A 142,813-nucleotide genomic window follows, 5' to 3' on the forward strand; every position below is an offset into this window, starting at 1 on the left:
AAAGCTGTTTGGTGATCTCAAACGATTTTTTCTTTATGCAGTGGAACAAAATGGAAAATATGTCATACAACAGGAACTAAAAAAGATGCAGCCTAGGTCGTCTAAGAAATGGGTGCAACATTGATAAAATTCTTCATTGAATGAATTCTGCAAATGCTTTTGAGTTTTGATAAAATGTGTGGTGATTATAACTTATAAGGAGGCCACTTTACTATAAAATTGCTCAGGATTCCTTATCTGGACCTGTCAAAAAATCCTGACTGCACACCAACAATGAGCATTAAATCCGAAACCTCTACCAGGTACCCAGGGATAATTAAATTCTGATTCAGGAAAATATTTCACATCATACAAATAAAAACCTTTACTATATTGAAACTGAAAATGTGATGCCGATCCAGTGACCTAAGGGTCTTAAAGTATAATAATGAATTAATCTATTATAAATTTGGTGGTGACTGTCGACTGGCGTCTGGCGGCCTAGACCTTGAGGCTTGAAAGTGGCCTTCCTTTTCCGTTGACTCTGATCCTCCAGATGGAAATGATATAAAGGATCATTTTTATCTTATTTCATATGAGCCAGTCAGCAAAGTGGCTATCCTGTTTCAGCATTCACACACACAATAGTTGACTGTCAGTCTCTCATGCTGTCAGTGTTGTGAAGTAACGAAGGAGTGAGTTTTGTTGATTATAAATTGTGATGTTATGTAAAGGACTGGAAAATGAATGTGAAAACTATGGAAACATATTGGCAGAGTATTGTCACTTACTATCAGGACATATGGATAGAGAATACATTCAAATTAACAAGAAATGCCAAATATCAAGGTACTCAATCACTGATAGGAGTGGACTATCATATGTTTTAATGTCAATGATATGAAAGTTAAGACTAAAACTACCTTTTACCTCATCATACCTAATGAAAAATTGTGTGAAGAAAACATTCACAGCCTCTTTGAAGCACTTAGACCACTAAAAAACAAAAAATTTCACGTAAATATGTTGTGTCTCCTTCCTTCAAAACATCATATCGGATGGCGCCACTTTCGTCGACAGTTACTTATCTGCACGCAAATCGAGGAAAACGTGAATTGATTGACGTTTACGTGTTTCCAAATTTAAAATCACAGCATATTCAAACTTTTCAGTGTACCTTTTAACATCTAAATATAACTAAAACGATAAAAACTTACCTTCAACACGAGGACGACGACAACCACTCGACCGGAGACGTCGCGACGAAATAAACAAACGGCGCCGCCAAATGAAAAATATTCTCCGATATGAGTAATGTGAAATTGAGTCGCAATCATTTTGGGTAGTATGAAAAATGCTCTTTCCAACAGAACCCTAGTAAAAAACGTGAATGGACAAAAAATAACTTTTATTTCGACATAAATATTGGCCTGTTTTTAAGTCATTCTGGTATGCCGTAAGATTTCGACCTATAAATTGGTGTTCCCCCAATCATTGAAGCTTGAGCAGTGAAAAATATGAAAGCCTAATCTGTTTTGCATCATTAGTGATTCTCCTAGGGTGTTGCCATTTCTCCCTAGGTGTTGCGAGTTGCTTTTGCAAAACATGTTCCTGAAACGGCTCAATTTTTTGAGCCCTCAACATTACGCCTATGGGAGCCTCTGACGTCAAACGCTCAATATTTTGAGCGCTCAATAATTTGAGCTTTTCCCCCTTGTGCGTGGGACTGATGTATGTAACTGCACTAAAGGGTTAGATCAGGGTGTATGTCACGGTTTAATTGTTCTTTTGCGTATTATATCCAAGATTATATCCAGATTTGATCTTAAGTTGGGCTGAGGAGGTCTTCAATGAGTTGGAGCTTCGTGTGCAATTGCGGATCCGGGGGGACCTGTTTGGGGCAAATAATGACCACCCGCGGACTGCAGAGCCTGAAATCGACGAAAATTTGCGATTTTCCAAGAATAAAGCGGAAACTAAATTTTCATTGGGAAAAGCTTGTTTCAAATTGCACAACAATGCGCAACCAATCTTAATCCAATGAGATTTAAGGATTTTAAGGAACCTCAACCTTTGGGGGGTACGGTACCTATAGGCCTGGCTACACTATGCGTTTTCTGCATGCGTTTTTTGCGTGTGCGGGTTTTGCGTAATATCGTTCTAGAAAAAAGGTTATTATTAATTAAACTTCTTTAATATTTATATAAAAGTTGATAAAACGTTTATGTTAATTAAAAGTTTATATGAAAAACATATATTAAAAACGTAATGTCGTTTCTTTCTAGAACGATATTCCGCAAATCACGCAAACTCGCAAAAAACGCACGCAGAAAACGCATAGTGTAGCCACTGCATAGGTATGCCCCTGCAGCATCCAAATTCCAAGGCGACCTTTCTGGATCTGCCAGTGTTCGTGTGGGCTAACATTTATTCCATATCAGTTGCAAATGTCTCATATCAGCACCCAACAACACATCAATTATATTAATGTGGGGTTTTAATTGTGAAACACAATCTAAAAACAGATTGAACTGCTGAAACTTGAAAGGTTGCTGAATGTGAAAATAAGCGTTGCTGAATGTGAAAATAAGCAAGATAGCATAAAAGGTGCTAATTTGAGACACTTTCTTGTTCTAGTAAGGTATCTCACCTCAACGGGTCTCAACTTTCATCTTCCAGGAAGAGGAAAGTGAGCAAAAACTTGGTGCAATGAAATTAAATACCCGAGCATCCTTACACTTTACATTGAGTGAGGATGTCTGATGTATTCACTTTATGTTCAACTGATTTTGTCTTTTTGATGCCTAAACATCAAGTGTTCAACTTCAAATTCATTTTATCTTAGTTATTTAGCTAAGGCTGAAGCTGGAACTGTGCTAATAATAAATCTCATTATCATTTTCTTCCCATCTAGAGATCAATATGACAACTATCAGCTCAAGTGAAGGACCAAATGATGATGGCTCTACTGCAGCTGCTGCTGCAAACACAGGAGCTTTTGAAAATAATGGTAAGTATGTAAATTCCATTTAGTTTTTCCTCTGCTTTGCATGGTGTTGCTGAATTATGTGCATGTGTGTCACTTTTTATGCTATTGTTGTACCTAACTGTGTGGAAGTCATTGCCAATATCTCATCATGCATTGTAAGGCTGCTATGTTCTCGTACTGACTGATGGTGTGGGCTGTTACATTCATTCTGGGGAGCATGATAAATTGCACCAGTGAGAACCAAGAATCAAGAGGTAGTGTTTTGTCTATTTTGTTGTATGGTATTATGACTCTGCCTGTAATGATTGCTTTTTTGTTAACTTAAGTCATAGGAGGGAGCTTTGAATTATTTGGATAAGACACCTGCCAACTTTCACCAGAGTTTTGGTGTCATACTTATGATTTTGTATTAGAAGATCTTGGCTTGTCCTTAGTGCTCACTGCTCACATTATTTTTAGACAGCTATTCTTGTAGGATACTTCCTAGATTATTTATTGCCCAATTTATCACTTTGACACTTTTACTTGTTCTACAAAAAAAGTCAAAGCAGTAACAACAATCTTAGATAACAGTAACAAGCCTTGAAGTGAAAATACAGCAAAAAATATAAAAGTGGTTCATTGCAGTTACTGCTCAAGTAAAGTCACTGCAAGTACCCAATTCAAATTAAGCATTTCAGGGAATGCCTTTTTTCAATGTTGGTACCTATTTGGTCAAAGATATTTGATGAGTGGGAGCCCACCTTCCATCATTGCTTGTCTGACATGCCTCTCAAATGCATGTTTATTCACCCGGTGGCAGTTTTGATAATTACCATAATTACCATGAAACTCTGTAAGATTTGGAGTCAAGACAAGGATCTTTTATCACCAAATGTTGTGTGGATTACAGGCGCGGAATACCCAAACGAGTGGCAGCCCTGTGTGGACGAGACGTCCGGCTACACGTACTACTGGAACCCAGCCACCAACGAGGTGTCCTGGGAGCCTCCGGTGGACATCAGCAGCCTGCTGCAGCCGCCGCCGCCACCGCCACCGCCACCACCGGCGGACCCGGAGCCCACACCCAAACGCCTGATGGAGGAGGGGTGAGTGGGCCTGCAGCTTGCTAGCTGGAGCTGGTGTAATCGGTGTGGGGAGAGAAATGGGAGAGTTATATAATAGTTAACTTATGTGCCCTGAAACTCATTATACCAAATATCTATACAAAAACCGTGAGCATTGTTGTTTATAATCTCGTGTCATCCTTGCTAGGTGATTATCTTATCAGTAAATAATTCAGGAAGCGATAAAGCTGATTGGGTCACATTGCATAATAAAGTTTCACATTTCATTTCTTGAGTCCCGTAAACACACTATTTGTCCTGTAACGTACTGTCTCGGTGTCCTCAGGATCCAGTTGATCACTTCTTACGGCGGCGACTCGACTGAGGATGAATCGGAGGATGAGCAGCCAGCACCACCTCCCCGGAAACCCGCCGCCGTCAGACGCCGCTCCCCGCCGCGCGCCAAGAAACCTCCCTCGCCGCAGTACGGCCCCAAATTACCCTCTCCGGAGTACGGACCCAAACTGCCGTCCGCTGCGTCACCGGTATACGGCCCGGCCGGACCGCCGTCTCCCGTGTACGGGCCGGCGCTGCCCCCGGCGGCGGAGGAGCGGCCGTCGCGGTCCCCCTCCCCGGAGGCGCCGGCGCCGGCTCGGCTGACGATGGGCCCGTTCGGCACCACGGCGGCTGCGTTCGTCGGCCCCGTGCTGCCGCCTCACCTGGCTGCCGACCTGGGCTCCGGCGCGGGATCGGCGCTTGGCTCAGCGGCGGCCTCCGGTGCCGGCTCGGCAGCCGCCTCTGGGGATGAGGAGGAGGAGGCTGAGCTGCTGGCACAGCTGCGGGAGCGGGCCGCCCAGCTGCGGCAGCTCGGCGGGGAGCTGCCCAGCGGCGTGGAGAAGCTAGTCACCGACCCAGAGCCAGACGAGAAACAGAAGACCAAGCCGACGAAGCCAGAAGCGGAGGAGGTAACCGCAAAGCCAGAGCCGGATTTGCCGGTGGCGGAGCCCGAACTGGATATCCTAGCGGCCATTGAAGCGGAGGTGCCGCCAGATGCAGAACAAGAGCCCGAACCGGCTGTCTCGAGTCCCGCACCTGCAGCTGAACGGCCATCGGAGGATTCAGAACCTTCAGATGAGCGGTCGACTTCGTCCAGATCGCGCAAACGACGCCGCAAGGCCCGCTCCCGAGCCGCGGTGGCCACGGAAGACGGTCCTCCGGCTAAGGAGTCGCGCCTGGAGGATGAAGCCAGCGCGCCGCAGCCCGCCGATGATCTACTGGCCATGATCGAAGCTGAGCAACCACCGGACTACGAACAGTCTACGACATCCCCGGCGGTCAAGACAGCCTCGGACGCTACTGAAGACCCAACTATGGACATAATCTCCGCGATTGAGAGCGAGATGCCGCCTGATTATGAGCCGGCTGTGGATTCTCCGGCGTCCACCGCACCTGCGGAGAAGAAGGCCGATTCGCCCAATGCAGACTCGACTCTTGACATCATATCGGCTATCGAAAATGAGATGCCTCCGGATTATGAGGGGTCGGGGAGTGGCAAGGCCAATTCTGAAGATAAGTTAGAACAATCTGGCATTGAAGGGGGCGAAGAGGCGATGGACCTTGACGAACCGGAGAAGGAGAATGAACCTAAGGTGGTGACACAAGATAAACCAAAGGCGAAGAATGTGGAGACAGTCAAAACGAAGCAAGAAGAGACTAAGCCGTCAGAGCCAGCAGCTTCGTCCCGCCGTCGCTCTCGCTCTGTGCAGGGTATGGGTCTAATCGCCTCCTATGGCTCCGGTTCAGACTCCGAGTCCGGTTCGGAGTCGGACTCGCGGTCGGGCTCCGACTCCGACCCCAGTTCACGGTCTGGTGACTCTGGGTCTCGGTCGAGGACTCGGCGGAAGAGGAAGGTGGGTCCGACGGACCGCACGCCCCCGCTCTCCCCTCGACCGGCGAGTGAGCGGGAGAGCTCGCCTGTCTACGGCCCGGCGCTGCCGCCGACCGGTGAGCTACCCGTCCCTTCACCGGTGGCGGCAGCAGAGAGCGGCGAGCCCCCCGCCGCAGCTACCGCCGGCCCGGCCACGGCAGCACCAGCCACCAGTCTATTTCCAGCTGTATCAGCCTCTGCAGCTCCGGCCCCGCCGCCTCCAGAGACCTCCAAACCGTCCACCAGTAAACCACTGTCAGACCGACCGACCACCAGTAAACCAAACCAAGACAAACCACCAGTCACCAAACCAGCCCCTGCGGCTCCGTCGCCTCCCCCGTCCGGCTCCAGTTACACGACATTCTCCGCGGGTGCGTACGAGACTCCGACACTTCAGGTACAGGACGGTACCTGTGTTGGGCTCGGGTACCACGAGGCCGGTCCGCCTGACCGGCTGGCCTGGGAGGAAGCGCCGCAGAAGGACCGCCCCCGCCGACCGGCCGCCGGCGACAAGCGAGGGTTCGTTCAGTTCCAGAAGGGAGGCACGTTGGAGCCGGCCCCTGAACCGGCGAAGGAGGTGGTGAAGGAGCAGGAGTCAGCTGCGGCGTTCTCTCGTGCTGGTGAGTACCGAAAAGGTCACAAGTGGGCCAAGCGATTTGGATGAGTGAGGTAGTGATTTAACATATGCTGTTTGGCAGCGGATTCATGATTATCAGATCAGATCGGCAGTCGGTTAATTACTGTTGAATTAGCCAATGGAGCTTAGTTACAGATATTGAATGAATGGACCAATTTATCAATGTCGAATGTATATGATCGATAATCCGGTCCTTTCTATTCAGTGCTTACTGCACTGCGCCCACCTGCCTCTGCCCCAGTGATTGCACTGAGCTGTTCTCTGGCCGTTTTCTCTCAGACCCGGAGGACGCGGACCGGATCAACGACATGGTGGAGGAGATTGTGGACAAGCTGGAGTTTCTCGGCGTCGGCCTGGAGACCGTGTCACCCGTCAAGGTGCTCGCCATCCAGACTCAGGTAAGGTGACTGATGGACGGCAAGGCGGGTCGTTTAGGCTAGTCGAGATAAGAGGATGCCACTGGGACTTATGCTTTGCTGGCTTCTGAATCTTATTGTTGATGATTTAGTCAACATTTTTATCTTACACAGTTGTTTTCACTCATAAAATTGATTGCATTGTGTTTGACGTGATACCCAGGCTTGGTTCCCCTATCGATTTACAGTGACCTTTACCTCAGATTCGGTGGAGACTTCGCAGTTAAAATTGCTTGGCCTGATCTTTGTCCCCTCCGCGCAGGTTGCTCGTTACCAAGCGACGACTGACCTTAACCTGCCGGCTCTTTCCTCAGACGCTGTGCGCCGCCTGGCAGTCGGGCGACCTGCGCGCCGCCTACTTCCTGCGCTGGCTGGAGGCACAGGTGACCGCGTTCGCCGAGCGGGAACGAGACTCGGCGCCCGACGGCTGGACCATGCAGTGGCACAGGTACGAGTCCGCGCCGCGGCCGACACCAGCGCCCCTGGCGGCCGCCGCGCCAACCAGCCGCCGCCGGCCGCCGCGTGAGATCGGACATTTGCCGACGGATGTAACTGCTAATGCCATTGGCGCTGTGGGACCTAAGGGAGGGGGAGGGGGGATAAGCTTCGGGTCGGGTTTACTTATCATGGCTCTCAGCGGTTAAGGTTGGGAGAACGGGGGTTGTAGAAGACAGCCGCGAAGAGTTCCCCGGACTAATGTGGGACACGCGCGAAAGGCGAAGTGTTGTGGTCAGAGTTCGGTGATATTGCGAGAGTGTGGTGTGCTTATCTGTTGATGTTTTCCCACTGCATGTAAAAATAAAGTGTAATGCATATGGAATCCTTCAAAGGAAAATATTAACCTTTTACGAACAACGGACTATCTTCCAGGCTATATATTGAACAGAGATTAACTGACGTAGCAGTTGGAACAAGAATCAGCGTCTTGTTATTACCTCGATAAGTAATCAATGCCATAGAAGCCGAGCGACTTATGAGCTTCACCATGTTCACTCTTGATCTGAGGCATAGCGCCAGCTAACTATGTTGACCAATTCATTTTTTTTTCGGCCAAGTGGCGAGCTTTGCATCTGGTGTCAGAGCCGGGCTGCCCGCTGCTCTACCGCTACCAGGCGGCAGGCAGCCGCAGTTTCTAGTCTAGCTTCAGTAGTGTAGCACGGTAGTGCGCCGACCGTCGTTGAGAGTAGAATGGCGTTAGTCAGTGTATGTGGGTTGAATCCTTGGGTCCGAGGGGAGGCGAGAGCATCCTCTCGGCTGGTGGGCCGTGCAGTGAGGCCCGCCTCTTCAGGAGCTCGTCTCTAGCAATACGAGACCAGAGAACCATCCAGCGTCACCGTCAGCCTCTACTGCTGCTGCTGCTGCCGCTGAATGTTGGCGAACAGCTGAACAGAGCTCATGGTAAGTTCTGGTAGAGCCAGCAGCTACACCGCATAACCCCCGGCCCGTTTGAGTGTGCCCTTGCCAGTTTTTCAGCACCCGGATATGCCTTGTCTCGTCAGAAAAAAATGTGACAATTACCGGGATACAAAAATGCTAACCGATGCATTGGCTCCAATGGCTGATACTCGTATAGAGGTACCTCTTGTCATGCTGAAGTGATCAGGGTCATTGGGACTTGCTTGTCAAGGACAAAACTTCAGTGATGTTTTTTATCGGCTGGAAATCGCTCAGGTTAGATTTTCACGACACTCAGTTACCCTGTAAATAAGTAATTCCTTACCTTGCAAGTTATATTGTATACACCTGTTGATTATGATCCCCTCGCCCCCTACTTAGTCCATTCGTGTTTCTGTGTTCTCAGATAGAGACTTGCTCTTCTGCATTTGGAGTTCCTATCATGCTATCATGGATTTACCGCGTACTGTTTTCATATGCACGAGTGTTTTGCTGATTTGATTTCTTCTCTTTCTGAATTGCTCAAAAGTCAGTATCACGTCTGCGTCTCAGATATGAGTGTGTAATTTAATGCCAGTCATACGCAATACGCTGAACGTTTGATTATGTTGAGAGTGCTGTTGTTTCTCAAAAGAACAATCATTCGTCGAAAAAAAGCATACATATGTTGACAGGTTATGTGCCACAGCCTGTGGCCATTTACAGTCGTCTGTCTTGCTGTATGTACGTACCGCCACCTCAGCTGTTTGCCCTGTGCCGGCAGGTGAATAGTCAGGGTCCAGTCTCCTGTCTCTCTGGGGTGAGAGCCGCCGACAGTGAGTATCCACCCCGCCCGCCCCTCTATGTGAGATCGCCTGCCCGTGCCGCACTCTAATCCCTCGCCCGTCCGACCGGCAGGACCCGCAAACGGTACACGTACACCAACCTGAAGACGGGCCGGGAGCAGAACGACTATCCCGACATGGAGCCAAAGTCGGGTGAGTTTGTCCACTGCTTCGAGCGGTCAATTGTCAGGCATTTAAGCACGGAATAAGGGTGGGATAAATAGTTGTATTTTGGGCTAAGGTGGCATCAGAGACTTTGCAATCGAGCTGAACTGAACATTTGAACATGACGTAATTCAACCACTTACTGTTTAGATGCGCCGTTTGAGAACAACTGTTCAGGTCAGGGGGCAAATTTGAGAAGTGGTGGTCTAATGTGTCTCGGTAGTGATTTATTTTGATCACCGGTACTAAGATCGACAATTTTCTCATCTGCAGAGACTGGCCGTACTCCTGCAGACCCGGCACACAAAAAGCGCGACAAGAAGAAGAAAAAGCCGGCTGCCGCGATGGAGCCTGCAGCGGCGCCCTCTGCCGTCCCTGCCCCTGTCCCGTCCACTCCAGTTCCCCCGGCTCCGGTGGCGCCGCCTGCAGTGGATCCTCCCCTCCCAGCTCCCCAGAAACCCGTCCCTCCCCCTCCACCTCCATCGCTGGGCCCCGTTCCGACCCCGCCACCGGGAGTGCTGAAGAAGCAGCCCTCGCCGCCGGCCGGTGACGGCGCGCTGCCCGTCCCTCCGCCGCCGCCCAAGTTCGAGGGCCGGTTCCGGCTGGAGCCCCCTCCTCCGCCTCGGTTCCCCGTGGCGCCGCCGCCGCCGTCCCTGTCCTCCTACGAGCCTCCGCCGCCCGGAGAGGAGCCCGATGTGCCGCTGCCAGTGCCGCCGCCCCCACCGCCGGAGGAGCCCCCGCAGCCGGAGCCGCAGCGCGGGCAGCAGCTGCTCTCCGAGCTGGACAGCTTCTACTCGGAGGTGGGACTGCTGAACGAGGTGTCGGCGCCGCCGCTGCCAGCCGCCCCAGCCCCGGCAGAGCCGGAGCCGCCGCTGCCGCCCACGCCGTCACCGCCGCCGCCCCAGCCCGAGGAAACGGCAGCAGCAGCGGTAGAGACCGCCGACAGACACAAGAAGAAAAAGAAAAAGGTGAGGTGTATGGCAAGGTGAATGGTGTTGGAGGCAATAATTTTGCGTTTTCTTACTTAAGGCCAGCTGTAACTATTACCATGTAGCGGTTTATTACACCATTTTCTTTTTTTCAAATGCGTCTGTTCCGTCTGACGTGGGCATCGAATTCCGCGAGATGTGGAATCCTATCACAAAATGACAATGCCATTCTTGCGGCCAGAATTTTATTCTCCAGAAGTGAAATTGCGGGAGCAATGGAGTAGTTTGTCGCCAGACATTAGAAGTCATTAGAAGAGCAAAAGTTTTCCATGCCCCTAGGCCCTAACAAAATCGAACAACGCGAGAACTACAGCACAGTAGTGTAGTGTGAATTCGAACGGGCTCGTCTCGAACCAAAGCCTTTGGATTTATAATCGGATCCGCCGGAAAGTGACAGGGACGTAAAGCTATATTCGTGACCTAACTCAGTCTCATTCAGGTGTCCCAGCAATTTTGATTGGTCGGTCCATTTTGTTCTGCGTGCTTGGTTCCCATGAATGACTGCTCGCCATCTGCTACTTCGATTCTCTATTCAATATCCAGCTTCGAATAAGATCTAATATCTCGATCCATGTACATTTGCTACTGATGTGCGATGTCCCCCCTCCCCAACCGCGTATGCGCGTCTTGCTCGCTAGTCCGAGATCCCTGCTGTCAATAGTATTATGTCGTATGGTGAACTATTTCCCCTATCCCGGCTAGCCAGCGGACCTCGGAAAATCGCAAGTGCGGCTCTCCAGCATTTACGGTTCCTAAACATTCTCGCGTTTCAGGGTGCGATGACTGCTACCGCGCTGATTCACAAGAAGAAAGGCGTGGACAAGCTGGTGGCCAAATGGAAGACGGTGCAGAAGGGGATGTAGGAGCCGCGGCACTCCTGTTCAGGACCAACGTCGATCGTGTCCGTCTCCAAGTCGCTGTGCGAAACGTGTGTATCACTCGCTTCATGTAAAATAAATGTCTGCTTAAAGCACTCTTTTCCTCTAAGAGCATTGACTCACGGCGAAAAGGCGGCTTTTGAAGTTTTTTTTTTTTTATTTATCGCGTCACATGTCACGTAGGGCGGCGTGGAACCTAGCTGATGAGGGCCGAGGCGGTAGCGGCCTCGTATTTCCAGGTGGGCGGCAGCACCTGCTTCTTCTTGTAGTAGCGCGCCAGCCGGTGGATCCGAGACTCGATCAGAATCAGACGGAACTTGGAGTCCTTGTCCTTCCTGCGGCCACACATGGGGGACAAAGAAGAGCTAATTGCAAATACAACTCCGTGGAATGCGAGTACTTGACGGACTAATTGCAATAGGCTTCACTTGTGCAACAAAATCCAATACGATTAGTGCATGGGGCGACATTGAAAAGATCATAACACAAGTGATCAGTGCTTGAAGAATTGGAACGGCCGGAGCTGTAGGCTTAGGATCACTTTTTTGTAGCTTGCAATTACATCATTTACCGAACCTTTGTGACAGCTAAGACAAAATAACAGGGCACATTTATACCAATAACAATCATTGACAAAATCGCACTCCGCCGAAGCATAATAAATTTGGAATTGCAGTCTGCTAACACTGCATACTCAAATGTTCTTAGGGCACGAAAATGAACGACACTGTTCACCGATAATTAATCCGATAAATTTAGCGACTTGCATTTAGCGACTTGGCAATTGAAAACAATCAAACTTCCTTCTCAAATTTTCGGATGCAGTAGCGATTTCAAATTCCTTTTTCTTGAGTCGTGGGGTATTATGTTTTGGAAACGCTTACGCCAGCAGATACGCCTGATTTCAAGTGTATCACAACTTACAGTGTCAAAGGCTCAGCCCAAGACAGGAGCATGCCACCCAATCAGAACTTACAAACACAAGTTTGAAATAACGCACCCCAGCCTCATCGTTCTTTAAAAGTCAAATTAGTGTGCTTAGTGTGTTCATGATACCAACGATGTCTCATTTTCTTCTTGTATTTGTTAACAAACTGAAACAGCTGAAACAATAAAAAACGGTAACTGCCACTCACCTGAACTTGTCCAAATGCTTGCGGATGGCAATGGCCGTCTTGATCATGCAGTGCAGATCCTCGGGAATGTCGGGGGCAAGGCCCTTGCTCTTCAGGATGCGCAGAATCTTGTTGCCAGTGACAAAGCGGGTCTGGGCGACGCCAAGGGTGTCACGCAGAATCACACCTGAAAATGGAATTCACTTGTGTTAAATATGAAATTTATAATGGCATTGATTGACAGGCAGAGGTATATTTATATGAGCACTACAAGAGTTAAGAGTTACTTGGAGAATTTCTTGCGACAATGGTAGATTCTAAGCATTAGCGACCAGCCAGATACCATGCATTTGTGCAGGACCTCCTTCACACCCAAACAGCTAGACTGATTGCACTCAAATTTGATATACTGCTGGTTACTAATAGTCTGGCAAACCTAAGAAAGAATGGATTTAAAGTGCTGCGGTCGCGGTTGATGCATGTGCATTGATATTGTGAGAGCTTGTATCCCACTTGTACAAATGTAGGGCTCCAGTGCTACTTTGTTACCCATAATTTGTTACTATGGATATTTATCTAAAAAGGGAAGCAATTGCTGACATTTTGGTGCCATAAAGTAGGCATTCGAGTACCTACTGATTTTATAGTTACACTTTTCTACTGGCCAACTCTGATACAGCTGTCCAGCTTCAATGTGCTATTGCATCACTTGGATGGAAGTTGCAATCAAATACCATTATGCATAGTAGCACAAATTTTACTTCATAAGTGGTGAAACTGCTCACTATTTGTTTTTCAGCTAATGGTACAGCAACATCAGTCATTTCTTTATATTCAATCCTGTGACTCCTGTCTACAAGTTATTAACAGATACATTCCAATCCTCCACAGCATCTAATGCCCTTTCATCCCAGCCCACAACATCCAGCACTGCCTTTCTGGACCCATCAAGTTAACAAGCTACTATAGTTCGTTTTTTCTAAGTTCGACCCTCACTGTAAACATCTTTTTGAACATAGCACGAGAATTGCTAGCTGAATTACTTAGTATGAAATAATATTTTCGGAGTTTCTTGAGTGATATATATTGAAAAATTGATAGCAAATATTTCGATACTCGTAGTGGTACCTTTTTCAATGCGAGTGATGCACAGTGCGAGCTTTGTTAAGCACAACAAAATAACACAATTCCCATGCAATCGGTGGAGCTGGGTCCTCCAGTGCAGATAAAATAACCTATACGATACCGCCTTCCTAAGAACTTATACAATATCACTGTCTATCACGGAATTTTAATTAAATATCTAGACAATCAGCGCTAATTTAATAAAAAGAGCGTCACTTCAGTTACAGGTAAGTCACACTTACACAAGGTGACCCCCCCCCCCCCCCTTTGCGTGTTCGTTCAGCGTGCCAACCACTATTTATTTAGCACAATGTCCCATATTGGGCTCAGCTGGACGCCGCCGCTGTCGAGATTCATTGACGGGCGCAGCTGTCGGATCTCGATGGCCTCCCTGATTTTACGTTTTTTCCAGTGGGGTTCGATGGCTAGGGTTCTCGCCTCGAACGGGTTCAAGTCACCGCCACAGGTACAAAAGTGTCTGGCCGTCGCTGACGTATCGCAGCGTCCGTGCTTGATATCGGCGGTGTGCTCCTTCAATCTGTCCTGTTTTGGTCGCCCTGACTCTCCGATATAGCTGGAGCCGCACGAGCACTTTATCTCATATACGGCCCCTTTCTTCTTGCTCTGCTCCACGGGATCTTTGACGTTAACCAGGTGACCCCTCAATCGCTTGGATTTGTGAGCTACCTTGATTCTGTGTGGCCTGAGAACCTTGGCTATCCTTTCGCTGAGACCTGGGACGTAGGGCACTGCCGCATAGGCTTCTTGGTCTCTGGCGGCGGCTTCCCCCTGTACGGTCTGGCTGGCGTCACGGCTGAATTACAGCTGAATTACTTAGATAACTGGTTAGCGCACATTGTACTGCAGACATTAATAATATTTTCCAAATAAGTTTTAAACACCGATGATATACCGTTCTGTTAAACGCCGTGCGATCTATTGATCGGTTCAGTTATAATTTCTGACAAAATGTCTATCCCTGTGGGGTTGTATATAAAGTAAAATACGAGCTAGGAGTCTGGGAAATAAGAGCCAGGGAGAAATATTTTTGAGTAAAATTAATCGTCTGTGAAATCAATGTGCGCCAGCCAGTTTTCTAAGTAATTCAGCTAGCAATTCTCGTGCTGTGTTCAAAGAGATGATTACAGTGAGGGTCGTACTTAAGAAAAACGGACTATAGTTAATATGGTACGAGGGTAACAGCTGAACAACACCAGTTTATGCCCATGGTAAATCTAGGCAGATGTTTCAATAATATTTATTTTGGCAGTTCACAATCTGTCAAGGGCTTTTGTCAACATATGATATAAGTAATCATATGGTAGGTACCTACCAATTTCAGATGGGGTGTGACCCTTACGGGCCAGCTTGAAGATCTGTTCCTTGACATCATCTGAGGTGAGCTTCAGCCACGTTGGCACACTTCGGCGGTACGGAAGGGCAGACCGTGAAATACCCTTTCTGAAATAGAAAGAATGGTCATTAATACATGCCATACACTAAATGTCACTAAACACTAAATGTTTTAAAAAATACATGCCGTTAAAATGATTGACAATTTACAAATGCTGGGCGCTTTTCGGTCACAGTTTTTTTATCAGCAGGCTGCGAGCATGCTGCTACTTATTGGCTCCTCATTGGTCGAATTCAAGTGGCCTATTCATTAGACCAATGAGAGGCCAAGAAGCCCCAGCAATAGCTTCCTTATATGGGGAAACAGACAGCATGCTGAAAAAAAACAGCGACCGAACAGAGCTCAGGACTGCATAGCATGCCAACAGAGTTGAGAAGCAGCAACCATTAGGGTGACTAATTGACACCAGCCCATATCAACAGGATCGAAAATCCACACCAGCCTGGACCAAACTGGCCTATGCTTATACTGCAAATGCATGCTCATCCACATTTTGTGAAAATACAGCATCAAAAAAGCTAATGGTTCCCTCAGTGACTCCACTACATCTCCCAGACACTTTCTCAGCTAATGGTTTAATCCTCCTTTTGCACTCTAGGCTCAAAAATGATTAGAACTTAGACGCCATCAACAATGCCATATTGTCAGAGATGATATGTTAACCCTATTAGTGGCAAGGGGTTTCATCCACATGCTAGGTTTTTCAAGAATATCTCCAAAACAGCTGGAGCTAGGATGCTGAAATTTTGTGACTTTTCCTAGGACAGACAGGAAAAGTCACACATTCCCTATTCCCTGAAAAGTTCAAGTTGATACCTTTATCAGGGGCGGTTCCAGGGCATCAGGAATTGGGAGGTCCTATTCATGAAACGAGTCATTTGGGTGAAGATCATAATGTTGATGCATTATAATTGTAGGTATTCATTCTGTACGTAGATTAACATTATCTGTAGGTAGTACAGGTTCACAAGTGACCAAGAGATGGATCATAGGCAGTTCCAGGAGAAAGAAAGGGAGGTCGATTTCATCTCCCAACTTCAGTGCCCTGACAACGCCTATGAATAACCAATCTTCTTTCAGTCATTCTATCACATATTCTTGTAACATCATAAGACCATTACCAATCAGTTTTGGTGATGCACCAACAAGAAACTTGAATTTATATGTATTTCAAGTACCTCCCATTTCACAAATCCATTTACCTGTATAGCCTATGACTTTACCTATGAAATGCCAATTTTAATACGTGTTAATTTCTGGTTCATTCTGCATCAATTGGCAGTAGTTGCATCAAAATTGGTTGAAAAAGCATCTGAAATTTACATTTATATCTCCCCTCCTACTTCCCCTATTTGCCTTTGAGACTTTTCTTGTTCAAAATGAGTTTTGAAAATTAGGCAGTTAAATCTTGAGATATCAAAGGGGGTCCTACACATCCCCCTGCCACTAATAGGGGTAGCCAGGAGCCTGCCACCAACAGGGTTAGCCTAGAAAATTGCTTAAAAAATTATTTACTCCTAAAAAAGCATGCACAATACAACCAGAAATAGCAAAACCTAATCTAACCTGACCTAACCCCACGCCCACCTAACATATCCTCACCTTACCTGAATCAATGGGTAGATGGGTGTAACTTAAAGGGACCCTCCCACCTTCAAAAAAGTTAATGAATTGGCATGAAAGTGATGTCGCTCGGTTCAGGAAGAGCGAAAACGAATATCTACCAAATTTCATCGAAAAATATTCACCGGTTTTCAAGATATTACACTTTTACTATTGTTTACTTTCTGGGATCTCCGCTGTTCCTAGCGACTTTATTTGAAAGTGCGGCATTTGTTGCGCGCAAAGCAGCATATACCAACGTGTGATACCAAACGTTTTAGTAAAAGATTTAAAAATCGTTAAACCTCCGCTGACGTCACAAATTCTAAGGGGGCATACCAATGCATTAGCCCCTTAGAATCCGAAAACTGCAAGTTTGAAATTCCATATCTCCGAATTAAAGCATTTTTCGATGTTGTGAGTGCCCAAACCGGTATTTTCAGGCCATGGCCACCAATTTGGCTATCTCAACTCAAAACTAATGTTAAGGTGGGAGGGTCCCTTTAAGACTGATTTGTGTAAAAAGTAACGAGTAGGTATTGATGCAAGATCTCTTAAGCTTTCAAGAATGTGTCCTTGCATGTTCTTATTCAGCCAATTCGTCCAGTTTTAAGAGGGTGTAAAGAGACAAAATGACCCAGATAATACAATGTGCCCACACAGCAGTCTGGTACAGTAGGAAGATACCTAGGTAGGTAGGTATCAAGCTCAGGGTCCACGATACTTTTTTTAATAAACTTAGCTCGAATGTTTGAATGGACGGATTGACAGAGCCAGGGCCCTTGCTAAGCAGAGCTTGTTGCGTAGACTCTGGCCCCTACCATCCAATCGTGCAATTCCGGGTAATGGGAGAATTTAGATGCCAAAGTTTAACGTGCCCTTCAAAGCCGGACACAGCCTGTCCCACTCAACCAACTTCATAGCTGCGGCTGCTCCCACCAACTGCAGACCATCCCCGTCAGGAGTCTCAAATATCAAGCGCCGGAGCGACTTGAACCTGGGCTCTCACTACTGGGAGTCCGGTGCTCTACCGAGCTACGGGACAGACGGGACAGATCAGTTGGGCAAACTAGACCTTTGGAATCAAAATATGGAGGCATCAAAAGATTGATTCCTTTTGGGCATAAATGCAGACCATTTCTAACTTACCAATCACATAAAAATAAGAGAGTGTTTCAAGAAGGAGCATGCCTGATCTTGAACAGAAATGCTTGAACTATCTACTAAGCAAAATAATATTGCTCCTATCCATAACAATTTGAATTCTATAGGTAGTGAAAGGCAATCAAGGAATTGATTCACTTTAAACAGATAATCATAATATTGATTCCCCATCAGCTGGCTAATCATTATTTTGATTCACAGGTAATGTTAACAGATAGGCAACAATGACTTGCAAGAATACAGCATTTATCTTGCTATTATTCTCATTTAGTGGTATCCTCAGCACCACAACTGATACCTATAGCATTGTTGTACTTTACCTTCACTACATTTGATAACAATTAACAATTTTTAAATGTCAAGAATACAAAAACTGAAGCAACAGGTAAAAACCATATAAATAATATAAAAGCACTACAACAATGATAATTAGGGGTTTAAAAATTTCATTTTGCCATTTTACACAAATACTGATTGGTTAGTATGTGATTCATGACACAAAAATAACATGCAGTGTGATTTCCTCAAAACAGCTTTTACGTGATGGACAGTGGCTCTGTCTTCTTCCCATTCACAAGGCCAAAGGGACAATTTCTTAGCTTTGAGGTAACACTTTTTACAAACCTACCACATTTTTCTACCTTTTAAAAGAAAAATCTCACCGTCATGGGCCTTTTTTCAACCGTAACGATTCATTTGAAGTCAAAAGTGTACCCAAATGAATCAAAAAATTGATTCCATGCCCATATTTGGTCATGGCTCCTCCCACCAGAATCAAATTATTGATGCCTCCATATTTTGATTCCAAAAGTCTAGTTTGCCCAACTGAGATACTTCATGTAGAACCCGCACAACAGTAAAAGCATAGCCCGTTACCCTTTCAAGAGGCAAATTTTAAACCAGAATTAATTTATAGAAATTACATTCAATGAAAACTTTGCAAAATGCAAATCAACCTGTATCTCCCAGTCGAAAGGATGCAATACACTTGTGACGCACACACAATAACAAACTTATCAAACAATAGGCGGAAAATAAATTATAACGAAAATCATTCAGAAAAAAATATGACAAGCAACTTTGCGCATTTATAACAAACAAAATTAGCTCACCCGGGTGTGTGCATACGACCCATGATTGCAAAATTTTATTGCTGGTGCGCCACAACACGGACCAACAATCGGAAAGGACTTGACAGCGCTGTCGTTAAATAAATATGCAAAATATTTTATTTTGTCATATACATCAAAGTGACTTTCTGGCCTCTATGTCCATTTTATTTATTTAAGGAAACATTATCGAAATAATTTAATTCAGCTCAAATGTCACCAAAGGTGTGTGATTTTCTTGAAAAAAAAAATCAGACCGAGAAACAGTGCTAGCAATTTCGCATCATCCCTTCCCATGTCATTAGTCTCGAAACTTGTCCCAAAGTAAAGACACATTTTTAATTGATAAAAAAACAAGGCGCATACAGGGGTGAGGAGGGAGGGGCATACGGACTCGTGTCCCCCATTCAAATCTGGGGGCCCATTTGAGGCGTCCGAAGTTCGTCTGCCTGGGCCTCAAATGACAAATAGACCCTAATACCGTCTGCCGAATACCGTCTAAAAATGAGCTGAATCTGCTAAAATGGTGATTGAAAAGATCGGTAGGGCCCATATCGGACCACAGCAGCATCTCGGAATCCGGGCCAACCCGTGACTGGCCCCCGCTTCTAGCCACCCGGGGCCGGTTGGGTTGGCGGTTGCAGCCGGCCGGCGCAGCTGGCGGTTGCAGCTGGGTTAGTCGGCCGGCCGGCCCGGCAGTTAGTCGCTGCCCGGGCCGTCTCTGAGCGCCTTGCAACCACGCTCATCATTGAATGTTTTTTTTTTTTACTTGTTATTACTTTGAGTCGCTTTAAGTGAAATATGCCAGCGTGGAAAACAGTAAAAATATTTTGAAAGATAAGCCAGCATTACGGTCCAAACTCCATAGAGAGGCGGACATACGAATATACGAGAGTTTGGCGACGAAATTCTACGATTAATTGTTAAGTGATGGGGACCATTCCGTAGACCATACAATTTTCTGTAGCATCGTATAGGTAGTCGCTGCACTCAAAGGTGTTTTACTTTTTGAGTTATAACTATGCCAAAGAAACTTGGCAAGTAATCACCGGGGACACGACACCATGTCTACTTTACTGGGTTTGGCGGTGAAGTCTGTGATGCCATCACAATAAAAATAACCTATATTGTAACCTATATTGTAACCTACTGATATATACTATATAATATATATACTAACCTATAGTATATTTAATATTGTAGAGCGAAAAATTCTTATTCAGATACGACTCTCGCTAGTCCAGGTTTAATGATAAATAAAGCATTAAATACAGTAGAAAGTCAAAACTAAGCCCAATCGGCGTCCGCGCTAACCTGTTTACCAAAGCTACCGAACCCTTACCGGCCTTACCTTCGTTGCCCTAAGAGGTCACCAGTTGACCTGAAACATTAAAATCGGGTGCCAATAGCTGCGTCTCGTTGCGGCGCACACGCCCCTTTTTCGGTAAAACTCTAGCTCAATTACGAGCGAAACGTCGAGGGCGAAACGTCTCCTGCCCCCCTCGCTCGGCGCGGACCGTTTGCAAAAAAAAGATGTATGTAGGCAATAGGTCGACGGAGAGGATAAAAATGGATGGAATGAGTCGTCTGACCTAGGTAGGTATATGAACATACGTTGCTATTGGATAATGTCATACTTTACATTAATTTATCATTTTATGCAATGTCCAATGCAAACCTACCTTGGTAACTATCGTCTATCAACACGTTCATTATTTTTTTTTTATTAAACATCATACGGGAACTAAATCGTTCGACACTGTCGGCGTCCTGAGGGCCAAAAGAGCCATAAGCCGAACACAGTTGCTGGTTATTCCTTATCATGCAATTTCCGACCGACGGTAATTAGCCGCTGTCATTGTCTCCCCTCTGGCGACAAGTTGAAGAACTAATAAAGACGAGCCGCCCGCAGCGCGGCGGCCGCACCGCGCCGCGGGGCATCTTGGCGGTTCACGAGCGGGGCGCGGGGTTGTTGACATGTTGGGCTTGTTTGTAGGTCACATGGGACCATGCGAACGAAGTGTCACGTGAATCGTGCATGCCAGTTCCTACGACGGTGCCATTGTGGCTGAGTGCATCGTGCCTCGTGATATCGAAGATTTGACATTCAGGACGAATCAGTCCGGTACCTACTGATGCTGATGCTGCGCAGTGCAAGATGGAGGACAGAGGACTGGATACCATAACCTACCCTGCCCTGGATACTATTCGAACCGTGCGGCGGGCCCTGGCAGTGTTTTTCAATGGAAATCTCCGAGCCCCGGCGTGGGACTTCGCGATTGATTTGACAATGGCGTGGTCTTGGGCGCGCTGAGACTTTGAGACTTTTCACATCGGTCGTCAGGATCAGGATTGAAGATACCGGACGGACCAGAGGTAAAGACCATCACGACAGATCGTCTTGACAAACTCGTCTGTCGTACTACTTCGGATCTTGAAGAGGTGAGTCCGTTTCTGGCTGGAATGCCGAACGGTGTTTGGTGTGTCAGTGGTGTGTCAGTTGTCACTGTCAAAGCTACACCTATTGCCCATTACAATTTTATCTCGGGACAGGTGTGCGAGTGAGGTGGGGTGGGATGGGTTGGGGAAGGGGCACTGTCAGACCCGGAAGCATTTATGCCCTCATCCGCTGCGTCCGAAATCGATGAAAATTTGCGTTTTTCTTGACAAGAAAAGAAAACTAAAAAACTTACAAGCGGTTGGCACGTACTACAACTATCCGGCAGGACCCCTACTGGTTGAGTTGACCTGACCTGACCTGACCCGACCTGGCCTAAATCATCTGTGGACCCCGCTAAACCCCCTAAAGCACCCCGGAAACCCCATAGTAGCCACACTTTACGACGTTCTAACAGGTCCCGACTTTTGGGACATTGACCTGACCTGGAAGGTCAACCGATGACCTAGGACCTTAAAATTGGGTATCATCGGCTTCCTCTCGTGACGGGCAACATGCTCGTTTTTCCGCGAATCTCTAGCTCGATCAGGAGCCAAACGCGAGGTCGTACCCCCCCCCCCCCCCCTCCATTGTGCCGTCGAAGGACGCAAAATGGCCTGTGCCGGCGAGGGTTAAACCTTGACCTGAAATTCATCCAAATGTGGTCACTCATTGAGTGTACCGATTGAATTATTTGCATAAAGTGACCCATAAAGCATGTGTCGCACATGGCTCTTGGCAATTTGCTATGCAATATTTCGCTTTTGGTGACCTGGCCTGACCTATACCTACAATAGCCTTTGCATGACATTGTATGCAACACAAAGTTTTGTATGATCAATCTCAGTCCATTCTGTGCCAATTACGCTCCAAATCCAATCGTGTAGAAGCTTACATTTTGTACCCTTCACCTGACCTGGTCCTGGCCTCTGATCTACCTAAACGAAAAATGTTGGGCTCCAAACGTTCGTCTTGTCGAGAGCTTTCAATTGCCGCTTTCTCCGTCTTTCTACGACCGGTTCGGAAATTAGAATATGCACTATCTTTCATCAGGCTTGGCGAAGTTTAAACAAATGCTAGGCTGCTCAACACGGAAACCAGCGTCATGCCGTCGATCGGAAACTTTTTTTGCGATTAGATAATTAGACATTCAGGAGAAATGGCTTTCACGATTCTTGAAAGGTATATTTCATAGCGCAATAAAACTCAATATTTGGTGTCGACAAGTTTCAACTCAAGCCACATCGAAGATATTGCGTTATATCACTTACAAGTGCTATATGCCGAATTACGCACATACACCAAGTCGGTTCACAAGCACGGGTCAAGCCAATGGCAGGTAGAGGCCCGACAGCAACAGGTATAAAACATTTATCCTAGTAACAGACAACAAATGCAAATGACATTGAATTCAGATCCTAGCAGCAAACTGGTAACGCTAAGTAGTCGCGTGGATACGTCTAAGATATGTATTGGTTTCGATTATGTTCGATTATGTCATTCCCTACACTGCTCACAACGCATTGGACAACACACATTAAGCTATTCCGTCCATCTAACGGCGCAACAATAGCATTTAACGATCGATATGTCTGGTTTCGTACTGCTGCGATATGTAAACAAAGCGGAAAGAAACAACACATACATAGGTATATGTACACCACCTACAGAAATATATCTATTCCTAGATGTGACGACAAAGGTTCCTTCTAAACGGCGGTTCATGACATCGATAAGATATGTCACGAAGTCAACGGTGCTTGCTTCACATGGACTAATTCATCCCATGACAATGTTAAACACGCATGAGCGTCTAGCTAGGGGGCCAGCGTGTACCCTAGACTGTTTCCTGATACAGAACGATGTCGCTGGCTGCCTGCCTGATAAAGTTGGCTCCTTAATTAAACGTCTAACGGGTGCAACACTGAACCACGTCACAAAGTCAATACAAATCAACTCTGTTCATTATTTCGTAAGCAATGTCTGAATCGGGTCCCAGTAGACAACTTGTGTCATGCACAATGCACATCCTTCTTCACTTCAAATAACTCTACGGTCACGGCGCACTGGCCACCCACCAGACAGCACTCTAGCTGATACACTCTTTAAAGACCGGTGACCTGACCTGACCTCAGGTCAGACAGCTCTCCCTCTGCTGCACAACAGGTAGTGGCTCCGGGGGCGGGGACTCGGCCGCGGTCTCCGGCGCTGGTGCCTCCATGTTGGCTATAGCCTCCACTGAAATAATGATAGGTCACTGTCAGTATGCTAAGTCGGTCCAATATCACAGCACACTAACACGGAAAGAGAACTGAGATATTAGGAATGAGCAAGTTCCTTATCAGTCCGATCAGATTTGACCTTATTACATTATGCAGCGTATGCCTGGGGCGATTCGTAAACAAGTGAAATGTTTAAATACGAGCTCATATGGAGAGTAGAATGGCGATGGATACCTTTGAACGGCAGTGTATCTTTGAATGTCACTTGCTTGCTGGGTGACGGTGCATTCACTCCGGTGAACTGTTGGCCGCTGAAAAAAATGAGAACCGTGGTGCGAAACTGAACAAATTGTAACAAAAACTACAAAATGTACATGCTAGCGTCCATGCAAATGATCGTCAAGCTTATAGCAGTCATACCGGCCGGACCGAGCTTCGAAATATAACAGCGAACAGTAACTCGGTGCTATAGACGTTATTAGGTAAATAAATCAGTAAACATAACAAAATCGGGACGTAAAATCGATAAAACGTTATATGGATACCATGCCTATAAAATACCAAGCACAACTTTTCAAACACATAAACAAGCACTTTGAAATAATTAACCAAATGACAAGATTGCTGCAATTGACTTTAAAAAAAAATCGATAAGAAAAGGGGTGAGACTGCATATGAATGCATGCACTGCACAGTTGCTGCCTTTGGGAAGTGACGGATCTCTTCAAGAACGAGTCTCTTTAGAGTGACTGTTGTCTACAACGACCTATCTGTAAGAATCTTGTACAATGACCGCTCCATAGCCGTACCTGCGACTCGCTTGCTCTGCTCAGTGACCTGTCTCGCCAGGATCTCATTCAGTTGCAGCAGGTGGGCCCTCTGCAACTTGTCCGTGGCCGCTACTCCCGGCCTCACCCGCGGCTCTGAGGAACGTGAGACGAGGAAGAGTGTCACATATATATAGACTGATATGCACGTCTTTTTACGAGTGAAAAGTGCCTGATTTTCATTTTTATGAATGGCCAAGTGTCTCGGATTATCAGTTGTTATGATATTGACGGTATTATTGCAAGCCTGAAGCCCTAATGGGACGAGAGCCAAAAAACGTCATAATATCTTGTAGTTCACTTATATCTTTTGACACTATGCTTATTTATGATTACATTTAATCTGCAAAAATAAGGCGACATGGGTGATCTATTACGAGTAGTTATTTCATGTAAGTTGCCTACGCTGCCGCCTGCCGTTTGTCTATTTGTCACGAATGTGTGGCTATACGCTACCTTTTTCACCTGTCTGCGATCCAATGGTGTCCAGGAAGCCGGTACTCTGGGTCAGCATCTTCCTGATGGAGGCGGCCTTCCTACTCCGCTGCAGCCGCTCCTCAACGGACATCGGCTCCACCTCCTTCCATAGAACAGAAGACGACACCTGGTCAAGATGGATGAAATATCCCGAGCTACTATCCAGAAATTATAACTTTAGCTACTCTCACAACGGTCAACATTTAAATCCTTCAACCCACGAGTCTTACTGACCAGTTCGGGTACGTATCTCTCTGGGATACGGATCTTCTGCGGCCGGGCCAGCAGCTTGTCGATGGTGTCCTCGTCATACTTGGTGGCCAGGCCGGGTCGAGATGCTCGGACGATGTCCGGTGTACTCGAAGCTTGTCTCAGAGGAGGTCGCGGCTCGGTGGGAAGCTCCTCCGCAGACGCACCGTGCTGTCACGCAGAGGGGAGGAGGTGTTAGGTAGAATAGTAGGTAGCTGATGGTCGGCTGATGGTTGGATTTGGTGACTAAGAAAAATTATTGCGCTGGTGGAAGACAGCGACATATCGCATAAGTATGACCAATAAGGTGCTTTTGTGGCCGACATTTGAACGAACACATTTGTGAGCGACGGAGCTATGTTTTTGGACAGTTAGACACTTGAATATCGCAAAAGTCAGCTGCCTTTTCGGCAGGTTGCAGCTCATTGCCGTGCGTGTGCGAGGTGCTAGTGCATGTGCTAAAAGAACATGAAGTACTGCATGCTAAAATTGAAGCTGCTCATCCACACTATACGCTCTCTCTCCGCGGATCCGCTCAGCTCCCCTCTCCAGCTGCCATATCTTTCTGTCGACGTACCGCGGCGGCAGCATCAGAGAGTCTCCGAACAGCCAGCCTGCTGCCCACGGAGAGTGTGTGATGACGTCGCGGGACCCGCCTCAGCGACAGGTCCTGTCGTTCCGCCGCCGCCCCCGCCGGCCCCGCTGCCGCCCGCAGCTCCGGAGTGGACCCGAAGAGCCGCTCGTAGGCGGAGGGTCGCCGCTCGGCAGGACGTCGCTGTCAGAGGTGCAGGGGTCACGCGGGGTTAGGGTTGGGTTAGAGGTCGGCAAGAACGCGTGGAGTGAAGAGTGCTAAAGAGGAGTGACAGTGCTCCCTCCGCTACTGGTGGTGGCACGTGCAGAGATGAACAGCAGTGCTAAATGCAGTTCATGTTTGTCAAAAACGGCCAGAAAATATGTGTCGTGTTATCTAGCGAGAAGTTTCCATCCATTACTCAAACATAGAAAGAAGTGAAGAAACAATGTGCATGATTGAAACGGCTATCATGCAAAAACAAAATGCTGAGTGCTGATGCATCAATCAATGGGTGAGAGCCAATCCTGAGAAAATACACGGAGCTAAGCCGACTGCGTCAGACCCGGAATACAAACCTACCTGATCCACCAGCCGTTTGAGCATATGGTGCCGCTGCTGTGAGTTGTCCTGCTCACTCGCCCGCCGGCCTCCATAGCCTCGCGGCAGTGACAGGGCACGCTGGAACTGGGAGAGCACCGGATCCGTGACCAGTGGATCCTCCTCCTCTCCGTCAGACGGAACCTCACCGCCCGAGGGTACGTTCTCGAGCGACGCCTGGCGACCCTTCTCCCGCTGTCGTTGCTGGGACTCCCGCTTCACGGTGCGAACGGTCTTCACCTCTAGCGAGCCCCTGTCCCGAGCCAACAGAGCTGTGGACAGGATGACAATCATGACGGAATTACTGGGAAAGCTGCTGAATTAGAGACGAGTGATGACTGATGGTTGCTAAACGAAAGAGAGGGGGGTGCGTATGCCTAGAAAAATGCCTTCAACGGATGATTGGTTCAGCAAATTATCGGCTGGGTGGAGAAAGCATCACGCACAAGATTCAAACATGTTTCAGGCCGTCAGCATTGTAAATCTTTGACACTATGAAGACATTGAACAGCACATTTCGGCTTTCCACTAACCGTAGAGCGGTCCCATGGCCTCCTGCGTCTGGTACTCCTCAGCCTGGTCTTCCTCGGGCCTCTCCTGCGCTCCGCCCGTCTGTTGTCTCTGCTGCCCAGTGCTGCTGCCGTTCCCATTGCTCTGCCCGGACGGTGCTGGGGGAGCGGGTCCCTTGCTCTCCCAGACCGCCACCCGCTGTCCCACAGTACCAACACTGCGCGTGTCCACCCCGGACGGCTCTGTGGCGCCATCTGTGGCAGCCTCTGTGGCAGTACCCGCAGCGCTGGTCTCTTCCTGTGTAGTTCGTCCCCCGGTAGACTGCTGAGATTCCGCTCCGGTGGGAGCCGGACGAGCGGTGAGCTCTGGTGTCTCCTCAAGCTGTTCGGCCGTTTCCGATGTGGACACCTGTGTTGACTGCGGCGTTGGCTGCTGCGGCGAGCGCTGATTCGCCGGATCACTGCCGTTGCCTTGGAAGCTGCTGGTCTGAACGTTACCAGAGGGCGGGCTTCGGTTCTGAGACTCATTGGTTGACTGCTGACCGTTTTGCTGAACCGGGAAATATTGCGGTCCGTGGACGGACCCGTTGCCGTGCGGACCGTTCGGTCCCGATGGTCCCTTGGTCCTCCAGTGTTCTTCGGCTGCCTGACGGTCGCCAGGAGGGACAGGGGAGCGAGGTCGGTTCGAAGGAGCTTCCCCATCTGGACGGTGGTACGGAGAACCGTCTACAGGTAAATGCTGCTGCTGATGAGGGTGCTGATTGTAATGGTTTTGGTGGTGACTATTTTGCTGTTGAGAGTGATTCTGCTGATGCTGATATTGCTGTTGCTCCTGCTGCTGCTGCTGATAGTAGTGGCTATTATGCTGGCCCTGTTGTATCTGCTGATGCCTTTGTGCAACTTGCTGCATCTGTTGGTGATCGTAATAGTCTTTTTCCTGCTGATGCTGATGCTGATGCTGATGCTGATGCTGTTGCTGATGCTGTTGCTGTTGGTGTTCCTGTTGCATCTGCTGCTGCTGCTGTGACCTGTCCTGTAGCGTCTCTCCTGCACCGCGAGACGGTCCCTTTCTCACTGCCGCATACACTGGCTCGTCCTGCCCACCGTTCTGGCGCCACCGATCCTGTCCACCACCCCTGCCCGGTCCGTGATCGGCCTGGTACGGTTGGAAGGCGCCGCCCTGACGGTGAAGCAGCGGTCCACCGCCGACATCGGACGGCTCCGGCGGGTGCCGGCCGTTCGGGTCACCGAGGGGGCGCAGCGGACTCGGCTGGGTCACCACTGCTTCTGCCACGGGATCGTGAGGCCGTGCATACGGCTGGGAGGGCTCGGGTGGTCGGGTGTACTGTTGCGAAGCTTCAGGTGGCCTGGAGTACTGCTGCGAGGGCTCCGGTGGTCGGGCGTACTGTTGATGTTCGGGAGGTCGGGTGTATTGTTGGGGAGGCTCGTGGGGTCGAATTGACTGGTAATTAGGCTCCTGTGACCTGCCAGACTGGAAGGAAGGATCGTGGGGCCGCGGTTGACCCTGGTGATGGTCCTCGTGATTGTATCCTTGCGGCAGACTGTGATGGTGCTCGTAGTTTCGTGGCAGGCTATGATCCGGTTCGCGATGGTGGTAATCCCGCGGGAGGCTCTGGTCTCGCTCTCTGGGCTCGTAGCTCCGCGGGAGGCTTCGCTCCCTCTCGCGCGGCTCGTGGGTACGAGGCAGACTCCTTTCCATCTCGCAAGATTCGCCGAAGTGATGCACCGACTGACGACGCTCGTACGCGGGTACTTCTCTTTCGTGAAGGTGCGAATAGCTCCTCCGGTGCTCGGGGACGTAACCGTGCCTTCCGCCCCGTTCCTGGTAGTACGCCCCGGCCATCTCCTGGCCGTATGATAGGCCCCGGGCGTGGCGGTAGGGACCGTATCGACCTGCTGAATCTCCCGCGGAACCCAGGTCTTGCTGGCTGCGGTACTGGCGGAGGACCGCCTGCAGACGACGTTCGCTGTCCCCTCCATCAGCTAATGCACCAGATGCACGACGGTAGGCTTGGTAGCTAGCGGCGAGTGCTGAGCGCATGTCCTGCTGGCTGGCCGTCAGCGCTGACCGCATGTCCTGCTGACTAGCCGTTAGCGCTGATCGCATGTCCTGCTGACTGGCGCCCAGCGCTGAGCGGACATCCTGCTGACTCCCAGCGCGGTGTCGGGCCGAGCCTCCGCGCCCGTCACGGTTCCAGTCGTGTCGGCTGGGCGGATAGGCGGCCCCACCGGCGCGACCGGGCCAGTCGGCTCCGCGCCACTGGTCTGCTCCGGCCGGAGGTGGAGCTGGCGGAACATACGGCGGCGGGTCGTACCCATTCGGGCGGTCGTAAACTGCGTCATACGGAGAGTCGTACAACGAGTCGTAGTCGCCAGACAGCGGACCCGACACGCTCTTGGGGAGTCCGCGTCGGCTGCCGGGTCGCTGCTGCCGACCCGCGCCGCCAGAGTCCGGAGGTGAGGCCGTCTGGACGCCAGGACCCGGGCGGACCACGCCGTTGGACTGGTGCTGCCGCCTGTCGGCCTGCTGGTGGTACTGGCCGCTGGGTGGCGCTGGCGGCGGCGGCGCGTGCCGGTCCAGCGGAGGGTTCATCAGACTCTGAAAACGACACAAATTCTATCTCAGTAAGTGTAACGGGTGGGTGTTGTGATGGAAATGCATATAGTCGTCTCAGCACACATTCTAGCATACTTGCTTCAAGTTGAATATGATAAAAGTGATTCAGGACATGAGACATTCGCATTTAGGTTCAGCGTAACTCCTGGCCATTGATTTACCTAATCGTAGTTCCCATTTCCAGGCCTTTGTCAGACCGAAGGGCCTAACCCAACAAAACAAACAAAACAAGACATATTCCTGGCCATATTTAGTGCATCGGCGTACAAATTAGCATTTTATTGTTCAATGATTCAGATATCAGCAGACCATGCCATTTTCTGTCTGGCTTCTTATCATTGTCGTCAGGAGGTTCTGAGCTGAAGGACACAAATTTCGCCCTGCCTTAACCCTATTCTTGGCGGGCTCCGCCGGGACAAGAAACTGGCGGGGGGGGGGGGCCGATTCGGTCCCCCTTCAGATCTCAAAAACTACACATCGCAGCGACAAACGGCAAACGGCGTTTGATAGATCTTTTAAAGATCTACAACTTTTACATAAAACATTTTCAGGTCAGGTCAATATTGAGGTCACCAGAGGTCATCAACGATAAAATGTTTTGGAATTAGTTACCTATATAACTTTTTAAACTAAGAAACATAGAGACATAAAACCAATACATTTTTTGTTGCTCTCGCCGAGGCGATGCGAAATAAGTATGTGATGAACTTCACAGGTCAATTTGAAATTTGACCTGAGGTCAAGGTCAGGTCATTTATCAATGAGGTTGTGGGGTATGGTCATGCTGCATAGCAAACGACGCGCCTTGACCAGGCGAGCAGTTTGGTACCACTTACAAGTCTTAAGCACCATCATGTCGTGATTTATTGACAGAAAAACTATTTATGACGTCACATGACCTCAGATGACCTTTGCCGGTGCCCCTGTCAATTAGCGGCAACAGGATCATCACCGATGAGATAATATTCCATAATACTGAAAGAATTTGGTGGTTTTGACTCGTTTACACGAAGCAGGAGGCGTTTCAATATTTTCCCATAGGCTTGCAATGCCTATGGGAAAATATTCAGGTCACGAGTCTGGCCTGACCTCAGGTCGCAGATATGGAAGTTCTGAGATATACAAATTGCACATACTGGTACCCTAACTAAAGCCTGAAGAGAAGAAATTGATCGGTCAAAAACTCTAGCTCTGGCGTGATTGCAAACTTTTCTGAGGTAGGGTCACCAAACCGCCTCTGGTGACCTGACCTGACCTGACCCGGCAACTTTTTTTTGTCAAAATGTGCGCAATGAATGTTTAGAAAAAGTCACCGAGTATGAGCTTTCAGTCTTGCGGCGTTTGGCAATGGCACAAGAAAAACCTGAAGGGGGCCTTAAAGGCCCCCCCCCCGCCAGGAATAGGGTTAAACAGCAACAGGGAGCTGACACAGAACACAAAAGGAAAGTCATGTCCGGCGATGTTTTGCGGACCGAAAGAAACGCGAACCAATCAATCGGAAATGACGTTTCACGCCGACCCTGAACAAAAACTTGGACCATAAATGTGCGAGAGTTCCCCCTAGCCGCTGAACGCAGTCGATGACTTTTCAACCACCTCCCGACGCTGTTACCGGATTAAGTTAAAAATAGTTTGCATTCAAGAGCTGTTTTTCTCATAAACTGCGCCTTTATTCTGCTTCCTTTCTGATAAGCACTGTTAAAAAGCCAAAATAGCCAGTTAATTACTTAATTTGATTTAGTACGCAAAAACAAAAGTTATGTTCACAAGTGATACGCCGAGGAATGTCTTTTGGCACGTCTATGTAGTTAAGTTCTTAGCATGAGCACCTAATCAGAAAAAGATACGTCATATAAAGCGACGTTTTCTTCCATTTCATCTACCTAGCTATCCGGTTGCACTAATCACTTCCATCTAAACAATTGAGCCCGTTCACCGCTCTGCTCACTATCCCGTCATTACCTGTTCGTCATACTGGGCCTCGTAGCCGGCCGGGAGCCGCGCGGAGCCGGCGCGGTGGAGCGGAGCCGGCTCCTCCGGGGGCCGGCGGACGGAGCCGGACCTGCGGGACTCCTCCGGACCGGGAGCGCGCCGCTCCGCCTGGCGGGAGGAGAGCATCCGCTGGACGCGGCGCACCTCTGACTCCAGGGCGCGAACCTGAGGGGAGAGGGGTGGGGGTTATGCCGGACAGTGGACAGTGGACACTGGGCACGCTTTGTCTCTTATAGGGGAGAGCGCAGTGGAGTTACAGAGGACAATCTCTGACTTCATGGCAAGCACCCAGCGGCAGACGGAAGAGGTAGGGGTGTCTTATCGGGGTCACGGTCTGGCTCCAGAGCACGAAATTGAGGGGCAGAGAAAAGATGTGGAACGCAGTTTTTACAAGGCACGCTCGACAGCTCACGGCATGCGACTGATATGTATTACGCTTGAATATATAAATTAGGGGGTTGTGGAGGGTTGGCAAGGTCAAAGTAAAGCTCAAAATTGGTCAAAATTATACAGCCCAAACACACAAAAGTACAAATCCGCTTATCACCACACCACTCGAACACACGACCCATGTCCAAGGTCACGGCGCCGACCTCACCTCGTTACTGTAGGAGCTGCCGTGGCTGGTGGCCTTTAGCGCCGCCTGCAGTCGCTGCCGCAGAGATAGCATCTCCCTCTCCAGGCGACTGTTATCTGCGGCCGTCTCGTCCAGCGTCTGCCGACAACGAAACGGGCGTCAGAGGCAGGCTAGTAATAGTCCACAACACCAACATATTGGTGGTAGGTTACAACAGTTACGGCATCAAGTAGGACCTGTCGTCTCGTATGTCATCACTTACGCCAGTCAATGTTACCAGCTATGGCTCGTCTTGGTCATCAGCTACCCCGGGCCTATGCAATGTCTACGTCGCTCTTGAGCTGTGTCACCATAAACTTTGACATTACCGTCACCGGCCTATGTCATTAACTATGGTTGCCTTAACTGCTTCTTTCACCATTGATTAGGCTACTATCATAGTCTATGTCATAGTTTACGAGCGATCTACACCTCTTGTCTTGTGCCATCAACATTTGCAATCGTGTCTATGCCAGCCCAGATATGACAGCTCATGTGCCCCTCAAAAAGCCAAGATGACGGCATGAGCCTTAAGGAATTATCTAAATGAGCTTTTACGGGGATTATCAGTGCTGAGCTGTTCTGGGGATAGCGAATTAGCCCACAAAGAAGTCCGGGATAATTACGGCATCAGCATTCGTCCGCCGTTTGTTTTCGCTACCGAGAGCAAAAACAAGCTCGTCCGGGCTCGTCTCGCCGGCAGCGATTCGCCCCGCGCCGTCCGTGCCCTTGAAGGTGAGCGGCTCGTTAGTTTATGGCGGCATCGGCAGGCAATGGCTGTTCGACAGGAGCGTACCGGCGCGACGGAGAGAGCCTCTGCAGCCCTGCACAGTGCACAGGACTGGTGCACCGTGCTCCAGTGCACAGGGCTCCATTTTGACCCTTCAGGCTCCCCGTCCGTCCCGTGCGCCGCGGCACGGGCGGACTGGTGTGTCGGGTTAAAAATGACTTGAGCCGTGCGGACCACCGCAGGGAAACTATCAAATTATAACTCCGGCGCGTGGTGGTAGCGGTTTGTCAATTAGACGGGGCCAGAGTGTGCCAGGTGACACGAAAACGGTTGGTTGGACGCGCTCCTGTCGAGAACGATGAGCGGGTCGGGGGCAACAAACGCCCCGCGAGCACGGCACCTGCCGCCTGCAGCTCCCGGCTTCTCACGAGCTGTCCGGTGCAGCTGAGCTGTGGGCTGCGGCAGCTCGGGCTAATCTCGGCAGACCGGCCGGCCGGGCTCACCGGAGCTCAGTCGGTAACTCCGTAATGCGGTGAAAAATGGAGCGCTTTTGAAAATCCGATAACGGGAAGTACGCCGTTCAATGCATGAAGACGGGAAGTTTTAGTTCAGCTTCTACAGTGCTGCTAAACTTAAACCAACTGCTGAATAGTGCAGTGAAATGAATACGGAAGATCGAGCTGTAAAACCTGCGTTAAATATTACGGCACAGTAAATCTGTTCCGATCCATGGAGATCAATGTTTACCGCGCCGTCTGTGCGGCACAGACTGAGGCTGTGGCTGACCTTTGCGCTGGAGCTGAGCACGGCCTTGACCCTGGTGAGCTCGTCCTGGAGCGCTCTCTGCCTCTGCAGCAGCCGCTCCGAGTCTCTCACAGGCCCTTCTTCCCCCGTGACGGGCGGCCGGTCCTGCGAACACGGTCACACATGAGCGACTGCACAACCGCACATCACTTACATCAGGTTAATCAACTCGGCGACTCGCTTTTCCTGCTCACTCGCGTGAAATGATCTCAGACGACAGAGACTGAGAGCCTGTCATGTCTGGATTTAAAGATACGCCTGCGGAACAGCAATCGCCACCGCTTCGAGCAGCTCCTGGCCATCACTCACAAAGTTCAATCGACCCAGCACCTGACCACGTCAGTCAATTGCAGAGCCGATGCAATTTCCGTTGGCGTTCGCTCACAGACCATAATCCTACCGCCTCATCAATCGAGGCGCGGCCTGGCGAGCGTCCGGTGGGCGTCTGGTGAGCGCCATCGGCCGGTCACAGGTCGTGACGGGACCGACACCTGGATGGGGCACGGCCTGTCGATCACCAGCCGCTCCCATTGCTGATTCAGGGCTGCCGCTGGCGGTAGTGACCGTCCCGGGCCAGCCCAGGTCAGGTCGATGGACAGCGAGTGACCTTCGTGCCGATGGCGCTCGCTGACGGCCGGCGTCGGTTTGTTTCGACGGGCCAAATCACCGGTATGTGCCGACGAGTGACCGCTACTGCCGGTCGGTCAAGCGACGAATCCGTTCGCAGAAATGAGGAATTGATTGGGTGCGATACCGATATTGAGTGAGGGATGGGGGATGGGGGATATGACGGGGTGTAATGATGTGTGGAGGGGAACGGAAGTGGTAACTGCTCTTTGAGCTAGTTAATACTAAACGCGAGGTAATCATTTGCCGTATGGTCGACAGTGTCGCTGTCAACATTGCAATATTGCCGGGCTATGTAAGCAGTAATGTAGGCGCCCTACAGAAGACTACTCGTGTGGCGCGCAGTACCTAACAAATAACAGCACGAAAAATACCTCGCGTATCGAACACTTTCTACTTATTACACCGCTGTTTTCAACAGAATTCTGCTTCAAGCGCACCGAACCGGTACAGTACAAACATGAGAGAGCGCAATGGCGGTGCGATTGCTGTCCAATTTTGCCCGACCTCAGGTGAATGCCTATACAGCTGAACCCCCACCATTCCTTCAGACGGCAGCATCCGCCGCTGACATAACATTGCATCAGTCGCGGACGGCGGCTGTGGCGGCGGTCGGCAGTCGATAGCCGCCGCCGTCGCCGCCCCGGGGGCCGCTAACACCCATGGCTGCCGCCACCGCCGGCGCGGCGGTCGATGCCGGCGGCCCGCCGGGCTCACCTGGCTGTCGCCGTTCTGTCCGCTGGGCGGCGCTAGTGTCGCGGCAGGAGGCTCGGACGTCTCGCCGGGGGGCGGCGGCCCACCGGCCCCGCCCCCCGGTCCGCCGCGGGAGCCCCGCAGAGAAGAGAGCTTCAACATGTTGTCCACCAGGGTGATGAGAGGTCGCGTCAGCTGGTGCTGCAACAGGATCAATAAAACATTTTTAGTTATGCTCGCCTGGGGGAAGAGGGCGTGGTAAAAAATCAAACAAAATGTAGGTAAATGCTCAGCGAGAGGAGCCGAATGCGATGGAACATGGACAAATAGCTGAAATGTATGCAAACACGTTTCCGCCTGCTTAAATGTGATTGGACAAGAAAATCGTCCTCCGTACTTTAATCCTCTAAACGATTCATCATCATTATTGCACGATGTTTTCACGCCCCTAATTATCTGTGCAGTGGCCGGCACCGTTTCATTCTAGTCTGACTCCATTTACGAGTGTTTGGGTGTGCTGCAGAACGCATTGGGACCGTGTCACCAGACCATTAGTGGCCATTACAGTCCCTCAGCGGCCACCGCCGCGGGCTAATTGCCATTGGCCGACATATTAGCGCTCGTTTTTTGCTCATAACGACCAATAGATGGCGTTGGCGCAGCAGGGTGACAGGAAGGAAGGCCGGCTAACACGGGTGGTTAGTGCGGCCACGGGCGCGGGGTCTGGGTAAGAGGCGAAAGCAGGTCTCCGGTTCACAGTCTAATCGAATTATCACCGAGCGCTCTGCTCTCTGCAATAGGTGCGTTTAGGTGGAAACATGTGCATTAGGCTGCTTCTTCATCCATGGACTTGCAATAAATATAATTCGAGTACCTACAGACAAACTAACTGCCAATCGATAGCCATAACCTACTGAACACATGAATTTTGTGCAATTACCTACCTAAAGCAGGTTTACAGCTTATCCAATCCTTTCGTGGGTAGGTACTGAAATCTGAATGGTAAAGAGCACAGTGAAAAATCACCTGCAAGTCTCGGTCCCTAGTTTCAGAGTTTTATGCATTCCCTGTGTACGGTGCGGAACTTCACCGAAGTGTGTTTGTGCGAGCGTATGCGTATGTGCGCGTGTGCACGGTGAGACCCGCCACCGAGGCCACGCCGGCTATTGATCACATCGGTCCGATACGCTCTGAACCGGGCTTCAGCGTGCAGCGGCTCTGCATGCTTCATAGGCGGCGGAACGGGGAGGGCACCGGGGCACCGTGCCCCCCCTTTGATTTTGGCATTTTAACATTTATGGGCGTTGCATGGAAAGAATGGGACCAAAAGTCGGCAGTGCCCCCCCCCCTTAATTGAAGGTGTTCCGCCGCTACTGGCATGCTTCCACACACAGTTGTAGGCTGAGTTGTGAAGTACCGTCTCAACTCTCAGGAAACAGAGGACATAATCGGGACACAGGTACTCTGTACAAGACCCGACCGCAGTTAGGGTTTTGTCGGCTTGCAAAAGAGGAAGGTCGTTGTGTGGCGGCTGGGAGACAACCGCAAAGCTCAGGCTTGCAGATTCCAGAGCCTTTAGAAATCATGTCGATGACAATCTGCACTCTGACAAAGGGCAAAAAGTGCGCAGGTGCGACGCAGAGTGTAAGCCGCAGCTGGACGTTGAAGGCTGTCGGGGAGAAACTGCTGCTACTGCTGCTGCTGCTGCTGCTGCTGCTGCTGCTGCTGCTGCTGCAGCTGCCAAGTTTGGATCGATGTTACTCCTGTCTATTGTTCATTACGTCGGGGAATTATTGCACTAGGGCATAATAAATAGGCCTGCTAAGTTGACTAGAAAAGCCTTGAGCGTTTTCTAACCATAAATGCAGCTTTTTCGAAGTTGACAATGCCAAAATATAAATTTTTGGTAAAATTGTGGATCCCAAGGAACAAGTAGTTAAAAGAGTAAAGACCATAAACAGACCTTACTTAACACAACGCAGGGTAGTCTATTTCTTTTATTAACTGCCTGATGACCCGCAAACTTCAGTTAACGATACTCCTTTCAGGAAGTTATTATCACTTTGTTCCTTTTACATTTCAGTTTATTCACAGTTTTGCCAACAGATTCAGGTCAACTGACGTCCATCGACCGGTTACTTTTGAGACATTTCATCACCCTTAAGTTAAACTTTCGCGGAATCCATCAATCGACCGATTCCAATATGACATGTGTTGCGATCGAGGCATTCATTGACATCAACGCGTGGCCATATCTTGAATAGTGATACAAAGTCTAGGGCATAAAACCTTAACCGCGGGAGGTGCGTAGGCAATTCAGCTACAAGCTTTTTCGGGATTCACAATAGCTATCAGGAAAATAACATCGCACAATGCGCATTGTGCGGCTTACCTCTGCACAGTAGTTGCAACGCAGTAACGCATACCAAACACTGCAAATGCACGGCTTACAAAGCTAGGTTTGGTAGAATGCCACGATGTCACCCTGGTCTGTGCAGCGGTACGTACATACACCTCCCAAACGTCCCCACACCGCCAACGGGCACCGTCAGCTCAGATCGATCTCAGCCGTCCGCGGATGACGGCACCGCCGACCGATGACGCTCGATGACGTCCAGTGACGGACGTAATGACGCGTGCAGCGCGATAGCCGTGTCGACCGCACTAACGCCCGATTCCCACCGGACTCGACTGGTGCTGGCCACAGTCGCCGGCCGCTAATCACCGCGGGCGAGGTGCAGTGGCAGGGTTAGGTACATGTAAAATACTTTAAATGTAGATGGTGAGATAAGAAATTTGGGTACAATCTCCCTATCTTAATTGCTGATTCACCATGTGCTGATTGACCATGGAAAAATAATTCTGAACAATTTTTGGGAGCTCTGGATTGATATTTCTTGCTGTTAATCACCAGTCCTGCTTTATTTACCTGCAGAATTGTTAAACTTGTTAAAAACAACAATCGGAACTCTATAGCTCATGCCGTTTCCACTACAAATGAATTCGTGAAGGTTTGAGTTTAGATACTTTATGTTGTTCCTTACTTTTGCGCAGTCATTGTATGCATACCTACAAAATAATATTTTAATGCAGTTGATGAACATTGCATGCAGTCCTCCCTGAGTCGTGATATGAGCACATCTGAGCCTTTTGTAAATGTCCCGATTGCCTGCGTCCAGACGGCCACATGAGACGGATATGGACTGGGCCCGGGAACCGTTCAGATGTGGACCGGGTCGTTCAGACGACTAATGCCCCGATAAACCAGCTCAGCAGATCCGTCATCTCACCAATCATGTCATTATGGGTTTCCGGTCCATTCTGCCCGCCTCCCTGATCTCCATTGGGGAAACGGTAAGCTGCGGAATAATAAAAAGTGGGACGGGGCTCTCCCGACGCAACAGGGTGGTTCCCTCTCAACAAGACACCAGGGTAAAAAGAGTTGCTAGCAAGCTCCACAGGTAGCTGGTAACTGCATCCTCACTGCAGCGGGTTTCGCTCTCAAAAACAGCTCGAACCCGGATTTGAAATGTCCTCCCCCTAACCATCCCCCTTCCTTGGGCCTCGACCTTTTGCCGCGTCTCGTTCGCCCTTCCCCTCCAGCCCATCTAAACTGTCCCCTCGCCCTTCCCCTCCAGCCCACCTAAACTGTCCGCCCTCGCCCTTCCCCTCCAGCCCACCTAAACTGTCCCCTCGCCCTTCCCCTCCAGCCCACCTAAACTGTCCCCTCGACCTTCCCTTCAGCCCACCGAAACTGTCCGCCCTCGCCCTTCCCCTCCAGCCCACCGAAACTGTCTCCTCGCCCTTCCCCTCCAGCCCACCGAAACTGTCAGCTAAGATTGGCTCGGTAGCGGCCGTCCCGGTCCCGGATTGGATGGCTTACGGTCATGATTGCTTTACGACAGGCCTCAGGCTACACGCTAACAATGTCTTATTGCCACCCTGAAATGGTGGGAAACAAATGGATTGGAATTCGGAAGGAGGGAATCTCAGCTCTCGCCGTGTAGGAGTAGCAATTTCTGGAGAACGCAGGCGATAATGGGTCAGATTACAGGACAGGCGTAATTGCTGGTCGGATTATATTGAAAAGGGTGAAAGTCTAACGCTAAATGCTATATCGATGTTAAAATGCTGAACGATCCATGAACTGCAGTCCAACGTAAATGAAGACTCAGGTCGTCTGAGAAGGGCTTGAGTGGAATTGAATTATCGTCTTTCCGTCCTTCATTTACATGTATCGCTCATTTATCCTCATCCGGTATACACTACTGCAACCACAACCTCCTTCCTCAATCCTTACCTGAGAGTCCAGTCTGGCCATCTGGGCTCGGAGTCGCTCCGTTTGTTCCGTCTGCCGTCCGCTCCCTCCGGCCTCCGCCACCTGCAGTGAGAGACATACGTCGGTGATGACGCACCGCTGACACTGACACGGACACTGACACTGACACTGACACTGACACTGAAATGGAGACCGACGTCCGACACTGAGGCCAGTAATGACGGTAACTCGCACCGATCTCAGCTATCTCTCGAGTCCTGTCTAACTAGTATTTAACTCCATGTCCGAAGGGAAAGGAGAGGTGATGTTGATAGGCCCGTGCCACTAGTGCTGTGGCACCAGTAACACTGGAGCGCTGCCGCAGAAACGGACCATAAACATTGAGCAGTTCCGAAAAGCTGTCGTTGATATTCAAGCCACTAGCAGCAGTTTCGAAAAGCTGTCGTTGATATTCAAGCCGCTAGCAAAATAGACGTGAAGTATGTTTGGCAAATCACTGACCGTGGCACTTTAGGGAAGATGAGCCAGGATTCATTGGACAGACTCACGGAACTCACGGAAGTTACTGTCACGAAGTTCGGGGTCACGCTGCTAGTCACGGGCATGGTATCACAGGTTCAGCCACTTGTTGGGTCACGTGTAGAATCACAGGCTCGATCACGAGTTGTGCCACATCTGGCGTGCAAAATTATTCGTCTTCCAATTCCCCACTGCACACCTGGTGCACTTCAGAAATCCCAAGGAAATGGGTACAAATCTGTTCAGAAACCACCCAACAAGAGCACCTCCGGACGATGTCCAAAGTTCTCGGTCCGCGTTCACAGGCTGTCAAGTTCATCGGGCCATTGGGACCGAGCAATAAACCCGTCGAACCCTGGTTTCAGTCTTCCCTGACAGCAGGAAGTGCAGGGAACTTGTTGAAACTTTAGCGCTTTCTTGGACATGATAAAGTCCGTAAAATCGTCAATTAGGATAGTGCTCGACTAATGAGTTCATTACATCCTGTGTAGTTTCCGGAGCGACTCATGCGATCGCGGAGTCACGAGGAATTCGCAGCTGGATGAAGATATCGTCCTCAAAAGTTTGTCACTTATGCGACAAGGCGGATGCAGCGAAGTTTTATTTAATGACTCATATGACAGGCCGATGACACTTAGTAAGACTGACAGTGAGCTGATTGGTATGGAGATCCTGGAATACGGCTGATGATGAATTCACTGGAACTTGTATTTATTTTTTATTATTTAAAACAGCATGCAGTGAGATAAAACACTGTTCAGTGTTCGCAATTAGTTTTATTGGTACTGTTAGAGAACAAAATCGCAGCCACTCCACTGCTCCTAACAGACAACCACGATCCCATGGTGTGATATTAAGCAGGCTCCTTCGATCCAGTAGGCATTACAGTACGTTCCCCTGTCCACAATTCCGTATCGTACTCGGCGGTGTCAGGGGAGGCACCGCTCCGGCGCATGGCTACCGTCGCAGCCCCGAGGGACCCCTCCAATCCATCGGCGCCATCGACGGCACTCGTTGTCGCTTATTGGCAGCTCCCTCCCCCTAGGTCTACACCCTCCCATCTCTGCCCTCCCTAGTGACTTCTTCTTCTCCTCACTTCCCCTACCTCTCCGGTCTCCCAGATCTTCTAACCAGCTCTCCTTCCTATACTTCTCCACTCCTCCCCAATCATCCGCGGCTCCCCAGCTCCGTGCCATTTTTTAGCAGTCCGGCCCGCGTGTCATACATGCCTTCCCTTGGTCTCTAAACAGGATCAAGTCAGCTGCAGACTCTCCAACTTCCCGTAGCTCCGATCGTATCTGTCGAATCGCCCGAGCTCTCCTAGCGCCCCATCTTCTGGAAGAACCAGACCTATGAATATCTATCGTCCATGTCGCATCCGACAATGCGCTGTCTGTCCGGCAATCCCATGACAACTGACACCATCCCGATCCCATGATGGCTGAGATGCTCCTGACATCGAGCTCAATCTTTGTCATCTGCTACTGTGATGCGGTCACCTGATGTGCCTACGCCGATATATGCGCTATGCGGATAATTACTTGTGGTGGTAACGTATCGGCCATGCTAAGCCGACATGCAGTACGGGGGACTACAACCGTAGATATACGAGTACGATGCCATGCACATACCTGCCAGTGGCAGCGATATCAGTTATCACTGAAGGTGCGTCGGTAGCACGGAAGACGCAAATAGCACGCATGGTACGGATGACACCAATGACCTCGATGACACTATCACACGATGGCATAATCATAGCGCATCGATGCCATCGCGACGACACGTCACCGCGGCTGTGACGACGGCGGTGCAGAAATAGTGACCCAGTGTCAACAGTGCCACCACGCCAGCCGTGTGTGTGCTGTGCTGAGTGGGTGCCATTAGGAGACCCCAGTTAGCCTGGGAAGTCTGGGAGACCCCAGTAGAGGTGGTGCAGCGGACTCCAGACCGCTTCCCGATTGCGCCCTGGACAGCTTGCAGGGGGTAGATGTCCTCTGTGAACCGTAGTCGCTCCCGGGCTTCATATCAGGAAATGGTGCGAGCTGAATGTGGCAAACTTGAGCCCAGCAGTGCCGCGTCGGTCTCGTATCAGATTGAGGTCGCCTGGGCACTTGGAGCATATGGTCTTGTATCATGCTGCAGTTACATCTACATGTATCCAGTGCGCAAAGAAAACGAGCAAAACAAATCGTCTGTCCATTCGGTACAGGGTTGAGAAATATTCCATCTGGTTAACTTCGCAGATTTCTCTCGGGACATCTTCTTCCACGCTCGTGTAGCAAAGTTGGTTGAAGACCTGAGAGATGGTTCATTAAATAAGGGGGCCGCTCGGTTCAGGGGGTCGGCCGGCTGTCTGCTTTGGTCTTCAGGTACGCGCCCAGCCCGTCACGGCAGCAATGTCACGGCGAGTGACGCCTTCCAGACGTGGCGATCGTTACCAAGTCACGGCGCGTCACGGGCGGCGCGGGGCACGCCAGCCAGACATGCCACAGACCCATTGGATCTCCAAGACGCCGTCGCCAACCCGCTGGTCTCATTCCTCGTGAAAACTTGACGCCACCGAGCCTGTCCGTCGTACGACGCCCCAGCGCGTCCCATGCCCGCCGGCCGGAACGCATGCTGGTGTTTACTGGGTCAGTGTGCACCTGGAGCAAGTCACAGCCGCCGAGAAAGTGGTGCCTCTGTGCAGTTAGTGCAGGCACGTGCACGGTCGTCGCCCTGGCCTGCGGTCATCGCGAGCGATGGACTACTGTGCGCAGAGTCCGGTTTCCAACCGGTACTCGTAGGTTTCGCTTGGTGCTCGCCGGGTTTCAATTAAAGAAGTGTCGTTCGGTGTTTTGTTTGCGTTATGGTCAGACCGAAACGCATTTATGTGGCTGAACTCCATCATAATGATTAAACGTCGCGAGCTTTTGTCGCGGCGGCCAACTGCCACGAAATGCTGGCCATTTCAACAACATACGCCCCAAATGTAATCATAGAGGGACAAAGCAATCGCACTCGCGGATCGTTCTGCATTTAAATTGCCGGTTTTCGTTGATGTAGTTCGCAGTTGTTGCGACCGTTTTGCAGCAGCGAGCACGTCCTTGGAACATCGACGGACCCTGCTGGACCGGCGCGGCGGTGAGAGCGTGCACAGCGGCCGTGACGCTCTCACAAAACCGAACCTTATCTCTCGGACGGAAAGGAATGTGAGCATCAATACAGCCAGGCGTGAAAGGCGGCGCGCTCTTCGCCGCACGAGCAGCGCTGAAGTGCAATGTTGTTGATGTCGATAACGTCATTCATCATGGCTGATTTCAAGTCGCGGAGTGCCATCGAAAGCGTTCAATGTATACTTATTGCACAGTCAGTGTTGGATGAAGTGGCAACAATGTGTTGTTCGATCAGCTATGCTTCGTCTGTATATGCTTCGTCTGTCCGTGCCAGACGAAGCTGGACGATTTCCATCGACATTTCACATTCTGCTCGGTATGATGCATCGGTGCAATTTCACGCGAGTTGCTCCAGCACTCTCTTGGGACTTCTGAGAGGAGATTCAGGTCAGATGCAGCAGATGTTCATGCAATGTGTATTGTGTATGCATGTAGTTGATTGGATCCGTTGCGCGAAGGGTATACTAGATATGACCCGTGTCGAGTCAGGGCATCATCAACGGCAACAGGCGGGGTCAGGGGATCAGAAGCTATAGCCTGGATCAGGATCAGGATCAATGCCCGGCCAGGGTTGGATTGTGGTCGAGTAAGGATAAGAGTCACGGTCGTGATTAGATCCACAGACAAGGTCACGGTCAGGTGAAGTTGGGGTTCAAGGTCAGGAGAGCCAAGTCAATAACGCGCTGTCCAATTGACTGATGACGCGGACCCGGATAGAGGCTGCAGTTTCGTCCAGGTCAGGTCAGTTTTCAAAGTCAACTCCACCAACAAACGCTGCCGAGCTGGCTACTGATACGGTTCCGTGCGGCAGCGGCCAGTTCAGGTCGAGGTCAGGTCAATTCAGAAGTGTACTCACCGCTCTGTCCAGCTGACGACTGACGCGATCCCGGGCGGCAGCGGCTGCGGCAGCCTGACGTCGCAGCTGAATCAGTAGCAACACCAGCTCCTCGTTGGTGCGGCCCAGCAGGTCACCCGCCTTCAGGTCCGAGATGAAACCCGCCTCGCCGTTCTGCAACAAAAGACGGGTTATGTCACTAAAGGCTCCCGGGTAAACCCAAATGAATACACAAACGAGGACGCCATTCTATGTTACCGGAAATGAAAAAGCGAAATGCTTTTTTACACTGAAAAAGCTTTTTTACACTGAAAAAAGTTTTTGAAAGCATCTATTCTTATCAAGTGCGTGCATTTGCTTTTTTTCTTCCGTCTTTTTTATTATAACTCCTTCAACACATCTGAGACAAGCCTTTCCTCCCATTTATGTTCTATCTCCCGTTTAGTTATTCTCTCTCTCTCTCTCTCTCTCTCTCTCTCTCTCTCTCTCTCTCTCTCTCTCTCTCTCTCTCTCTCTCTCTCTCTCTCTCTCTCTCTCTCTCTCTCTCTCTCTCTCTCTCTCTCTCTCTCTCACTCTCTATCTCTCTCTCTCCGTCCCTCTCTCCGTCCTTCCCTCCGTCTTCACGTTTTCCAGCGTCCTTCCTTTCATTGCAGCTCGTGTCAACGTCGCAAACCGAATCAGCTGTATAGCGCGGCTGTAGAAATGCTCTCTCTCAGTCGACATTCCACACGGCGCTATGACGGCAACATTCCTAGTGCCGAGAAAGCTCACCGTTTTCCGGCTTTACAAGCAGCTTATGGAGCCAGTGAGGCGAGCAGCCAGCTCGATACGATCCGCGCAACAGAGCCCGAATAAAACGCAGCTGCTTCTGCGGAGAGGCAAAAGCCAGCTGAAAAGAAACGCCGCTGAGGATATGTAGGAGGGCAAATATAGGAGAATGGAACGAGATATAAGGCCGTTTTTATTAACACGATGTTAACTTATATATAGGGTACACAGACTTCGCAAAAATTACACTGATTTTTTCTAGATCCTTTGGTGCCTCATTACATAGTTATCGAGAACTCATGATTTTATGACGTTTGGGATGCAATATACAAAATCATACATTGTTGCAGATTGAGCACGAGTGTCTCATTGCCGATTCTTCTTGCGAATTTTTGGTTAAATTGCGTCATTTGTGGCGGTTCGGGTCGAATAGATTGCTCTCGATTTCCCTGGGGATTCTAGTCGCTGTCACATATGGATTTGTGGCACATTGCCTCCATCATTCTCACTACCTCCCCCTCTCTCTGTCTTCCTCTGCTCTCTTCCTTCTCCTTCCCTCTCTCTCTCTTCTCCAATCTGCCTCTCCTCTGCCTCTCTTGTTTTTCTCCTCATTCTCCTTCCCTATCCTTCTCTTTCTCTTTACCTTCTTCCTCCCTCCCTCCCTACCTCCTCTTTGCACCTTCCGCTATCTCCCATTTCCCTTTCTCTCATCACCTTCTCTCTCAGAGATGACCGCTCTTCCCACACATACCGTCGTATCGCCGCGTGCCGCCCACCTGATGACAAACAATTTCCCACTTCTGAAACAGCCACCAACCACGCCATCCCGAGGATGCCAACAGGGCTCCATTCACCTTCTGCCAGTCCCAGCTCTCACAAACGCTGAGCACCAGCCATAAACAGAGAACCTGACTGGGCCGCCAGCGTGTCAGCTACAAGTGTCTGAGTTGAGTTCCAGTTGAGCTGAGCTGAGTTTCCCGGCGTCTGAGGCTTCCCTCAGACGTCACGCCGACTCCCGCGGGTGCACCTTCTGCTGTATTCTAATCCATACCAGTGCGTCTGAGAATACTCTACCTCCCTACATATGTAGAGGTGTAGAGTAAGTGTAGCTGTACCGTGCAGACGGAACCCTCCCGGGGGACGCGGGGCTGGTGGAGGACGGACGGCCGTGGAGGTCGGGGACTCGGGAGTGGTCGATAGCCGCCGTACCGCCGTACCGCCGTGCTGGCGTGCTGGCGTGCACGTCGCCGGCCCCGCTGCAATATTGACCTGGCTGGCCGACTGACCTCGAGGAGGGGGGCGAGGGGGGGGGGGGCGAGGACCACCCCAGGTCGTTAGGCCAGCTGAGAGGAGTCTGAGACAAAGGTAAGATCCGTGAGGCGCTCGATAGAGAGACCGTGCCTGGAAGAAGGAACCAAAGGGGCGAGCTTTGAGGAGGGTAAAGGGTCCTGGAGAAAGGATTAGTATTGGCATGGAAATGTAGGCCACCTTGAAACCTCGTTTGTACATCAAAGGAAGGTGTACCTTGGGTTTATTCGGCTAGGTTTATTTTGCCGAATTTAAGGAACAGGAAGAGCTTTGAATGATTAGTGAATGACCATTACTTAAACCGTCTAATTGAAGTGGCAACTTCCAATTAAATTTTACGTAACTGGTATCTGGGGCCATCAATTTAAAAATCTAGTGGCAATCAATAAGCTTTCAATATGGGGGCTTCGCCACCACATAAATATGACTGATGCTCTCTAGGTAACGGTGAGTAACCTCTGTCACGCACAGGTCGCTGGCCGTACAGTACACTCGTGTAGGTCCACTTCACGTGTCCTATCCGGTTATTTGTCTTCGGTATCGACGTGCAACCCATGAGGAAGTAATAAGCTTTCAATACAACGACGTGGCAAACAGACGAATTTACGTACCACCTTTGACCTGTCTACCAGACTATTGGTTTGAAACAATGTCCGACTATTGACCGGAACCTGCGAGCCATCGAACTTCATTCTGCAGCGAGTGAACATAACTAATCGCAATCCAGTCGTGTAATGCGTTACAAACGTACATTAGTGACAGCAGGTATGTAATTTAGAAATACGCCCTGGCTGCATAGTGCATAACTCACCGGATACTTGCAGAGTGAGTTACAACTAGACAGCCGTCGTAGTGAAGTGTGACCCATTTCCAGCTCGGCGACACCACAGTAGTAACGGCTGGTGTTGTGGGACATACCCCCTGGCGATGGCAGCAGCGGTGTGCTTCGAATCGGGGAGTTTTATTGATTAGGTATATGTTTTGAGCATGCTCATTGCTCAGTATTCGGTCTGCAACAAACGAATTGGATGTGGACTACTGTCAGGTTATTTCAGCTCGGATGGAAAAGCATCCAAACAATTGCAGTAATTGGTGAGCACAATTGGTTATAAATTGTGATTTTTTGAATATGATGGCTGATTAGACACATGTAAGACAGTGAGGCGATCATTCATTTAAATGTCATCAATCTTGGCGAAGCAAACCTTGAATGACTTGATGCCTGATTTGCTCCGTATCAAGGTGCATAAAAACCAAAACTATATTTTGCATAGACAAGCTGGATTTTCGACGTCTTTATCAACTAACCAGGCACTGAATGTTAGAAGAAACAGGTATCTGATAAATAATGTACTAGTAAAACTCTACAAGCAATAGTAAAGGTGTCAGTATAAGTTAAAAAATTCAAATTTTAGTTAAACCAACATTGCAACAGTTTATAGTGTCCCTGACCTGACAGTGAAACTCGTTGCATTGTGAAAATGTCTCGCGCACGGACAGTCCTAAATGTACCGTTATCGGTAAACAAAGGAGAAGATTGCAATCAAGACATTTCTCCGGATATTCTCTCCCAGCTTGGAAGTGTTTTCTTGAATGTAAACAATGCAAAAACATCCTCAGAAGTTCCTTGTTTTGATTCATTCGGAGCGTGAAGGATAGCTTGAAGATTGCCTACTGACCGCAACGAATTCAATTAATCAAGAGTCATCTCTCAAAAGCAAACTGAACAATGGACACTAATGAGTCAACAAAAGAAGCCACGTGGTCGGCTGAATAGACATGCAGTCCTCACATAATTATGCAACAGTAAATACCTATCAAATACAAGTAATTCATTTATTAGCAAATACTTTGTTTCAGCTAAGCTGCAGTTACATAGAGTTATAGCCAGGTCAATGCATTCATGCATTAAACAGGATGCCATGAAGAACGATCGAATGAGTACCAAACAGGTGCTTCGCCTTTATCATCGAACATATGCTCACCAACGCATGGGCTATGGGGCACTCACGCTCCGTATATGAATACAGGGTGTCCCAAAAGTAAGGTCATCATTTGTTTTGGCCACACCTCCAAAAATACGCGATGGATAGAAATAAATAGGACATCATATGAAAGAGCATTTTATAAAATTTTATTCTGATATACATATGAGTCAATACATTGGCTCGTAGCCCCGCATTTGCTGCTTTTCTGCATGGCTACCATTTCGGGCCGCGTGCACGAATAGACTGCGTTTTACTTCCTCCACTATTCTGGAGCGATTCTCTGGTGAGATGCCGCTTATGTTTGCTCGGAGGGATCATCTTTTAGTTCTTCCCGGCTCGTTGGGTTGTCCTAAAAGACAACCTTTCCGTTGTGTACCCAGAGAATAAAAATATATAAAAATATGAAGGTGTAACGTCAGGTGACCGCGGAGGCCATTCAATGGCGTTGCCCTGACTGAAAATTACGCGATCTCACATCCAGTCTCGGAGACAATGCATGATCTTCAGGACGGTGCAAGCATAGTCTCCATCCTGCTGAAACCACTGCTGGTTGATGGTGTCGGCACAGCTGCGTTGCGACGAGCGGAAGAACCCCTGGGAGGACTCTTGGCCACCTCTCTTGATTTATTTTCACCCGATTCCCGCTGTCGTCCTCAGGACCTCGAAGCACAGGTGGCTAAGTATACATGCCCTGTGCGTACATTATACCTTTTTTCTGACGTTTTACCGGTTGAGGCGAAACTAAGCATTAGTTCAGAGATAGGGCGAGCTGATAGGGTCTGCTTAGGGCCGAAAACTGGGCGGTATTTACCCTTTGTTTTAATGACGGACCCTCTCTAAGAGTTGAATTTCGACCTTCTTAGTTTTATGCCTACTGCTCGGTGTAGTTATGATCAAAAATGGTTTAAGCATGCAAGAAAATAATTTTATGGATGTACCTTGCACGTGTTAAAATTGAAAGTGATTCGGACTCTTACTTTTCGAGATATTTAAGTTCTAAATCATGACCTTACTTTTGGGACACCCGGTACTTATTCAAGTTCCACCAGACGCAGGCTTCACTGCCGCTCACTGTGAAGCAAACGAACTATCATAAACCTATTCTGCATTAGAGCCAATGTGCTCCTCTTTCCACACATGTTGGCTTCCGTCAACGCAACGCGCGCCTAATACTAATGCACCCGATGCACGCAAACCAAACAAAAGCTATGCCTGTGTACTCAATGCGCCGAAACTCTCATTCAGCCCCGACTAACGCTTATTGAGCTCACGCGAACAGCACACAGGCGACATTCTCTCGCTGCGTGTTGAGACTGTGGTTGTAGATTGCGCTGTATGTTTGCAGTGTGTGGACTGGCGTGCGGAGAGGAAATTGCCGACAGTGCTACCCCATTGTCAACTCAGCGGGCAAGCCTTGATGCCTGACTCAGCTCACACCCGCGCGGCGCCTCCGCCCGCCCACATATACCACAATGGAATGTGCCGGGGCCGGGGCAGGCGACAGCCGCCACCTTTCCGGCTGCCGATGGTGTGAAACACACTGCTCCTGGCTGTCGGATCTAATACAGCTCCGCTGGCCGTCCGTGGGAGGGGCGGGGAACGGGGGCGACGCGGTGACCCGTCCCGTCGGCCGCTCTCCGGCGATCCGCAGCTGTCGCCACCGACAGCCGGCGACCGGTCTGATTTATCAGCTGGCGCCGAGGCAATCATGGCGCGCGCCATATCGGAAACCGACCGACGCACTACTCCGGAAACACCGCCGGCCCGGCGCGGACGGGGTGGATGAGCTCTGCCGCCGCCCCCGCCGCCGCCCCCGCCCCCGCCATCGACGTCGACGTCGCCATCGCTCCCGCTGAGCGCAGGCAAAGACTCTGCTGGGCGCCCCCGCCGCAGCCGGATTTCTATTTTGTGTCGGAGTGACGTGTGAGCTTAGCGATTCCATGAGACTGCTACCGGCTATGGCCTAGATCGACATTTAAGTCTGGACCGACGACCTACTACGGTCGCCTCCGCCGCCCCCGCCGCCCCCGCCGCCGCCCCCGTCGCCGCCGCCGCCCACGAGTCGCCCACAGGTCAGAACTTCCGCCCAACTGTCTAAGACACTTGGAGGGCATCCCTGGACGACACTTCTACGACATTTGATTAGAGCGCGAGCATGCGGCAGAATAATTTCCAGACGGCGCGCCGACGAGCCACCTTCAAAGAAGCAGCTGGCCACAATGGGAACTGGGCCGCGTTGAGGACCGACGAGCGACTCAAGAGGCGTCATTTTGAGTCGCGAAGACCTGTCCCCTTCCACTCTCAGGTAAATATTCAAACTAGTTTCGTGTCTTCCTCTGCCGGAGGAGGTACGCCAGGTCCGTTCCAGAACTGTTCTCCGGATTCTCAATGCCGGATCTGTCTCCATCATGTCCCCAGACGAGAGACAGGCCTGTCGTCGGTGACCAGAGGAGCGGTCTGGTATTGTGTGATGGACCGTCGCAGTTCGATCACACGGACGACTGCCAGGCAGAGCCGACGGCTCACCCGAGTCAGCCACGGCAGTGCTGGCGAGACAGCGTCAAAACGGACACGAGTCGCTTATGTTTCGTGTGTGATAACGACAGATAACATGACTGAGGCTAGGCAGCTCTGGAGAAGCTAAGGTTAGAAGCTGGGACAGCTTTTTGAAACGGTGAGACAAAAATTACATAGCGGGGACCTGGAGCAGATGTGTTCCGAAACGGCGGGATCTTCCGACGGCTTTGACCACTAGTTTAGGCCATCTTAGGCTGGGACCAAATGATATCTGGAATAGCCTCTGCCCCAGGACAGTTGAATTACGACACAGCTGACGTGTGAGACAGCCGAGTTCCAGGACAGCTAAACTGGACGGCAGGACAGCTGAAGTGCGATTCAGATGGGGTCCGAGACAGCTGAGGTCCGGCAGACCGGTCCGTCACGCCAGCAGAAGACGGTCTAATGGTGTCCGTTCCGGCCCGCAGCACTCGCCACGCTGATGGCGACTGACCGCGGGAGGTCCGTCCACTCGAGATCCAGCCACGGTCCAGAGACCGCCATCAGTCCTTCTAATGCAACGGCCTGGTCGGTGGTCCGTGCGACGGGTCGTCTTACGGTCCATCCAGCGGGTCGTCAATCTGGTCGACCGAAAGCCGACAGAATTAAACCTATCGACCGGTCGCCAATCGTTCAGCCGTCCATACGTCGGCACGTCCACTCGGGCGTCCACTCGGGCGTCCGTCCATACGTCAAACAGACTCTTTGACTCAATGTCAATCCTTCCGTCTGCCCGTCTGTCCGTCTGCCTGTCTGCCCGACTGTCCGTCGGTCCGTCTATCCGTCCGTCCGTCCGTCCGTCCGTCTATTTATTTATTTATTTGTTTGACAGCATCGGCACTCGTCCACAAGAAGTGGCTATTATGAGCCCTCGTCATACAATTCGGATAAACCCGCTAAAAATATACATAAAAGCGAATGAAGAAAAAGTAAAAAGCAGTCTGTGACACACAGGCTGTAGCACAGTAGCACATGTCAGTAAAAGGCCAGTGTTAAATGTACAAAAAAAAAAAAACTTACTGGTTAGCCGAAGCTTCATCATCCTCTTGTCAAACAGACTCTTTGACTCCATGTCAATCCTTTCGTCTGCCCGTCTGTCCGTCTGCCTGTCTGCTCGACTGTCCGTCGGTCCGTCTATCCGTCCGTCCGTCCGCCCGTCCGTCCGTCCGTCCGTCCGTCCGTCCGTCCGTCAGCTCAGGTCCAGCATACATCGCGTGACGGATGAGTTTGACTGTAGTTTGAGAGTGCTGTACCGCCTGTGAGAGCTGGTCGTTGGAAATGAGCTGGCGGAGTTTACAGCTCGAGTAAAGCCGCCACATCTGACACTGATACGCTGTGAAAGTATGCAGTTCAATGGTTGAGAACCCGGAGATGAAACAGATGAAAGCCTGAGAATCTGAAAGTTTGAGATCACGAGATGTCCGGGCCAGCGTCTCGAGTTTGAACCTGATTACGATAACGTCTCAGAAGTGAAAACAAAGTCAGTTAATGCAAATATCTTCTAAGTTTAGGCAACAAACGTCATGATACAAGCAGCCTCCGAGATTGCAGTGTCGACCCTCATCCCGTTGAACCCCATCTCAGGAGTTGTTCTCCCGACAATGCAGGCCATTTCCCTGGCTCGCTGGTTCATTGGGTCGCCACCCAGCCGCCGCGCTGGTGCCGAGGATGTATGCACGTCCCGCCCCGCCGCTGGCCGCTGCGATACTGCCTCCGGCCGCTCCGGCCGGTGAAATATTCGGATACCATGTGTCGCCATGAATGTTTTATAGTTTGATGCATGTGTGCCATGAAATTCAGCCGTATCGCGGCCATTTCGTTTGGGAGTTAAATCTTTCCGCTGTCCATACATCGTGGTAATGAGCTGAAACAGCGCCAGGAATAAAGCTAAAAATATGAATGGATGTTGGGTAACTCAGAAAACATTGGGCAATGTTTTGGTCGGAGATGTCGAGAGAGAACTTCTGGCCCTTCACCTCCTCTTGCATTGTTGCCATTTCATTTTGTTTCAAACTGATTTAACTGATGACATTCAAACTTATTTCATTTTTCATTTATGATTGTTGTCAAATTTTCTATACATTTCCTGTCACATATGACTAGCCAAAGCTGTAAGTAAGTAAGTACGCTTACATCAATTGATTCTCCAAATCAAGTATCGAACGGTCTGGTCACGTCACGTCAAATTAGGTCCGCCAGAACACATCACCTCGTCCTGGCTGCGGCAGCTCTCTGCCTTCTCAGACAAGCCCTAGATCTCTTCTCGGCCCGATAAATAACCCGTGTGTCACGCGCTGGACAGTGACGAGACTCAGTCCCAACATCGCTGCAACACGATCCCCCAGTTTATACGAGACGCCTCCATCTTCGTCGGAGAGCTGGGGAAACACCCGCCTCGGCTTGGCAATGGATGAGCCAACGGTGCATCAGTCAGGTCTTATGAGGGCTCAATTTTAAGACAGGGGTTGGGCGTGCCATGGTTTTACTGGCAAAAATATTTCTGCCAGGTTAACTTATCATTATCGAGCAAGTCATCTCAGTGAGGACAAAAATATCTCAGCATCATTGTCAAAATCGTCCCGTTTCGGCAGACGGGTTATCTCAGCCGTCTGGTTTGGATTTGGTTCCCTCGCAATAGGCCAGAAAACCTTCCCCCAGGTTACCATAGACCATTCGCCAGACCCCCAGGCCACTCAGACTGGCTCGGAGCCCCCAGGCCATTCAGGCCGGACCACAGCCCGCTGACCACACGGCCATTCCGGGAGACCAAACAAGACCGTGGCCAGACCAAACAGCCGTTCTCTCTCCGAGTCAACTCTGGAAATCGACGGAAACGCAATATGCAAATCGAGCGCGGCGAGCGGCGACAGTCGCGGCGGCAGGGCAAATGTTTGCCGGCACACTTCAGAGCGACGACGGAGCGGAGTGGGGGCGGCAGCGAGGCTCGACGGAGGCTGGAAATATAGTCAGGAGGGAGAGGAGACGGTCGGCAGGAGAGGAGGTGGAAGGCCAGTGCGCTGTGGATGATGACAGGGTTGAGCTCGCGTGCAGATGGAGATGGGGTTTAGTTTGATTATAATGTGGCTGTCGACTCGGATACCGCTCTCTCGCTTGAACTGTGCCAACAAAGGAGTAATCCCATCTTGCGGTGTTGGGCATTCTTCATAACAACGCGCATGAATACAAATGAAAACACGCATTATAGTAGGTACACTCGGGGGCAGATTGATGTTCCACAACTCTTTATCCACCGGGTTCCTATGGCTCAGCATTGGCAGCAGCCGCCTGGTACCGGTAGACTGTGCCGCTTAACTTACTTGTCAAGCGGCGCAGCCTACCCACCCGTATGACACCGGTCTGGGTCGGTGGCTGGAAGGTGATGTGGGCCGCCTGTGACGTCAGCGCAGCGGTGAGGGCCGAGCCCGGAGGCATGGCTCGGGTCGGCGCGGCGCGGCGCGGCGGCTGGCGAGGGCTGGGGAGTGAGGTGGGGTGGGAGCACGGACATCGCGCGGCTGAGCGAGTGTAGTTAACTTTCGTGTCTCAAGGCGCCAATTATTCTACCTAACAATTGTGCTAAAGCAGTTGTTAAAATGTCCTATCCCTAAGACAGCGCCTATCATAATACTTGCAATGCACATTACGACACACTTAAGCGTGGCAATGGGACAGCCGATAGAACTTATGTCACTCGTGCATCGAGGTGCGGAGCTATATGTTGTATAACATATTAGTATTAAGGCCTTGATTGAGCAGATTGGTGTCTATTGTTTCGCACGGCAATCGTCCAGAGACGTGGGAGCTGGGGGTTATGAGTAGTGCCGCAGCCAACGCCCCAATTTTAAGCGATTATTACTGTTGCTCTAATATGTGGTCGCAGCCCCCCAATAGCAAACCGTTCCAACTTGTAGCCAAAAAGTCGGCTACTCAGGGGGGTTCGAACCGGGCTTCTCCCACCGGCCAATTCACGACACGAGCGTTCATCCACTGAGCTACCGAGAATGGTCCTCGCCTGCACAAAACAAAATGAAATTGACCCGCTGACCGCCAATGACAGTATTGTGACATTTGATCGCGTTTGACCGCGGTGGGTGGTCGCTGGTTTCGGCAGCTCAGTGGATACACGCTAGCGTCGTAGGGTGACCGGTTGGAGAAACACGGTTCGAACCGTCCCAGGTGCGCGACTTATTTGTTCCTAGATGGAACGGTTTGCTATTGGTGGCTGCGACCACACATAAGAGGAACAGTAAGATTTGTTTAAACTTGGGACGCCGCGCTATCCAAAAACCCCAGTTCCCACGTCTCTGGACGATTGCTGTGCGAAATAATAGACACCAATGAGCTCAATCAAGACCTTAATACTTATCTGTTAAAAACAATGTAGCTCCGCAACTCGATGCACGTGTGATATAAATTCTATCGGCTGTCCCAATGCCACGTTTAAGTGTGTCGTAATGTGCATGGCAAGTATGATGATAAACGCTGTCTTGGGGATAGGACATTTTAACAACTGCTTTAGCACAATTGTTCGGTAGAATAATTGGCGCCTTGAGACGCGAAAGTTAACTACACTCGCTCAGCCGCGCGATGGTCCGTGCTCCCACCCCACCTCACTCCTCAGCCTTCGCCAGCCACCGCGCCGCGCCGACCCGAGCCATGCCTCCGGGCTCGGCCCTCACCGCTGCGCTGACGTCACAGGCGGCCCACATCGCCTTCCAGCCGCCGACCCAGACCGGTGGCATACGGTGTGGGTAGGCTGTGCCGCTTGACAAGTAAGTGAAGCGGCACAGTCTACCGGTACCAGGCGGCTGCTGCCAATGCTGAGCCATAGGAACCCGGTGGATAAAGAGTTGTGGAACATCAATCTGCCCCCGAGTGTACATACTCGACACTTGTATGTTTATTACGTTTTGTGCTATTAATTTAGTGCCTCCCGTCAGCAACCGAAGTGAATGTTCGCTGTTTTTTTATTGAGATAGACACAAGCTGGACTACAAGAGACGCTCCAACCTCCGATGATTAAGTGCCGAAAAATAACGTTCATCAACATGCAAGTCCAACAATGCCGAGCCCTAATATGTGTGGTTATGTATCATAACGTCTAGCCGCGTTTATGAAAACCTCGTATTAATGCAACGACTCGGAAGCAGATTGCATGCTCTTATTATTCAGCAAACATTCTTAGAGAAGAATCCACAGGTTAGGTCATTCCTCTCTGTATCGGCTTACTGCTTAGGCAGAAGGCGGTGGAAACGTGATTTACCATCTCACATTTTTTAGTTTAATTCTGAATTAGGTACAGCAAGTATCGACTCCGTCAAATGTTGTCTAATAAAAGTTATACGGGGGTGTGTCATGATACACTTCTACGCCTTTTCGACTTTGCTTTTTGGGGCTGTTCTGGCCTCATGTCAAGTCCGACACCACACTGAAAACTTTTTTACCATTTCCTGAAGGGTAAACCCGCCATAGCATGGTAGCTTGACACACAGACGTTTTTTACCACCTTCCAGATGGTAAATTTTACTCTTTCATGAAGAGTAAACTCGCCAGGGAGGGGTAACATGACACACAGACGTTTTTTACCATCTTCTGAATGGTAAACTCTTTTGATTTACTCTTGTCTAGAGTGTAACATTTTTTGGGTTACACTCTTTGAAAGGGTAAATCTTTAACGGAACCCTTTTTTAGGGAGTAACGCATCATCTACTCTGTGCTTTACCCTCCTACAGAGAGTATATTCTTATGGCCTACCCTTTGTCACATGGTAATGTTTACTCTTTCCTTTAGTGTAAACCCCCCAGAGGATGGTAACAGACCCACAGACGCTTCCTCCAGAAGCTTCACGAAGCTTCTGTTAACCGGAGCTCACCAATTAAAAAAAAAATGTTTCAAGAGCAACAATGTAGGTATATTTGGCTTCCGTACAAACAATACGAGGGGCACACCAACCATGAACATTGTGAGACTCTTCACTTATTCATACAAATTTATACAAAGCGTTCAGCAATGCACAAGCGGTAAATAAACACCACGATACAACTTGAATGCAATTTGAATATGAATACAAGACATTCAGCGCCCTCATATTGGATTAGGCAGAGCGCACAATATTTGAAGTGAGCGACGGCGTTCCTGGGTGGTCGCCCGTCTGCGTCAGATAATGAGACTGGATCACTATAGTGTAAGGTTTTTTCAAAGTCACCAACAAAATGCATAAACTTGTAGCATCACAACAAAATTAATGTACGTACTCACAACACTAGGCCACGTGGCCGTGCACGGGGTCCTGTTAACCAGGCCAAATTAGCACCACTCAACTGCACGCAATGCTCTAGCACATCGGTACTTCAATAAAATGTCCACAGAGGCTCTATAGGCGATGAACAACACACAAGCACAATCACCAAAGGCCACGCCGCGCGGCACCGACACTGCTCACATCCGCTCTCGGAGACCAACGGCCGAAAACTGACAGATGCGCGCGGCCTTCAAACCGCAAACGGCCGATCTCGTTTCTGATTGGCTGATTGTTTCCATTTCAAATATCATCTTCACGAGGGTAAACAAGATCCACGCATGAAACGACTATCTGTACCCGAGTCACGATACCCAGGAGGAAAGAGTTTTCGTGATGTTCTGGATCGCGAGAGTAATAATGCTCTTCGCTGGCGAATAAGTTCATATTAACCACGTACCGTTACTATGCACATAATGGTAGCAGCGAGTTACCCTTTCAATATACTATTATCTTGCGGGTTTGATGAAAATGAACTCTCCAGGAGGTGGTAAAAAAGTTTTGAGTGCAATGTGACCGAAAATCGGGCCGCTTTGACCTCACGCCCTCCCATGCGACCCAAACATCGAGCTGTGTTGTCCTCACGCCCTCCCGTTTGACCCAACATCGGGCCGTTCGGACCTATCACCCTTCCATTTGACCCAACACCGGGTCGTTTGGACCTAACGCCTTTCCGTTTTTCTCTCACCCCATCTGCGCCGCAGAACCAATGCCACCAGACCGTTTACCGACAGCTAACCCACCTCAGCGGCCACGCCCGGGCCGTCGGACAGGGCGGGCACCATCATTATCGGTTAGCGGCGGCGCAGCGCGGTGTGGTACCATTGTCGACGGGCCGGCGCCGTCACCAGCCCTCCCGAGACCTGAGATGGATGGTGCGGTCACAGTGGACAGCGCCGCAGGCTACGGCGAGTGACCTGCGCCGCTGCCGGCAGCCACAAATGTTCCAGAGAGCGACCGCTGTTATTCAGGCGCTGTTGGCAGAGACGTAGAGAAATGCACGCACGCGTATACGTTCGCGCACGGCGCACGCACAAAACACACGCACATAGAGAAACACGTCCGTGCAGTGGACAGAGGAAGTCGAAACGGGGTGCAGGAGTGGGGATGTGGCAGGGAAGCCCCACGGGACCCGGAAGCCTTTGGGCGTCTCCCACGCAAGTCGGGTGGCTGCGAGCGTGCGGAGGGGAGGTGACGGCACGCGTCCGAGTTTAGGGGCGGGGTGAACCCCCGGCCCCCAAATCAATGGAGAGGGGCGACTGACGGAGACAGAGCTGGTGGAAGCGTCTGGAACCCCGTGGAAAATTAGAGGAGGTTTTGCGTGACAGAAGATGGATGGTACAATTAATCAATAGGCAGGTTCGAAATGTTGAACGCCAATGACTATTTTGGATATCCTGCAAAATAGAAAGACTTCACCCAAACGTGCGAAAAGATTCTGAGGAACAACATGGACAAAACAAATTGTCACACGCCGCTTTCGCTCAGCGAGATACAGTCCGAAGCGTATCAATTGTCCACTGTTCGGCTCGCGCTCCTGGCGGCTGTAGAAAGATTGTGTGCGCAGCACTCTCTAACTACCCCACAAAAGTTGAACCACTCTAGCCGATAACCTTTTCCTCAATCTGGGACGCAGGGTCGACTTCCCAGAGAGGAAAATCAATGACCGCCGGATTTTACGGCGATTTCTCAGAGTATCTGCGCCCGCGCCAGCAGCGTGCGTCGACTAAAAAATCAAGGTGCCACCGGCTATTACCCTGAATTGGCTTGGCGGCAATCTGGGTCTCGGTCGACACTCGACTCAGCTTGGCTGGCGCTAGCTCGACCTGGCTCGGTTTGATATGGTGCTCAGGTGTCGGCTCTAGTATGTATCATACTTCCGAGAGCCTGGGCCGATTAGCAGCCCTCCTGAGCTAAGCTATCCCTCTGAGAGAAATGGGGATAAGCACTAAGCATCCAGAACAGCCCGTCCGTTGTGACAGGCAATCTCGGGGCAGACCGCAGCTCGGGCTAGACCGCAGCTCATTCCGACCACACTGTGGCCGAGCTGCAGTGCCGTCTGACCACCGCACATCAGTCAGCCTCTGAGCGCGCGCCGCGGAGAAGCACCACCGGCAGACACGGAATGGTTCGGGCCAGTGACCGCCGCCACAAACTGTGTTCTGGTCACGGCGTTCTGTCAGGCGAGAGTGTGACAATGCTAGCGTATGCGGTAGCTTACTTTGATTCGCCGTCACGATTAGTTCGTAAAATCAACCGAATGAACCGAATCCGCCCATTGTGTGGTGATTTCGTGCGGTTGTAAAACCATGGACACTCCTTCATTTCCCGAGCAGTTGGCAGAGTCATATAACCACAAACCGGGTCGGCCTGTGTCATTCCGTCCCCAATTAGAGGCTTCTCATCAGGTCCAGGGCGGCGGCACCATAGATCGGAACCATCAGCGGCAGCCACCAGGCCATCGGCGCCGCTCGTCCCAGAGCGGGACGAGGCGGCCGAGTGACGCGCGGCCATCATCCCGGCGGTGACGGCAGCGACCATCGGCGGCGGACGGCCGTCATCAGCCGGCCCCGACGACCGCCATCAGCCGGCCTCAATCGGGCCGCATCTCAGCCGAATGTCGAGTCAAATCGGCCTCATCTCCGGCGGTCCCGCCCTCCGCCGGCTGTCGGGCTGTGGCAGCTCGAGCTGCGGCAGGCCGGGGAGGCCGCGCAGTCTCAGGAGACCGGCGCAGGTGGTCGGGTTAGCTGACTGGTCAGCTCGGCTGAGCCTCACCTGGTAGAGTATAACGCTCGGCTGCAGCCTCCACGAGAAAAAGCCTCCGACACGCAGGTAACACGACGTCCCCAGGCGCGGCGACCGCAGGATGGAGCTGACCAGCTAAAAAGCCTTCGTTTCTGGAAGGTGGCCGCATAGCTCGGCTACCGGCACAAACTTTTTTACCGTTGCTGAAGTTTGGCGGCGGGTGGGCAGCAGGAAGGTATGCAGGAAACACAGCACGTACCGCGGCCTTCCACGCGGCCGTGCAAGTTCGGACATTAGCTGCGGGAAGTCTGCCAAATGAACCGGCCGCTACGCGCAGGTTCGGGGACGTTGAGGCCGTTTGAGGCCACTGAGCGCGAGGCTGCATAAAATATGAACGAACTTCTCTAGCGCGCTGGCCAATCGATACGGGACAATCTGCCATCCCGGCACACTGGCGGGGAGGAAGGGGAGGGTTTGGGGAGTCGGGGAATCGGACGGCGGCGGCGGCGGCTCGATGGATATTGGCTGAGCCGCCGTCGAGGATCCATGGCACATTATTCACGGCACGAGATGCCGTCTGGGGCCGCCTCGGGCGCCTGCGGAGAGGGGCCGCGAGCGTCTGGGAGAATTGGAAGCTACTGGGAGCGCTGGGAGAGATACGGAGCACGGGGAGATATTGGGAGCCCAGGGAGAGACACTGGGAGCACGGGAAGATATTGGGAGCACCGAAGAGATGCTGGGGGCTGTGGCAGCTACTCGCAACTCAATACTGGGAGAGGTGGGGGAGGCATTGAAGTGCAGGTTGGGAGATGTTGGGAGTTGTGGACAGCACTGAGGGTGCAAAGAGACACTAAGAAATGGAAGAATAAATGGAAGAGCATTGAGGGTGACGGAGTGTTTGGTCCAGTTTAGGTAAACGTCAGGCATTTAATGTTGCAATGGAGCAGCTCGAAATCTTGAAACACGCTAGGCGAGCCTGGTGGGTTTTAAATGATCGTTATACCGAAAACATTGCACCGACTTTCGCAATCAAAACATGCATTTTCCTAATATGAGCGGAACTCGTTTTCCCACCGTCTGTTGCATGTCACCGCGTAGGTCGGGCAAGCGCTCGCTCCAGTCCAGAAGAGACACTGCCTGCAATTTGGTGTGAGCTCGCCGGTAAATCATTTAGTGTAAACAAGGCCAGGACCCTCCTGAATCATCATCACAGCCGAGCTACTGTTGCTGCCGCCGCTGTATAATCCTTACAAACAACACAATCTAACTTTGATGTAGTCCATCTGCATTAATCTCTTCTCACTGCACGTAAGCTCCCCGAGCTGTGGTGGGCCTCTATTTAACGGGTGGGTTAGTCAGCACGGGGCGTCCGCGGCAGAGGGCCACAGAAGTCCTCTGAAGTCCAGAACCAGCCCTCGACAGTTCGAGGAAGTCCTCAGTAGTGTCAGAAGCACTCCCACATCAAGAGAAGCAGAACCTGAGGACACTTTACCGTCACCGGCACGGATCCTCCATCGCACACACAATCGACACTTCTCCGAAAACGGTGCTTGTAGTCTTTTCTCCCAACAAACGTCGCCAACGAATGGACCTCACCGGAGTCCATTGTAAATGATCCAGTTGCCAGAAGGCAGAATACATGAAAGGTCAAACGTTCAACATATCCTCCTTGCAGCGTCTTCCATATATAGTCCACCTACCTTTTTTCCAAACGCTCATCGTCCTCTTTTACACACATACCAAGCCATTTTCACAGGCAGGATGGCAGCAGCTCAGTTACCATTTCTTACAATAAGCGTACTTTCCCAGGGTCATGAGCGCACGGAAGGACCCCGCTGCCGCCGCCGCCGTACGGTAGCGGAGGAGAGGGCTAATTGCGTTTGCGACTGGGCTCGTTAAGCCACCAGCCCATAATCAATGGACTCCGGCTCTCTGAGTAGGCTGGCGGCTCCGGTATCCCAAGGACATAATGCTGAGAAAAGGCAAAGTGGGACATGCAATACGGGCACGGGTGTTCATGATTAGGTTTGGTGAAAAGCATATTATTGCATCAGGTTTTCGACTCAATCCTTTTAGATATGCATTTGTATGGTCTAATTTCATCAACAAATTAAGATAACAAAAAGGCGACATTGTTTAAAAACTTTTGGTACACAAAGGTTAAAGTACATTGAAACAACCTCCATGGTTAGGTCGACATAAGACGACCCGAATTATGGTTAGAAGGCTTGGAAATTCCAGTATGGAACATTCTTTTGTGGTCATTTCAGTCCTCTGGCAAATAGCATTACGAACAAACACGCAAAGGTGGCATGGAGGGAGAAAAATGTATAATTCAGGATTAACTATCACGAAAAGGGGCATACTTTACCTACCTTTACTAGGTTTGAATCCAAAATTTCTTGGCGCTGGGCCTTTGAACACCATATGCTCTAACAAGACTTGGATAAAAGGTATGAACGCAAGCGTAGTAAATAGTCATAACCACTTGATTTGGTTGCTCTTAATTTCGCCTGCTCAGAAATGAGTTCTTATAATCTGGCCATCATAATGAGCTGTGGGCTCTACATTCATTTTCCATCAGAGGCGAGGATTAACCATTCATTACGGTCGGGGAGTCGGGGCAGAATAAACTGGCGCTCGCTGCAGGGCAGAATTGGGCGCACGGAATTCCCTGATGAGCTGAGAAAATGAATTTCTCGTGTCAACCACGAACGAAGACGCGCCAAAAAGGCCGTGACATTGCCCCGCAGAGTGACAAAGGTGACAGTGTGAAAACGGAAAACCGGCTCTGAAATTGTGGCGCCCAGACCACAATGCTTTGGAATTTTTATCAAAAGAATGTCTTAAATGTTTTCAGTGAAACCGAAAGCAGCCTCGTAACCAAATTTTCACAAATTGTGCCAGTGAAAGGCTCATATTAGTTAAACAAGTCTCACTGACAAGGGATCCGGAAATGTTAAAGACAGTGTTGTAGGTATATGGAAGCATGATAATTCATACACATCATATGCCCTCATCACATTCACAGGTGGATAGGATTTAATTAGCCCCTGCATTCAAATGCTGACATAACTTTAAAAAAGTCATATCGTAACCATTGGCACAAACTTTGTTATTGTGTCTGCGCACAAAAAATCTATTCACAAATTAATATCACGCATATTACATCTTTTTTTTTTGTAAAGACGATTGGCGACAGCTCTTCTACTCGCAAGCAATCGAAAACGCGTTTATAGCGGAAAGAAACAACCTCTTCCTAACTGCCATCCCAGACCGGCAGACGACACCGCGCTATCGAGGAGAGGCCGTTTCACCGAACAGGGCCACGGTATGCAGCCGGTGATGCGTCTCAATTAGGAGGCTCCGTGAGGACGTCACCGGTGGCGTGGTCATTCGGTGTGACCTAAAACGGTGGCCGGTCCCGCGACCGGTTAGTCACCCGCAGTGGGTCACTGGTGACGGAGGGAGGGAGGGGAGAGGGAGAGAGAGAGAGACGAGCGAGAGAGACAGAGAGAAGGGGACACCTGTTCTGCTTCTGGGATCGCTCGTAAGAGGCCGATAGCACGGTAGTTGGATGCACCTGCAGAGAGAGCCACACACTGACACGGCTGGCCAATAGAGAGAGCAGCTTCGAATCATGCTAGGAATGAGGGTTCACAATTCCCAGTGAGAGTGTAACCATAGTGGCAGGTGCAGAGCACCGTGCATCTTAGCGGAACATAGAGTCATGCGTGTAATACACGGGTGACGTTCGCTTGCAGTTTTTGTAAGGTAATTACGTGTCCTACTCTCAACGACTAATCATCAGGCCATGACTGTCCAAAACAAGGATGCAGAGGCTGGCGTGGAATGGCGGAGCGCTGCAGTCTAGAACAGAAGTCGAGCCGTGTGCCTCGGCCTCTGAGGACCAAGCACGGGATGATTGTATGGGCAGTCGAGGGCCGGACCGAAATGGGCCATCTATTCAGCTGCGAATGCAGCTCCTCTATATTGGAGACTGGGGCCGTCTGTGCGCTAGCAGCAGGTCTGTAAAAGGTATCTGGGCCAGCCAGACTATAACCATGTGCTGGTTATTCTGCTGACATCTTCTAACTACTGACCAGTCAGGGAGAGCACATATAATTACTACGAACGCATCACGCCAACCTGAAACTACGGGTCTGCCCAATCTCGGCATCTGCATTCTGTAGCAGGCGAACTTTTGTGAGCTCAACTTATGTGACCACCGCTGACGCCATTGTGCGTGGCCAGAGCCCCCCCCTCCTCGGAGTCCTCTGTTCCTCCACACCACCTTTTCATCGCCATCCTGCCGCTACCATCACCACTATCATCAGCTGTCCTGCGGGGTCATTAATCGTACCACCCGACGTCCGCCCCAGCTGACAAAAACCCGACCGGCCGAGCCGACTCGAACCCCGGTCAGCGCCACGGCCTGTGAGGACAGGCTGGCGATCGGGGGCACAGATTTGGGACAAAGATTCCAAACGGAGATATCAACGCACCGCTAACGAAGAAGATCTAGATAAGTGAATTTCATGACGGGTCATGCGAACAAGAATCGTCCATTCGTGTAGAGGTATCAGGATAAAATAGCTCAAAGACTAAAGAGCATCCGAAGCATCTGTCATTTCGACATGCCAAAACGCCTCACAGCGCGGCGGTGCGACCCCGTGGCGTGAGTCGCATGCATCCCGCGTAAATACCTCGCGGGCCGTCGGACGCGTGTGCGTGGAGCCACGGAGGGTCTCTCGCGAGTCTCTCGAGCGGAGAAGGCGCAGTCGAGCGTGTCGCAAACGACGCTGGGACGGCCAATTGGGTGGGAGGGTGGCGGCGGGCCAGCCAGCCGGGCGTCCAGTCAATACGGGGTGCAGCTCAGTTCCGCGCCGCCGAGCGCCGCCCCTCCACTCTGGATCCGCGGAGACTCGGGAGAGGTCCGGGAGAGGACTGAGAGAGGACTCGGAGAGGACCAGGAGAGGACTGGGAGAGGACCAGGAGAGGTCCCGAGTGCTCCTTGAAAGGTCCGATAATCTCACGTACTCATTGGATACTCGATCGAACCTATACATGCTGCCAAACCCACGTGTTCTCTGGTGGTCCGAATAAGACCACGTGCTCCCTGGAGGTCTACCATGTTAACCCTCGCCCATGTAGGGGGGGGGGTTGGTGCAACCCCCCCCCTGAGGTTTTTCTTAGCTACACGCCGAACCGTTTCAGATAGCCTGCTCAAATTTTCAGTACCCTCTGGGGCATCCTTTGCGCAACTTTTGGTATTTTTTGTCAAGGTCATGTCAGGTCACGGAGCTATGACGTCGTAAAGGGAACAACCTCCGGCCAGATTTACGCTAAATTGGAGATTGCTTCACATTGGTATAAATGCCGACTGACCTGACACACTGATGGATTGTTTTAGAATCACAACTGGCTGATTTGACATTGGCACAATGTCCGTTGACATTTTGAAGGTTACTCAAGGTCAAGGTAAGGTCAGTGACCTCGGTTGACCTGTACTGACTTCTTGCACTTGTATGCCTTTTCGGGGTATTTTGATGCCCTGAATTCGAATTTGCTATCCATTTCAGGCATCGTCGGTTGTTTCTTGTAGTTCATTTTGGGTCAGGGTCAGGTCAGTGACGTCACACGCCTGACGTGACCCAATGCACAAATGACCTTGCAAACTTCCGATGCTCCCAACGCATTATTTTTAGAGTTATGACATCGAAATACACACCAAACGATAGAGAATTGATCAAGGATCACGATAAAGAAGGTTTCAAGTCGATATCTCTTACCGTTTTGCCGCAATCGGCGCAGAAATCCGAAAAAGTTAGATTTTTCCAAAAAATTGACCTTTGACCGGTCATAAGTAGGTCAAATGTTGACCTAGGACCAGAAAATATACCACCAATCGCGAGATCTCGTTGAGAGCAATCCGTTGGTCTTTTCCGCTAAGCTCTACGACGCTCCGTTTTCAAACGCCAGGGGGGGGGTCGCACCAACCCCTCCCCCCCTGCATGGGCGAAGGTGGCAAAACACCGTTTACGGGCGAGGGTTAAGCTCTTTGTGGTTTTAACCGATCCCATTTGTTCCTTGGTGGTTTGATCACGCCCATGCTCCCTGGTGGTCTGACCGACGTTACACATGCTCGGTCAAGAGGCTTTCATTGGCGATTAGGGTCGAGCCAGCTTGTCGCGAGGAATTCTGACAGAAGTCAGCTCACTGCGCTAACAAGTGGCCGAGACTTCTGGCTAGATTTCTGGCTCCCAACCAGCACTTCTCGCGGGCACGAGAAAGCCGTCCGGGCGCACACGACTGACCTCAACCGAGTCTGACCGGCCCCACCAGCCTCGGTTCAGTGGCGCACAAAAACGTCTTGACTGGACGAGTCACGTCGGCGCCTCGGCACGCCCAGGGAGCACGTGCCCGTGGCGGCGCGCACGTGTCGGCTCGTGGCGCAGACGGCACGTGCGGGACGGCGGGAGGCCCTTCAGACGTGGCACACGCCTTCCGTCTAGTCATCAGGCCGGCACGTAGCGTTCAAAGCACAGCCGTGGCTAGTTTGTAGGTATGAGAGACTTCACTGGGCGGTCACAGTGGTGGAACGGCCGGAGTGGCGGCAGTCGGTGATTTTTCACGGTGGCCGCACAGCGTGGGTTAGAAATGAATCACTCGGCGAGACGCCGGCTCCGATTTGTGGCCGGGATGGACAGAGCGGTGGGCGGCGGGTGATACTTGGTGGGGCCGGCAGACGTGATGGGATATTGCCATGCCACGGAGCACGCGCTCCACCACGCGGTCTAGCCCGGGTCTGACTGGGATGAGTGGCCGATATGTCTCGAGATTTCTCTCGGCTGCCCCGGGCGCCCGTCACGGGTGCCCATTCCTCCTCTCTGCTCCATCCCTCCTCCCCTCTGCCCCTCTCTCCTCTCTGCCCCTCCCACTCCTCGCCCGGAGCTCCGACAGGCATTTCCGGAGTTACCTGAGCCTCTTGCTGCCCTCTCTAACCCGCGCACCGACGGGGGTCTGCGCCAACTTAGTACCGACGGGGGGGGGGGGCGGATGACCGCCCCCCCCCTGAGATCTCGAGAACGAAGCAAGATAGCGACAAGCGGTAAACGGCATCGGATACGCACGGTCAAGATCTACAATTTTTACTAAGGTCATTTTCAGGTCAGGTCAAAGATGACGTCACAGGGGTCGAAAAAGTCAAAATGGCGGCGCTAAATATGGAGAGAGTTTTTCTCGAATAACTTTCGAATTAGTCAAGATAGGAACAAACTAAGGGCATCATCGTGATCCTCTCGTCAATCCGCATCGAATGATATATATGTTGACCTCGAAAGGTCAAGGTCAAAGGTTGACCTCAGGTCACGTGACCTCGAGGTCATCATGTATATCATTCGATGCGTCTTGACGAGCTGAACACAATGAGACCATCCACGCGTCTGTATCTTGTTCCTGTACGGAGTTATTGGCCAAAAACCTTTGGTGACCTTTGATGACGTCACATGACCTCACAGCTGCCCAACAGCAAAACAGACCTCAAGGTAGTGAAGGTTGATCGTATATGAAGTCATGTATGGTATATGGGGCCATTCCGACCCGTTTTAGTGGTAAAAACAGGGAGTTGATTTTTCCCCCATTGACTTATAATGGGGAGGTCGCGAAATTGACCTGACCTTAGGTCACCGATATCAAAATTCCGAGATATACAAATTGTAGCTACTAATGACCTAATAACATCCTGCGACTTTCAAAGGCCTCCGACATCTACTGTAGCTCTGGCACGGTGACAAAGTTGCAAAAAAGTGACTTGAGGTTGGGTCATTCAAAGTGACCTGGTGACCTGACCTTGAAAGGTAGGAGGTTCAAACTTGCACACCATGTGTAAAATTGATGAGGGAATAGTCATACCAAATTTCGCGGCGCTACGCGCCGCGGTTTTCCCGCTATTTGCGAAAAACCTCAGGGGGGGGGCGGATATCCCCCCCCCGTCGGTGCGCGGGCTAATCTCTCTCCCTGGGGAGGATCGTCTTACTCGAGCACAACGCGTACGAAGCCCTACCTCCGCGCCGCCACTTCAGAGTCCGAGAGCCTCTTCTTGGCGGCGGAATCCTAACTCGGTAAAAACAGTCCACCGCTAACCGCCCTGACGGAGGACCCGCTGAAATATGACGCAGTTTTTGCCAGCGGATTTTGAATAATGCCGACGATCAGGCAGTCGGGCGGACATTTGATCACGCAAATACCGAGAGTCACGACAGATAACGAGCGGTTCACAGCCGGCGCTTTGGCGGCTCAGAGGCTCGGCGAGCGAAGCTGCATAACTCGGGGGTTGTTCGGTAGCAGGGTGTGTCGATGTGCATTCGGTACTCACCGTGACCCCCGCTGCTGTCGGCGGCTCGCCAGGTCGTGACCGGTCTTGACCCGTCCCGGCAGGCAGAGTGACCGCAGTAGTTGGCGGCGCCTGCTCGACCGGCCGCTGCTGTTGCTGCTGACGGGGCAGTGAGTAGGCCGGCGGGGGCACCTGAGCTCCCCACTGCACGGTCGCTCGATTAGTTCCAGTGCCAGGACCACTCCCATCTGGTCGGGAGGTGACTGCCGCGCCCTGCTGAGCCCCGCTCGTCCCCGCCGCTGAGCTTGGAGGGACGGGTTGTTTGCTCGGGCTAGGCTGGTACGGGTGTCTCAGAGACGCCGCTGGCGGACCTCCAGCGTGACCTGAGGTCGGCCGCGTCGCGTCAGGCGCAGGCCAGCCTCCAGCAGGGTCAGGAGGTCCCCAACTGACCGTCTGCCTCGGCGCCTCTCGCTGCTGGTAAGCGCCCTGCTGCTGAACATGCGGTGGGCCGGCGGTCGCTCTGGACACCTCCCCTCCATTCGACGGCTGGGCGCCGCCGTTCTGAGCTGCAGGCCGGTTGAAGAAGCCAGCGCTGGAGGATGTAGCCGGTTGGAAGGCCCCCGTCAGCTGGACCCGAGTGTCCTGGTAGACCCCCGGACCGGCGCCGTGCGGGCCAGGCTGCGGCGGAGGTCGACCTGAGGCTACCAGTCCGTTGGGGACGTGACCGTTGGCTGGGGGTACCACGCCGTTGGCGACCGCTTTTTGCGCGTCTGGGGGCACCAGCTCCACCTGAACGGCCGGGCCCGGGTCTGAAACAAACAGTAAAAACAGTAAGGAGGACGGAAGGTTTTATAGGTAATGTGTATTGCTGCATGTGTTTGTTGAGAGGGTAATGCATTAGAATCTTACTCATACCCCAGCTTAATGATGTGACATCTTGATCACCAAAAAACACCCTTTTTGTGGTTGTTACCGTCTTCGATAACCGTACTCCTTTTGAAAAAAAAATGTTGACTCCATCTACATATGTGCCATAGTTCGACCCATTGTCTGCTGGTTCCACTCTACCTTGAATTCAGCCCTCTATTTTCTGAAGCTTGCAATCAAATACGATACACATTGTTGATTCCTGAATAGCCGGATGCGCTGCAAACTTGACAGCCAATCTAGTCGAGTTGGACACCCAATTTCGTCACAGACGCTTGGTTCAGAAAACATGCCGGTCGATCACAAAGTTGCCCTTGCGTGCATAAGCGGACCCCGTTTAGACGAAAACTTTGGCCCCTCTGACACGGAAGGGATGCGGGCGTGAGACACTGCCGGGGACGAGATGACTTGGGGAAGGGAGGGAAGGCAGGGTAGGGAATGAAAAAGTCGAACCTCCTGGGAGCAGTTTGATAGAAGTCAGGCCGCCGGCAGCCAGTCAGTGGAAATGATGGATCGTGGAAGGCTGAATACTTAAAAATGCAAATTTGCCGCCGCACTGCGCGAACGCTGCAACAAATTGGAGCCAATCTAGAGATTGATGTTCTCACTGAGTGCAGTGGTAAGTTCGTTTCCGCTAACAATGAGGTTATACGAGCATGAGAGAGTTGACAATTCATGTCATCTGGAAGTCTTTCCATCTCTGGCCCGCGTTTTTAGCATAGACACACGGTCACGGAAGTTCCAATCGCTGCACTATAGCGGCTGGTCGCTGACAGATCATTAACATAACTCATAAGTGACTTTGGTGCCTAATCACTTAATGAAAACCACACAATCAGGAACGTTTTTAATGACTGGGATCATTAGAATTACATTAGCGATGTGCACAATGCATACTGAAGTGGGACCGGTCGCTAATGGCAACGGGGCGCGAGGCTGATCAGTGAAACCATTTTACATTAAAAAGACACCGTTAAAAGGCAGGTTAAATAAAACGCATACCGTTTCATATATCTGCTCAGAGCGGATCAAAGTATGTACGTAACTGAGGTGTTTGAAATCCTCCGTCAGCTATACCGGCACGACTCAGTCAGATTCGGTTCGAAAATTTGTAAGTTCGATGCAGTGTGATTCTCGGAAGTGATGCTAGACTGAAACTCAAGACGTGCCTGCATCAAGATCCACTGTACTGCAGAACATCCATAGTGCCCGTGGGACTTAAATTGTGCATAGTTAGTGTTCGGGGAGCCCTCATATTGCGGTTAAAAGTATAGACTTGCACAAAGCCGAGAAAAAGAAAACGTTTTACTAAGTTGGATTTGCTGTTCAATTGCCAAAATTGGACATCAGATGGATTGCCAATGCTAGATGCATTTTGTGAACGTCAGCTTTATTATGTTGTTCAATTAATGCAACGGCTAATTACTTCATTTATCTCTGTTTATACCTAATGAAGAAACGTACTGAAGCTGAAAATACAGGCCGCTCATGTGAACATTTATTAACCTGACAGCTCCTATGAACTTGAAATGGCCCCCGTTAGATTTCATAATCTTTTCAGTAGTTCATAAACTGTACTTAAATGACCAACTCTGTAAGTTAACTATGTGCAAAATTAGACGTCAACTCATTTCATAATCTATAACAAACGAGGTTAGGTATGACGAAATCTTTTTCAGCTTTATCTAGTTTATTTTGCAGAATGGGTTGGTATCTTTTTTTAATTACACGTTCCTCTTCCAATTCAGTGACAGCACAAATCCTGTTGCACTCCACCACCACGCAAGTGTCACAAGGTAGCTACATAAACTGTCCAGTGTCCGTGTCACGTGACACTCCCCAGGTCACGTTGCCGGAACTCACAACGAGCACGTGACACACCGAAAGTCGCGCAAAAACGCAGCACCATGTTCCGCTATGGAATGTGACCTCGCCCACCCCCTACTCATGTATTTATTGGTATGGGGGCTGTGATTTAACCGATCCAACATACTGACCTGATAATAGGCGACAATAGCTTATCATTACATGGGACAACGTACAGATGCAGTAATGAAAAACATGATTAAACGAAAAAAGTTTACTTTTATCTGCCCGTAATCAGAATCTCCAACTGTATATCCCTATTGTACGAGCATATATCTTATGCTAGAATGAAGGGGATGGAAGAGATGCAGAAAGCTATGGAGAAGAACAAGTGAAGCTGGGGAGGAGAATGGGGATAGGAGAATGGCGTACTCGGTTTGGTTATAAACTACGCCTGAGGTTGCCGATACTCGACCTCAAGACACCATGGTCGTCGAAAGTCTCAATGTCAGTCCATCCATAGCGTCCCTCACTCCCAGCAATGCAAAACAAAGAACAAATGCAAACAAGCCCACACACCTCCACAAAAGACCGCTCGCCCCACGCATCAGTAGGTAATTTAGCCGATCGACCTCCCACACAGTCCACCAACGCGGCGTTCCCACGCAGAAACACTGCACGCAAATGACGCGTGCACACACACGCCACTCGCTCATCTCCGCTGTGTCGGAGCGGAGTTCCGCAGAGTTCCGCGGAGTTCCGCATCCGCCGAGTCCGCCCGCCCAGCTCAGCGTCGGTAATGCGGAGATCAAACGCCTACTGAGTGCCGCTAATCCTGTCCGACACGACGCCCAGATGTATCGACGCACCACACGCCGTCGAGCGGGGATGCTCTCAGTCTGATCGTCCGCCAGGTCAGGTCGGTAGTACAGGGAATAGTGTAGATCGTGTAGGCGGAACCGGGTTTCGTCACCGTGGCGGTCTCCTTAGGACTACAGAATGGTCGTGGAATTAGGAAGGTAAAAATGCAGGTGCAGGGACGTGTAAGCTGGGATTTCTGTGCTGCAGAATTCCAGGGGAGCTGCATGACTTCCGTTCTCGTGGACTGCGCAGTGGGTTCATGGTGGATGAGTGAGTGAGAGTGAGAGTTGCACTCGTCCGTATGCATGGCCGGAGTTTGGATTTGAACTCTTTGACTTCTCGCCATGTTTTGGACTCATTCGACGGTGTCTGGGTTCACCGGCTGCTCTTGTTTCATGAGCTGGGCTCTATCTGGCGCATTATGGGTGCGGCTGGCCTCCCCAGGCGTGACCGGCATAAACCGGCAGACTACCACCACACCGGCCCGGTGCGGCGTCCGACAGTGGTCCCAACAGTCGGCCGAACAGTCGGCTGCCGCTGCCGACGAACCGCGATCAATAGGGGCACAGACGGCCGCCACGGACCAGGTCACCGGGTCGCCACCACCCCCTATCTTTACGACCGACCGTCGGCGGCCGGACGGCAGTCGGCACCGCCGTGATCCTTGATTGGCCCCGGCAGAAAGGTCGTGGCCGTTGACGGCTGACGGCCGCCGGGGCAGCCACAGGTCTGGAGGAGACGGCCGGAGAACGCCTCATGCATACGTGGGAGCGTTATTGGAGTAATGAGCCTGCCAGCGCCGCACGACGGGAGCGACAGGGGAATACGGTCCGATGAGGAAAGGAGAACGGAGTGGGGTCGATTGGGGAGGAACGGAACGGGGTGAGCTGGCGGAGAACGGAACGGAATGGGGTTTGACTGGTGGTATTGTCGGAACGGAACGGAGCTCAACTGGGAGCAATGGACGATGCGGAAAAGGGCTCAACAAACGAGCAACTCTCAATAAAGCATATATCAAGAGGGTCAACAAACGAAAGGGAACGGGGCTCAACTGGCGGTGAACGGAACGGAACGGGAATCGACTGGTGATGGCGAGCGAAGCGGACCGGGACCAATCGCTGTGGGCGGGCGGACTAACCTAACCGGTCCTGTGAGTGGGCCAATGAGGAAGGCGGCTGTTTACCTGTGTCTATTGTGTCACTATAGAAAGTTCTGACTGAAAACACCGTATAGTAGGTAAATTGTACGGTAACGTTTCGTGTCCGTGGTATAAAAGGAGGGATTGACTGCGGATTCAGAAACGTGCAAGGTGAATGAAGGACAGAGACGGCAGGACGTTTACAAATCAGGTGTGCCTAAATGTTGGGTTCTATTCTGTCCTGAGGTGCCATAGATCGCCTCGAAGCGAGCCACTCGATTATCAATTCTTTGGCAAAAGGCACTGATCAGTTGTCACTTCTGGTCCGCTCTGGCTGTGCAAAGTAACGTAACGTAAAATGCGTTCTTGTAAAAAAAAACTGCCAAAAGCAGTCGGCCTTTGGGGATGGCGAACGCAGAATCGTTTCTGACAGCGTAAGTAGGTACATTGAAAAACAGTGATCGGCCTTTCACACTGACTAATTGGGCGCCGTGCCCACACGCTGTGTGGCGGTACAAAACTCACCGGTTGGACTCCGGCCGCAAAAGACACAGCATTTTTGTCCGAGCAGTCTGTCCAGCTTCTGCCACATAGCTGTCTAACTGGTTTCTGGTTATGATGACAGAATGGCCGGAGTTTCACTCAGTCACATGCCATGCAGTTCGGCTAGTCAACACTGATTCACGTCTAAGGTACCCAACCACACAAACGCACACTTAACACTCCAATCCGTCCCATCGCACTCCTACACACTCCCACGGTCCTTCCCAGCTCCAGTCTACACCATGCTCAGCTGGCCCGGTGGTGGGTCGGTGCCGTGCTCCTGCACCGCCGAGCAACACCCACCCCGTCGGACGGCGCGCGCGCGACTGACTGCTGGGCAGGAGCCGCTGCCGTTCTGAAACTCCGCGCACCGCCGCAGCGCCTTCCGCGCCGCCGCGCCACGCCGTGGAAGATCGGCGCGCGGAGGGCGGGGGCGGTCCCTAAGAAATGTCTCATGGGGATGCCTCGCCAGACAGACCGTCTGTCTGTTCGTCATTGGAGTGCACTAACATCCGTCATCAGGAAAAAATAGAATGGACTTTCACATGAGGTTTGTTTAGAAAGGCGTTCAGGACACACATGCCGTGTTAGCCTGTTCCGGTCTATGCTTTCCGTGAACTTTGCGGGTTTTACTGGGCATTGTGCTTGCAGAATCATACAATAATTTTATGCTTGCATGTATTGGGTCTATGCTACTGGTAGGATTACACCAGATCTAGTGGCGAAACCAGTTGGTATTGACTGGGCATTTATTGCATAATTATTTTATTGCATAATACGTTTATTGCATAGTGGATTTCATAAGCCATTTGCCGTCGGTGCTATTTCATGAGACTCATTGGTTTTGAGTACCAGTCGTTATGTCATCGACATTAAAACATTATCATGTTACAATATACCTATCTTGGCTCGCTTCGCGATTCGAACGTTTAACATGTGGATTAGCTATCTCCTTTGCCAAACAGAGTAAGCTTTTTTCTTATAACATACTGCTATCTTCCTGCTTTTTGATTTGCACTTTTCATCAACATTCGGTTTTACGATCGTCTAGGCGATCGTTTATAACCCGATTCAAACTGAGATGAATTTTCCCCGGAAGACATGGTGCAACAAGTCGGGCTTCGTCCGCGGGCTTACAGCATTTTGAGATCCTCAGAGTGGCGCAATATGCCACAAATGTTATAGGCTGTCAGCGAAGTTAAGAAAAGTTCAATTGATAGCTACCTATATAGATATATTGTTTGCAAAGGGCAGGTGGCATTGGACATACCAGATCACAGTGCACTGCACATAACTTATAACGGTAAAAAATAATTTTTGTTAGTTCTTTATTGTGCTTAACTGGTCTCCATATTGTTTCAATATATTTTTTACCTTTCTTTATTCATGTACTTCTTTAACTTAAATTACTATTTCAGCCTAGATGTGTTGAAATTATGCCAACTGTCGCACAAACCCAAAAAAGTTAATTGCTGCGGGGTCTTGCATGCCAAATCACGAAGCGAGTCGTCTGGAGTCCCTGGAACTTCTGCTGAAGTAGTGAGACGTAATCTATTGCTGTCGTCACTTGACTGGACTCCGTCCGTGTCGCTGCAACAAATGGGTCACAGATTCCAAACTCCATCACGGCACAGTCGCGGGAGCAGTGACCCCTGAGCCAGTAGCCGCTGGGACAACTCGTAAGATTGATAAGTACATTTCATGATGGTTTGAAATAATACCGGGTTCTTAAACATTTGTTTGATACCTATTTATTTCTCCAATTTAGTTGCCTAGTTACTCATTTTTTATGTAGGTATGACACCCACACCATGCTTCATGACAAAAGTAGAATTTAATAACTTGGATTGGGAGGCCAGCAGCTGAACTTTCTCCCGGCAGTTTGAATCAGTCAGCTCTCAAACCATTGCCTCCGTCTGACACATCACCAGCTCAGATCGTCGTCATCAGCGCTGCAGCTCGTCTCCGATGTGTGATGTGACAGATGGGTCCAATTTGGTCGGCGGCTGGGACACAGTCGCAGACGGCGCCGGCACGGCCGAGAAATATCGCCCCCCGTCTCAGCGACCCACCAAACTCGGCCGCCGCCTGGGGTCGTCCCACGGGCAGTCGACGCCGGACGCTGGACGCATTTTACGGCGACAGATAAGCTAAAAGAGTCTCGCCTCGCAACTCGAGAGGGTGATTCTTTATCTGAAGTGCTCTGGTCTGCGCAGATAGGTGAACAAATATTTTAAAATTAAAAAAGAACTGGGTCATCTGCTGAATGGTTGATTTAAGTTATAAACATAGCCGGAAAGACGACACTTAAGTATGTCTATGGACATTTGAAATTATATATTCTTGAAATTTTGTCCATCATATTCTCATAATATGATTATTCACAAACGTTCTGTTCGGTTGAACCGTATTATAATAATGCTTTCTACTTTCGCATTTTGTGTTCAATCTGGTAATTTTTATCAATTTTTAACGAGACCAGGTCCCAGCGACGTTGATACTGATATGTGAGATTAACTTTGCTATAATCACAGCTACTGCGCCGCTTCCCCGGATAGGTACCCGGGCGAGGAGATTTCATCCGGCGGCGATTTGGCCGAAGCTCGGCAATCCACCGAAATGCGCCCGGCGCGGCTGGCCGGCGTTTCATTTGAACCGGTGGGATTTCGCTAATGCCCTGGGCGCTGATAACTGCGCCCATTATACTGCACGCCCGCTAGTTTCCGGTGACCAGATTCCTCGCCGCGCACCAGCACGGCGCGGGTGAGCTTCTCCGCCAACCCCGTTCTGAGTCGGCTATTCAGCCAGAGTTTACGGCTCCTCAAAGCGGCGCCCCGAAAAATCTTTGAGGCGAAATTGGGCGATGTTTACTCTCCGTGGGCTGCTGTGTGACAGAGGGGACGGACAAAACAGCAGCCGTTCAGAGGAGGAGGGTGCTGCATCATCCGGTTGCTATATACGAGGAGTCACAAGTGGCCAGAGAGGGTGGTGGACGCACAACGGGCCACAGCAGGCTGTGCGGCTAGCGAGGGCAGCCGGCACTTGTTGGGGCTACCCAAAACAAATGATAGCAGGACTCTGTTAAAAACAGTCGTAGATAAAAAAAAACAGTTGATAAAAAGCCAAACTATATTTAAGTCGGTGTTATTCATCATTTAGTTGATCCATTCGCATATCAAAATGAGGAAAAAGGGGTTGCAAATTTACAAGATAGCAGAAGATACACAGAGTACAAATTATTATTATCATTATTATTTTATTATTTGAATTGTATCCTACTTAGCATTTGTGTGGTAGCAGACAGTTCCTTTCTGCTTCACCCACCGCCCATCGCCCGTTTGTATGCTGCAGTCGGGTACGGCATAGACGGAAGGCACGCGGCCGCCGGCAGGCAGGTTTGTTTTCGGCCCATCTCGCCGCAGGTCGGAGGTAATTTACCATCGAGGAGAGGAGGGGCTGTTGAGCACGAACACGCCAGGTCGTCGGCAGCGGACCGACGGCGGACGCTGGGGACCGGCGGCGTAGAACAGTCGGCACGCGACTCGGAGGTCTCCAGCGACGGTCAGAGGGAGCCGTTAGATATTTTAGAATCGCGAACGTTCTGTGGTCGCTGACAATGTACCGAGAAGTTTTATAGCCTCTAGCTTCTGACTTGTCATGGCACATACTATTTAGAGTCACCGACTCTGTTTTAGTCCTTTGCCACCTCGTTCTTATGACGTCCTCGAAATTTTATTACACAGTCTCCAACCTTGACCGACTTTCCCATGACCTTAACACGCGCCCGATTCTGTTACACAGCCGCAGACCCTTACCTCAGTGTATGTACATTTCCTAATCTCCCCGAAAGTCTTGACCCTCATAAAACAGTGTTTGGCCATCGCGTGGTACAGCAAACTTGCCCAAACTTTCCAGGAAACGACAGAGCATCCATCCACTCTCATCATTGACCTGTTGTAAACCGGGATACAGCTCCACCAGAGGTTTTGTTTTCAGGCGTTCATGGTTTTGTCGGACGTTTCGGCTACGTGGCTGTTTGGTGTTCTCTTTGTTTCTACTCTGTGGACGCAACACCATTTCACCGACTTTTCTTGACTCACCGACTCATTTACGTGATGGTAGCTCTTTGAGCGTCCGATGTTTGTTTTCTTTTACTTTCTCTCTTTATACTATCTACCTACCTTTCTATGTCTTTTTCAACCCTTCCCGCCACACTTTCATCACCTCTTTTCTTTTTCCTTCATCCCCTCTTTTTTCCTTTGTGTCTCATCATGTTGAATGAAAAATTAACAGTCGAAAACAAACTTTTTTTGCTCGCGACAGCATCAAGGCAGTCTCCTTGACCTTGTCTAGCGTTGTTTGGAAAATTATTCTTTTAAATATCTGTAACCATCCAAGTCAGGCTTCAGGAGTCTACTTCAGGGAAAGTATTTGCAATCTTGAGACTCGGCCTGCATGTAAATGCGGCTTCACCATTCGATGAATAATAAAGCGAAATCTTATGCCACAGCCGCACTTGGGTATTCTATCCGGAAACTTCGTCAGTCCATCAAAGTAATCCAGAACTCTTGTGTAATGTGATCACTAGTCTAGTGGCAATGGATACTCGTTCCGTTGGTTTCACATCCGGAGTACAAGGCCTAAGTTCTACAGAAACGGCCATGTCAGCAATGAACGATTTCAGTCTGTCTAGCCGGATCTGGATCATTATAGCCGTTTTCACGACGGGCTATCCGGCGAATGCACCTGATTTGATCAAATCTGCACCTAATTTCTTTTACAGCAAATATCTTCATTTTTTGAATTTATTTCAGTGTTTTAATCGATGATTCTCTCTGATAATATGACAAAGCAGGCATATAAGCAGTTAGTGCAACCCTAGCTGATAGCTAGTAAGAAACACACTGAACCTGATTTGACCAAATCTGCACCTAATCTGTACCAGATGTGCACCAAATGTGTACCAGATGGCCGTCGTGAAAACGGCTAATATTATGTTCTGGTTATTGCCAGAGCTTGATGAAATCATACTCGAGCTACGTTTTAGTACATATCGCTTCTTATATTCGAGTGAGTACAGAGATGTCGTTTGAGCCTTAGCTGACGCCTTTTTACATCAAGCACCATGCATTGTGATATAAGATTTTAAACATCCACCCATCCATTTGCGAGAGCCAGAGCTCAGAAAACCAAACGCATTCTAGTGTCAGAATTCAGACTCCGGTCTCCGCTGAACTGTCAGCTGACGTCCGTCGCTCGGACAGATGGTAATTTAACCAGTTTTTACCGGGCGCGGAATGCTGGGTAAAAAGGGGCTACTAACGAGTGTGGGCGGCTGTGACGACCTGGCTGGAGACATGCCACACACGCTACCGCTGATGGTGCCAGCGGGGGTAATTATAATCGGAGGGCTAATTCATGGACCTCAGAGGTTGGAGCGATTAGGTATATTTGCGGTAGGTTTTTGCGCAAAAAAAAAAAACGGATGCGAACAAACACAACATAAGTATGGTAACAGATTCAGCCTGCATGGGACTGTATTACCTCCGGCAGGGTGTTTTACATATGTTTGTGTCGAGCCGGTGATGAATAGACTGTATGATGTTTGGGTAGAACGATTACCTATGTATGTAATTATTGTATGCGCCTATTGTCACTCCTATTCCGTGCTCGGTCTTGTAGACATTTGCATAAATGAGGTCAGGTGACTATTGCTAGACACTTACCTAAAGGTGTAGGACTGTAGGTAAATAATCAATTCTATTCATTTATTCAATGGGTCATGGACTCTGAGAAGTTCCCAGGTATTCGGTACACTCACGAGGTAGAGCTCTTGGCATCTGGTGGCTAAACGTCGAACCACTAGTTCACAATTCTGCCGTCCACCTCGCGAGGTCCGATGCTTGGCAAATCAGCCAGAGCCAGTGCAGCGGTGGCCCGGGCTGAAAGGGGACACGCATCACTCGTGCACGAATGTGCACCGAAACATTCCATGTTTTGCTGCTCGTGTGTTACGACGTTTGAGGAGCTGGGTGGCCTGTATGCTATAGCGACGGAGCGCGGGCTCAGGCCGTAGCTGCAGCTGCACATACCTAGGTATTGGCCGGTGGTGAAATAACTAACAAGGCCAATGCTGCTTCTTACACTCTCATCACAACGACATTTTAAAGGTAGTGTGCCACCTTTGAAAGATTTCCCATTTTATTTTTCCTAGGATAAGAAGCTTCTGTTTTTACCTAATATCGCAAAAAAAATCAAAAATGGGCCTGGAATAGTGCCTTTTTCGCCTAAAAGTTTATCGGTTTTTAGATATGTATAACAACTGTAGTGGGCTCACCTGCAAACAGGCGTCGGGCAACAATCGCGAATGCGGCGCACTTGTGACAATAAGCAAAGGTCATTATAGTGTTACGACCATACGACGTACGGGAATGAGTTATCAGCTGTCTAATCGTAGACAACACAATGTCGAGCCTTAAACTGTAAGCCCGTATTGGTATTGTTTCTTTTATTTGGCTGTCGAACATTATTTATGGTTTGAAATATGATTTTATGTAAAATAATTGATATGAAAAAGCCGTCTTATAAGTTATGACCCCATTTCACCACATGCAAGTGGCAGAAATGACAATGATCAGCTGACGCATTTTTCTTGGCCGAAGTCAGAGCGCGCGGCCCGACGCACCACGCGTATTTGGAAATTCCGACCTCGACGAGCATCAGAAGCCACCTAACAGGCGTGTTCGAAACCGCAGGAGATGATGATGAACGGGTTTATCGAAACTTGATTGGATGAGCATATCGGTAATAGCGATTTCAGTGTGTGCATTTATTGTTCATAGTGGTGTGAAATGTGGTTGGGGTACGACCGACAACCCGTCGGGGCGAATTTCGCACTGGGGTACTCAAAATTTGAAGAATTTAAGACGTTTCCATGAGTTTTGAAGGTATGGATAAGTTCTAAAAATCCGGTTCTCCTTATCTGGGCCATTAACTCCATACGGTCCAAGAAAGCTGGCACACTACCTTTAATGATTTGAATAGATTGACACTTGACAGGGGCTGATCCAACAGGCATGAACACCGACTCTGAGCTGCAAGGAAACACTAGCAATCTCACCGATGCCCTGTGCAGTGGCGACACCTACCTTACCCTGCTACTTCAGCGACCTCTGCTGAGTCTCAGCCATTCTGACCTCACGCGTAGCGTTTGCGATGCCTACATTTCTCGAATGTCACAAATTTTCATCACCTATACGTATATCCCACGTCGCACACAGGTGTGTATCTTCCAGTTCATAGGTCACATGTTCAGGGTGCGTCAGTCTTGAGCGATAGGTGGCGGCCTACCCTGGCTTAAGCCGTGATTGGTTGGGCGATGAGATTCAACAGTTTCTCCGATCCGTCACTTCTCGTCCTCAGTACCGTCAAATCCGTCTCCTCCACGCCTCAAACCTCCTAATGCAGGCTAGACGGTCTTCTTCATGTGACGTGGGTAGCTCCTCAGGAGCAGGCTCACGTGCGGTGGGGTGACCGTTGGCGGGCTGGGTGGCCTGTCCCAAGATTCCTATAGATAGCCTGTCCATCCTTGCCTTTTTACTGCCAAATATAGACATAGTGCATACAGTTCAGTAATATGTAGTGCGACCGATTTCGACAGTTGGCCATAGACAGACTATGCCGTATTATCGAAATCGCCTGCACTGACTGAAATGTGTGCACTGCCGCCTAAATTGGGCGTAAAAAGGTGGAGACGTTTCGGCCCTGGCGGCGCACCAAGGTGTCCGCCCAGACCAAGGTCTCCCTCTAATTTCTATCACCCTTCCGGCTCTGGAAAGATTTCCTCATGCTGAAATGGCGTAATCCAACAAAACAGAACAAAAAAAAAAAGAAGCAGAGTGGTGCTGTTTTTAATATATAATGGTGTAAATAATGAACCAATTAGTGCACATGGATTCTAAGAATATTTAAAAAGATACACAAAGCTTTCGTTGGCTTTGCTTTTTCTTTATTATTCACATCGTTATCCACCTTGTTATGGGTGCTCAACATTTTTGATTGTATACATATTTTTCGTGAGGCTTAACATAATTATCACCCACACCCTTACCATCTGGCATGACACTTTCAACTAGACATTCATCGTAATTATTGCCCTCTCATCCCGTTCATTTCCTGGAGCCCCGTTCCCCTATTCCCCGGTTCCCCGGCCCTTTGCCACTCGAGACAACCCTTCTACCCATTCACAGTTCACAGGCCGACTGACTGATGTGATTTGATTCGAGTTCACGCTGTTCACTGTGCGACTCTAACTGGGCGTCACTCGAGCGGCTGTCATCTGCCGGTGCCGTCGCGGTGATTATGTTAGGAGGGGAGAGGGCACCCCTTTGAGTCGCCTCAGAGTGCCGGGCAGGGCAGGGCGAACCGCCACCGTGACGGGCGGTGCCAAAGGCCATCCATCCAAATCTTGATACGATCGGCGATGGCTGAAAAATGGCGACCAGATTGATTGGCGCTGAATTGAAACTTGATGGTTCTCAAATTGAATTGGGCGCCAGCTGCTCGTCAGATTGGCCGAGCTGGTGAGAGAATGGGCCCGCGGGACGGCCTCGATTGAACTGTGGTCCGGCCGCCGGTGACGGAGGAGCGCTCACAGGCCGAGAGACGGCAGGCGGTGGTCGAGATGGCCCCTGTGGATGGGCCAGCTTCCCTCTCAACAGGCCTCGGGACTATACATTTTTTTAAAGTAGCTGAGTATGTTCCGAAACTTCTTCAGCGAAAAGCATTTAGTGCTCGATGCAAACAGCTTACGTCCTCTTTACTGCCGTTGAAACGTTATCTAGCTCTAAACTACACGGTGCATAAAATCTAACGAGGCCATTCATCGACAAAATGATGCCACTTAAAACAATCCCCAACCAAACCCGGCAGCCACCGTCCGTTCATCCGCCTTTAGCATCGTCTCTTTCTCGTTGGAAGCCAATGCTGGCCGATGCGGCGTTCGGACGTTTTGTGCTCGATGCTTGGCATCTGTCATGTGCCGTCTCATCGGAAGGCAATCACCATTCGGCGACCGACCGCGGCACAGCCGAGCCGGGAGTGGTCTCCGGAAGATATCGGTGACATCCATGTACGGTTTATTGGCTCAGTTCGGACATGATGCCCCGCTCGTCGGACCGAGCGCACCCGGAACGATTGGCAATAAGGACGAGTTTACGGCCGCCGAAGACGGTACGGCCGACCGTATGGCGGTTTAGTGACGTCACGGGGTAATGTCGGGTTGAAGGGTCTGACCAGGTTGAGTACAGTCGTAAGGAAGGCAACGTCGGCTTTTAGTGAAATGTGGCCGTTTTCGCAAGATGCATGTTGTCGTTACTAAACATTTACTCGGAAAGTTGCAATTCAGTGACTTTGAAAACGTTCGACACGAGGTTTAAGTCATACTTAACGAGTACCGAGTCAAAGTTGGGTTATTTATGAATCTTGCTATTGTTGAGCAGTCTATCGATAAAGTAATTACGAGTATGATGTTGGGTCAAACAGGTATCTTTTCAGACATCGGGGTGGATGTCAAGTTTATTTATCTAAGTTTTCAAATATAACCTTATGTTCAATGATTGCGAAATGCAAAAGGTTCCAAAATTAATTACAAAATGAATATATTTCGGACACTGTCCTTCTTCAGTTCAGAATTGCAAATTAAATCATTTAGTCACAACAGCGCCAGAATATGTCGATAACAGCTAAGTTAGAAAGTCTCACATTGGTAAATTCTCGCGCAAAATAGACAACCATCTTACAGTTGAAATGTTCATAAGGTACCCTTTCATATAAATATAGTACATGTGTGTACATGTGTCCACAATTTACACATTAATTCATCCCTATCATCTATCGATCACTAGACCACAAGCATCTAGTCGTCTATTCAACCATCGAGCCTTGCAATCAGTCAAACATCCAACCATCCATGTACTCACACATCACTCAGCTATAGATAATTTTACAATCAAGTCATCAAAGGCCACCATCTTACATCAAAGAGTATAGGTACTTTACCATTAAACCATTCATTCAATCCTCGAAACAATACTCAATCATTCAATCATTCATGTTCATCCATACATTCATACATTCATTCATTCATTCATACAATCATCCAATTATTCAGTCCTTCATTCATTCATTCATTTTCTCACACACCATTCATCAATTGGTTGAATATAAAAGCCACTTGTCATCAATACACACACATGATCAGTGAAACAGTGGCAAAGGCATCAGAACAGAAGACGTTACAATAGCGAAGTTGTAAATGCTAGAGTACTACAGGACAGGATCAGTATCTCATTTCTTTCCCTTGGTCTATGACTCGTTACCCTTTAAATGATGGCCCAGGCCGCTATGTTGCTGTTTAGAGCTGGACGAATCTGTTTGATCCAAAGAGACTCCGCTATTTTCCTGCCTCTACTTTCATCGCATGCCTGCAGAATCTTTGCCCTTACATTATGGGGTCCCGGCCGACACTGGGGATGCTGTGTTCGGAAATGCTCGCCCCACGGGGAGTCATTCCGCTTGTTCTTAGCATCTCGCAAATGTTCGTTGTAGCGGAGGCGCACCGAACGTCCCGTCTCACCAACATAACTCTGGTTACACAGTTCACACGTGAGCTGGTCACCACACCTGAGCTGTGGCATCTTCCTTTCAGTCCGGCGGCGCACGAGTGGCATCGAGAGCCACCGGGACAGGGTGGAGGCTGGAGGGCTGACCGGACCAGTTGGTGCCTGATGGTGTTCTTATTAGTCCAGGCCAACCCCAGGTCAGGTTGGCTACTCCTCCGGACGACTGACTGGACCGCGTTGGCGAGCTCGTCGTCGACAAATGGTAGCACCATTCTGACTGCGGAAGCATTCGGTCTTCTTGTTCTTGCTCTGGTCGTGTTCATGCACTGGTCCACCGCCTTGTTGATGGTCTTATATTCAACCAATTGATGAATGGTGTGTGAGAAAATGAATGAATGAATGAAGGACTGAATAATTGGATGATTGTATGAATGAATGAATGAATGTATGAATGTATGGATGAACATGAATGATTGAATGATTGAGTATTGTTTCGAGGATTGAATGAATGGTTTAATGGTAAAGTACCTATACTCTTTGATGTAAGATGGTGGCCTTTGATGACTTGATTGTAAAATTATCTATAGCTGAGTGATGTGTGAGTACATGGATGGTTGGATGTTTGACTGATTGCAAGGCTCGATGGTTGAATAGACGACTAGATGCTTGTGGTCTAGTGATCGATAGATGATAGGGATGAATTAATGTGTAAATTGTGGACACATGTACACACATGTACTATATTTATATGAAAGGGTACCTTATGAACATTTCAACTGTAAGATGGTTGTCTATTTTGCGCGAGAATTTACCAATGTGAGACTTTCTAACTTAGCTGTTATCGACATATTCTGGCGCTGTTGTGACTAAATGATTTAATTTGCAATTCTGAACTGAAGAAGGACAGTGTCCGAAATATATTCATTTTGTAATTAATTTTGGAACCTTTTGCATTTCGCAATCATTGAACATAAGGTTATATTTGAAAACATATATATGTCATAATGCTGTTCATACAAGTACTTCGCCATTTACTCGCAATTTATTTATCTAATATTGAATGGCTTGGACTTCACAACAAGATCCTTTTTTTGCAGTATGGTGATTAGATGACCGATTTGTACTGAAATACAATTTTACATATTCTTAGGTATATTTTCAGGGATAAGTCGCCTATAAATAAGTTTGACCCGTGTTTTTATCTGAGCTCATATAGCATCGATTCCGCTCAGCATTGTTCGGATAGAAAACAGAGCAGCGTGACTCGTGAGGGTGCCCCTATCGTCGTGCTCGGTCATTCCGTGTCGGCCGCATCTCGTGCTGGCCAATTTAAACGATTTCATAAATGCCAAATGAGCACGTCTGCATTGTGCGCTGGATTGGTATCCGCAGATCGATGGTGGTCTGATGGGGGCAGCGAAGCGGCGGCGGCCGCCGCGACCGGGGAACGGCCGAGTGCTGTTTGCCGACCGACCAATAGGGCGATCCAATATCGGTTCATCAACAGCGACATTCCAGTGACGTGTTTAAAATCGGCCACCCGATAGGACTCGGGTGATTATGTTTTGTGATACATACATTGTGTTTAAGTCATGTGATATGTGGAGGATTTTTAATCATCGAGGTAGACGGCAAAAGTGTTGTTGACTATCGAATCCCCTGTGTATTGGAACCTCGTTCTTTTTTTTTGCCCGGAATCTCTTGCTAAACAATTAATATATGTACACGCATAAAACGAATACAAATCGTAGAAGTGAGAACTTTAAACATGCCTGAACCTTGCTCCCCATCTCGGGTATCTCAAGTTCCATCTCAACTGAGCAGCCTCCGGTCAAGCCTTGTCTGGCGTGGGGCCTCCGTCAAACCCCATCAGATCCACCCCGTCCCTCCCCCGTTATACCCCGTCTGTCATTCCACGCTCATCGTCTTCTCCTTGGCTCGCCGTCCGCCAGCACTCTGAAAAGAACGGAGCGTCGTGGGGTTCTGTGCGGATCGTCACTAAATGACGGCAGGATTACAGTCTCGCGGACAGAGGCGGGGGTAGACATCCCGAGCTCGTGCTCCCCAGCCGCTTCCCCTCCGTGATCGCTTTGGGAGCGCCTCCGCCGCGGATATTGGTTTAGTGGGCTGCTAAGGTCGGCTTTAACGGGAAATGATGGATGAAATATTCTTACCAGGGATAGAGGGGCTTAGCAACCAGGCGGGGGAATTTAAATGGCTGCTGTGCGATGTCTTCAGACGTAGACAGTATGCTGGGAGGGGTGAAGAAACTACGTTTCTAAATAAATCTTTTGATGTCTGCTATTTACGCCGACTGACATTCTAGTACGCTTCTTTTTGTTTAGAATGCCAATTGTACTGGTTTGCTTTTGCTAGTTTCAATTATTGCGTAGAAGCTCAAAAGTCATCCCAAAGAACCCCAGTTTTTAAAAGCTTTCCTAACATAAAGACCACATTAAATTTGAGATCAAATTTCACTTGATTGAGGTGACATTTTGTCACAATTCTGTCGAATTAGAGCCGATCTACGATGGCGATTAATCGCGAACGCAGATGTTGTAGGCTCTCCCCTCACCATCCCCTTGACCATTGATCGGCCATCAATTTCCGCCGAGCCGAGCGGGACGTGAGAAATCCACCCTCCTAAACCAATTGAACTTGACGCGGTCTTGTAGCTCTGTCAGTCCACGCTTATGTTGAAGTCTCATTTTACTTGGCACATCATGTGCATATACATTGTTTGATATTCTTTAAGCTCGACGGAAACTTTTATTTGTAATGGAAATGCTGATTACGACCTGGATCACTCAAGTATTATAAAAACAGCATTGAACATGCGACGGATGCGTAGACATGCACGGTATATATTATAGAAAAGCGATGAGACGCGGATGTGTCAGCCAAGATGGGCACCGCATTGCGAGGGTCCTTACTATGCTATCCTCCGGGTCCTTGCGGCTCCGCCCCCTCCATTTATCCTTTCCTGCTCCGCGGTCAACATCATCACCGGCGTCATCTTCGCCTCCACCGCCTCCAACGCCGTCATCATCGTCACCCTCGACGGCCCGAGATGGGAACAACAGCGTCGTGTCGGCGGCAGCAGCCGCGTCAATAGGCGTCGCCGACGCGCGGCCCAGCGTGGCTAGCGTGCCACTATATAGCGTACGCCTCCTGTTTGTACTGTCGCTTATGGGCCTCTCTGGTTGTGAGATCCGCCACAGGAGAGGTTGAAATACGCAGCTGCAAGCAACGGGCAGACAGAATGTTTAACAGACCTTAGTGACAAAAAAGTAAGACGTCAAGAGATCAACATCATGCAACATTTGTGAATGCTTTGGGTCTTTATTTATTGTACGTATTTCTTACATCCTGCTTTTTACAAGACACCAACGCATTTCCGTAGATCAATCATCAGTGGGCGACTATCAGGCTGAATGAAGACAATTACCTAACCTGAGCTCTTGCCTGGTTGCGATCATTAGGTCCTTAACTTTTAACAAATTTAATTAACCAATCGTTGAATCGAACAATAAATTAAATCTTGTGGCAAGTACTGAAAATAATATGATAACCGACTTCAGTTGTGCTCCCATAATTTTTCCAAAAAATAAATGTGCTGAATGAGCCAATATTTCAACCGGTTCTTGCATTATATGAGCAATTCACCGGTTCGTCATAGCTCAAGAGAACATGAGCCGAATCTCTGCTACATGGAGCGTGCAAAGAACGATGGTATCACATTGCTGGAGCTGCCTTTTACCATGTCTAATAAGTTATACAAAACTATTTTCAGCTATATAAATCACATCTCTTTTTGGTGGCCAATTTTAGTGCCATGCATCTGTCGTAAAACACCCATTGCGCTGGTGGTTTTATGAGCATTGCACTGAAGACTGGCTTCTTTTATCATCCGATAGCTCTCAGGCCAACGAGAGACGAGCTATTTCGTTTTAGCGCGGCACACACTGCTCCCGCTTGACGGAGAAGGGGACGACGCTGCCTTTTCCCGCGCTTCTCGGCTGTCCTTTGTTCTCGTATACAGCGCGGAGGCACTCGTCGGTCGGTGCCGACCCGTGACATGACCCGGGACTGCCCGAGGCGCTCGCCCCGGGCCATGACCGCTCAGTGTGAGAGGTAACGAGTCGCACATCCTCTGGGAGCGGCCGCAGGGGTCAGTGGAGGCCTCTTGGTCTTTCACGAGAATGTGACTGACATTTCCAAAAGAGCAGCGCAGTCAATGAGGTGACTGATGGTTCCAGGGAGGGCGATTTTTTACTATTTCTCTCTCGCGGCGTCTGAGCTTGACGATTTGATAGTTTTTTTTTTTTGTGTGTGGAAAGAAAACTTATCAGCTTTTATCCGAAAAAAGTTTGTTGTAAACTGCACAGCACCGCGTCATCTGTCGTTTTTACATCATTTTATTCAATGCGATCATGAGTAGGAAAAAGAAGAGACACGAGAAATGGAAATGCATACACTGAAAACAATTTAACCCAAGGCCCGCGAGTAAACCAGTGTTTTGCGGGTACCCCTATCCGCAACCATTTTTAACCACCCTCCCAGGAGTACAGTAAGGTCCCATTGCAGTGTACAGGGTGTTTCACTAAAAGTGTCAAAAAGTAAATGCCTATTAAAGTTATACAGGGTGTCCCGAAATTGATGTCCTCTCCCATTGCGTGCAATAACATCAAAACAAAAAATGGCCGGTTCATGATTTATTTGTTGATGTATCCACCACGCTTCCGCACACATGCCCGCATGCGCTCCGGCATGCCACACATCAGGTTGTCGAGAGTTTCTCCAGAGATGCTGCTCCAGGCCGATCGGAGGTTCCTGATGAGGACAGTTTCGGACGACGCTGGTGCCATCTTGTCCATCCTGTCCTGGACGATTGCCCACAGGTTCTCGATTGGCGACAGGTCCGGGCTGTTACCTGGCCATTCTCCTTTGGCCCAGAAGCCAGGGAAGTTGGCCTGGCACCACTCCTGGGTCTTGGTGGCGTTGTGAGCCGGGGCACCGTCCTGTTGGAAAATGGCCTGTGACATGTCCGGCAGAAGTTTGATGGCCGTTGGTGGTCCGTTCTCCTTCCGTCGTCTCATCGCTGATGCCGCCGTTCCCTTCATCACCTCCTCCACGTAGAAGTCCGCTGTCACGGTTTGGCCGCGGGGCACGATGCGAAGGTCTGACAGGCCACGGAAACTCAACATGCCCCACACCAGGACCTTGCCCGGCTGCTTGACGGTCTCGATGACGGCACTTCTGAGCTGTTCTGAGCCCAAACACGGTCGTTCTGGCGGTTGGGAGGATGAAACAGCTCAAAAGGAGACTCGTCGCTGAACAGGACCCGCCTCCAGTCCTGTATGGACCAGTTGATCCGACTTTTAGCGAAGTCCAGCCGTTTTCGTCTCTGTGCTGCCGTCAGCTTGGGCTCCACGCGCGGTTTCAGCGGCTTCAGACGGAGGCACTGCCGCAGATACCGGTGGACAGCGGACTTGGAGGCCGGATGATTTTTTGCACTGAGTTTCCGCGCCAGTTTCCGTGTCGACTGGTGCCGTTTCGTAACGGATTTCGCCACCACGATTTTGGCCACCCGGCTCATCGCTGTCTTCCTCCCTCTTCCCCCGCGGTTCTCCAGTGCCTCTCCCTTGCGGTCGAGGGCCATCCAGCGTCTGAGGGTCCTGGGATCTATCCTTAGCTCCCTGGCTACCTGTACCTGGGGCGTGCCGCCGTTGACCATGCCGACAGCGCGATAGCGAGTCGACAAAGGGTACTCCTTCGCCATGGCTGATATGCAGTCCGCGCGCGTCGCGACCCTCTCGGTAAATGACCTCTGCCGCCCCGCCGGGTCCTGGGTCGGCTCGCCTGGCTAGGTCACGTGACCAACAAACACGTGACCGTGCCCCAGGGTCGGGTCCCGGTAAAGCGCCATTGGTATACCGGTATTGCTCTGGGGAAACGTAACGAACGGGAGAGGACATCAATTTCGGGACACCCTGTATAAAATATGCAAATCACGTGGTTGCGCACGTGGCTTGGTTGCAAATTTTTGGACATTTATGCTTTGTCCATTTAAGATATATTTTACACTCATACGGAGCGAGGGCAGGAGGCCAAAGTTACTAGTCGTTTTTTTTTCCTTATGCAGAACAAGAACAGGTTATTTACACCTCAACAGGAGGGGTGAATTACACTTACCTTTGGTGCCATCAGAAACATTGAAACCGTATGCCGACTTTTCAGGAAACGTTTTATTCTCTCACCTCGCTACGTTCCAGATTATAAAAGGTTCAAAGGGCTTCTTGAGAGGTTATAAAGGGTTCCTTCGATGCCGGTCGCAGTCCAAAAAAGACGGGGTCCCCCACCTCTCGGCGGAAACCGTTGAAAAGGTCAGGATCTTTTTGAGGGTCTTTGAAGATAACAAGAAGCTAATTTCAACATCAGAAATAGCCAAGGCCTTACAAGTTATCAAAAACAGCCACTATAATGGCTCTAACCACCAGGAACTGGCTGGATTAGAAGTTCCTGCACCGAAAAATCAGCTGCCTCGCCGCCCGCCTCTGGCCAGCGCAAAGCCCCGATCTGTCACCGTTTTGCTTGGTTTTGGTCAGTAGCTCTCGCAGAGCTGAGGAAGATTCAAGTCGCATCACTTCGGGAGCTGAAGAGCACCATTCAAGGCTTTGCCGACAGTCTGGACGCTGAAGATGAAAACGGGCTGTGAGGCACCTCCGGACACGTGCCGAAACGGTGCATCAAAAGAAGGGGCTGATATGTGGAATAGGTTTGAGTGACGGTGCTATCGTTTTTATATATTCAAATGTCCAACAATTGCGGATGAAATGGTATGCAAATTTCCGTAGAAAACATTGTTATTATGTGCATTATGACCTTTTACTTTTTGACACTTTTAGTGAAACACCCTGTAGTCATCCCTGCTCTCAGCGGACTTGTTCGCTGACAGCGGTTATATCCGCTCAGAGCAAGTACGACTACACCGCAATGGGACCTAGCACTACTCCTGGGAGGGTGGTTAAAAATGGTTGCGGATAGGGGTACCCGTAAAACACCGGTTTATTCGCCAGCCTTGGGTTAAATTGTTTTCAGTGTAGAACCTTATAACATAGAAGGACCGAGAAAGGAGAGCCACTGTCACGACCCGTTCTAGCACTCCTCTGGGTCCCCTCACTAACGGGTGCGTATCCTATAGCTCCCTCTGCTCTCTGTGGAGCCTCCCGCTAGCGTGAGAACATTGCGATCGGCTCGGCTATTGCCGCAGCTTTATCTCCGGGTATATTTTCAGCAGTGCTCCGTCGGGAGCCATTTGTCTTGATGGTGTTAAAACATTGACACGCTCCAGGAGGGAATCGGTGTCCGTTTGTGTCTGAACGGTCCGCCGGTCAGCGGGGGTCCTGCACGGGGTCATCTGATGTGACCTGATGTATGCGACTATTTATAGGTGGGCAATGGATGCCAGTCGACATAAGATGTTCGGAGAAAGATGCAAATAAATATTTTGAGCCAGTGCTCTCAGCTATTGATTTGCTGTCAAGCCGACACAAGATGTTGCTGCTTGGCAAGAAACACTATTGCTGTCGTATGTTTAACGATGATTAAAGTGGTGTTCTATGTTTGCATTGCAGAGTCTCGAAAAAAAATGTACAAGTGAGGCGTTGATCACGTGCGCAACCCAGAAATTACGAGTAGAAGAAAACTGCTTGCAGACAGACTTGTACCTATATCATGTTAGTATATCCATGTGTCATGTGTTATATCATCCATGCCTATATTATACCAAAATATTGTACTTTCAACAGGCATCATGTTCAATGCCCTTGTTCCGACTATCCCATCCTAGCCATCCCCCTCCCCCACTTACCCAGTCTTCACTTACCCGTTCAAGGTCCAATCCTGTCGGCCAGGAGGGCTGTGGCCCAGTCCTGCATGTGCTGCCGTGGTCGATAGAATACGACCGGCACGTAAACGGGTCAGCTACTCCGCCGGTGCGCCGAAGGCAGACGTGAGCACGTCCCACGTGCCCACCTGAAACTACGAATCGTCCTCTTATACTGGGACAATTGTAATTGAAAGCTTACCGAAACACAAAGAGGACTATCGATAAGTGGAACGAAATCAAATTTGCATTGCAATACCAGGAAATAGTGAAGGGCCACAGCTGCTTTGTTTCCTCAGTTATAGGGAAACCTGATGACATTACAGAAAGCAATTTACCAGGTGTGATTGCCGTAAGCAGCATGATTCATCTTCATTTTCCATTTCTTATGATCCTTTTTAAGCCAGATGAGTACCTATGCGACATCTGCTCGTATGCCTACGAGCAATCTGTCTGTAGAGAATCTCGAGGATTACCCATCGTTCACAATTCGCAACGCTTGTCAACAAGGGATGTACGAAAGTCGAATTGCATGCTTCGTTCAGCCTTCGTCATCCGAAGTATGGGCATTGGGCATCAAATAATATTTCAGGTACCTTTGCACTAGAGGTGGCAAAATGTGGACCCGAGGACCCGGTCCAAAGAACCAGTCTGGACCCATATGGGTCCAGACCGGTTCCTGGAACTTTTCTGACGGGTCCAACCGGGTCCTACCATTAACTATACATCTTGCACACTACACATTACCGCAAAATATGAAGTGAATGGTTCTTTGCACACAGTATCTCATGAGTATTCCCAGTGGGAAATAGGCTGTTTTACATGATGCAACTAATGATACCTACAAGTAGTTTGTATTAATTGACTTTTGGGGAACGGGTCCAACTGGTTCCGATTCCAACTAAGACCGGGTCCGACTGGTTCCAGAAATGTCCAGCCGGGTCTGGTTCGAGTCTGGTTCCCAAAATTTTCATCTTTTGCCACCTCTACTTTGCACCGTGTTTTTCTCTTAATAACTCGCAACAGCCAACAACGCTCCCAATGGAGAGCGGTCTGACACCGCGCTCCTCGTCTCCTAACTCCGCGGTAACTCGGCTGCCGCTGACACGGCCTGAGCTACGTGTTATGAGTGCCGTGATCGGTGTTTGGACGCCCCCGTCTGCCGCCCGCCACCTGAGCCCTCTGCAGTCGGTCGATCGATACCCAGCACGGCGAATATTTTGGCCGGCGACGGAGGTGAAGGGCAAAGAAAAAATGCATTTCGTATGGAAGTCTCATGTCATTACTTGTTGGGTATTTTGGTTTTTTATGCATTTTTGATGCTTTTTCTTCCGAAAACATGATTCTTAGTTATACAGGTAAGTATCCAGTGCATGAGATAATTAAAAAACATGTTTCTTATAAAACAATCACTAGCTGTACCTGTGCTGGCGTATTTTTGCATCATTTGCGTATTACGCATAAGGAAATCAGCGGAAGCTGCAGCGTCCTTGCTGCTAGTGAGTAAGGCGTTAATCCGTTCTACAAAGCCGGGATGAATTGTTCATTTCCGCGCTCTCCGGCATATAAAGAGCGCATTAGTCGTTAGTCTGGGCGAGGGAATTGTGCCGGAATAAAGTAATATTGGGCAGTGCCAGGCGACGCTCAGAGACCTGCGAATAAAAGCAATTACGACGGTCTTTTATGTAATCCGAGTGGAAAATGATGCGACTGTGTTTTGGACGAGATACAGGAATGGGTCGAGAAGCACGTTGGACAAAAAAGAATTTAAAATAGAAACAAATGCCAAAGAAACCAGCGAAGTTAATATTTAGCATGTGCTGTGTGCTGCTGCTGTTGTGGTGTGTTATCTAACTACATATTAATTCAGGACTCTGGTTGTACCCTCCCTTTTTCTCACGCTTCCCCCAAATGTTTCCACAAGTAATTCTCCGATGGAGAGCGTGCACAGAGCGTTGCCAGCACACCCACGTGGGACTCATTCCATTATCAACATGCCAGCGGTTTTCGCACGGCCGTTCCTCAGCCTTCCCGCGGTGGGTGCACGGTCGAGTGTGGGTGGGTGTCCACTGTGCATAGTGCAGGGTGAGGTGCACAGTGCAGTGAACAGTGAACACTGTCTAGAACCTCACCGTACTGGAGCGAGGATTTGTCGTTGGACTCTGCAGAGTCCATGAGTCTGTTCCGTTTTTGGTTGCGTTGTGCCCTGTGTCCTGTTGTAGATGATACATGCATCATTTATGTTGCCAACCCCACTTAACTATGCCGTTTCAGTCATGCCATTCTCTGCTTAAGTATGCCGTTCCTCGTCATTTCATTGTTCCACTGTCGTTTGTCGCCCTGCCATGCCGTGCCTTGTAAGAAGTCACGCTTGCGCAGTGCCGTGGCGTACCGTACCGTGCTGTCTGTATTGCAGTATGCAGTTGCGAGCCGGCCCATGGGTGGGTGGACGATGGACGAGTCCGACGCGCCCCTCTGGCGCCGCCAAGACCGGAAACCGCGGTCGCCGGCGCACCGCCCAGGGGCCATAAGCATTCCCTGCCCGGTGTTTTGGGGTAGTTTAGACCCACTGCGCCGACAAGTGCAAATCGACGCCCGCGACGGCACGGCGCCGACGCGGGCCATACGGTGGCGTGGGTTGAACGCTGAGCTGTGGGCAATGCGCATTTAGTGCAGTGATTGTAACTCTCACAGCTAGACAGGGACATGGGACCTCTCGCGCTAGCTGCAGACGCTCGGTAAACGGGGTGTGTGAGGCTACCGTTGGGACTAGAGGTAACTTGGCAATCTCTTCCAGGTTGAAATAGACCCCAATCGTCTAATAAACTGTGTCGACTCTCAGTCTGTGATGATGCCACAACAAACACACTTCCATAGCTTTTATAAACTGTCTTATGGTCTCCTCTCCTCCAGACCCACTGTCCCCACGCGATGGCCCTCTGCTCCGATGATCCTCCCTGTCCCACTCCATATACCGGCTCACATCCCTTACCACCCTGCGACTCGCAGTCCGGGCAGGGCGCATCTGGTGCGCGCCAGTTCGCCATCTCTCACTATAGCCCGGTTGATCCCCTAACTGAATTTTGACCGTGTACCCGAATTCGGCGATTACGGCGTCACAAAAGCGTCGCGTTCGCGCCGCCGGCGGTCCGTTATCTGTTTATCATCATCTGCATAATCCCCCGCTGCGGCGCGATAAAGGAGCCATTGAGGCCGCCCGGCTGGCTGCATTCTGTCGGCAGAGGAGAACGGAGGGCGCCCGCCGCCGTGCGCTCTTTGTGAGCCCCCGTGTGACGGCCCGCGCGCCGGGGAGAGGACGGGGTAGGAGGGGAGAGTGGAGAGCGACTGCCACGGACAGGAGAGGGTGTCACTGGGCCGATCCGACGGCGGCCATACGGTCGAGCTGGTGGAACGAGAGCTGGGGAACATGTCCTATAGCTGAGGCCGGGAGGTCATTGGAATGTTGACACTTCACACGTTCTGCGAAGGGTATTGTTTTGTTTTGCTGCATAGGACATTTAATTTGAAAAAAAAAACATGAGAAAAATTTCAAATTAAATCATCAAAAAATATGTCGTTAAATTTACAGTGGCAGCATCAGGAAATAATCATAATCCAGTATCCACCACCATGAACAAATATAAAACCATGAGCAAAGGGAGTTCTGTTCCCTTTCCAGCTTTGCTTAGGTCCTGTGAGAGTTGGGACCAACTGCTTATTTGATGGGGAGACTCGGATTCTTCGTGATTTTGATGATGCGTTGCACGAGTTGTGGCCCTTTTATCCTCCCAGACTGTTTCAAAAGCTGCGGCCGTGTCCATGACTGCTCTTTGAGGCTCCAAGTTTGTCCGCCGCGCCGCGCCCGTTCCGGCGGGTGGCCGTTGATTTGTTCGTCGTTGCCGACGATGTGTCGACGTCTGGAGCGGCCGTTACTTCCACGACACTGGTCAGCCGGCGGTGAGCGCCGCTCAGACCCCATCCCGATGTGGAATGGCCCGTCAAACGGCCTTCAAACACACTGCTGCCGAGACAATGCCGGCTAGATTTCAGACCGCCGCGCGCGAGAACGGCGCCGCAGGACTGCACTTTGTGGAAGTTGTCACAGCGCTAAGTCCTCTCATTGAAAACACGCCACCGGCAGAGTTGCTCTGTTGCAACTTTGCTGGAGCGAGCGCGACGTTTCTGCGAAGAAGTCTATTCCGGGTGTGGTATAATATATCACCATTCAGTGTCACAGCAAAAAGTCGCCGCTCCATCGAAACACGCTTTCAGCTAATGACGTGAACAGACTTTGATAGAACGGCTACGAAAAACGTGTGTAAAGGAAAGCAATCTACTCTGAGGCGATTAATCACGGCAACTGAAAGCTCGGGTGAGTTGGGACTCCGCACCGCCCACATCCGAGACACGGTGCAGCGCTGGATCGTTTGAAGCAACAGCGCGACCACTGCACCCTCCGCCTCCGCCGTCTCCGTCGTTTCGCAGTGGAGGCCATCGCTTTGGAGTTTCGAGCGAAGCCTGCCGGGAGCGAGCTGCGAGCGAGTCAGGACAGCGCCGCTGGTGCGAACCCTCCGAGATGACTCCGATTACATGCCACCACCTGGGGCGCGGCGCAGCCAAAACAGGCCCATAAATACTGGGTCTCAGCTGCGCCTCCCGCCACCGTCGGGTATTCGATACCGTACCTGGTCCTCTGGGCCGCGCCGAGAACGGAACACGATGCTCCGGGAACGGAACATGCTACCTCGGGGCTTGTCTTGTATCTGCGGAACAGCCGCTGCACTGCTGCAGGGAGGTGGTGTTTTCTGATGCCACAGTTCCAGGGAATCGGTGCCGGGAGTGTTGAAATGTGGCGGACAGTCATTGAGTTTGTTTACTGTTTTGGACAAAGTTGACGCGTTCCTGGAAGTTGATGAGAAATCCGCTAGTCGTCCCGCTGCTTTACAGATAAAACTTGCTTCGGAAGCTGGTTACATTCTAATAGCTAGTCACCGTGGCCGGTTGACGGCCATTTGTGGCTTTTCCGTGTCACGTCAAGTGTTCTGAAAGTCTGTAATAAAACATGTTTTCTACTATCCCTGGCGTCGGATGGTCAATTAAAAATTTCTTAGATATAACTCGTCATACGGTTCTTATCTCTCCGCCTTTCCTATTCTAGCCCGTTCTCACCTCTCTCCTCCCATTCCGTCTGGTTCCCACCTCTCTACCCCTCTCCTCTCCAACCCTATCCGTTTCGCTCCCATTCCCTCCTATCCCGACTCCGGTACCAGCCGGCACGGAAGAGTGGGAGGAGAGGCGGCCGAGTGATTTATCGTCTGAGGCCTGTCGGCGGGCCGATTTTAAAGAATGCACCTCGCGAGGGGGCCGCATCTGCTGCCCGTTGCCGGGGTGATGGATAGTTAGTCGCAGCCGAATTTATTGCCCGATCGACGCGGCCGACGATAAATTTTGCCCGCGGCTCAGACACCCAAAAAGTGGTGCTGCACTGTCTCTTTGTTGGTGTTTGTTGCTCATGGTGGCTAGATCAAACGGGGCGATTAAGACGACTTCCTGATCAGTGGTCATGCGTACTACTTCAGAACCATGGTTTCATGGATTCGATTGCGCAGTGACCAAACAGCCTGACCGATGAGTTTTTGCAAAACGGATTTGTATGAGCTGAAGGCTCGTATAGGTAGGCACCAGGCAGACTTGTACAATGTGTAAGCTCAGGTGTCTTGGAGCTGGCGCTTCCAGTTAAATGGGTATACTTAATTAATGTTTTTGTCATGCGGTATCCTCCATGTTTCATTTTTACCTAACTTAGGTATCTCTTGTTCTGACTGACATTACATACCTATATGTTGCACTTTGTGCTTAATTGCACACTCAGGAATTATCGGGTTGAAACAATTTAATCATTTATTGCACGTTTTACATAATCGCCAAAGCGAAAAGCATCAAAAGAACGCCTATGGGATTTAACGTTAAGGTAGACGCGATCAGCCTGTTTTTTCCTCATTGTTTTATTGAATTAATGAATGGGAAATTATAAGAAATTGCTAATACTTCGATGAGAGTATTCATGAAATCAAATCAGATGAACCAAGGCACAGACCAAGGGTAACTTCAAAGACGCTATAGAAATCAGTGAACATATTCGATATTTCATAATTATTTCTAATTCCATTGTATTTCATTGTAGTTTTTCAAATATATTTTGGTAAATCATTCACCATAATTTGTTTTTATCTATCCAAAGCTAATTTTGTTAGAATATTAAAAAGACAGGCTGTAAACATGCGTTCAACGCTACTGGAAAATGCGTTCATTTTTTTATTGTCATATGCAAGGGAGGGCAATAATCACATTATGGCGTTGTCCCGCAAAAGTTATAAATGATAGTTCCAAGTCGGGGTATTCTGCTCGCTAAGCTGACTGCTCTGTGTTAAATCCCCGTAGATTTATCAAACTGGGTAGCAGGTGGCTAATTCTGCACCGTGTTATATGAGCAAGGTGAGCAGCCTCAGGGATGACGTGGCATACAAATGAAGAGAACAATGTGCGGCATAGTGGGCTAGGCTCAGTGTGCTCTGAAATAGGAGTAAGCTATTTGCGGCTATCACCCAGGTGTACTGCTTTTAGCTAAAATACGGTTGAATTTTGAGAAAATCGTTTTTTTTTTGCGCACTTCTGCTTTGTTTGGTCATGAGTTTTCGGTCCAATAAGATCATTACAATGAAGGATGAGAGGTTTGTGGGAAAACATTTTGGCTGAACGTACCACCGACTGGTGCACCGCAGCGGATGAGCTTGTATTGTTCAGACAGGGGTGCCCCAAGTGGGGAAAGTCACCTAGCCACTCGAACGATTTCTCCGGAGTGGTATGTCCCTATTGGAGCTTCCCTTCGCGGTTGTCTGGGTGGTGTGACCGTCTGCTGTGAAGTCAGGTAAAAAAAATTGACTGTAGGTTGGGCTGGTCCTAAGGATCAGGATGGAAAGGATGCATCCTTTCATGGATCACGGACGACGTCGGAAACTCTATCGGGAACCGTTTGCATTCACATGGATAGTGCGGACTGCGGTGGCGAACGACGGTTTAAAACGACATGGTTCGTCCTATGAATGCAGATAAGATCAATCCAAAACGTTAAACTATGATCAATTATTTGGTTTAGTCATGTCTACCAATGTATTTACGAGGGTGTGATGCAGGGAGCAATGTTGCACTCCGCGCTTGCCACCGCGGTGGCTGCCGCTCGCGGTAGTTCCCAGTCTGCCCACCCCGCGGCGCTGCGGTCGCTGCCGTCTGCTGCCGCCGCGGCCGTCAGTTGGTGTGGTGGTGTCGCGACCGAGGGAGCGGAATACCGAGATCCACAGCAGTCCGGACCGTGGCAGGGTCAGTGACTGACCGGTCAGAGAGGTCACAGTGTGAGGGGTCACGTGACTGTGAGACCGATCACGTATAGCGGCCGGTGTGTCTGAACGGAGTGGCAACAAAACACACGACTGATTGTGTTTGTGCGTGAGGACGACATTTGACGACATTCCTATCCGGAGGAGACGAGCCTCAGAACTTGCGGCGTCGTTTCCGCGGAAGAACGTTGACTTCTCACGGCCGACCACAGGCGGGTAAGTTACGAGCCCGCCCAAATCGAGCGCTAACTCTGCCACAGTCGAATCCAGCACGTAATTTGATAGCTCGGAATGGCCGCCGTCTCCGGGGGGTCGTTTGGCTCACCAATCTCATCTGAGTAACTCACCACCGGGAGATTCACGGGGAACACTCACGCGCCGGGAGACGCCGGCGTCGCCTACCTGCCGGCGTAGAACCCAGTGACACCGCCGCGCTGGTTATTGGTTGGGCGGTCGGGTCCCGCTGCGACGCCGTGCCATGAAGGGGAGGGGGGGGGGCAGGGATGGGGAAGGTGGCACGGTAGGCGGACTTGTCATCGCGGAGATTGACGTTGTGAAAGACGATATAGTGATGACGTGTGCCCGAAGACCAGTGACAGCGTGTCGCGTGCTGACGGTGTTACAGGGGAGGGAGGGGAATTCAGAACAAGGCTTCAAGGTTGTGGAAAACACCCAACATGCTCACGATACCTATGCATTCACTAATCAGTAATCACTATGTTCAAGCTTTGTTGCAGCAGGCAACTATTGTTTGAATAGAGCAGGCGATAATACTGACCGCATTGTGCATAAGGCTGCTTTTACATGTATTTAGTATGTACCTCCTATTTTATGAAACTCATATTTGAAGAAGAGAACAAACGTGGGTTATTTCGGTCTCTCTCTCATCTCAACCCTAATCAGCGCCGCTTATGTAGTCTAATACAGCGGCTGTTCCCCGGCCGCGTCCATGTGATGACAGCGGCGTCGGTGGTCGCGCCGGCGTCCCCGTGGGTATGTGTCTGCACCTGGTCAGGAGACCTCGGCCGGATGGTGGAACGAGTGGTTTCGGCGTCAGTAATGACCCTAATCTGCCTCCCGCTGCAGTCCTGCTGACGAGCCGGCCGGCCAGCCATTAGCCGCTGCCGACCGTCGGGAGATGTGCAGCCAGAACAAAGAGCCCTGATGTCAGACGATGGTGAGAACGGGCTCCGAATCGCCCACCACACCCTGAAATATCGCGGCCCGCATTAAATGATTAATAAAGTGGGTGTAGTGGGAGGGCAATAGGCTCTCATGGCCCGTTTATATTTAGTTCGCTCGGTACACCACCTTGCAGGTTCCCACCTACAAACATCAGAGTTCTCTTTCCACGACATTCTCAGCTCTCGATCACGAAGAGCCAGGCGCGGACAGTTGTGACATTTCACGTGGGCGGCGGAGTTTCCAGCGCACACTGCGCCTCTCTGCGGTCGCGGCCGGTCTAGTCACATGACATCATCACATTAGAGGTGATTAGATCAGCCGGCGGCGTCTGACCCTCCTGACCCTGCCGGGGGATCGGCAACCCGCCGAGGAGCGGCCCGGCCGGCCCGGCGTGGCCAATTAATAATACAGTGAGCCTGTCGGCCTGCGGTATGAACCGCGATAGAGTGCTGTCATGAACCGGCACCTGTGAGAGCCGTGTGTTGGCTGAGAGCTCCATACTGCTGCAACGAGAACGAGGACTCATCAACCTTGTCTGATCTAGAATATGGGGACAATCAAACGTCATTTGGGTCCTCCTCGAGGTTCTAGCTTCAGTTGATGCTTTGTGGACGTTTGTTTGTTTGTTTATTTGTTTATTTATTTTCGATCATGGACATGCATTGTGAGATGATGATACAGATGGATTGGCTCCCACCTCTCTACCCCTTTCCTCTCCAACCCGTTCCGTTTCGCACCTGTGCCAGAGTGCTGTCATGAACCGGCACCTGTGAGAGCCGGACGAAGGTCGTCCGACGTGGAGAACCTGTAGTAATGCAAAAAGTCCAGTACACTCAGATGCCTCTATTCACACCCGTACCCGCTCGTGTCCCGGAGCGCACTGCCCGGCTTCACCACATTAGCCTAGATCATACCTCTGTACACGTCATATCACGTCATATCACGTCATTCTGAACCCTAGACAAAGGCTGATCAATTTCTCCCTCCGCCGACTCACCGTCGCCATAAGACCCTGGCTCGCAATACGACGCGCACCATCATCGCTCGAACCACGCAATGACTAAGACACAGACTACACCTCACCCTGATCCTCAAGATCATCACTTCCGCTGCTGCTGTTTAACGCATCAATCGGCACCACGTGGCCGAAGAAGTCAGGCGGCCGCCGATTACGCTGACCTCGGCGCACCACCCTTTCGCCGCTGTCGCTCTCAGACCGGCCGCATTCACCACCCGCATCATCAGCCTCCTCCACCGGGCGCCCCGGCGCGCCATCGCCCTCATAACCGAATGTCATGACGATCGGGGACCCGGCACGGTCCTCCTCCGCTTCCTGTGGGCCCCCGCTGCCCCGGTCGGGGGTCCGAGGGCCTGCTGCTGGTCCCCCGGTGTCACCGCAGTGGCGGAGGTCTCTGATGTGCCAAGGCACGCCGCCCACTTCAACCACCTGCGGCGACACCACGCCAGACACCGTTCCTCGAACCGACCGCTCGGTGCAGCGGGTGCCCGGCCGCCTCACCCACACGGCGTCCCCCACCTGGAAGTCGCCCTCCCGCCGGGCTGGCGGCCGTCCTATCACGGCCTCCTCGGACGCTCCGGCGGTAGCTCTTTGTCTCACGGCGTCCCTCACAGGGTAGCGGTAGATGCCGTTGGCGGGCGCCTCAGCCGCCGTCCCGCCGTCACGGGGCGTGATATTGTACAGGTGCACGGCCTCTCCGATGCCACACTTCTTCCGCGCCGCGATCACTTTGACACTGCGGTGGTTCCGCTCCACGATGGAGTTCCCGCTGGGGCGATGCACTGCGCGGAAACGCAGCAGCACTCCCCAGCGGGCAGCGAAAGCGGCGAACTGACGACTGCGGAAAGCGGTGTCGTTGTCCGCCAGAAGCTCAGCCGGTGCGCCTCGCTCCGCGAACACTTGTTCGAGTTCACTCGTGACTGTCGCCGCGTCCGACCGCCGCAGCAGCCTCCACACACAAAACCGTGACGGGCCACAGTCTATCACCGACAAGTAGGACTGACCACCGTAGTGCGTGACATCGATGGCCAGCCGGTCCCACGTCCCCTCCACAGCCAGCGACCCGTGCCTCCAGGTCACCGGCGCCGGGTCAACCGCGCGGCAGACGTCACAGGCCGTCACCACTTCCCTGACCACTTTCCGGGAAATCGACGATGACACATCCCGACGCGCGAAATACAGCGTTCGTCGGACACCCGGGTGACCCGCCCTGACATGTACGTCAGTGACGGCCTGTCGGAAGTCCACGGTAACGGCGCCGCCGCCGTCTCCCACTTCCGATCCAACCACTGCCGCTGCTGCCACTGGCTGTCCATCGCTCGGCCGCTGGTCCGCTGGCTGCGAGTCCTGACGCAACCACAGGGACGGCACTCGGGTCAGCGTGTCCGAACGGTTCTGAGACGAGCGGACTAGAGACACGGTGAGAGAAATGCCCAGCTCTGCGACCAGCTGCCTGATGACGTCGACCCGCCGGCGGATAAGCATCTCTCCATGTGCCTTGGTTCGCAGTCTCGCGCGCCCGCTCAGAGCGTCGCTGACCCACCGGTGAACAGTGGCGGAGTCCGTCTTCAGCTCGATGGTCTTCATGTCCCACGCCAGGGCCAGGTTGATGCCCCGCACGGCGGCGTCGAGCTCCGCCATGTTGATGTGGGTGGCCTCGTCCCGGCGGAGCCAGCACGCGTCCTCGATGACGTCACCTCCCTCGCTCTCCAGCACGACGCCGGCGGCTATCGAGCTGGCGTCCGTCCACAGTACGGCGCGGTGCCCAGTCACGCACCACTGCCCACGGGCCGGGTCCTCGCTCGCCAGTCGCTCAGCCACGTGCTTCAGCTGTTCCCGCAGGGCCGCGTCGTGTGTGACGTCATCCCACCCGCGTGTGAGAGAGTTGACACGACGCTTCAGCCACGCTGTCGCTGGTCTCAGCCAACCGCAGACCGGCAGGTGCGCCACGATACGACCACACCATGAAAACACGGAGCGCCGCGTCATTGCCGCGGGCGGTGAGCCGACTGGGTTGTCACGCCTCCAGGCCAGCCCACCCCCGACTGGCTCCACACGCAGTCCCAGCAGCCGCGCTCCGTCCGCAGCCCGCTCCGGCGGCTTACACTGGAGCCCATAGCTCGCGAAGTGGGCGATCACGCGCTCCGCGCTCACCACGTCCTCATTGACGCACAGATCGTCGACGTACGGTATGACGGCGCCCTGCATCACTGGGTCCTGTTGCAGCACCGTCCGCACCACCGCCTTCATGATGAGAGGCGCGACGTTGAGCCCGAATCCGACACGGGTAAGAGCGTACCTTTGGCCATCAATCACGACTGTCTGAAACGGCCACAGCCGACGATCGGTCCTGAGCTGCAAGTACGCCCTCTTCAGGTCGACGACGGCGACGTTGGCCCCGTGCGTACGCCCTCTTCAGGTCGACGACGGCGACGTTGGCCCCGTGCCGCCGCCATTTCCTCAGCGTGTCGGCACATACGTCAGCGTCGGCCGTGTGTGCCTCCACATGGCTGTTGAGCTCGCGGCAGTCTAAGACTGGTCGTACTTTAGTCTTGTTCTGCTGTTCAACAGCCATGAGAGGGATCAGCCCGCGCGGCGGCCCGTCCACCGTCTCGTCGTACGGCTCCAGCCAGCCGTTGTCGATCCATGTACGGAGTTCAGCATCAAACTCCTGCCGTGCCTCGGCCGGCACGCCGTACTGGGGGACACCGTTCCTCAGGCACCCTGGCTCCGCCCCGTTCCGCCACTTCCACGCCACCGTCCAGTGTTGACTTTTCGCGTCATAAGTGACCGTGAAGTCTCGCTCTTCCACGGTCAACGCCGGGGGCGTCACGGCGCTGCATCGCGGCGGCACCCCTCCCGGGCCCGGCACGGCCACGTCGGGCCTCTCGCTGGCACCGAACACCACATCGTCCGCCGCCCGCACTGTCACCCCGCCCAGCGCCGCGATGCCGGTCATCCCCACCAGCATATCCACGCCCAGTGGTTTGTCCGGCACTACCACGGCGCTGAGCGTCACCGCGGGCCCGCCGCTCTTCAGCTGAACCGCCACCTCCGTTACTCCGCTGCTTGGCAGCCGGGACCCGTTGACGGCCATTACAGTCACGCCGCACCGTCTCCAGCTCGCGCAGCACGACTCGTGGATGATGGTGCAGCTGCAGCCCGAGTCGATAACAGCCACTCTGCGCTGCCCATTCACCAGCAGCTGCACCGTCGGTAGCGCGCCTCTTACTCTTGGGCTGCCCGAGAGGAGGTTGGCGCAGACACCGCCTCTCCTGACGCGTTTCCCGGCATCCGTTCCGGGCAGCGTGCCGCGGCGTGTCCTGGCTGCTCGCACCGGAAACAGATGATGTCCGCTCTCCTCTCCGCCCGGCAGTCACGAGCGAAGTGACCGGCTCGACCGCAGCGGTAACACCGTGATGACGCCGGCGTGTGGCGGGAACGGGCCGGCGCAGCGGCGGCAGCGGCTGCAGCGACGGCATTCTCTGCCATCAGCGCCCGAGCCCGCTCCACCAGCTCGGCCAGCGTCAGGCTCTCCATGCGGCAGCCGGCCCTCAAGGTATGCCTCGCCGCATCCGGGAGACCGGCCACGAAGCCGCACATCAGCGCCGTGTCGCCGAGCCCGCCGAACAGGGAGGCCAGCCGCCGCAGGTCTGCCAGGTAGACGTCGACGCTCTCGCCGACACGAAGTCTTCTCGCCGTGAACTCCTCGTACGCCTGGAACTTATCCACAGCGAACGCCCGCAGCAGGGCAGCTTTGACGGCAGAGTACTGCAGCTTCTCCTCGGGCTTCAGCTGCTGGTAGACGCTGAAGGCTCCGCCGGTCAACCGCAGGGGGACGACGGTTTGAATGTCGGACACTCCGCGCAGCTGACAGACGAGCTCCGTCTTATCCAGCCACTCTTCCACAGAGGCGTTACCGCCATCGAACTCGGGGATTAGCCGCATGTCCAGCGCCGAACTTGCCACAGCGCTTTCCTGTGACATGGTTGCCGAAATAGCTTGTAGTAATGCAAAAAGTCCAGTACACTCAGATGCCTCTATTCACACCCGTACCCGCTCGTGTCCCGGAGCGCACTGCCCGGCTTCACCACATTAGCCTAGATCATACCTCTGTACACGTCATATCACGTCATATCACGTCATTCTGAACCCTAGACAAAGGCTGATCAATTTCTCCCTCCGCCGACTCACCGTCGCCATAAGACCCTGGCTCGCAATACGACGCGCACCATCATCGCTCGAACCACGCAATGACTAAGACACAGACTACAGAACCTTCGCGAAATAAACACCACACTGTTATCCTTGTGTGATGACCTCCATCCCTCCCCTCCCCCTCCCGACCACCGATCGGTCATAGCTTGTGACCTCACCATTCGCAGTGCCAATCGGCGCTAAAAGGCCGCTAAGTGTTCTCCCGGCGCGGTAATCTGGCCGGCGGCCGTCGGCGGGCCGAGCGTGGTCGGGCCGACCCTGCTTCGCATTCAGCAGGCGCTGGGAAGCATTAGCTCTCTATACTTCCCGGCGGCTTCCTAAGGGTGCTGCGGGGAAGGAGAGGCCCCCTGGCTGCATAAAGATTGGCGGTCACCAAAGCAGTCGTAAGGCGTCACATGCATGTGGAAGCGAATCACGTCGGGCGGAAAAGCGGGAAGTTATTCTGCTGTGGCGTGTGTGATGTGGCGTGGGGATCTTCTGGCGAAAAGATGTATCGAGATTCGCGGAAAAGCTGGTGAGATAATAACTTGTAGCCTCTCTGCTGAAGGAGGGAAGTTTGAGGTTCACAGTCGTGTCGCTCCTTTGAACTTGTTTCTGACGGGGATCACATGTTCAGTCGACAATGAGATTATAACAATACGGTCCTTGACGCTTGGACAGGCGGCCACAACTTTGGAAGAGAATTTTACAGCTATGAAGCACGGATAATTTTCGGGTTTTCAATACGCTGGTGACTGCAGTGGAAACGAGCTTATTCTGATATGGTTTTAATCCCAGAAACCCATCCATTCATGACATCAGAGTAAATTAATTAAAATACTGTTGGGTGGATTACGTCGTTTCCAGCCTGCTGGAGGCATGTTGCATTTTCTCTTAGTTTATCGCTTCCAATCCAATTCAGCGAAATGCTTGCATGTATGTTGCCATCTCATCGGCCGGGGCGATGGTTCCATGGTTTTACGGGTCATTGGCGCTGCGTTCGGCCCCGTGGCCGGCATGCAATGCTACGTGAGTCGGCTGGCAGAGTCAGGTGACCGTGCGTTCATTACCCGGAAAGGGTCGACTGTGCCGCGCCCCGCGCAGGTCGTGACCTAACTGCACGACACAGAAGGTTTGGGTGTCCTTTATGTAACTTCCGCCCGCGCTCCCGGAAGCATGCAATTGATACTTCGGAGGACTTGGATGCTTCCAGATACAAGACAGGAGTTAAACAGCTGTTGCAATAAAAGAAGGTCGTGTTGGGGCTGCACAGAAGTAAAATGGTTAGGACGTGATGCTTTACTACCAGCGGTTGTCTTGACTACCAGCGGTTGTCATGGTACGAATGTTTCTGCAAATGGACGCCATAATATTGTCTCTTCACGTCCGAAGTCTGTCATTTTTTATTGTCATGCCCGAGAAATAGATCGAGGGCCACGCTAATGGCATGGGCTGCGACTGGAATTGAATGTTGGCCGTCCTTCTGTGAAATACCATGGACTTCTTGCATGATGCCGTGACATGTTTAAATGGCCATCAATTCTGGACCGGCGAGAGATCATTTGTCCTTAAAGTGATGTGATTGCCTTGTCCAGTATGCCTACTGGCATTTCCATTGTGGCGGGCCATTTTTTGTTTGAATTTCAGCAGCTGATTGTTAATGGATGACGTGAATTGAATGATATCGCTCCGCATATGGATATGATTCGTGTATGTTTAGTGCCGCATGGCATGCCTGGTTCATACAAATTCATCTAAGGGTAGCGATCTATTCTGGGAGAGCTTTCTTTCGATCAAAACTAATGAATCTTTACAAAAGCTCCACCAACGTGCAACATTCCCAGCTACCCTTTGGCGCCCAATGGCATTTGTCTCAAGACCATATATTGGTTCCAACATCGCAAGGCTTCTATTCCAAAACGGCTGCCCTGCCGCCAGATGCTACGTGCCATTCATTCTAAAGATTGCATATTCTCCCCTCAATAATGTTAGGACTTGTGCATTCCCATTCAGCCACCAGGATTATCGAGGGGCAACACATGGCACCACGGCTACCGATATTAGCAGAAGTTGCTGTTTAAGGTGCCCAGTCCCACAGCACAGTCAGTGCCTTCCGGTAAAGTGCATCACCCAATGATTCATACACTCCGCTGGTGACCTCCCGATTGGAAAAGTTTGGTCCCAAGTGGATCAGTCGACCTCAAGAATGCCTCGTTGCCCTTAGCCCCAACTCTACGTCTAGCCAACGACGCAACGTTTGATCACTTGTCATGTATTTTCTTGAATAGTGTTTTATTTATCCCATTACACGTGGATGCGCTTTTATACAAATCGCTTGAGTGCATGGTGATGAACGATAGTGATGACGCTGCCGTCTTAGCTCACCGCTATTGATGGCGTGGTGAATAAATAAGAACTCGTTGAAACTAGCTCAAACTAATACAGCAGCAATGAAACTAACTGAATTACTCAGCAGCTCTGAAACTTTGTCTCCCGTGACACCGAAGAGGCTGAGCCCGTCGGTGACAAAGTTTGACGAACGGAATCCCCAGCAGTGCGCCGCCTCCAAAGTGATTCCAGTCTCCCGGTACTTCTTTTTCCCTCAGCTGATAGACAGCGGCAATGTTCAGCGTCCGGAGATTCAAACTTGCGCAGGTTCCGTCAGTTTTGATTTTTAGAAACCGCGGATGTCAAAGTTCAGTACTGGTTCAGAAGTGCTGCATTTACGGGCTTGATTTGTCTCGCATGGTTCGCATGTGAATCTGTACTGTTTCGTAAATCGCGGTACTGTTTTAGGACTTACCTCGACGGTGGTGGTACTGGGCGGCAATGGTATTTACTTATGACAGTACCGTCGGCGTTAGGATGGCGATGACGATGACGACTAGTTGGTACAAGAAGAGATAGGGTTGTCGCAACTCGTAAGCCTCCATGGATCCTGTGATGTATCGTCCGTTCCGCCAGCGTGAGAGCTGCCAGCCGGCAGTGCGCGTGATAAATTGACAACGTGCTCGCAGCGGAATCTTCTCCACTAAAAACACATGTTCTAAGACGATGGATGTGCCGCCACGTCGTTACCCACCCAGGGCCTGAACATGCCGGCGGTGTAGTTTACAGAGTCGCCCTCAGTCACGGAAACGTTCGAATAACGGATGTCACAGATATTCTCCAAATGCTGGCTGGTCCCAGGGCTTGTCCTGTCGTCGCTGCGAAGAAGCGCAAAATGAAGTCCTCTCCACCAGTAAAGACCGGACGCTGTTGATTGCTCTGCTATATCTATCGCATATGCTCCTTAAATCTTGTTATTTTTCTCAAGCTTGCCATTCGTCGGCGATCCCCGCAGGACTTCTCAGTTTGGTGATTGAGCTAGTTCACAGTAACGAGTGACGGTATGCCTTGCCGAGTGTTTTATTGTCTCATAAATCACGATAGAGCAACCTCACTCCAGTCCCTCACCCTCTTCAGGCCCTTAGTCCAGTATATAGTATAAGACACAGGACTAGTAACTCAGAACTTGTAACAGTCTCGCATAATACAGCTTAATTTGGCGGATGAATAGGTGACTATAACTATGGTATATTTTGTTTTGCTACCTTGACCCAATATGTCCTTTTACAAAGACTAGCTTTAAAACACTAGCAGCTGAATTTTTACCCGAAATGGATCCAATGGAGGCTCCGATGAAGCGCGATTCTGAAAGAATGCCATCCAGTTTCCTGTCGATTTCATGTGAAACATGAATATTGTCTAACATGTCGATCTGCCGTCATTGAATCAATACTGTGGGCTGATCAATGTTATTCGAGTGATTTAAGGCGACTTCCTTATATCGTAGTGAACCTCCTTATTTTGATTCATTCACATGCTCGTCACAAACAGGAACATGACGATGATAAGAATGCTTTTAATAGATGGATGCAACTTGTGATCCACCGTATAGTTATGCAAATGTAATGTGCATTTCCTGCTATCAGATGCCTGCTTCTTCATATTCCCTTTGTTGCCTATTACCATCATCCCTAAATACTCATAAATCATCGCCGTTTTCCTCGACCTCACCGTATGCCATAAACGCTTGTTGTCTGTTGGTTTACGTCGCGGCCGCTCCTTCCCTGTTCTCCGTCTGCGGTCTGCGCGGAATTCCTCAGTAATATGTTGTGTCGTTTGCCGGCCCAAACCGGTATACGGCTGCGGACGGTGCAGCGGCCACCCCGGCGAGCCGAAGGACGCACCGCTCCGTAACTTACGGACACGGCCGGCAGGGAATGTCGGACCGGCCACTTTTGGTACGGTAGCATGTAAACGGAGACGTGCCCGGCGGTCGGCGGTTCAGCACGACGACGGCGTGCTCTGCTGCCGTGCTGACGTCGAGCCGTGCTCTGCCGTGCTCGCGATCCGTGCCGTTGGGCCGTGCTGCCGTTCTTCCGTGCTGCCGTCTCGGCTGTGCCGCGCTGGCTGTGGTGTGCTGCCGTGCTTCCGAGCCGTGCTGGAGGACCTTGCTCCGTTCCCTTGCTTCCGAGCTGTGCTTGTGGCCGTGGTGCCGTCCTGCTTGCTCTGCTGCCGTGCTGGCGAGTCATGCTGTTGGCCGTACTGACGTCCTGTGCCGTGGTGGTGGGCCGTGCTGTCGGACAAAGCTGATGCACAAGTCTGATGATATCAAGTGCCTCGTCAGCGAACTCCTCTGCACACTCGGCGTGGTCAGCAGTGTTGTTGCTAACTACAGCCTGGACGATGCGGTGTTGTGATCGTATGACCAAGTGCCGAATAGGCATATGCTGTTTATAGAATTGAGCTGGCAACGTTGTTTTGACGATAACACTTTGCTTCCTTAAAAGTTTCAACTATTGGAATGTGCTATTTTTAGCAGAGGCAAAAGCGCATTGCTGAAAGTTAAGAAACATATCTTTCTTTGCTATTGTGGGCGTTCACTCAGTACATAGTATGCCCTAAGCTGTCGCCAGTCTGCTTTGATAAATTGGTAACGATGCGACATAAATCTCACTTTTTGCTGATGCTAGTTACAAGTGACCATGACAATTTCATAGAGGCATTCCACAGCTAACCATGAAAAATGTTGAAAAGAGCTACAGATGTCGGCACGCAATTTTTCCTTCAATCACCATTCGTCTCGACTCCACATTTTCAATACTTTATTGGTCACACATAAAACATCACAACTACGCTGCCCACCCTCCGTCCTTTTCCTTGAGTGAGGCCCCAGTGAACGTGAGTGATCACGTCATTCACCATCCAACCGTCATTCAGAGCCTTCAGTGACCAGTTCTGCGGCACCGGGGAGAGCTGTCCATTCGCGGACACGCCGGTGATTTAGAGCGCTACCTAACCGAGCCAGCTCGCCGTGCTATCGTGGTGTTTGACGTGAGCGGTGACGTGGCCGTGCGGACGGACTCCGTTTCGGGAGAGCGGCCTCCGTAGAGGGTGCTGGGCGGTCGCTGGTCGCGCGCCCGCTGCCTAATTTATCGGCAGCTCCGGCATATGGGATTGTTTATACATGAACAGAGGTGCTGGCGGCTATGATTGCTTTGGCTACCGAGGGAGTGGGCAGGAAATAAACTTACATCACATTAACTGACAGACGTAAATCCCATAGAGGACGTGGCAAAACCTGTGGGAGGCTTTAATCACATTGTTTATTTATTAATGCCTTTTTGCGCACCGTCAAGTTTCTTGGGCTTGGTTGCTGTAGTGCCCTGTAAGGTTTTATAAAAATGTTTGTATTATGGTGGTCAGTTGTCTTTTACCAATGGACCGTTATGAAGGCTTGTTTTGTTTGTGTTTTGTTTGCAGTGCCGATGCTGCCGATCGTTCAAAGCGCTTGGACTGGCCGGCAATTTACGCTCGATTTTTGTCGCTCTAATTGTTTTCCTACATGGGAAAGTACTCAGGGATACGTTTGGTATTGGTATGTTGGGAATCGGGTTGATTTATCTACCTCCACTGCCTTACCGGGTTCTGTTCCATTGTTTCGTCATGGGCAGAATAGCGATCGAGCGCTTACTAAGACGGACGTAAAGGATGCCGTTGGAAGTTGCCCTTGCACTATACATTCCGCGTCGATAGGCTAGGGAGGTCATGAAGTACACGCGTTGTTCTGATCGGACAAGAAACGGTAGCTGTAAGTTTACGATGATAATCCTTGCGTGTATTGCAAACATACAGGAGATGCTACTTCTTAACCCTCGCCCCGTTGGGGGGGGGGGCATTTTGGCCCCCCTGTGGTTTTTCCTGAATAGCAAGAAAACGGCGGCGCACAGCGCCGCCAAATTTTCAGTACCTTCCTGGGCATCAATTTGACACCTTCATACCAAATTTCAAGTCTTAGGTCACCTTAGGTCAGGAGTTATTGAGGTCAAACTGAGGTCATGTTCGAGTAAAAATGAGCAAAAAAACATGCAATCTTGAAACGCTCACCAAATCTACAGTTATCAAGCAATTTCAAAGTTCTTTATATGGTCTAGTAGACAAAAAGCGGCGCTACAAAACTGCTATCTCGGATTTTCAAAATTTTGGGTTTTTGACCAAAAAAATCAAAAAATTGATTTTTTTAGAAAAACTTTTAAAAAATCCATTTTTTCCGAATTTCGAAAAAACCGGAATATATGTGATAGTCCCTGCGCTCTTCTATATACATACCAAATTTCAGATCGATATCTCGTTTTTTGGCCAAGTTATAGCGAAAAAACTGTTCAAAATGATGACGTCAAATTTTTTAACTCAATTTTTAGCGATTCTAGACCACGTACGGCAAAACAAAGACCGCCATTGAACTCCCCGTGACGAGCTGCATCGATTCGATACCCATTTTATGCAAAAATATTAACTTTGAAATTTGACCTAATTTGACCTGACCTTGACCTGACCTTAACCAAAACGTGACCTAAGCTGGCCCCAAAGGCTGCCTGACCCACATAATCGCATTTGTCATGTAAAATTGACCATAAAACATGTATCACACGACACTTTCATATTGTGACCCCCCGTGACCTGACCTCTGTGACCTGACCTGGTATCAGTGACCTGAAATAGCAAAATATGTGTTTGAAGAACATTTCCCCATCGATGATTTTCAATGAAATGCATTTTACTCGATTTTACAACGCATTTCTTGAAATGCCTGTAAACGGTGAAAATTGGACCTTTGACCTGACCTGTGACGTCATCGGTTTGACCTAGGTCAATAAAATTGGGTCACAAGGTAGTTCCCTGATAGGGCTATCCAACACCGTTTGCCGCTTGTCGCTAGGTTGCGTGGTTCTCGAGATCTTGGGGGGGGGGCAAAATGGCCCCCCAACGGGGCGCGTTGCTCGGCAGAGCCCAACGGGGCGCGGGTTAAATCGTTCAGAGCTGCTGCGAGGAGCATAATAAATGTAGGAAATGTCATTAGAATATATGACCTTCTCCTTGGAAAATGACGAAATGAATGAAAATTATTATTTATTGATGAATTGATGATACTTCGGTCGCAGACCTTCGTCTAAATCGAATTCGTTAAGTCGTTCAAGGCAAAAGTGGCGGGACTTTTGCGGACTGGCCAATTTTGCCTTGTACGATTTAACGAATTCGATTTAGACGAAGGGCTGCGACCGAAATATCATCAATTCATCAATAATCATTTTCATTCATTTCGTCAATTTCCGAGGAGAAGGTCATATACTCTAATGAGAAGCTACTTCGATAAAAATCAGGGCATCAACAAAATTGCAGCGACTGAAACATTTTCAAATTGTGTCTTCTTCCGAAAACCTGAAAATAATTACGAACTCCACAAAACAAGGCTTGTGTATGGCATGTTGGTCGATCATATTCGAAGAAGTTAGCCGATATTGTACTAAGATAATGTCATCCGGTTACTGAGGCCAGGGTTGAGGCATGACTGGTTCCCGGTCCAATGACATTGATGGCGCCCGTAAATCACCTCACCTGAGTGAACCGCCGCGTACAAACAATTCCACCGAACACATCAGTTCGGACAGCTGGTCCTCCGCAGCGGGCTGGGGTGCCTCCACAGCCCCCCCCCCCCGCACCCCTCTCCAGCGCCGCGCGGGTCCCGTCGAGTGGCGGTCGAGCAGTCACAAACATGTGTTGTTCATTGCTCATAAGCGGCCGCCTACGGTCAGCGGAGCGTATCGGCCAGACATCTCGGCGCCTCCGACTGAAGGGGGAAGGGAGGGAAGGGAGAAGGGATGAGCACGCAGGTGGTGTATGACGTCACTGCTCTGCGGGGGACGGGATTGGGAGAGAATCGAGATGGGGCAATAGTGGGCGCTTGACATCTTTTGCTATGGTTTGGATTCTTGAGCGTTTTTGTGTAAGTTTGTAAATGGGCCTAATGGGTGGCGTAAACTATGACATTCCTGTTATTTGCGGGTCTTCAGTATCGTAAATTAAATGCGAAACGAGCGGAATTCTTTGCTAGCTTCATTATGCTCCCTAACACCCTCCCCCACGCTGCACGTCCCACTGGGGTATCGGACCTCCCCGGTCTCATTCCTCTGTCCTAACGGGCTGGGTGACCGTCCCGCCCCCGTGGCCCGCCGTCGCTCAGGCGTCTCCGATCGGTCCCTGGGTACCGGTATACGCCACGCTGCCGCCGTCGCCGTTTGCGATCGTGTCGTCTGATACGGCCTGTGACGACTGCCGCGACGAGCCGTTCGTCGTACGGGCTGGACTCGAACAAAGACAGACCGCTGGTGGAGTCCCGCCGCGCTGGTGTAACAGGGGTGTGCTGTTCGCAATGGGACAACGAGCGACCAGGTGCCTTTGCATAGCTGCCGAACAAAGCGGTTCTGTGCGAGTGGGTGGTGAAATGTCGGGTAATTGGAGTGTAGGGCGCACTACCCGAGGGATATGGAGTGCCGATATAGTCCAGATCCGATGATGTTATTCGAATGCGGTTCATTGGTCGGGTCGGATCTGGCTGGCTTTGTTCCTAGCAGACGCGTTTGCTGGTTTCCATCACACTTGCGTCGACCTCTCTTCTTTTCGCCGTTGTTATCAGCAGGTTTTGGCCGTTCGAAGCCAGCCCCATCGTTTCCGTGTCGAACGGTTGACCCCAGTGCTGACCCCTATCATGACCCGGGTGTGACCCGCGCGCTGACCCGTGCCACGGCGCGGCTCTTAGTGGTCATCAGGGGTCGTCGAGCAGCGCGCGGCGCTGTGATTGCAGGCGATCCGCCGCCGCCTCGGCCTGGCTGCACCGTGCCGCTAATACAAACAGCCAGTTTGGCTGGACCTTTAATTAGACTGCGCCCGACACTCCGGACGGAGTCGAGGTAGAGGTATGCCGCAGTCTGACGCGACCTGGGCTCACGGTCGCCGCACGGGCTGCAGGCTCATCGGAGCGATCGTGGACTGGTGCGTGCGCGGTGGTCGGACGCCGATGGGGCAACAGAGCTGACAGTGTTGTGCAGCGGCCACGTTACCACGCACGCACTTACCAAACACGGTTCTGATATAAGGAATGTCATCCATGCCAGAATATCGGTTTCGAATCCCTCGGACTTCGGGTATCGGTTAGACTCAAATGTTGCTTAGATTCCGGATCTTTGTAGGATCCATCATAATCTCTACAATCATTTATCGAATTTCACGCTTAAGCACTCACAATCGACATGTGTGTATGGTGCTGCATTTTAGAACATCACTAGTTGAGGGCTCGGAGGCATTTTAGCGCATTTAGAACATCAGTAGTTGTTCTAAATGCGCTAAATGCGCTAAATGCGTTCAGGTGCTGCATTTTAGAACATCAGTAGTTGAGGGCTCGGAGGCATTTTAGCGCAGCCATGATCTACATACGTCTACGAACGGTGTGCCGTCTGACTTAGCCCTCGCCGGCCGAGGGGGGGGGGGGGCGGGTGCCGCCCCCCCATAGGGTTTTTTCGCGATAGCTCCGAACACGCTGGCGATAGAGAGCTGAAACTTGGCATACCTGACCTTTGATCCAAGCCGCATCTTTTGACACCAACCGCATTTTTGGGTCAGGTCAGGTCACTGACCTATGACGTCATAAGTGAACCTCTGCACGGTCTTCAGATGTCGCAACTTCGCAACGCCCTCACTGCCAGAGGAGATGTCACAGGGAAATGAAACTTGCAGGATCTAGTATCCATTATGAGTCCCACAATTTGTATATCTCGGATTTTTCCTAAAGGTCATATGAGGTCAGGTCATTTTCGTGACCTCACCATTATAAGTCAATGGGGAAAAATGAAAACTGCTTTTCTGGCGCCGGGAACGATCTCCAACTATCTCAAGCACACAGAATCGTGATTTTATGCACTCCTTGCAAGGTTAGATGCGTCACTTTTGCAATGTTGACCTTGCGTGACGTCATTTATGACGTCATCAAGGTCATATTAGTTTTTCGTCAATAACTCTTGATCAAATTGAGCTAGCGAGTCGGAAAAGCCACCAATTGACTCAGGAAGACCTGCCGAATCGAATGATATGCGACATGACCTCTTTCGACCAGCTTCGTGACCTGGGGGTGCTGACCTGACCTTGACCTGAGGTCAACACCCCAAGTTGACCTGACCCGGACAAAAAGTATACCATTCGACGCGCCTGAGCGAGACGAACACGATGCTGCCAAAATCGGCGCTCTGCGGCCGTTTTTTGCGAAGTTATTTACCAAAAACTGAACCGTACCTTGGGGCACTTGACCTGACCTGAGAGGTCACCGGTTGACCTAGGACCTTAAAATCGGGTACCAATCTCTGCGTCTCGTAACGGCGCACACGCTCGTTTTTTCCGCGACGCGCTAGCTCCACCAGGGGCGAAACGGCGAGGGGGGGGGGGTCGTACCCGCCCCCCCCCTCGGCCGGCGCGTATGTAGAAAACCAATAGGTCCGGCGAGGGTTAGAACTCTGCCGTTATCAGAGTTACTGAAGCAGTTGCACCGCCGATGCCGCCTGCACCGCCGATGCCGCCTTGAATGTATGCGGGCTTGCACTATTGTTTGATGAGCTTGATTTGCATGCACTTTCGCCGCATCTAATGTCTGAAATGCATTCAGCACCACGCCATTTGCCGATTGCATCAATACACAACTAGGTTTGAAGCCACATTTTCTGTACCAACTGACACCATCTGCGCACTGCGCAGCTAGAGTCCATTTTGCAGGCTACCGTGGCGTGCTCGTGCCGGTGATTGACAAACAAAACATTTTTCGTGATGTGAGGTCCATAGCGCGCAAGCTATTCTGCTTCTGTATTGACACGATATAACGAGGTTATTTCGTATCTACCACGAGCTCACGTACGGATAGATATGCGACAAAGTCGTACTGCCGTACCGTCGTATTTACTTCATACAGCGCACTGCCGTTCTGCCGTCGTTCGTTTTCGGCGGAGGCGGCAGCGGCGGCGTCTGGTCTGCGCAGCCCACGTCTTGCCCAGCTTTGGTCATTGCTGGCGTGCCAATGGTCACGTGAGGAGAGGGGGAGGGGGCGAATCATCAACCGTCCAGCAGTCGCCAGTCGACACTGTCATGGCCTGAACTGTCATCACACCCCTGACACACAGTGGCAGGTCGAGCTGAGTGTCAGTTGACAGCTGTCGTGTTGAGACGTGACTGTCTTTTTCGCCGTCAGGAGAGGCCTGTGCTCGGTGTGGTCGACTCGACTCAATCATTGCTTTACCATCGTGTAACGACCCCCTGATGACGTGACGCCAGAATACGTTATAAAATTCCGGGAAGGTGGAATTTATCCCTTATTTGAGCCCACCGAATTGATCCCGCGTGCCGATACAGCACGAGCTTGGCGTCTGATATTTATCAATTCAAAACATGGCATTCTGATGCGTCTGAAAGCCTAAATTGCATTGCAGGTCTATTTGAATGTCATGATTTGCAGTCTTCTCACGTATGACTGCAGTTGAGATTCGCGTGTAGCCTCGGGCGATCCAGCATTCTCGGCTTCGACTTTTTATGCAGTACACGTTGGACAGAGGAGTCAAACATAATGGCAGTTCCAGGCAGCTATATCTGTTGCTGACAGATGTTTTGTTTTTAATGAGTTAACTGCAGAAATAAGCGCATTTTACTCTTTGAAAAATGCTCTTTCTTCTACAAGCCTTGCTAGAAAACCTGCTAGAAATAAGCCTTACGAGGGCATCTCTTAGCTCATGTATGAGCTTCGCATTTACAGGAAACAGCCGCTGCTCTCCCTCAAGTGCTAGTCAACTGGTGGTCGTCGCGAGCGTTGTCCTGTTGTTTTTTTGGCCGTTTTTTCGACCTGTTGACGTTCTATTAGAGCCTCGGTTTGGACCCTGACGTTTCAATTTTACGCTTCGCTGCGTACCAAGTCGCAGGCATCTGCATCGTTCGTTGTTGCGAATTCTTGAGTCGATATGACACAACTTTTTGAATTAGGGTTAGATGCTACAAAAGTTGTCAAGTCACATGTGTTTTTTTTAGCCGGCCATTCACAGTTATGTCGAAAGTTCTCTCATCGGGGCATTCTTTGGCCATGCCGTCGATACCGGCAGGCCCGGATTTCTGTGAGTTATAGATTGTTACTGGGTCCGAGAAATTCGCCAGCCTCCGCGTGACGACCGAAAAAGGGAAGTTGGACTGTTCCGTGCAGGCTGCCAGCATCAAAAGCCACTCTGGCGAATTTATGACACGTCTTCATATTGGGATATCGAACTAAATTGTAGACTGTGTCGGTTTCTAACGTTCGACTGAGCCTTGATGCTGAATGATTAACGATAAAAGTTGAATTAGAGCCGTGAACATTGGTGCAGGTCATGATTAGTTTGAGACGGGAGTCTTATTACGTGGCAATCACCGAAAAGTTGATCAATTTGAGCGGCTAAATGACCGACATTTATCCGGCCGTCGCTGATCTAATTTCCACCGTCTGTGTTTGCTTTCATCTGTTCGGTGGCGTTTTCGGCGGGCCGTTTTCGCCTCCAAGTGCCCAATCGCTCCTGGCCGACACGTTGAGGCATTCACGAGCCTGCCGACACGGTGTTTGTTTTCTCTCGACGAACATCAACGCCGTAAAGCACCGTTGCGTCGACGGTCGCGTCGGGCGCGCTCGCAGGAGCCGCTGCCGCTGGCGCATCGCGCCACACTGACGGGCGCCTCGCGAGCACCGCGCGCCCCGTAAATCTGAGCTCTGTCGGCGCGTCGTCTCCGTTTCGGCGCCGTACCGGCGTGCGTCGACAGTGACGCACTGCCGCGATACGATCGCGACGCGACGGTGGCCAGCTGCCGACGGTCGCGGCGAATGGAGCAGCCTCATGGGTGCCGTCGTGATGGGGCACAGCCGGAGCACGAGCCATGAATCACGGAGCATAGCCTGAGCGCGGTCAGAGCACGGATGGAGGACAGCTAGAGCACAGCTGGAACACGATTGGAGCACGGCTAGAATTCAGCATCACCCGGCTTCGGAACGTTGCCATTGAGAGCGACTTACAACACGAAACGAAACGGAGGCGGTGAGCGATTTAGCAGACGGCTTCACGTCACTGACGAGGGAATGGAAGACGGAGCTGAGCCGTCGATCCGTGCAAATTGACGGCAGTTGGCCGCGTTAGACCAGTCCGAAACGTGCAGAAGGTAGCATCGAGCGGTGCTGTGCATGTGCAACGGTGGTAATGCGGGTGTGGTGCACAGTTCGTGTCGATGGAGGGTCGTCTGACGTGACAAAACTAGTGTCACCGTTCAAGATATGCACACTTTTGGGAGCCTGTCCTAGATTGAGGCAAATAAATGAGTGTGTACTGTTAGAAATAACTAGCGATTGAGTCTAGATTGAGTTCAATTATGATAAATGCATTCGGCTGTTCGCTGCGACACATTTGAAGGACGGCAGAGTCACGGCATACACCCACGCAACCTGGTGTGTGGACGTGCCGGTTCGTACAGAAGGTGTGCCGGCTCTCGAATGCCATGCCGATTTTTATATGCAAGGGCTGCCTCGACAAGCTTTCTGCAAAACGCCGGTTTCCGGCTGTCATAAAATGATTTATTTCTTATGATTCGGGCTATCCATCCAGCTATCAAGTAAAACACGTAAATGTTTTTGTTTAGCGGCAATTGCCTCTTGATAACTGGTTCAATTACTTTTGTTATGGGCTTATTTTAGTTTGTTTATATTCCTTGACTCAAATATCATGAACATGACCGAAATACCCCAACCCTTACCTAACGAGCTTACTGTTCGTGCAAGCTTCACGCAACGTTAAATACAGGGAGCTTTATATACAGTTACCCTTACATAACGTATGCACATTTTAATTCCGTTCTGAGCATCGGACGTTATCTACGACGGCCCAGAAATTCGCATTAAACACAAGCCCCTGATATGAGCCACCAGTTAAGATGATAGCAGTGCTGATGAGGGCTATGAGCACCATGATAATGATAGAGCGTTCTGGTGCCCATGGCTGGTCTGGCGGTCTCAGCGGCCACCATTGATCGAGACAGTATAACGAGGGTGCCCGCTGTGCGCCGGGGGCGGCGAGGGAAGGCAACTCCCGGCCGCCCCTCCCAAAACCACACCGCCCCGCCCCCTGCCCACCTGTTGATCGGCTAATCCCCGTCTGTCTCGGAGCCGCAGCACGTGCCGCGAGGGGAGGGTCTAGGGGGGGGGGGGTAAGCCACATAGCCTGTGGTCGATCCGGCGGCTCTGCTTTGTGATACTAGACCGGATTTGAGTTGCAATTGTCGGGCTGAATCCCGGTGCGTTGATGAGATTTCGAGATATACGGGTGGTCGCTAGTGATCCGTCAGCCGTCATACGGTCTTGGTCTCGATCTGTCAGATCATGTGACGGGTCCTCTGTTGATCTGTCTGCCACTATATGGATGGGTATTGGATATGGAAAATCCCGAATCAATACGCAGCTTTGCGAGACAATATCTGTGAAAGGTCGTGTCAAAGGTAGGGCCAGGCGTGACGGGAACTTTGTGAAGCACGAAAAATCAATCAACGAGTTATCAGAACTCTGCTGACAATCCTGTTTTGAAAATAGAACACGCTAGTCCCGAAGTTTTGCTCGTTTGGCCTGGCCTGGCGCCGGATGTCAGTCCCACGGCCACGCAGCCTCCTCCTTTCTCTCCAAAGCTACCCCACGGTCTCGGTCAACCTCCCCCCCCCGTTTTCCTCCTCCGCTGTTGCCCTGTGCGAGCCACCTCATCGACGCGTCGACGCTATAGGGTCGTCGGCATCGACGCACCGGCCTGGTTTCCGCCGTCGGCGGCGATGGGGTCGCGTCAGAATGCAGATCAGGTCCCGGCCTCATTCGTTGTCCTCGCAGCGTCATCGTCGTCACCGACAGCGCGGTATAGCAGCGTCGCTGCCGACACCGCACCGTCGTTGCCGACACCGTCATCTTTGTGGGCTTTGTCGAGGTGGCTGTGGCACCGTAGGATGGTAGATCAAGGTGGGATGGAGGGAGAGAGGGAGAGAGAGAGAGAGGGGTGGGGGATGGATAGAGTTCAAAACAGGAGAGAAGAAGGCGATACGTCCCTCCGCGATGCCCACCCATCGCGGACCTGGTTACTAAACGATCGTTGGGCAGGCGTAAAAGCGCCTTTCCATGCGGAAATGGCTCCCGAGTCGATGCTTCGGCTGCCATCAAAACGCACATCAGCCTGATTAAATAATCAGTATTGAATGTGGCCGCCGGCAGCGCCGGAGAGCGGCGGCAGAGGATCGTCTGGCGTAGGGCGGCGGCGGCGGCGGCGGCGGGGACCGGTTTGTTGACGCCGCCGCCGCCGCCGCCGCCGCCGGCCTGCGGTCTGCTACGAGCCGCTCCATTGAGGCCGCGCCGGCTGCTGCGGTGCATTCAGAACCGTCCCAGGAGTCAGCGCACCCATTATCAATTATAGAGCGCCGCGCGCACGGCTCGGCTCGGCTCGGCGGCTCGAGGGTGGCTCATTTGCGGCTCAGTAGCTCAGTGGTGGCTCACCGGACTGGGGACTTCACCTGGTGACGACCTGCGGCAGTACAGCTGAGGTCCCAGGGGACGGGAGATGAAAGCCAGCGGCCGGGAAATAGAGTGGCACCGGGAACGGAGCCTTGCTGAAAGCTGCAGTGTGGAGGGGAGTAATTGAAAAGGAATGGTTAGCGTCAGCTTTAATAAAAATGCTTTTGACTCGTCACTGAATTTTACTGAACGGTTCGTGCGGTATTTAGACATTGTTCTATCGACATTTGTTGGAATATTCATATCTAGCCTATACAATCCATTATTCTCCATTACTCCATTTATGCTTCATCATTTATCAACATCAGCTGCAATCTTCAAGCTCGCTTCAATTGCCCTCAATTTGTACGGACCACTAACAGCTGTCACGTTTTGCCCTCCGTATCGGAACGCCCCGTCCAGCCTTGCTGCACTGGGGTCGTATCGTAGCCTCAAACGGACATTGGGTGACAGCTATTGCCATCAACTGACGTTCGACGGGTTGCCAAGGGCGCCGCCGATGCGCTGGCGAACAATAAAACGAACGGGTCATGTGGACAGTGTGCACGTGCTGGCGGTGGACTTTGGACCTGGCGCCGGATATTGGACGTTCGAGTGACACCGGAGGGTGTTTGGAGTGACACGGGCTGTGACCGAGAGGTGACACTGGGCGCTCCAGTGGCGTTACTGGAGCTGGGAGGGGTTAGAAGGTGACACGAGCGGTCGGTATCTGACACCAGACGGTCTAGTGGTGACACCCACCACCAATCGACCCCCTTACTATCAGGTGAGCGGCGATGTGCCGCCTCGGTCGCCCATCACCTCACCAATGACCCTCTGACCTCCGCCCGGTCACAGCCGGTCGCCAGCACAGTATTGGAGCGATGCATCCACTGTCGGCGGCGATATTAGGCCCCGGCCGCCGGAGATGGGCCCTGAAGGCCCTCCGGACGCGGCGCCACCGAGCCCAGAGGCGACTACGGCCGGGAGATGGTCGGAGCCGACAAAGTTGGCCCATATTGGCTCAGTGACGGGCTCTCCCCGGTGACAGAGAGCGCCGACTGTCGGTGGTGGCTGTGGGGCCTTCCCTCCTCCCCCCTCCCACCACCACCCACGTCCGACTGCCTGAAGGCTGCTTGGGTGTGCCGGTTTCAGAATACAGAGCCAGCATGGTGAGATATTGAGGAGGCCTTTGATATCTTGCGACCACTGCTATTGCGAGTTAATTATCATGTGATTTGAAGTTTGAACAAAGACATGTCTGGGAAAGTGAACGTCCAGTAAAACATCTGACATCCGTTCGTCGGGAGCATTATTATTTATTTTTACTTTAATCACACATCAGTCTCAGGTGAATGAGGCAGCCAGGAAGCGGCTCAGTCAGTTGACCTCTTCCCTCTCTCCCTCTCCGTCTCCGGGCTTCCACTGTCCCGGTGTCCATCCTATAGGGTAGGGTGGGGTAATTTGAACATGTGGGGCAATTTGAACATAGTGTGAATAACAGAAAATTACGGAAAATCCATAAGTGGCATGACAATAAGACCAATGAGAGAAATTATCGTAACTAAAAGGGCTATCATATGAACGGGGTTTTAAGTTTCAGGGAATGAAGATGTTGACGCACAGTGTAAAAAATCAATTTCGCAAGGAAAAACGCCTAACAACACGTCATTGCAACTTCATTGCAGCGCAAAATCTTGCATTGCTAGCGCCTAATACGCAACGGCTTTTGTTGTATAATGACCTAATCAGCGCCGCCAATCCAAGAAATTTGCTTTTGAACCCTGTTTTTTTAAATGGCAAAATAACTTTTAGCGTGGGGTAATTTGAACATAGTGTGAGAATTTGAATGAAGACAGGGATAGCTCCGAAAAAAACAACGCTCCCAGTTTTTTTGCCAATATTTTCGACCCAAGGCAGTAGCAGATAAGTGATGCCAGTTTTAGAAAATTTACGTCTAATATCCGTCTAATGTCCGGCATTTTTGTTGATTTTCCGTCCAAAAATGTTAAAGTCAACTATTTGTCCAAATATGTCCGAAAATTATGCAGCTATCAACACTCAAAACCGTCATTTATATTGCTTATATGTAATTTTACCAGCCGAAAAGTGTTCATTATATTGAGATCTTAACAAGCTTTCCATTCGCCAATCAATGCTATGCACGATTACTTTATAAAAAGCGCTGAAGTGTAGCAAGCCATCGTCCAATATTGTCCAGTCTGCTACCTTTGTCCAAACAATTCCGAATTGGACATTGGACAAAATCAGAACTCCAAATGTCCAGGTTTCGATTGGCACCACTTTAACAGATGTAGTACGGTTGGGAGAGTTTTTATCGAACAAAAATGATAGACGTTCTGTTAATTGAAGAGGGGCGAATTCTGTCAACTGACCGGTGTGCAGCGTGCAGATATTGATACTCTGCAACTGTTATTTTTGCTGTTGTGTTGATTTTTCAAGTGAAGGTATGTTTATAATTGTTCTGCCTATTTGTTTATGGGTCAAACAACATCGGTGCTGGCGAGACTATCGTTTTTATGACAGGTAAAGGCAGTATGTTCAAATTACCCCACGATTGGGCAATTTGAACACACTGTGACTTGGTGGAGAAGTGAGGCTATGCTATTCAAGGTATGCTCGGCTCGTCCAAAAACGAGGCTTGCATGGTGAAAGCAAGTGACACTTGCGCTACTGAAGCAGTTTTTCTTCATCCAGGGTTGAACTGGAATTTGGTACAACGGAGAAGACGTAAAAATATGTTCAAATTACCCCACACTACCCTATCCTCCAGCCCCTCCCACTGAACCTCTGCTGTCTGAGCCTCTGCGCCAGTCAGCTGGCTGCTGCATTTGAGGGCTGCAGCCCTCCACTGTCCCCCGACCCTCCACTGTCCCAAGGACCCTCCGTGATCCTTTTTTTTTTTTTTTTTTTTTTTTTTTTTTTTTTTTTTTTTTTTTAAAGTAAACTTTTTTTTTTATTAAATATGCATAGCAGGACACACAGCATGCACAACACAGTAAACTCGATTGTCGAAGACAGTGAGCGGGCGCCACTCCTTCCGTTTCGATCGTTTGTTGGCGTAACGAATCACGGGCCGCGGGCCCCCGCCCGCACCCCCGGAAAATCATTTTTCCCGGGGGTGCCCCCTAACCACCGCCCGGGCGAGGGGAGCGCCGACCCGACCCGACACTCGACAGGCCGGCGCCCCGCCCGCCCGGGCGGCCGACCGGTCCCTTTCAATTGGGACCGGTACCCAGGTTGGCCCGGATGGGTCATAGGGGCGGGGGCCCAATGCTCGGCAAAACTCGGGGCTCCGCCACAGGCCGGCGTTCAAACACAGTAACGTTCAACAATCTTCCGTTCAAACACAACAAACAGTAACCTAGGTGAGCAAAGAGCAACCAAACAAACGAGTAATGAAACAGACAACATAAACTACGCTGTTAAAGAAACGGAATGATTGCATTTATATATGTGTAGGCATTTCTGTTTGTACTGGGTTGTGTTTGTGACTGTGTGCGTACATGCATGTGTCAGTGTGCTTGTGCAATGTGTTTGTATCGGTTTAGGTGCTTGTGCGTGTGTGTGTGCGTGTGGGTGTGCGTGTGCGTGTGTGTGTGGTGTGTGTGTGTGTGTGTGTGTGTGTATGTGTGTGTATGGGGGGTGTAGGTGTGTGTGTGTGTTTTTTTTTTTAATTATATTTGGTGAATTGACACGTTTCCGAGTCGCCCACCCGGGGGCGGAGCGGACGCTAACAATCTTGTAAGATTGCCCCACTTCTGGTGGAAGAGATCGAGTTTGTCGCTTGTTTTTGCAATGTGTTGTTCTTTTTGCAGTTCAATCTTTATCATTTGCAACACGACCATCGTTGATGGCATAGAAGACCTGAGACGTGATTTGTGAATGTGGTCTTTAATAAGCGTGAATAAAAGCATGGCTATTTTTGATAAGTCTTTAAGAAAAAACCAGCTTACTTTGTTCACGATTATATCTATTCCGTATTCCTGTTTCAGGTGAGATAATACTTCTTTAATTAATATTTGAGTCTTGGGACACTGCCAAAATAAATGAAGGATAGTTTCCGATGTTTCGCTACAGAAGGAGCATGCATTATTGTTTACATAGTTTATATTGTGCAGAAATTTATTTGTGGCGTATATTCTGCTTATTATTCTATAATGAAGAAATATAAAATATGTATATGATGTTGCCTTCGATATTTGTTCCACTGTGCCTTCAACGAACTCGCCAATATCTGTAGTCCACTTTGCTTTAAGACGTAGATTGGACTCTTTGTTAGAATTCCGCATACTTCCAACAAATGCTCGATATGCTAATTGGGGAAAATTGCTGGTATTCAATACCTGGTTAATTTTGTATGGGATGTTTGGTTTTATTATCAACGATTTGTCTATTTCTTTTCGAATCTCTTTTGGTAAGCTTCGAACAAGGGATGCGTAACATAAAAAGTTCATACGTATGCCGTAGGTTCTTTCAACATCTTGTCTTGAAAGAATTAATCCAGTACGTAGGTTATATAGATCTCCTATAAACCTCAGGCCTTTATCATTCCATTTCTTTATAATAGTTGTTCCGTACTTTGTCCAATTTGAGAACCAAATGTTTTCCGAAGCAAGTTCCTCTATTGATGGATAATATTCTTGATTTAACTGAACCCATGCATCTATAAGGTTCAAATAAAATGGATTTGTTGTATTTCTTTTACATAGTTCTAACTTCTTATAACCATATGTTAACATGTTTTGTATATCTGGGAGTTCTGTTCTAGCAATAGTAGTCCAATCTGCACTGGAGATCCACATGCGCTTTAACCATGTTAATTTCATACTTTTAATGAATGATTGTAACTCAATCATGTTTAGTCCATCCTTGGAATAACTTTGTATTATTTTTGTACGCTTTACTTTATCATTCTTTCGTCCCCAAATAAACTCAAAAAATATTTTTTCTAGTTCTTTTATGCGTTGTTTTGAAGGATTAGGCAGTGCCATAAATAAATGAACAAGTTTCGAGAGCAATAAGGTTTTAAGTACGCATATTCTACCAATCGGTGTTAGGCTTCGCCTTTTCCATTGTTGTATCAATGACTTAATCATGGGCATCTTTAGCTGTATGTTGTTTTCTGTTACATTAGAAGCATCGTCGGTTATCTTAATTCCAAGTATTGTCATTTCTTTTACAGCTTTTAGTGGGCATTCAGGATATATTTCTTGATCTTTCAAAGAACCTATTTCCATAATGGAAGTTTTCTCAACATTTATTCTTAGGCCTGATTGGGAACCAAACTTAGTTAATTCTGTCAGGGAACCGGCAATCGATTTTTCTGATCCGTCTAAAAACAATATAGTATCATCCGCGTACTGACTTATCCGTATCTCGTTTCCCTTTATGATTATCCCTTGTAATTCCTTTGACTTTTTAATTTGTTCAGTTAGGATGGAAGCTGCCAAGTTGAACAGATATCCTGATGCAGGGTCCCCTTGCCTTATACCTCTTTTTAGATGTATTTTTTTGCCTAGATGCCCGTTAAGTAGAATTCGTGAGTGATTGTTCTCGTTTAGATATAACGATTTGACTATGTATTTCATGTAAGGGCCAAAATTTAATTCGTTTAGTACCATCTCGAGGTACTTCCAATCTACTGATTCGAAGGCTCCTTCGAAGTCTGCGGCCAATATCACCCCAGGTTTCTTGTTAATTTTAGCCCAGTGTATCACGTCTAGCACGAGCCTAGTATTTTCTCCGATATATCGGCCTGACGTGTAAGCTGTTTGGGCTGGGCTGATTACTTTAGACATTATTGTTTTTAATCTATTTGCTACGGCTGTTGATATAATTTTATAGTCAGTGTTTAGTAGTGTAATAGGTCTCCAAGCCTTGGCTGAATGGAGTGGTTTTCCTTTTTTGGGGATTAACGTTATCATACCTTCGCGATGTGTATTTAAACCCCGACCGTATTTTAGTGATTCTGTAAGTGCTCTGTGTAAAAATGGACCTATTTCGGCCCAAAAGCAGCGGAAAAATTCGACGGGGAATCCGTTTGAGCCTGGCGTTTTCCCCTTTTTCATTGAGCGTAGCGCGTCTGTAAGTTCAGACATCTGAATGTCAGCTTCTAACGCCTCGTTATCCATATTGTTTAGTTTATCTCTAATATTACTGGATATAAATGTTTTATTTGGGTTTATTTCGCTATTTGTACTGTATTTTTGTTCAAACATGTTTGAAAAGTTCTCTAAAATTTCTTTTGCATCTGTGATATTTCTCTCACCGACCTGAATGTATTGTATATTTTTTCTATCCGCATTTCTTTTTTCTAAAGAGAGAAAGTATTTTGAATTCCTTTCTCCTTTCTCGTGCCAGGATACTCTTGATCTGACGATGAGTCCGTCTATAAGTGGACGCCTTAGTTCCTCTAATTCATTCTTTAGTATGTCTAACTGAACAGAGTCGTTTGCCTGGCCAGAACTAGTTAACTTTTCTTCTGCGATCATTATTTTTCTCTCTAAACTTTTCTCTCTCTGCCTCGTGTGTCTTGCTTTTTGTTTTGAAAACTGCACGGTTTCTCCTCGTAACATCATAAGCAATGTTTCATAAAATAAGCAATCGCTTATAGTAAGCTGAATTTCTTGGTATTGTGTACTGTCACTGTAAAAAACCTCTTGATAGACGGGGACCGCATATTGTTTTAGCGTGTGGGTAATGCATGCTTTAATTCTTTTTACATATTCTTCATCCTTCAAATGTGCAGTGTTCAGCTTCCATATTCCATTACCCCTCTTGTTTTTGCTTTGAATTTCTAGAGTAATCATATTGTGATCGGTGCGATACCCAGGAATGATGTCAATCGAGTTCAATGAAGTTAATAAGCCTTCGGAAACAAAAAACATGTCAAGGCGTCCAGCTTTCAGTGGGCTTTTTCTGTACCATGTGTACTTTTTGTCCTCTGGATGTGCCTGCCGCCATGCATCGACAAGTCCGTGCTTATATGTGAGGTCTAAGAAGGTTCTTTTGGCTCGAACGTTATTTTCGCCAGCGTAATTATAAGAATCTACTTGAGGTGATATGACGAAGTTGAAGTCCCCACCCATAATAATATGTTGTGCATCAAATTGTTCTAATGTATTATTAAGCTGTCTGTAAAACATAGGATTATCTTCATTAGGTCCATAAATGCTTACTAGAAGAAATGATTCGTTGTTGATTTTTACGTTTAACAGTACAAAGTTTCCGCAATCTGAACTTACTTCTTTTATGAGTGTATATTGTAAATTATTATGAAGTAGAATACTCGTCCCTCTGCTTTGAGACGACAAACATGAGTGAAACGTTTTACCACACCATAAACTATCAAAATATGGTATGGTCTTTTCCGTTAGGTGAGTATCTTGAAGAAATACAATGTTAAAACCTTTATTTCGAATGTAATGCATAACGTCTCTTCTTTTCCGCTGGTCTCCTAGACCTCGGCAATTCATTGACATGAATGCTATTTTATCCATTGTAATGACTTGAAACAATAACTTGTTGTTTAACACCTAGGAATACTTTTGAACAATCATGTCCTGCAAAAACGGTGACTTTGTAGGCAGCGTCCGCTCCACCCCCGGGATGTGCGACTGCATTAACGTGTGCGCCTGTATGCATTATGCGTACGTGTCCTACTGCCCATGTGTGTGTGTGTAGGGGTGTGTTGGTGTGTGTGTGCATGTGCGTGCGGGTACATACGTACGTGTGTGTATCTGTATGTGTATGCTCGCTTGTGCATACACTGCATATCGTTGGCTTTGCACAATGTACGCAGATCAGTAACGTATTCAGCTTTATGACCTCCAGGGAAGGCTGTGTACCGATCCGCCAGAGATTTGAGTACATCTAATACAAATAGTTGGTGGCTAATATACCTCGTAACATAAATAATCATCCGCAAACATACATATTCATTTGTAAATAGGCAGTGCACGCAAACCTGTCCTTCAAGAGGTCGATACTAACGCCGCCGGCCGCTAGAGGAGCGGCTCACTGGGCAGCGGAGGCAACGCCGAACCCGCCAGTCGGTATACGGCGCGACCCGCCGCCGAGGGCATCCCCACCGCGGCCCGACCGACGACCTCGACCCGACCGATCTTAACCTAAAGGCATATGTGACACATCGCAGAGTCGAGCTGCACGGTGTGCACTACACAAAAAAAAACTCGCTAGATAGTGAGAGAGGGGGCACAGAAACAAAGAAAGAGGAGGACGGCAAAGAGTTCGTTTCATCAAACAGCGAGACTGTTGTATTGATACATCACCGTTTGTGTCCGCGGTATCAGACTGAGTTGTCCGACGGTCCAGGCGTAGGTGGCGCCACAGCGGGCACCACAGAGGGCGCCCCGACGGCCGCCACATCAGCGGCAGCCGTGTCGGGAGGCCCGGCTACCGCCCCAGGGCGAGGCTCAGCGGCCGCGGCCACCGTCGACGCGCCGGCCGCGGCGGCCGTCGGTAACTCTGGCGCAGCCGTCCGCCCGAGCCGTCCATCCGTTGCGCCACTTGAGCGGCCGGCACCTGCCTCCACCAAGCGCTGGGCCGACTCAACGTCGCCCCGATCGGCGGCAGAGGTCTCCCTGGCCCCGTCGGCTCCGCTGCGCCGTCCCTCGGCCACCGACGCGTCGGATCCAGCTCCGTTCCGGGTAGTATGTCGCCCTCCGAAGGTCTGGTCGGGAGCGCCCCGGCGCCGGTCCCCCCGGCCCAGCCGAGCGTCGGCCACCTGACCAGCACGGGCCGCGCCGCGCGGGGGCAGCTCCGAGTTCGCTCCACCGATGATTCGCCTCAGGGCGTTCTCGTCGGGCACTCGAATGTTAGGTCCGTTCTTTTCCGTACGGCAGAACACTAGACCCCGGCGACTGAAGACGGACGCCACCTTGGTGCCGCCGCTCGACTTGCGGACTTGAAGCAGCTGGTTGTAGAGCTGCTGGTTTTTTGTTGTGAGTGATTCAGAGATGAACAGCGGAGCTCGTCGTCCCTGGAAGTCTCCTGTGGGTGAGAGGTGGAAGCGGGCGTCGTAGATGTAGTCGCGTACGCTCCTCTTGACAAACTTCGCTATGATTTTGTCGTCTCGTTGCAGCCGATGAGCGGCGTGAATGTCTGCTTTTGTTAGCTTCAGAGCAGGTATTCTTTCATTGAGAAGACTCACGATCATTTGCTCGGCGTCTTCATCAGCTGATCTTCGGCCGAATCCCTCGCATGTGAAGATCAACGATGCGAGTCTTCGGTTCAGATCGATACTTTCGACCTGCGCCTGGAGCTCGGAGTTCACCTGGATCTGCTGTGCCAATTTTTCACGGGTGTGCTGCATCTCCACTTCTCGATCCATGGCCTCAGATTCGAGAAGTTCGATGCGCTTCGACATTTTATCGAATTTTGTTTCAAAAACGCCGATGACTGAGGCGATGCCTGCATTTACCAGTCTCTGTATGGCAGCCAGTGCACCTGCACTCAGCTCCACGCCCGCGGGCGCGGCCTCGCCGCTCAGCTGCTCTGTCGGCTCGGCAGGGCTGGCGAGCGGCCGCTTCGCAGCGGGCATGGCGAGGTCTCGTGGAGACTTTGAACTGCGGTCTGGCGCAGGACGCTTCGACTTCCTCCCTTCAGCCCTTCTTACCATTTCTGGTACTGAGAGCTGTCGCCGACGGTTAGCCGGCGTCTCAGGATGTGACTCGGCGCCAGACGCGACGCAGTCCGTGAAAAAAGTCTCGTCGGCACTCTCATCAGACGCCATTGCCACGGTAAGCGCGTCACGATATACCAGATCACGAAATGTCACTCCTAAATCAGTCAAACACGTGTCCGTTGCTCTATACCACCGGTAAACACTGGCGCCCGGGTACACGCACTGGCGCTCACTCAGCTCGCATGACCGGAGCTCGCGCGGGCACGTCCGACCCCGTCCGAGGTCAAACGCCAACTGACCCTCCGTGATCCCGTCATTATCCCTCCGCGGCCCTCCGCTTTATCCCATCCGTGACCCTCCACTACCTTACCGGCCCTCTACTATCCCACGGACCCTCCGCTGTCCCACCGTGACCCTCTACTATCCCTCCGCGGCCCTCAACTATCCCTCCGAGCCCGCAGTGATGGAGCGTAATGGAGGTATCCGGCACACACTGCACCCAATGCATTACCCTCGGTAAATCACCAAGGTCGCGAAGCGACTGCTGCCGACAGCTGGCTGCCCTCCCCTGCCCTCCCCTGCCCTCCCCCTGCCCTCTCCTGATCCCCTCTCCACTGCTCTGGCACAGGGGAAGCTAAGGCACAGTTGAGAGGGATGAATTTGTCCAGTTCTGGCAGAGGGAACAGCATCAGGTTCATGTCTGCTTTGTGAATGCATGACTGGCTCAATTTTAATTACCCCGTTTTTTTTTTCGTCACAATGATTCACAATTTAGTATACGTCTTCACTCTTCACGGTATATCAAAAGGAAGTACCGGATGCAAAAATGTTAGTGTTATACTTATATGCATAGTGCAACGCATACCATCATTAATCATCATACGCGGCTCACTAGTTTTACCGCTCTATGCTCATTGTCTTCCGTTATCGTTCGTGATCGCAGCTACTGGTAACTCTTTTGATAACACCCTGCTCCAAAAATGTTATTGACAATGACATTTTTGCGCAGGTCCTCACACGCGCTTCGCTATAAATTTACAGCTGACTAGAAATGGCGGACTGATATAGAAATGCTTGTGTGACGTTTCTCTTGATTTCACATTGAATAACGCATTTTCAGAAGGGATAAAGCTCTAAGGGAGCAGTCCATCAAAATTCACAGTTGATGTTCGTTTCGTAATGATTATTTGCTCATGCTCGTTTGTGTCTTGCATTACTAACCAGATCAGGATGCAAATGGGGCCAAATGACAGCAAGAACTGCTATGATCGAATGCCACGACTGAAATCGTAAACATGGAGCGATGACTGAAAAATAACCAACGGATGTGTCCCATTCGTCAGAACAGCGATCGTGTTTATACTTTATAGAGTATGATGTTTGCCATTGCTCTGATCGATGGTGAGTCAGCCATCAGCTAAATAAACCTCCACAGCCAAAAAATGGGAACGGAAATAGCATTTTCCCACAGCTGGCTTTTGTCATTTTCTGTTCCGATATTTCCAAAGAATGAACCTAAACATTTTGCAATGTATCGAAGTCAGCCTACGTAGTCGCGTCAAGTTGCGAATGCTCACACCCCAGCAGCCAGCTGCACTGCCCTGCACAAACCCCCTGTCGGTTTGGACTGACTCCACTGCCCAGACTTTCGGTTTGGATGCTCACGCCCCAACTGAACCACCAGACCCTCGGTCCGGCTCCGGAAGCTCGGAAATGGCGGAACGTCGTCGACCGCGGCGGAACCGGCGCTCCGGTCGACTAGCGCCCGTCGGCACCGTCGCAGTCGACGCATTATCGTCGCCGGCGACAGTCTGACTCACGCGCGCCGGCCACGGACTCCATTGATTGGTGGCTGGTGTTTGTTGGCTCATTACGCCCTGCGACTGCACCGACCTACTCCCCTGGGAGTGCAGCTATACGATAAACAGGCCGCCGTGCAGGCCTGCTCTGGGTCGGGGCAGGTAGCGCCTAATGCTGTGCAATCATGCAGCTCTGCAATAATGGTGTTGGCTGGATGAAATTGATTCTGTGAAAACATGCGGGACTGTTGTTGTAGTACTGTAGTATTCATTTGCTTTTCCTTCCATAGAACAAATGTGTTTAGCTCAATAATCCTGCTTGAAGCCTTGAGGATATTGAATATGTAATTATCAAACCAAATTGAATTTTGGCTTTCGACAAAGTGAAAAGACGTTAATGCACTGCACCACATGTAAGACATTTAACGTAACATAGACTAGAAATCAAGGCGGACTGTAAGTAGACATGTCGACTGATAACCAGTGTCTGATAAAAGTTCACTTACTCAAACTCACTGATCCAATATCTCTGCGATCTCAATGTTGCCTGACATCGAATCGAAATGAGAGCGTAGCGCTGCACTGTCGGTTTAGCGATTGCAATCGGCCGTCGTTCTTTTCATGATATTTCGCTCGCGGGGTCATCGGTCGGGTATGATTGTTCGCCGTTCATTCTGCCAAGGGAATCTGACAAAGATGTCTGAATCTCCTTCAACGTTGTTCTCTAAGGAAGGTCATTGAACCAGTGGGTATGATACCTTACAAGTTACAACTGTGGTGTTCGATGGTGAGGTCTTGAGCAGAACTCTGACTCCACTGTGGTCATCCTAGGTGGCATACCCAATATCCACATAAATCTAGCGAATATAGAGTCCAATGCTCACGCCGAATCCTCTGCCCTACATTCAACCCGGATCAAATCTCCATCTAGTCAGTCGGTGACTAGCGAATCTCACTCCTTCCCATCCCAGCTCACACTTTGCCGCGCGGACGTCAGAGAGCTGAGCCCATTCGACTCAGCGCTGCCGCCGAGGTCACGGGCTGTGAGTCTCGAGGGAGCCAGGCAGCACTGCCGCGCTGCCGAGCCAGCCCGTCTCTTCACTTTCCAGCATTGATCGCGGTGGTGGTTTGGTCAGACCAGCCGCGCGAGGTCCGAGGCGTGGCGAGGATTTAATTGCGGCCGCCCGTTCGCTCGGTTTACGAGCGAATCATTCGCCGGAAAGGGGAAGAAAGGCGTGAACTGAGGTGCTGGTGAGAGGTGCGTGGTACTTTGGGCCTACATCTGAAGCTTTGTGTCGCGGAGGGGGCGGAATTTCGGTGAAAACACCGGTCGTCTGCACGGTGGAACTAGTTTTGTTTTAGCTGGAAGATCAGCTTGTCGACACGGGCACTGCAACCTCGGACTCTTTATTAGCGTTGCTGGGGCGGGGATCTGGCGGCTGCTGGCTGGCTGGCGACCGTCGGCGGTCGAGCTGGTTCCTCGCCAACACCGCCGGGTCATACGACACAGCGGCCGTCGGGCGGCACCACGGGGACCGATTGTAATCAGGCCGCCACACATCGGATCGGCCTCGCCCCGTCCGGCTTGGCGTCCGCGGCTGCTCCGGGAACACGGGATCAGTGTGTGCCGGGCCCTCTGTCTCATTATCCGTGGTCGGGGCGAGCGTCTCTCTTGGTCGTGAAATGTCACGCCGCGGTGGAAGGACAGCAGCTGTTTTCGTGGCGTGGTGGGCGAAATCGTGACTTTGTCGTTATGTGGCGGCAAGTCGCTGACAAAAATCGGATTATGATAGTGTCATTATCGTCCCTGGTAGTTATATAACGATACGATGGCTATTACGATCCCATGGCTAATTACGCCAAACACATAAAACATCAATAATACATCTAAGCACATTTATGATTGATCATGGCATGAACCACATGAGCAAATTCCTGATATTGTGGTGTATGACATAAATACAAGTAGTCACAGAATAAAACGTCACCCGTCATAAGTCAACATCATCGAGGAAAAGTGCAGCCTATAGTTGCGTTCAGTTAAAAACGCCAATATCGTCAAAGCTGAAGCCAAACAATTTGTTTGTTGATTAAATAGCAGCCCTCCAGCTCCTTACCCGTTCAATAAAATATCCCCAGGACCTAAAGGCTCAAGTTTCCACTTACACGTATGCATAGAGTTGAGCTGATAGTTTCCTGGAAAAGTCTGATGCTGGGAATATGGCAGGGCAGGCTTCCAAAAGCCACCTGAACTTACCTAAATAAAACCATACTCGAGAATCACAGGTACGCGGTTTCCGTCCGCTGACATTTCGTTCAAATGTCCCCGCACGTGGGTTGCGGTAAGCCCAAATGGTTGCAGCTTTCCAGTCGAGCTCGAAATAGTCTGATTGTGAAGTCTCCAAAGTTATAGATAAGTCTTCATCAAAAGTACCCAGCCGTCGCGTAGGGGCGCAACCTTCACCTAGCTACCTTTTGCACCGCACCGTCTGCGGTCGGTTATTGGTCCTACCTAAGGAAAGGGTTGGCTGTAAAAGGTAGACTGTGACTGTAGAGTGCAGTGTATGTAGAGACAGCCGATACCGTCCTGTCTGTTACCATCCCGGACCGCCCAGTCTGGCGCTGGCAGAACCCCGGATGGATGGTCCCACTGACGGGCGCAGATGCCGGGCTCCGTCGTCGCGTCGTCGCCGTGGCCGTCGCCGTCGTCGTTCGTGGCTGACGTACGGCTTACTTGGCCGCTCACAGAAGATGAACGGCCGACGTCGGGCTGCTGTGCGCGGCTGCCGAGTGCCCCACTGCCGGCAGCGAGCGGCTCCGTCCGTCCCCACGAGCAGCCCGAGTCTGGCGCGGGAGTGGGTCACCCTCCGGCCAGCCGGCGGCGGAGATGGATGTCTTTGTGGAAGACGGATACTCTGCAGCTCTTGGATGTCTACTCGGACCCGACAGATTGAGAGAGGCGATGAATGAAATCGGCGCGCCGCGGGTCTCACTCGGCTGGCGTCGAGTGAAAAGCTGGGGCGAAATTGCCACCGGCGCCACCGTCCGCGTCGACATTTAGATGTGCCGGTCGGTCAGATTTCTGTGAGGTGTGTTCGGTCCGTCCGGATGTAATCTGCTGTTGTGAGGTCTCTTTCACCGCTGACGGCCAATGGGGGCCTCACTGATGCTTTGATAGCAGCAAGTTGACGCCGAAACTGGGGCTGTTCGGCGTCTCTCTGACTCCATGTTTGGCCTTGTCAGCCTGCTCGGGCATTTGTCACTGTCTGGCGCACAGCCCTGCATTTGATACCTCTTGCGCCAAGCGTGCAATTTATCGCATTGTATTGTCGTACTATCGCGACGGCTACAAATGGCTACAGACGGAAACAAACCAGTGGTTAGCTGATGCAATGAGAACAGTAGTGTTTGCTTCTGAGAACGAACATGATGGATTCAGGCTCTATGACCATAATCAGCCTCCTATCAGCCATCGCATGAAAACGCATACATAACTGTCTGAATGAAGCGCAAATTGATAGACGCGTCCGGGGGCAGCGTGAGGTCACGGTCGGAGTGCTGGTGCTGAGTCACTCTGGTGATGATGGCAGACATTATTCATAGAACACGGCTCAGATGAAAACAAGAGCAGGCTTGACCGCCGGAATGAATGAGCGTTCATTAGTGGCGCTGGAATTAAGTGAAGACTAATTGAGTTTTATTGTAGATATGAAGGGGGTTCGAGGAAGCTGATAACACTGCGATAATAGGCAACATTTTATCCACTTTTTGCGTCCTCTTGTCATAATGAAGCAAATGACATCAGACGCCTGATCATAACTCAGCAACCACTGATTAAAAGTTGGCCACAGACAGAGCGACAAGTGGATAACCAGTATCATCACCGCTGTCTACCCTGCTCGACAAAAACTCCGTCTCCGAGCGAGCGCGGTGGGCGAGCAGATACGGCTGACACGGCAGCTCCAGCTGACAACTGGGCGTGCGTCCGAGAGCCGTCACTGCGCGCCTGCACAAACAGCAGAGACCGATCGTCGTCATTATGTCGATCCTGTCGATCGGCGTCAATCGAGACTCGCCAGATAACTCGCCCGCCCCGTCGACACGAGTCCGGCCACCCAACGACATGGCTGGATCGCGGCGAGCCGGCCGGACTCGCTAATGAAGATCGGTTGACAGCGAGAGCCGGTCGGACCCCGGGCGGATTTTGCACGGCGAACGTAGGCGGTACGAGTCGTCGACGGCGTGCCGAGGAGAGGGAACCGGCACAGAGGTGGGCGGTGGCAGCGGGCGGTGGGCGGTGGGCGGTGGGCGGTGGGCGGTGGGCGGTGACGACTGCTGGTGCGTCTCCCACGGCTCCGGGCGGTGGGCGGCGGCGGCGGCGGCGGCGGGACGGATGGCGCTCGTGTCGATCTAATGAGTGCCGCCCGGAAGATGGAGGCCGTCTCCGGCTGGCCGATGGATGGCTCTCATTACCAGCGGGCGGGCCGCCCTCTGATTTCCTCCCCACCACTACCACCGCCGACTCCGGCTCTACCAAACCGCAGACAGCCCGCTGCAGACATCTCCGCGAACCGCTGCACAGCGACCGCACAGAAAACAGCTAACGATCGGAATAGCAAGCTCCAAACGATGCGGAAAATGCGTTGTTTGTCTGCCTGCTACTGGTTCGCTTCTTTGTTTTGAAGACGTGGACTTGGTAGGAAAAATTAACGTGTGATGAGAGCGCTATTGATCAGTAGACTGTCTACACCTGTTCCCACTTCAGGCTTAGTTTTGTGCTGGTGCAACATCAAATTATTTAACGTACTCGTGTCCAATTTGTCATTTGTCATTATCATTTGTCGCTCAACATTCGAAGACAGATTTGAGCGTCTGGTCATCAAATATTGCATGAAATGACGCTGAATTTCAAAGGTTTCTTTCCAAGTTTTACATCCGCTGCATCGTATCGTCGCGGTGGCTGACGCCCCATCGCTGCCGTGATAGACTATCTCGGCATGTCGATATACCGAAGGCCGACCGTCGCCCAGGGGACCTCATCTTCCCTCACCACCCCTGAGCAAAACATCGACATATTGACCGGGCGTGGAGGCGGGCTCACCGATCTGACCTTTCCACGTTCCGGCTACGGGGCAGATCTAACGTTGCTCTGCCCTGGGGGCACAAAAACTACTGGGAACCGGTGACGGCTCGTCTTTTCCGCAGATGGTCGCTCGTCTGATCCCGGCTGAGCTGATGGCGGGCGAAATGGTGAGCCGGTAGCAGAGCGGCAGATAGTGGGGGCGGTCGGTAGTGGCGGTCGGTCGGACGTCTCATGTTCCCCGCGGCGTGTGCCGCTGCAGGGTCCGCTCTAGTGCGCGCCTGGCTCACCCCTCATCGCTCCGTCCTGTCCCCGCTGCCACCGACGGGGCCGCCGTCCGTCACACCGCGCACAATCGGCGATTATGCGCGCTGGACCCTCTGCAAACTGTGGTGAGTCCGCGCCGCCGCCGGGGACGCCCGCCGACGCCCGCGGGCATCTGGCTGTGCGCCACGAGTCACGTTCGCCACGTGTGCGGCACGTGGCGCCCGTGGGGGACGCGGCGGCACGGGCGTGCCGACCCTCCCCGCCGGTAATTGCCGACTGGATCGCAGGGAATGATGGTCTGCCGAGCGCTCCGTCTTGTTCGCTTGATTGAACTCAATGGGTTCATTAGGTTTGATAACATCCTGCGACGGGCGGCGCCTTTTGTCAACAGCTGCGGCCCCCGGCGTAACCCCGATGGACGGCCGCCCCCAAATCAAATTATCTATGTAAGTGACTTGCTGCTATTAGTGGACCCTCTCAACATTGCCGGGAGAGGATGGACAAATGGTAATGGGGGCCCGGGCTGCATATTTAGATCATTGCTGTTATGACCTCTAACAGGGGTGCTACATAATTTACGATTAATTGCATTGAAGCTGTCGGCAACGGATCACCCGACTTTTTTAACATGATGCATTCTCCTCTGCTCTGAAACATTGCTCATCAGACATCTTAGTAATGCTGTTTCACAGAAAGTCCACCTGCATCGAAACTCTGGCCTTGGTCTTGGAGCATGGGCCAGGCTTTTGTAATGCTTCGAACCTGTGTTTATGGCTGAAAAATGATTTTATTTATACATTGTCGTAAATGCTATCATTTAGAAGCCATCAAGCGTGTAAGCGTATCCACAGCGCGGAACTGCATCGTCACTTTCAAAATGAAAAGTGTGCACCGTTTGTAATTACCGCATCGGCGTTCAAACGACCGGGATAATACTGATATACAAGCTAATTGACATCCGTCGTTACTTGCAAAATATCAACTACGCCCAATGCCCAACCGCAAAATTCTTGAAGGTGGAAGAAAAATTGCAACTCGCCAGCTCTATAACAGTGAAATATAGCATCTCCAGTGACGACTAACTACCGATTCGTATTTGCCAACGAAATTAAACAGCACGATCTCGATGTATTTACGGCGCAGGGAGCTGCAACTGACAGCGGTCTCATATGTATCATGTGCGCAGTGCTCATACATCGTGGGCTCTGGCACATATGACGTATCTGTGGCCTGCCATGCATTTTGCAAATTGCTATCATTCATCAGACCTACACCCGCACGCCGTGAGACTATTCGACCACGCTGCAACTTTGCAAGGGGTCTTAGACCCTTTAACAACACGTAGGTAAAGAAGTCCGTATGGTGACGCGACCTTACGAAATTGCCAATTTTGACTCCGTCACTTATTTTTTATTGCATACACTAGGGAAATCTGAAGAACAGTTGCAGATCCGAAAACCATGTGTTGTTTGACAGCTCAGTCCGGTCAATGAAAGATCAAATATTTACATTGAGTACATCACTGACACCAAGCACAGACTGCAACGTGTCAACTTCCATGACACATCGAACTGGAACATGCTCCTGACGCTGACGCAGTTTTACATGTTCCTGCTGCTTTTCAAGCTGAGTAGTGAGTACATTTACAAACGATGACAGTGACTTCCGTTTATTGCTTTCGTATTTGAGTGATGTATTTTCGTGCTGCTAATATTCGTCCTCTTCTGTGTTCCCAGGTTGCCAGGCTGCCACTGATCGCTGCCAAGAGGACTACCGACTTCGCTAAGTCGACAGGACTGCGATATTTGTCAGTTTACTGACCGCAGCGAGTATCATCGATCACGAACAGAGAGAGAATTCCACGAAAGGCGCTGTTCCGCACGTGCACTGAACTGAGCTTGAGGGAGCGGAGTCGAGAGACTGCTGTGAGATAGTGCTAAAGTGAACGGTGGACACGGGTGGATTGTGAAGTGAGCTCGAACTGAAAGTGGAACTGGCACGGAGTGCGACTCGTGAGGTGGACACTTAACTGTGGAAAGCTTTGGTAAACATAACGGAACGGTTAACTGTGTCCTGCAAACTCTCGCAATCGAACCAAAGGCGTGACCTGGTGACGATTTGGCCACTCCTGGAAATTCTACGAATACCTACTTCTCCAATCTGCTGGAAGTGCTCCTGTTAACTTTGCGTGAAGTGTGGGCCGCAGAAGAGGATTAACTTCCCAGAAAGGTAAGATCTAAGCGTTTAGTGTCAACTTCGTTCCGCAAAACAATCTTTCACTCGGCGAGTTGCCGACTGAATGCTGTGTTATGATGTGCATTCAGGATTAGCGGCAGTAATGGGACCCTGAACGGGACTTTTGGAGCTGTTTCCGGTATTCAGCCTTATCTACCGTGTCATGTGATTATAATCTTTCAGCACGTGCTGTCGTGATCTAATATCTTTACTGTCCGACTGCCATGAGTCGAGCCGCCGACACACGAATCCAGCCATGCATGTGCTCGCGGGCCGGCTTTTCCACGTGCCGTCAATCCTCAGTCGCCTCCGTCTGTTCTGCGCTGCTCTGGTCTAGAGCTGGTGTTGAGTCGAATTATCTAGAGCTGGCGTCTAGACAGTTGGAGAGAGGATCAGAAAATGATTCGCCCGGCCGAGAAGGTCCAGCCGTCTTTTACGGGGGCACGTGCGGGACGCGGAGGCCGTGCCGATGGGGAAAGGAGGGGCTGTTGGTGTGGGGATGGCGTGTTCAATGCTGGTGCTGGCTGCTCAGTATGGTTGGTTGCTGATGGGAGATAGATGCCAGACAGAAGTAAGGTCTTCCCTAGATGCTGTTCGTGCGTTTCGATGCTTAGAGCCCGTGCTAAACAATATTGTCACAAAGTGGAGCAGCCCGTCATGAATTATAATAATCTAGTCCAGTCACGGCCGTGCTAACGCCACCGAGCGATCAAATTGTGGTTCGTGAAGCTCTGTGGTCCGAGACTGACCCCAGAAAGGGCTTTTGAGACAGCCGGTATGACACGGTTACGTGCACAGTGTACACTGCAGGCATGGAGCTTTGGCTCTATGTGGCTGATGCCCTGTGAACTTGACTTTGGGTTCTTTCGAGGGAGAGCACGTGCCTGGAGGATTAGCGCCAGTGAAGCGAATGAAATAAGTGTAAACTGAAGGATCAGTTCAAAGAGCATAACGGGACCTGTGTGTTTAGTGCTAAGCACGTGCAAGTAAACACGCAAAGTAGAGGTCAGTGGCACCAACAGAGAAATAACATCTTTCACAGCCAGCGGTCATGTGTTATCATTAAAAAGTGCAACCAGAAATAGCGTCGCATAAATATTATTGAGGTCTGATTCACGTCGCATAGATCGCGGTCAATCATTTGCTCGGTGTATCGCATTCATTTGCACCTCGTTGTAGCCGGTGGGCTGGTCCTGAGGCTGACATATTTCTATTTATAGTTGCTCATGTGTAAATAACGCAATATTTCATTCATGAAGTAATTTTCATCAACATATTTCATTGAACATTTCACTGTCTGCTGATAGGCATGTATTTTATTCATTATGCTCTCGCCTCTTATATGCTGCTTAACATGTCTTACAAGATCAATGGCTCGTTAAGAACCATCTAGTTCAAAGATATTTCCCACTTTGGCCCGCGAGCTCCGCGTCGACCGAGACAGCTGATGTCAATATTCTTCCTGAAGTTGGACAGCCACTTCTGCAACATCTTTGGTAGCTTGTCATCATGTTCGTTAGTGGGATCTCCTATTGAATCGTCCCATTTGAATAGCGACACAATAAAACTCGCTTTTTGCACATGATGCATTAGTTTCACATCAAGCGAATCTGATTCTCATCAGGCTGTTTTACTCATGCATGCCTATAACCACAGCCTTAACCCTCGCCAGCACAGGCCATTTTGCGTCCTTCGACGGCACAAGGGGGGGGGGGGGTTGGTACGACCCCCCCCCTCGCGTTTGGCCCCTGATCGAGCTAGAGCTTCGCGGAAAAAACGAGCGTGTTGCCCGTCACGAGAGGAAGCCGATGATACACAATTTTAAGGTCCTAGGTCATCGGGTGACCTTCCAGGTCAGGTCAATGACCCGAAAACCGGGAAAATCGGGACCTGTTAGAAAGTCGTAAAGTGTGGCTGTTATGTGGTTTTCCGGGGTGCTGATCACGAATATCGTGTTAGTTTTGATCAAAGATGATGTCTTGAAGCATTTAGACCAGGTCGGGTCAGGTCAGGTCAGGTCAACCGGTAGGGGTTGTGACGGGTATTCGTAATACATGTCAACCGCCTCTGACAGCTTCGTAACATGTTACGAAGGCACCAAAACTACTTCGTAAATGTTCAAATGGTTGCTTAATTCGAATTCAGCTCCAAAAACTAGCCTAGAAACATGTAAAACTCGAAAAAGTGAACCGAGGTCACCCGAGGTCACCAAAGGTCAATGACCTGACCTGACCTTCAGGTGACCTTGACACCCACCCTAATGCATGTGAGCAACATCAAATCACATGTTTGAACGTTTGAAACCACAAAAAGCTTGCAAACGCGCGGCTAATGCGAGCCGACATACGCCGAATCGCGATTCCGGCCAAATATGGTCTCGGAAAAGAGGTCACAGGTCAAAGGTCATTTGGGTCAGGGTCATGAAATTTTCAGGGTAGGTGTAAAATTGACCAATGCGAGGGTACTGAAAGTTTCGTCGCGATCGGCCGCTTTTTACGCGAGTTATTCGCGAAAAACCTTAGGGGGGGTTGCATCAACCCCCTGTGCCGGCGAGGGTTAAGGCTTTTAGCGCGCGCTAAATGCATAGGTAAATGGGATATAGTTTCAACTTAACAGTTACGCATCCTTTTGGTTCTGAGACCCTCAAGAAGGGGCTTTGTTATTTAGTTATTAAGTGCTTCGCTTGACCAACTG

General features: G+C 50.6%; 6 protein-coding genes across 7 annotated transcripts; 1 reads left to right on the forward strand and 5 right to left on the reverse strand.

Moving 5' to 3' along the window:
- The first annotated feature begins 2,039 nt into the window (after window positions 1–2,039).
- LOC122392934 (nascent polypeptide-associated complex subunit alpha, muscle-specific form-like) lies at window positions 2,040–11,337 on the forward strand. Its single transcript, XM_043388314.1, has 9 exons — window positions 2,040–2,059; window positions 2,894–2,989; window positions 3,861–4,056; window positions 4,361–6,561; window positions 6,858–6,976; window positions 7,309–7,442; window positions 9,287–9,366; window positions 9,652–10,346; window positions 11,141–11,337. The coding sequence occupies exons 2-9, from the start codon at window positions 2,902–2,904 to the stop codon at window positions 11,228–11,230; spliced, it is 3,603 nt and encodes a 1,200-aa protein (XP_043244249.1). The 5' UTR covers window positions 2,040–2,059; window positions 2,894–2,901; the 3' UTR covers window positions 11,231–11,337.
- Window positions 11,338–11,382: 45 nt separating this feature from the next.
- LOC122392935 (40S ribosomal protein S13-like) lies at window positions 11,383–18,885 on the reverse strand. Its single transcript, XM_043388315.1, has 4 exons — window positions 18,778–18,885; window positions 14,819–14,946; window positions 12,382–12,547; window positions 11,383–11,580 (listed from the first exon to the last, which is right to left on the reverse strand). The coding sequence occupies exons 1-4, from the start codon at window positions 18,798–18,800 to the stop codon at window positions 11,442–11,444; spliced, it is 456 nt and encodes a 151-aa protein (XP_043244250.1). The 5' UTR covers window positions 18,801–18,885; the 3' UTR covers window positions 11,383–11,441.
- Window positions 18,886–22,375: 3,490 nt separating this feature from the next.
- Window positions 22,376–31,444, reverse strand: LOC122392931 (filaggrin-2-like). Of its 2 annotated transcripts, none has more exons than XM_043388311.1 (9): window positions 31,267–31,444; window positions 26,691–29,286; window positions 26,140–26,429; window positions 25,564–25,761; window positions 24,972–25,157; window positions 24,726–24,840; window positions 24,243–24,356; window positions 23,668–23,744; window positions 22,376–23,449 (listed from the first exon to the last, which is right to left on the reverse strand). In XM_043388311.1, exons 1-8 carry the CDS (start codon window positions 31,420–31,422, stop codon window positions 23,722–23,724), a joined length of 3,678 nt encoding a protein of 1,225 aa, XP_043244246.1. In that variant the 5' UTR covers window positions 31,423–31,444; the 3' UTR covers window positions 22,376–23,449; window positions 23,668–23,721. The 2 variants fall into 2 exon arrangements, with proteins under 2 accessions (XP_043244246.1, XP_043244245.1); XM_043388310.1 differs by having other exon boundaries at window positions 24,717–24,840.
- A 432-nt stretch (window positions 31,445–31,876) lies between these two features.
- Window positions 31,877–73,112, reverse strand: LOC122392930 (atherin-like). The gene is made up of 7 exons (XM_043388308.1): window positions 72,807–73,112; window positions 67,592–68,358; window positions 43,576–43,728; window positions 39,067–39,147; window positions 34,791–34,967; window positions 33,429–33,551; window positions 31,877–32,011 (listed from the first exon to the last, which is right to left on the reverse strand). The coding sequence occupies exons 1-7, from the start codon at window positions 72,871–72,873 to the stop codon at window positions 31,877–31,879; spliced, it is 1,503 nt and encodes a 500-aa protein (XP_043244243.1). The 5' UTR covers window positions 72,874–73,112.
- Window positions 73,113–100,741: 27,629 nt separating this feature from the next.
- LOC122392932 lies at window positions 100,742–104,028 on the reverse strand. The gene is made up of 2 exons (XM_043388312.1): window positions 103,343–104,028; window positions 100,742–103,299 (listed from the first exon to the last, which is right to left on the reverse strand). Exons 1-2 carry the CDS (start codon window positions 104,026–104,028, stop codon window positions 100,986–100,988), a joined length of 3,000 nt encoding a protein of 999 aa, XP_043244247.1. The 3' UTR covers window positions 100,742–100,985.
- A 118-nt stretch (window positions 104,029–104,146) lies between these two features.
- On the reverse strand, window positions 104,147–104,918 carry LOC122392933. Its single transcript, XM_043388313.1, has 2 exons — window positions 104,247–104,918; window positions 104,147–104,174 (listed from the first exon to the last, which is right to left on the reverse strand). Exons 1-2 carry the CDS (start codon window positions 104,916–104,918, stop codon window positions 104,160–104,162), a joined length of 687 nt encoding a protein of 228 aa, XP_043244248.1. The 3' UTR covers window positions 104,147–104,159.
- Between the last annotated feature and the right edge of the window lie 37,895 nt (window positions 104,919–142,813).

The sequence above is a fragment of the Amphibalanus amphitrite genome, unplaced genomic scaffold (genome assembly GCF_019059575.1).
Source record: "Amphibalanus amphitrite isolate SeventyFive unplaced genomic scaffold, NRLGWU_Aamphi_draft 000507F_arrow, whole genome shotgun sequence".
NCBI classification, from domain to species: Eukaryota; Metazoa; Arthropoda; class Thecostraca; order Balanomorpha; family Balanidae; genus Amphibalanus; species Amphibalanus amphitrite.

Excerpts from the sequence above, each read along its gene's own strand:
- LOC122392934 (XM_043388314.1), top strand. The coding sequence starts at position 2,902 with ATGACAACTATCAGCTCAAGTGAAGGACCAAATGATGATGGCTCTACT. Across the intron at positions 2,990-3,860 it reads AGGAGCTTTTGAAAATAATG|GCGCGGAATACCCAAACGAG; the intron begins GTAAGTATGTAA and ends TGTGGATTACAG. Across the intron at positions 7,443-9,286 it reads TGGACCATGCAGTGGCACAG|GACCCGCAAACGGTACACGT; the intron begins GTACGAGTCCGC and ends TCCGACCGGCAG.
- LOC122392935 (XM_043388315.1), bottom strand. The coding sequence starts at position 18,800 with ATGGGTCGTATGCACACACCCGG. Across the intron at positions 12,548-14,818 it reads TCACACCCCATCTGAAATTG|GTGTGATTCTGCGTGACACC; the intron begins GTAGGTACCTAC and ends TTCCATTTTCAG. Across the intron at positions 11,581-12,381 it reads AAGCATTTGGACAAGTTCAG|GAAGGACAAGGACTCCAAGT; the intron begins GTGAGTGGCAGT and ends GTGTGGCCGCAG.
- LOC122392931 (XM_043388310.1), bottom strand. The coding sequence starts at position 31,422 with ATGCTCTCCTCCCGCCAGGCGGAGCGGCGCGCTCCCGGTCCGGAGGAG. Across the intron at positions 24,357-24,716 it reads ATCGCAGACAGGTGAAAAAG|AGCCGCGGGTGAGGCCGGGA; the intron begins GTAGCGTATAGC and ends CACGTTCCTCAG. Across the intron at positions 23,745-24,242 it reads GCAGAGCAAGCGAGTCGCAG|CGGCCAACAGTTCACCGGAG; the intron begins GTACGGCTATGG and ends CATTTTTTTCAG.
- LOC122392930 (XM_043388308.1), bottom strand. The coding sequence starts at position 72,873 with ATGTGGCAGAAGCTGGACAGACTGCTCGGACAAAAATGCTGTGTCTTT. Across the intron at positions 68,359-72,806 it reads TTGCGGCCGGAGTCCAACCG|ACCCGGGCCCGGCCGTTCAG; the intron begins GTGAGTTTTGTA and ends TGTTTGTTTCAG. Across the intron at positions 43,729-67,591 it reads CGACAGCAGCGGGGGTCACG|AACGGCGAGGCGGGTTTCAT; the intron begins GTGAGTACCGAA and ends CTTTTGTTGCAG.
- LOC122392932 (XM_043388312.1), bottom strand. The coding sequence starts at position 104,028 with ATGGCCGTCAACGGGTCCCGGCTGCCAAGCAGCGGAGTAACGGAGGTG. Across the intron at positions 103,300-103,342 it reads GCCGTCGTCGACCTGAAGAG|GGCGTACTTGCAGCTCAGGA; the intron begins GGCGTACGCACG and ends CGACCTGAAGAG.
- LOC122392933 (XM_043388313.1), bottom strand. The coding sequence starts at position 104,918 with ATGTCACAGGAAAGCGCTGTGGCAAGTTCGGCGCTGGACATGCGGCTA.